The sequence below is a fragment of the Hermetia illucens genome, chromosome 5 (genome assembly GCF_905115235.1).
Source record: "Hermetia illucens chromosome 5, iHerIll2.2.curated.20191125, whole genome shotgun sequence".
NCBI lineage: Eukaryota > Metazoa > Arthropoda > Insecta > Diptera > Stratiomyidae > Hermetia > Hermetia illucens.
Window position 1 is genome coordinate 21,786,358 of NC_051853.1, and position 141,324 is coordinate 21,927,681.

Below are 141,324 nucleotides of genomic sequence, written 5' to 3' on the forward strand. Positions count from 1 at the left end.
AGCTTCCTGTCTATCACCACCCCCAAGTATTTGATGGCCGGCTTGGAAGTGATGATATGATTCCCGACTCTAACACAGGCGTAATTTCTCTTCCGGCGCTTCGTGATGAGGACCGCTTCCGTTTTTTCCTCCGCAAGCGTCAGACCAGAGCTCTCTAACCAGCATTTGACAGCACTGATTGCCTCGCTTGAGTATAACTCAGCATCTTCGAGATGCTTTGCGACAACAACCAGTGCAATGTCGTCAGCGTAACCCACCACTGTGGCTTCCTCCGGAAGGGGAAGATTAAGTACATCGTTGTACATGATGTTCCACAGTAGTGGGCCCAATTCGGAGCCCTGCGGGACACCCGCGGAAACGACGTACTCCTGCGGTCCGTCATCAGTGTCGTACCAGAGTCTCCTTTCAGTTAAATAGCTATCGACAATTGCGGCGAGGTAGGCGGGAATACCAACCTTCGCTAGGGATTTCCGGATTAGATTCCAATTGGCCGAATTGAATGCATTTTTCACGTCCAGGGTTACTACCACGCAATATTTGCTGGTACTACCCTTTCCGTGGATTGCATCTTCGGCCAAGCCAGTAACCAATTTGATGGCATCAATGGTTGATCTGGCTTTACGGAATCCATACTGCCGATGTGAAAGGCCGCCTTGGCTCTCAACTACTGGGAGTAATCTATTATAGATTACCCGCTCTAGCATTTTCCCCACCGTGTCCAAAAGACATATGGGTCGGTATGAGGATGGTTCACCTGGTGGTTTACCAGGCTTAGGCAGAAGCACCAACTTCTGCCGCTTCCATACCGCTGGAAATATTCCCTCGGACATGCACGCTTCGAACAACTCAGCAAACATGTCCGGCCTGGATTTCACGGCAAGCTTAAGGGCCTTATTCGGTACTCCGTCCAGACCCGGTGCTTTATTGTCTCCTATTCTGCCGCAGATCTCGAGGAGCTCGTCTCTGGTGACTGGCGGGATTGCCGTCACATTCAGAGGTGGTTGGAATGTGTCGTTGTTCTCCTCTTGCTGGGGGAATAACCCCTGGATGATTTTCAACAAGAGGGCGGGGCACGTGATCTGCGGAGACGAACGGCCTCTAAATCGTCCCATCACGATTCCATAAGCTCTTCCCCACGGATTTACGTCCGCTTCTGAGCAGAGCTCCCTAAAGCATTTCCTCTTGCTTCGCTGGATGGCGAGCTTGAGGGTTTTGCGGGCTGCCTTGTAGGCGCATTCTTTCTGCCCTTGATCTACGCTACCTACCGCCCTCTGAGCCGCTCTTCTCGCTCGGTGGCAGGCTGATCGAAGGCCGGTCAGTTCATCATTCCACCAGTAGTTTGGTCTTCTACGGGGGAATGCGCACCTCCTAGGCATGGACGCATCACATGCTTTGGCGATGCATTGAGCCAGATGGACAGCTCTTTCCGTAGAGGCGCCTGCTATATCAGGTTGATCCAACCACACCTCTAAGAAGCTCTGCTCATCCAAAGATTTTGCAGACCAGCCTGAAATCTTTTTCGGTTTCGGGCATGATAGCTCTTTGCCCTGAGGTTCGACACATGTCTCAAAGAAAACTGCCTGGTGATCGCTGTGGGTGTAGCGTTCACTGACGCACCAGGACATACCACGCGCCAGCGAAGGGCTGACAAAGGTCAGGTCTACAACCGAGCCTGATCCCCCTTTCTGGAAGGTGTTTACAGCACCTTCGTTAGCCAAAACTATGTCCATCTGCGCAAAAGCTTCTAATAAACTGCGCCCCCTAGCATTTGATTCCCTACTACCCCACTCTAGGGCCCAAGCATTGAAATCACCAGCAATCACCTTTGGATTTCGTCCCTTCGCGTCGAGAACAAGATTATCAAGCATTTGCTCGAATTCAGACAGTGTCAAACTTGGCGGGGCGTAGCAGCTGTAAACATATACACCACTTATTTTCGCCCACACGAAGCCACTGCCTGCCTGACTTGCAGTACATTGTATGGCCTGTCGACCGCAAGCCCATATCGCCGCTCCACCAGTCGAATCTTTGACCCATATGCCACCGTGACGGTGTCTATACGGTTCGCTTATGATGGCGATTTCCATCTCAGATTCGAACGTGGCCTGCTCAAGTAAATCCTGAGCGACCCTGCAATGATTCAGGTTTATTTGAATAAACCTCATTTTCTCATTGCAGTGAGCGCCTTCCTAAATTCTGGACATTTACCACTCCCGCCAATATGCCGGTTATCCTGTCCCTCTTTTACTTCGCACAATAGGCACTTGGGGTCCCTATTGCACTCTCTGGCAATATGGCCTTTCTCCCCACACCTTCTGCATCGATCGGATCGATCAATGCTGCTGGTGCATGCCTTCGCGAAGTGTCCAAACATGAGGCATTTAAAGCACCTCTTCAGTGAAATTTGTTCCCTTAGACGGCAGACAACCCATCCAATCCGAACCCTTCCGGCAGCCAATAACATCTGTGCTGCCTCCGCTGGTACTCGTATTGTGGCTGTTTGAGTACCACCATAGGCTTTTCGTAAGCCCACAATAGACTCCTCGGTGAGTTCTTTCAACTTGAATTGCTCCTTCAGAGCAATACAAATTTCTTCTTTCGATGTTACTTCATCGAGATCCTTACATTGAAGGTAGATCTCATGTTTTTGGGCACGCACTGCGGCATTCTCCCCAAGTGAGTTTTTCACTTGAGTGCGAAAGTCATCAGTTTTGCCCACGCTGGATCTTTTCAGCTCGAACATGAGATCCCCTTTCTGGGTTCTTCAGATTCGGTTTACATTTCCGCTCAGATCTTTTAGGCCGGGATCCGCTTTGACCTTTTTGAGTATCTCCGCGTAGGACAGATTGCCCTTACTGGAGATAACAATTACATCTGGACGAGTTCGCACTTTTGCTTTTCGTTCCGCTTTTTTGTTGGTAACTTTAGTCCATCCATCGTTTTCGCTGGTCTTAGGCTTCGCAACGCTGGTCGAGTTTCCTAGATTCGCTGTACGGTTTCCTCCTTCTGACCTGTTGGTGTTGGTTTTCCGGATGTCCTGTCCGCCTTTTTTTCTCTTAGGCGCCTGCTGATTACTTAAAGGATCCCCCTCTTTTTCACGTACTCGCTTATTTCGCTGGGATTCGATGGTAGTACGGTTAGGCGTCACTTGGGTCGCTTGTGATACTGTTGGCACAGCGTGGTTCGGCGTGTTCTTATCGTTCTTTTCCTCCATCTGTGATCTATTATAGAGAACTCTAATAGCCCTCACCATATTCTTTATGGCTTGGTGCACGTTGTGCTTGTCCTTGATAAACTCGGACAGCTCAACTATTTTTGCCCCAAGCTGGGTGAAGGGTAATTCCTCCAGATCAGGACTCTGTTCCCTATAAGTCTCGGCAGGGTTACCCCTTTTACACGGTCCTTCAATTTTGGCGTTTGTTGACCTTGCCTGTACTTTGTCCTTCATCGTCTTTGGCATTGGTGGAGATCTCAAAGTTGATGAGCTTCTTTTGAATGGATCTCTTCCTTGTTCCTGGAGCACCTCCTGCTGTCGAACATCTTGAACATGTGCGGTGGGTGTTGTCACGGTTTTTGTTGTCCAAAAAGCTGCTTTTAGTTCATCTTTGTTTGGTCTTGTTATTGGTGTTCTCGGTAAAGTCGTACTTCGCTTGAATACTTCCTTCTCCAGATCCAAATCACTTGTAGCATTATATGCCAAGGTGGCCAAGTTGTCCACCACCGAAGCACTGCGGTCGAGGGATATCGACGACCGGGAGCCCGCTTGCTCACTCCCAAAAGCCGCCGGTACTGGGGTTCCGAGTCCCTGCACCGTAAGTTTCCTCCTTCTCTCGTCTTCCATGGTGGTTTTATGTTCTGGGTATCCTTCCCATAGCCATTTTGGTCCGCGCACCAGAGATGAGCAAACACTAGCCCATGCACAATCAAAAAAGAAAAGTGCATGAACACATATTTACACATCAATAGGTATGCCCCTATCCGCCAGCTGGGGTCGCGCCTGATGGGAGATCTGGCCACTCCTCACAGGCTGTCTGTCTGTCTGTCTGTCTGTCTGTCTGTCCGTCACACGCATTTTTCTCGGAGACGGTTATAGCGATTGACACCAAATTTGGTGGAAAGGTGGGAACTGTGAACGCTCACACATACAGTGAGTTACATCCTTTTACGTTGAATTTAAGGGGGGTCCCCATACATGCAAAAGGGGGGTGTAAAATTTTTTTTCATCAAATATAGTCATGTGGGGTATCAAATTAAAGGTCTCGATTAGTACTTTTCGAAACCGGTCTTGGTTTTGACATTTCTTGGAAAGGTGGGGAGTGCGGGGGGTTGAAAGTGATCATTTCTTTAAGGGGGCCATTCTGAGAAACTGCCAAACCGAAAAATCTGAAAAAAATCAGGAGGCTGCCAGTATATGGTGCCTTGGCTCCGAAATACCTTTCACACCGATATCTGTTCAAAGAAAGTTAATAATAGTATATTACTATAATTTTTTGTAATTGGCTGCAAACCCCCCTTAAGTTCATCCTAGCGGCACGAAATTCTGCAGCGATGTAGGCCATAATGTAGAGCACGATCATACCAAGTTTGATGGAAATCGCACTATTACTAAGAAATTTATAATACGTCGAAATTGTTGCTTCTTTGAAAATTGAAGACTATCAATGTCAATATCACCCGAAAGTGGACATATGCATATATTACGTGCTACGTACCAAGAAATACACAAAACCTTTCGTACCTGAAGCATCTAGCTTCCGGTTTCCCGACTTGTTTATTTATTAATTTTAGCTCGCGTTCTGGTTGTTATTCGCGAATGCTTTCCCGAATTTTTTGTGTTTGTCCAGTTTAAAATCTGGTACGGACCCACACATTAATTTTGTAGTAATGAAGCATGAGGGATCAAAGCGCTTAAGGGACCGTCGAGCGGCTAATGAGGACGTTCCGCACACTGCGGGCTCGGGGCGGTGTTCAGTTTTCAGAGCAGAATTGGAAAGAGCTAGGACACGATCAACATGATTCGCATCCTACAAATCAATATGCACCGGAGTGCAACCGCTCACGAGTTGCTAGCGCAGTTTGCTGGGGAGACCAAAGCTGATTTAGTACTGATTAGTGAGCAGTACCAAAACAAGGTCCTAATTTCATGGCACCTTGACATATCAGGTACCGCTGCCACGAGTTTGGGACGGCACCCTCCTTAGGGTTCCTACCCACGGCCGAGAGGACGGCTTTGTCTGGATTCGGTGTTCAGGGATAACGTTTTTCAGTGTTTACCTGACGCCGAACGAAACGATGCCGGACTTGCGACGCAGGCTTGATGCTTTGGAGCACGCTATCTTAGGCACAGATGGGCGGATCCTGGTCGAGGGTGACTCCAATGCTAGGGCACTTGAATGGGGCATGCCTCACACACATTCCAGGGGAGAACGAATTCTGGAAATGGCGACGAGAACAGGAGTGATAGTTCTAAACACCGGATCAACCCCAACGTTCCGGCGCCCGGACTGCGAGGGAAGCATTCCAGATGTAATCTTCGCGACGGAATCATTGATGTCGTTGGTGGACGGGTGGCACCTTCTGGAAGACTTCTCGGCAAGTGACCACCAAAACATTGCCTTCGAAGTGTTGGTAAAACTTCCGCGCCTGGTGCAGTTGCTCCCTGTACTTTTCTAGTTCACAGGCCTGCTCGTTCTCCCAGGCTTCCTTTTTCCGTCTGTGAAGTCACTTCTCCGCTCGACGGAGTTCGTGATAAGTCTCTGCGCGTGCCCGCGTTCTTTGAGAATGCAGCATTACTCGGTATGCGGCATTCTTCCGTTCCGTAGCTAGCTTACGTTGATCGTCAAACTAGCCGTTCCGACTCTTTTTGCGGCTGGGGCCAAGTATGTTTGTGGCTGTACCAATGATAACATTCTTCACGTGATTGTGAAGATGATTTGTTGATGCGTCATCTCCAGGATCTCTGTTAACTGCGGTTATCGCGGCATCCATTTCCCTCTTATAGGTGTTGCAGAGGGCTGTGTTGTGGATGGTTTTAGTGTTAACTATCACCTGATTGTCAGAGGGGATTCTGGGTGGTGTTGTTATTCGAGCTCGGAGCACCATGCCAACGAGATAGCGATCCGAGTCAATTTTGGCCATCCTATATATTCTGACATTCACCAAGGCTGAGAGGTGGCGGCGTTCGCTCAACACGTGGTCACTTTGGTTGAAAGTGGTTCCGTCTGGAGAGGCCCACATATGCTTGTGAACCGCTTTCCGCGCAAACCAGGTACTTCCAACAACCATTTCGTGCGATACTGCTAACTGGACAATGCGCAGTTCGTTATCATTTGTATTTTCGTGTAAGCTATGGGAGCCAACGTATCTTCTGAATACGGGCTCCGTCCCTACTAGTCTCTTAAAATCCCCAAGTATGATTTTGATATTATATCTGGGACAGGCTTGGAGGGTTCTTTCTACTGCCTCGTAGAAGGTGTGCTTCTCCGACTCTGCAGTCTTTTCTGTAGGGGCGAGAACGTTAATGAGGCTTATAGTTCTAAATTTGCCTCGCAAGCGCAGAGTGCAGAGCCGTTCGCTTATGTTTTCAAAGCCGGTAATAGCAGGTTTCATTTTTTGGCTAACTAAGAAACCTACTCCAAGCACATGGTTTACTGGATGGCCGCTATAATATATGGTGTAGCGGCTCTTCTCCAGGAAACCGGTCTCTGTCCATCACATCTCCTGCAACCCTGTTACATCAGCCTTATATTGGGACAGGGTATCGGCTAACTACTTGGCAGCTCCATCTCTATACAGGGAGCGCATGTTCCGTGAGAAAATGCGCAAATCGTTATCCCGTTTTCGTTGTCGGGTTCGTCGTTGTATTATCCGTCTAGTCCGAGGCTCCTTCTGTGGCTTCAAAACTATAGTTTTTCGTGTAGGTTTGTCAGCCATACCCAACCCCCAACCTGGAGGACCAGTTGATACAATTTGTCCCGTTTTTAGGCGCGGGAGATTCGCCTTCATCCTTCTCCGTCTTCAGCCTTTTGTTAAGAAAGAGCTCCCATCGGTCACCACGTGGAGGTGGAGATAGGGTAGTAGGGCTCTTCGGGTTGGTTCAGCAGGTGTTTCCCAGGTTTTATGCTCCATCGTGGGTACCAATCCACGTTTCGCCCTGGGTCCTATACTACTCTTGGATCACCTAACCTCAATTCGTACCACACAACATGATTGTCAGCACACTGTTTCGACAATAAAGGACTGATCAATTAGCTTCATGGGTGGTTCATCTCTTGACAAAGAATTAGGTTCCAGAAGGAAATAATTTATATATATTTCCAAGATGGATAAGGCATAACTAACGACGAATAATAATTTCAAGTGCTAACTGACAATATTCACGTACTCGTATTCAACTTACTTTAAATCACATACAGAGGAATACCAAAGTGAACAATTCCAACAAAAGCCTTTTGACTACTCAATTAGGATATTATCTAAAATATGGAAACCCCTAACGAGGGTGAAAGGAAGGATGAAATGGTTGTACACATAACAGGTAGCCCAACAATCAAATTTATGATCACAGTTTGGAAATAACAAATATCTAACACGACACATTTTGAAATTTTCGAAAATTGATGTCGATAATAATTGTCACCTGTTGTTAATATCTCATGCTCGTTAGCATATAAATTGAATTCACCCGAGTTTTCAACATTCCCAACTCCCTGTTTCCTCCATTCGATCGCAGCACGTCCGCAAACAGGAATATTCAGTTGGAATACGAAACACTGAAATACCAAATGACTCCTAAGGAGCTAACTCCATTCTCCATTCACATTCAGGCCACATAAAAAGAAAATTATCCACACGTCTGTTTTCCAATTGCAGGAACTGTCGATTCAGTTTCTGTCTACGTTCGTTCTTATCTCATCTACGACAACTAATTAGACATGTAAAATAAGTCGTTGTTTTCAAACCTGAGTTAATTAATTGCCCTTCGTATTGGAAACTGGTTCTTTTGGTTGCGTTTCAGGTAAAAGTAATCAGGAGACAAACAGTCTGCCCTGAATGCAGTAAAGGCGACTGTGGAGCGTGGAAATTCTTTGGGAGGAATGCAAGAAGTAACAGAAGAGCATGGGATTGTGGAACCATGGAGCTGAACTGGAAATACCTATGCGTCATGTGTAAGTATATGTACAAGTATATACTGCATAGTGCTTTCTGGATTGCAGGTAAATCAACGAGTTAAGTATGTATACAATTTCAACCCTTTCTCAAGGTTATTATCGCATTCAAAACGAACAGATATTCTGTCTGATTTGACTTTTCCTCTCTGAAATCGGATATATTTTCCATACCGCAAGACGCGGTTCATTGTATTTTATAGTCGGCTAACACTCAGAACCATAGAGGATGAGAGGATGGACGACGCTGCGAAAATTTTAGATATGAGCCGTTCGTTGATACGTCGATCACAAAGAACACCAGTTGTGGAACGCCACTTCATCCAGGTTGCACTAATACATGCAAAAATTTCATAACGTAGTTCTCCACTGGGTAGCATTATTATTTATTTTTTTGAGCCTTTGCCCCGATAACAAGCGGGGCCGGCTCGTCGTGATCGGTTTCACCATTTGATTCTATCAAATGCCTGATCTGGATACAGTCGCAAGGCTTTTAAACCCTCATCCAGTGTATCAAGCCACCGTTGATTCGGCTGCTTACCATCGACTTCGATGATCATACCATCCAAGACGCCTCTCTCGCAGTTTTTCCTCGATCGGTGCAACTCCATAACGATTGTGGATATCCTCATTTTGTATGTGATCAAAACAGGTCACGCCACTATTCCAACGCAACATCTTCGTCTTCATTACCACAAGACGCTGTTCATTTTCTTTGATAGTCGGTCAACACTCAGAACCATAGAGAGCGGCAGACCGGACGACATTGTAGTAAATTTTAAATTTGAGACGTTTGTTGATATATCGATTACAAAGGACACCAGTTATGGATCGCCATTTCATCCAGGTTGCAACAATTTCATATCGCAGTTCTCTATTGGCTGATAGTATTGATCCCAGATATTTAAATCGCTTAGTTCTGGGCAGGTCACTGCCAGGGATAGTGCCTGTTTCATGGGGATTGGTCGTTAAAAATTCAGTTTTGCTTACATTCAATTTGCGCTCGTGTTGAACAAGTCAATGAAATTGTGTTTCAATGGAGTAATGGATTAGATCCATTAATCCATTGAAGCACGTTTTTAGCTAAAGGGGTTAGGTGAGGACGGCCAGTACTTTCATTGGTTTCAGTGTAACTGTGCACCTCCTCGGTGGATCTCTTCGTTGAAGCATGATTGATTGTTGCACATGCTGCACAACCTTAAGTGTTATATGGTTATATGGTTACGACCATAGTTGCTTTATTTCCAGACAGAAGAGTCTTCTTAATTCAATGAAAACCTAGATGTGCAGTGCGGACCACCACATGTCACGCACACGATTGATATTGTACAACATCGTGGCGCAAAATCCTGAATTTTACTTTTCCTGTGCGGATCCAGATCACTTGCTGGTAGGTTTAACGTTGGGCGATCGAACCCCAGCCAATTGCTTCGTAAAATGAGGCAATTGGGCGGGAACAAGATCGACGACGACTTGCTAAAATCGCTCTGGCTGCGGCGTCTTCCGAAAAGCACCCAGGCGATCCTCGCGTGCGTAACAGGCTCTTTGGAGAATCTGGCCGCTGCAGCTGACAAAGTGCACGAGGTACACGTGCGTCCTAAATTATCTGTCATAGAGCAGCTCACTGAGAAATTGACTTCATTAAAACGCGAAATGGCCGCTCTTGTTGCAAACATGGCCGAGATGAGAGCGACGTGGAACACTAAGCGTTCGGGTGGTAGGTCGCGAGCTCGCTCACGGTCTACCATCCGAAAACCGCCATCGGGTAGCCGGTCTTTTGGACAACCTACGGACCCACTTCCTGTGTCACTATAGGTTGCTAGTGGGCCTGCAGAACAGGTCCCTTATAGACCCCACAACCAGCCTTATTTCGTCAGGAAGAATCTCGACCCACCCAAGTAACAAACTTTCCGTACTCTTGGAGCACATTACCGACGCTTGTATTCGGGCACTCCTCCAAAAGTTCAGCCAGATTACTACGGAATGTAGTCTCTCGAAACCAGTGAAGCACGAGGTTCTGCACCACATCAATACCAATAGTTCCCCTATCTTCGCGACGGTGCGTCCCTTACCACCCCAGAAGTTGGCTATAGCATGGAAAGAATTCGAGCAATTAATTCAACACGGTATCTGTCGACCTTCAGACAGCTGTTGGTCATCACCACTCCGTATGGTCGCTAAGCCAAACGGCGAATGGCGCCAAGCGGGAACTACAGAAGGCTAAACACCCACACCATTCCAGACCGATACCCCATACCACTCATCCACGACTTTGCGCACCATCTCGCAAACTGTCGCATCTTTTCGACCTTAGACTTGGATAAGGCCTATCACCATATCCTAGTAGCTCCCGAAGATATACCAAAGACAGTAATATGCACATCCTTTGGACCCTTCGAATTTACGTGGATGACTTTTGGGCTGTGCAACGCGACGCAAACCATTCAAAGGTTTATTCACTTAGTCCTGCGAAATCTTGATTTCTGTTTTGTATACCTGGATTATGTTCTGGTAGCTTCTTCCTCACAGTCTGAGCATTCAGCCCACCTCGAGTACATTTTCCAACATCTCCTTCATGCCGGACTAGTCCTAAATGTGGACAAATGCAAGTTTCTCCAGAATCAAGTGAGATTCCTCGGCCACTCCATTACCCCTGACGGAATCCAACCCGACCCAGACAAGGCGCAAGCAATTTCAAGCTTCCTGCGTCCTAAGACAGTGACGCAGCTGCGAAGGTTCTTCGGTATGCTAAACTACTATCGCCGTTTCCTTCCCAAGGCCGCCCAACACCAGTCTGTTTTGAACGAATGTGGATAGTCGCCACCAAGTGCTACAGGTGTCTGGACTATGGCCACGCGCCAGCAGCTTGCAAGGGACCGGACAGAAGGCGGTGATTTTAATGCCAGGGCCCTTGAATGGAGCATGCCTCATTCAGAGGCAAGAGGGAAACGAATTCTGAAAATGACGGCGAGAACCGGATTCGCAGTTTTAAACACCGGATCCACGCCAGCTTTTCGGCGCCCAGGCTGTGCATTCCTGACATCACTTTTGCGTCGGAATCTCTCGCATCATCGGTGGACGGGTGGTGAGTGCTAGAAGACTTCTTGGCAACTGATCACCACTACATCGCGCTCGAAGTGGTTGACGCTGCTTCTCGGCGAGAACCAACGCGACGCTCCCCGCTATAAGCTTGTCACCCGCAAAGTCTGTATAGTAAGTACCGACCAGATGGACCTGATTGTGCGAGCATTGTTCCCCAGACAGCCTATACGTGTTGTTGTCAATAGCGCGGAAAGCGTCGAGGATTGCCCCCTTTTCACAATGAGAGAGCTCGAAGAAGCAGTTCTCACTCTGAAAACAAAAAGGCGCCAGGTCCTGATGGCATCAGACCGGAAGTTTGCAAATTGATGTTCCGCCAACAGCCAAAATTGCTGCTTGCGGCGTCCAACGCTTGCTTGAAGGACGGCATTTTTTCTTGTCGCTAGGAAGTGGCCAGATTCGCGCTGATTAGTAAGGGTAAAGAAGACCCGGAGCTCCCGTATGCATATCGACCGCTGTGTATGCTTGATACGGCCGGAAAGTGCTCGAGAAGCTCATCAGGAGTAGACTCGTTGAAGCGATCCGCACTACCGGGGAAAGGGGGAACTGCCCAAGGTAGTTCGGGTTTAAAACGGGGAGATCTACAGTGGATGCTGTTATGGAGGTCGTAGATGCGGTTCATCGAGCCGACGGATAGTGCGCCTCATAACGCTTGATGTCAGGAATGCCTTCAATTTCGTAAGACGGACAGATATGTTAGGCACACTAGAAAACTCATTTCACATGCCATTGTGGATATTGAGGGATTATCTGACAACCCGCTCCCTGCTCTATGAGACGCTAAGGGGCCAAAGGAGGATGGAACTCACGTCGGGAGTAGTACAGGGATCCATCCTAAGGCCAGACTTCTGGAACACTTCCTATGATAGTCTACTAAAACTCGATACGCCCGCAGAGTCACGCCTGGTCGATTATACAGCTCACGGACACAGTATTGAACAGGCGCAAAGCAGACTTGGCATGTTGATGCGATGGGTAAGCGAATGAATGACTGCTCACGGTTTCTGCCTTGCGCTGGAAAAAATCGAAGCAGTCATCTTGACTAGAACTATGGCGGTCAGCTGCGACACTACCACCCCCTGGAGCGTCCTCCAGCGCGGCTCTGCATGCTCCAAGAGCTTTGATGCACTTCCCGATGTTCACCGGCAGGGCATCCCACAGGTAGGGGGAACGTCGCGTTGGTGCTCGCCGGAAAGTAGCGTCAACCACTTCGAATGCGATGTACTGGTGATCACTTGCCGAGAAGTCTTCTACGACTCGCCACCCGTCCGCCGTTGATGCCAGAGATTCCGACGGAAAGTAATGTGTTGGGTTGGAAGACAATGAGGCGGCAAACGAGGTGGCCAAGAAGGGAGGAGGGGCGCCCCCACAAAGACCAGAACCCTTCTGTGGTAACGGGTTCATAACCACGGCATTGAAGAATAAAGAAGAAGTGGCTGAGGAAACTATATTTGACCATCCTACCTATGACTGGACAGTGCAGGTTGCTTATGGGAGGATACAATCCATGCTCGAAAGATTGTTTAAACCTCACCAGAAGGTGCCTACGGATCAGAGTAGGAATACTTACTGGTCACCGTCGACTAAATTATCATCTCGGGAAGTTAAGAATGTCTACGGATACTGCATGCAGGTTCTGTGCAGTGTGTGACGAAACCTGCGTACACGTCCCAGGGCAGTGGCCGGAACTTGTGCAAAGTAGGTCGAGGTAACTGGACTTTTCTCTGTACATAAGTGTATATGCTGGAGGAGGGATGACTGTTACCCTGATACTGTTTCTTCTGTGGCTTATTTGCTTCAGACATCAACTTAATCTTTCACCTCATATGACAAAGTGTCATTGAATATGCGACCTGAGACCCTCCTCTTGAATTCCAAGGTAATCGTGTTTAATATTAGACCCCGTCTAAATCCGACAAGGTTTCTCCATTTCAGGTTGATTCTGTGGATCCGTATTTCATCTTTAACTATTTTTCCCAACCAACAATGAACTCATTAACATTTTACTGTCAATAATCATCGACAAGACTGATCGCTGCCGATAAATAACAACTTTAATAACGTCTCAAATTAGAGACCATCCAAAATATCTGCAGCCCCCGAAGTGATCTTATGGTCAATAGTTCGGCATGGTCCCCCTAAAACCGCTAATAAATTGGTATCCTGCCGTTGATATTTCTCTCACCTCCTCACGGGAACTGTGCGTCGTTGGTCGCACAAAACACAAATGAATTAATAATTGAACGGCATTTTTAGCTGCCATCGACGCGAGGATTTCGAGCAAGAAATATTAAATGTTATTAATACACACATCAAGAAATAATTTTCGTGCATTTATAAGAGTCCAACAATGCTAATAAATAAAACATTTCACATTAAAGTGTTTGGCTCACGACGGGACGCCGAGTGGAAAAGTCGCAGGCCTGGAGTGTGTAGACCAGCCATAGGAGACGACGACTGGCCAGTGGTCACCGCGGGATTATGTCGTGTCAGATCGTTCTTGGACGCAGTTAATGTTGTTAAGGATGCTGCCCCGATGAGTACAGTGGGTCGCACTGGGTATCATACTCGTTCGAGCCTTTATGGTCACTTCTTTCTTCCTTTCATCCATCTTATATGGGCTCCGAAAGTATCTGAAGTTAGCAGCCAAATTATGCGCTTTTATGGGAGCAGGTTCGAGTCATATTGTTGAATTCGGACAAAGATGCAATAAAAAAGACAATTCTGGAGATAACAATTTTAAAGAAATTCATACTTTTCCAATTTCCCACCGACAAATGCCCAGTTTTCACGGTGCCACTCTGTACTCCACAATGCGATCTCAACACGAAGATGAGGTGTAAAATGCATCGATGTCCGGTCATATCTTTTTCTTTGGTTCGAACATTTAGATTGGATGCTCACCTTGTTAGCCCAGAATTTAAATATAAATTTTCAGACACTTTAGTCAAGAATTAAAAAAATGTTAAGCGTCCATGATCGGTCCGCGTGTCCCGCGGCAACCGAGTGCTCATCCAGCAGGTCCAGCGGATCCAGCAGATACGCATATGCATACCGAGAAGTAACGCTCGTGCACGTAATAAGGCAAGAGCTGTAGGCTTAGATGTTTTTGTGGCTCACCTGAGCACCTTCTCACAACCTCTTTAAACTAAATGGTTCCAGCTGAGTTATTACGAGACAAAATTCTTATTTATCGCCTTCTGATTTATTTATCATTTATTCGAGCATTTTATTCGAAAAAGGTGAAAATTTTTCCTTCGATATCGAATGTTTGTCCGTTAATTAGTGAACATATATCGTTAAATCGGTGTCGTATTAGTTATAAATCCGATATGAAAAAGTGATAAGCACAAGGACAGATTAATTAATTCCAGATGAAAGATACATATCGCCGTATTCGGTTTCGAATTGAATACATTCCATGGGAATTTATCTGTTTTGTGTCGAATTCTTGAATTAATTATTGAATTTATTTAGTCACATTAATCCTTCGTCCAATGAACGAATGGAGACGTGAATGGTAATTTCTTAATTTAGATTCGGAAAACTCCTTTACAATATTTCGCTATTAATATCGATTAGGATGAATCTCGAGCTAACTACGGGGATTTGGTATTTCATTGTGCCGAGGCTACTTGGATGTTAAGTCTAAATTATGAGGTTTTTAAAAGGTTAGGGGTTTTGATTATATTGGGCCTTCCATTTATTTTGATTGCTAAAAGTTTTGATTTGAACATATCTACCCAAGTCAGTCTTTTATTTGAAATAGACGTCAGCTTCCCAGTGGTAGAGCCATTCATAGATAACACAGAGTTTTGTCTATCTACGGCACGAATAAGCCATAGGTTTCGCGATTTGAAATAGTATTTTATGATGTCTTAGTTCTGGCATTGATAATAAGGGGAAAAGTGATGAGTTGAAAACTACATTACATATTCAACTGAGGCCAAACGGGCTCAGGCAGCCAGAGCAAAATTGCTGGATGGCAACGATCCTAACCAAGCCGACTCATACCTCCCAGTTGGTAGGCGGTGGTGGTTATAAACCACTAATCAACTTGGTGATGAACTAACGGGGGAAGCGATAACGGCGACGACCCGGAATGGATTTATCAGAATAGGTTACACATGAGCTGAAAGCTATGCCTCCGTCCCGCTAACAATCTTGGCAGGGCTGTAAGTACGGTCATTAAGTTGGCAGTACACGCTTACATGAGATGGGCTCCTGACTAGCGCCAGATTTCGACTCTGAGAACAATCTCCGATAAGGATTTTTGTCAATCCTTGCTCGCATAGACAATCGTGGAGATCATTTAAGGCGGTGACACTTAGCGTAGCGGATTGCAGCTGGGACCCAAACTACAATAATAAGAACAACAGCAACAACAACCACGACGACACAACCAACAATTTTAAAAAGAGCAACAATAAACCACTCTCACCGCTTTTCATCATCAACGGCGCAACAACCGGTATCCGGTCTAGGCCTGCCTTAATAAGGAACTCCAGACATCCCGGTTTTGCGCCGAGGTCCACCAATTCGATATCCCTAAAAGCTGTCTGGCGTCCTGGCCCACGCCATCGCTCCATCTTAGGCAGGGTCTGCCTCGTCTTCTTTTCCTACCATAGATATTGCCCTTATAGACTTTCCGGGCTGAATCATCCTCATCCATACTGATTAGGTGACCCGCCCACCTCAACCTTCGGAGGATTTTCTCCCAGGGAGGTCTCCCAGGAGTATATAAGGACTGGCAAAATCATAATCTTGTATGGTAAGAGCTTTGACACTACGGTGAGACCTTTCGAGCGAAATAGTTTTTGTAAGCTGAAATAGGCTCTGTTGGCAGCCAATAACCGTCCGCCGATTTCATCGTCATAGCTGGTTTCGGTTGTTCTCACCGCTTTTGGGAGCTAAAATTGGAGATTCCAATATAAATGCCTTTGAAAGAGGCGCGAAGTTACGACAGTCACCTACTAAAAAGGAGAAAGGCCCACTGTCCCAACGGTGAAAGTGACTGGTAGTAAAAAAGGGAGCGACGCCGTAGAGGCTAAGAGTCCTGACAGCCAAAAAGGAAAGACGCCATGGAATTCAAGTTTGAAAAAGGGGTAAGCGAAACTCTTGATAGATAATTGAAGAGGAGCTATTTATTTATTTATTTACCCCACACCTGAGGGCGAACAAACAATCGAAAAATGGAGGTAAGAGGAAAACAGCTTGGAACTGCCGACAAGGACGCAGCTAGAAGAATTCCGCGAGGAGGCAAGCAAACGACGCAACTTTAAAAAAAAAAGAAAATCCAATAACAACAACTTAAGTGGAATAGCTACAACAGTGGCTCCAGTGAAACCGGAGTCAACTACGACGGCAGCAAAAGGGAAGATGCAAGCCACGATTAGAAGCCATTCTCGTCAAGCCGAACGACGGGAAATCTTACGCGGCGCGATACATTTGTCGAGGTTGAGTCGAAGACTGATAAGAAGAGTACGTTCTACAATACAGTCAAGATCATTCTAGGCACGCAAGCAATAGTTTCCAACCTAGAATCCATGTGTACCCTTGAAAAAAGGGATCTGGGGTGTCTCACTAATGCGAAAGAGGTGGAGGAAGCGATAAAAGGGGATTACCCAGATGTGAGCAACGTTAAGTGGGAGTTACGTGTCCACTTATGCTAAAGTCATCATCAGCGGCGCAACAACCGGTATCCCATCTAAGTTTGCCTTAGTATGGAACTCCAGACATCTCGGTTTTGCCCCGAGGTCCACCATCCCTGATAGCCGTCTGGCACCATAATCTACGCCATCGCTCCATCTCAGGCAGGGTCTGCCTCGCATTCTTTTTCTACCATAGATATTGCTCTTATAGACTTTCCGGGCTGAATCATCCTCATCTATACTGATTAGGTGACCCGCCCACCTCAACCTTCAGAGGATTTTCTCCCAGGGAGGTCTCCCAGGAGTATATAAGGACTGGCAAAATCATAATCTTGTATGGTAAGAGCTTTGACACTACGGTGAGACCTTTCGAGCGAAATAGTTTTTGTAAGCTGAAATAGGCTCTGTTGGCAGCCAATAACCGTGTGCCGATTTCATCGTCATAGCTGATTTCGGTTGTTATTTTCGATCCTCGATAGGAGAAATTTTCAACAGTCTGAAAGTTGTGGTCTCCTATCTTTATCGTTCTCGTTTGACAAGTGCGATTCGATGGTGTTTGTTCTTTAGTCTTTGGTGCTGACGTTGCCACTATATATTTCGTATTGCCTTCAATGATGTGCAGCCCAAGACCTAGCGCAGCCTGCTCGAGCTGCCTGAAGGCAGTTTGAACGCCTCGGGTCGTTCCTCCCACGATGTTGATAATGTTAGCGCATACATCTCGGGTTGTTCTTCCGATAATGGCAATATCGCTAGCTTAAGGTATGACTGAAGTGGACTTAAAAGAAATGGTGGCCCTCGCATTTACATTTGCATCACGGACCACTTTTTCCAGGGCCTAGTTCAGGAGGACGCATGATAAGGTATCTCCTTGTCTTCGACCGTTGTTGATGTTAAATGGTCTCCAGAGTGACCCTGCTGCTTTTATTTGGTCTCGCACACTGCTCAGGCACCTAGTTGGTCTTATCAATTTCGTGGGAATATTGAATTCTCCCATGGCCGTGTACAGTTTTACCCTGGCTATACTATCACCAACATTATCAACGGCGCCACAACCGGTATCCGGTCTAGGCCTGCCTTAATAAAGAACTTCAGACATCCCGGTTTTGGAAAGAGGTCCACAAATTCAATATCCCTAAAAGCTGTCTGGCGTCCTGACCTACGCCATCGCTCCATCTTCGGCAGGGTCTACCATAGATATTGCCCTTATAGTTTTTCCGGACTGGATCATCCTCATCCATACGGATTAAGTGATCCGCCCACCATAACCTATTGAGCCGGATTTTATCCACAACCGGACGGTCATTGTATCGCTCATAGATTTCGTTGTTATATAGGCCACGGAATCGTCCATCCTCATGTAAGGGGCCAAAAATTATTCGGAGGATTTTTCTCTCGAACGCGGCCAAGAGTTTTCTTGCTAAGAACCCACGTCTTGTACAGTAAGAGCTTTGATCCTATGGTGAGACGCTTCGAGCGAAACAGTTTTTGTAAGCTGAAATAGGCTCTGTTGGCAGCTACCAACCCTGCACAGATTTCATCGTCATAGCTGTTATCGGTTGTGATTTTCGACCCTAGATAGTAGAAATTATCAACGGTCTCCTTAAAGTCGGTTGGACACCAGTGAACGAATTGGATGGTGCGCTTAGTTTTGATTTTGGCAATGGCCGTCTTCATGTCTTTAGAGACGACACGTCTCCTCGGTAGAACATGCAGCAGGCCATGTACTTGCCGGGACGAGGGTCACATTCGCGTCTGGTTGGCGGCCTCAAAGCAAGCATTCGTGATTTCGGCAACAGATAGCTGTTCATGGTAAGCCTTCATAAATGACTGGCGTATAGGTGACCAATGGGAAGTGGATACATGGGTATGGTACCAAGTTGGTCTGGAATTCAGTCAAGTCAACGCTGAGAGCACCGTAAAATCGCCAGGAAGCCGTGATCAAGGAGACAATTTAGCCAATCAACCTATTCTAGTTGGTGTAGGTTGGGCGCTCAATGGTCAAGTTGCGACGACAGATATCGTAGATGGCCTCGTTGTCAACCATAAAATCGCACTCAGAGTGCTCAAGGATCGTGTGGGTGGTCAAGATGGAATTGTATGGTTCGACGGCAGCAGTAGAGACCGGTGGGTAGATAGCGAATTCCAACAAAAAAGACGTTCCATCAATAGTAATGTGAAACTCGATTCAGTGCTACCTCCGAAGGAGTGGAAGATCAGGAAACCTTCGAGTCCAGTGTATTGATCTTCCAATTTACGGATGCGGTCCAAAACCAAGCTGACGTTTTCTTTTTCGATTGTGTAGTGACCACGAGCGTAGTTGTTAGTAGAGTCCTCCTGACCGGTGATCAATTGTTCGGGATGGACTTGGGGAATAAAGTGTCTAAAAGACCTCCCTCTTTCCTGAGCATGGTTAAAAGAAACGTATCCAAGCGCGGAGCTTTAACATTTGCGGGCGAACCTTAGCGGTCAATTTTGCCAACCAGGTTGGTCTCTGACGATCATCCAACTACTTAAGTCATTAGCAAACACATAAATTCGGTCTTTGAAAGCTGAATTTACCGGACTTAAAGGCAGCATGGCGTGTTGGGACAGGTGGCTTGGAATTCAACAGATTGACAATGGCTATTGGCTTTCACGTAAGAAAATGTGTAAGCAAATTGAGGGAAGCACCGTCGCGGAAGGTTAGGAAGAACAAGATCGAAAATGCTATTTAACTGAAATCTGATGAGGTTGATCTGAAAGGCAAAAGAGGTATTGGTGAAGGTGGGCAAAGATGGAAGAAAGTGAAAGAAATTAAAAGAAATAAGTGGAGAGTGGAGATTATTAGGTTAGGAGAGATTTAAGTCACTACAAAAAATAAAAGGAACGGAGAGGAAAATCGCAATTAGAACTACTGATAGGCGAAAGAAAATTCACTCAACAGAAGAAAGATGCTGAGGCTAAGAAACACTACATAGGCCATTTTAAGAGGAACTGCATTGAGCTGAGAAATACTCACAGCGATGGAGTTGAAGAAGGAAGTAGACCAAGAAAACTCGGTTCAGCTTGAAAAAAGATCTGGCAGCGATCAAAGCACTTTCGCCAGCCGTCAGTTCTAATGCGTGCCACCTGAAAAAGTAGGAGGCTCCTTCTGAAATATAATGTAGTAGCCGTACTTTATGATCCTCTGAAAAAATCTAAATACCGAACACCAAGTTGGATTCTGACACCAAACCCCGCTAACAAATCGTTCAACAATGTGACAAAAATACATGTAGGGATGGATCTAACCTTTATTTTATTTACTAATCCATATCCAAAAAAAAGTTTTTCGAAAAGGAGATGGACGATTTACGATTTGATCCTAGTGCTTTGCCCAAAAAGAGAGGTCCGTAGGCCAAAGAGTAGGGGTAAATTGCTCCCCAATACAAGAGAATTTGAGCTTAATCCTGAAATAAAAAGCTAGTTTCGGCCGAGCTTAGGCCTAAACAACGCGGTTGGCTTTCGTTAAAATTCTTACCTATGGTGTATTAGTTAATGTATATAAGGGAGTGATCAACATCTGGGAACCATTTTTGTCACCTTGTTTTCAGATTAGGGGTGAAGTATCGCGTGCCGAACTGACTCTTGCCTAGTCACAAACTGTCTTTCTCCTCCATGTCGGTAAATGTCACCTATCTCCAGAAACTCAGTTGTCGTCTCATATGAAGGAGTACCGCCCAAAAATTCTTTAAAGCGCAAAACGCGTACATCGTTGGTAACCGAGGTTACACGAGCAAATTTCAGAGGACTAGGGCAACCAACAAATATGTGCTATCTTATTCCTAAGCTGCACTAATTATACAGCAATCGCGCTCAGATCTCGTATCTCCAGGAAGGTCTGGCAAACTCTTGAGAAAAGTGGACTCTTAAAAATGTCTACACGCTGCTAATAAGAATTCCCGCTATGTATGTGCGTTTATTATCCAATGGAACACACAATTTATGAGGCAGTAACTGCACAGAAAAAGCACGAATTTTACTTGCAATAGCTTTGTTGTACCGCTCACGACTTGTCGTGTAAATACAGCGCCGACTGTTCGCGGTCCAGGTTGGAGGCAGAAGAGACCGGTTGTTCTCCATGCGGCCCATCTGTGTTCAACCAACGCCACTTTTTCAGCGCTGGCTCTCCACTCCTGTGGAGAGTTCTAAAACGCGTGAAGAGTGGCGTCATCTAAAGCTCGCATTGGCAACATTCGAAATAAATTTCAAATGCTGGCAATCCTACTGCGCCACATGACTCCGCCCTCAATTGAAACCTAGGGGTTTCAGCGACCGAACCGGGAACTGCGTCGCCCATCAATCTGCGAAGCGGACGTGATGTTGTTTTGGGGCGCACACGGGCTTCAGCCTGGACAGGGAGACCGCCTTTTTGTGGGCACCGATCTCGAGCTGGAAGAAATTTTCTCCCCGCTCGAGCACGCGGTACGGGTCTTCATATGGAGGCTGCAGCGGCTTCCGGACGGCGTCCATCCTGATCAGTACATGCGTGCACGTGTCCAGCTCCCTGGGCGCACAGACAGGTGCGGACGAGTGTCGGGTGGGAGGTGTGGCTTTGATGCGTCGGAGATTGTCCTCAGCAGACGCACCAACCTCGACTCTGTGAGATCCGATCTCTTGTCGAAGACCTGATCACTTGGGAGTCTTCGATTCTTCCCGTACCCCGGTTCCATCGATTATTTCCACAACCCCCGTGGCGATTCATCCTGGCGGATGTCAGCTTCCCCATACTAGGCGCACACTTTTTGCGTCAATATGGGTTGCTGGTGGACTTGCAAAACAAGTCTCTTATAGATCCCACGACCAAGCTTAATTCGTCGGGCCAAATGGCATCTCACCCAAACAATAATCTTTCCGTACTTTCAGAAGACATTACCGACTCTCGTGTTCGGGCACTTCTCCAAAAGTACAGCCACATTACTACCGAGTGTAGTCTTTCTAAACCAGTGAAGCACAATGTGCAGCACCACATTAACACTACTGGTTCCCCGATTTTCTCGAAGGTGCGTCCTCTACCACCCCAGAAACTGCCTATTGCGCGGAAAGAATTTGAACAACTTGTTTAACAGGGTATCTGCAGGCCCTCAAACAGCTGTTGGTCTTCCCCACTGCATATGGTCCCTAAACCAAACGGCGAATGGCGCCCCTGTGGGGATTACAGAAGACTAAATGCACAGACTGTTTAAGACCAATATCCAATTCCGCTCATCCACGACTTTGCGCATCATCTTGCAAATTGCCGCATCTTTTTGACCGTGGACTTAGCCAAGGCTTATCATCAAATTCCTGTAGCTCCAGAAGACATACCAAAAACGGCAATATGCACACCCTTTGGACTCTTCGAGTTCACCCGGATGACTTTCGCATTGTGCAATGCGGCGCAAACTTTTCAAAGGTTCATTTACTCAGTCTTGTCAAACCTCGATTTCTGTTTTGCATACTTGGATGATGTTTTGGTCGCTTCTTCCACTGAGTCTGAACATTTAGCCCATCTAGAGTGCATTTTTTAACGTTTCCTTGAGGCCGGTTTAGTCCTAAACGTTGAGAAGTGCAAATTCCTTCAAAAACAGGTGAGTTTCCTCGGCCACTCCATTTCCCCTGAAAGAATACAGCCCGACCAAACAAGATGCAAGCAATTACAAGCTTCCCGGGTCCGAAGACAGTGAAGGAGTTGAGGAGGTTCTTGGGCATGCTAAACTTCTATCGTCGCTTCCAGCCCAACGCCGCCCAACGCCGCCCAACACCAGTCCGTTTTGAACGCGTACTTTTCTGCCCCCAAAACAAAGGACATCCGAGAGATCGTGTGGTCTGAAGAGGCTGTCCGCGCGTTTGACAAATCCCGACAAAAACTGGCTGATGCTACACTCTTGGCATTTCCTCTGCAAGATGCACCCCTAGCCGTTTTTGTTGAAGCCTCTGACATCGCAGTAGGTGTTGCTCTTCACCAAAAGGTGAATCAAATCTGGCAGCCGTTAAGCCTCTTCTCTGAGCGGTGGAATCCCGATCAACGGAACTACAGTACCTACGATCGCGGACTGCTCGCCGCGTACTTGAGCATCAAATACTTCCGCTTTTCTCTAGAAGGCAGGCCGTTCACAGTGTTCACGGACCATAAGCCTCTCACGTATGCTTTGAAACAAAAGCCCGACAAAGCGTCCCCTCGTCAGCTTCGACATCTGAGCTTTATAAGCCAGTTTACGTCAGACATCCAGCACGTGTCCGGCGACAACATAGTTGCTGACGCTTTGTGTCGTGTCTCCGATTTTAACATCCCCGCCTCACTCGACTTCTCGGCTATTGTCAAGGCGCAGAAGGATGACGCAGTACTTCAGAGCCTCAAATCCAACCCCAAATACATATTTCGGGGGTTGCCCATCTTCGGCTTGAACCTCTCTCTCTGGTGCGAAGACTCGGCAAAGGGACCTCGGCCATATATTCCGGCCACCTTTCGGAAGGAAGTGTTCCACGCGGCTCACGACTTAGTGCATCCAGGCAAGTTATAAGATTTTGTCTCGACACTGGAGAAAGTTGGAGTTTTGCGTTCAGATCAAATAAAGTGCGTACATAATTAACTCAGTTAATCCATATTATTTGAAAAAGTGTCTTTCTTGACTGTCATCTGTCATGGCAAATCACTTTAGATTGCGATGAGTCATGCGAGCAGAGTAATGATCACATATTTCGCAGCTTATTAACAACCTCCTTGAATGTGATTCAAATCGAAGCGGGAGATCTACAAAAGATTAGCAGCTGCCACTTTGTTTTCCAAATTATTTCCTCACTTTTCAAAGCCAACTCGCTTTATAACTGAAAATTTCATTTATTTTAGGAGGAACGCGAACAAATCAGGAACATAAAGTTGAATGTCTCAATCATTTCTTCAGAAACCTGAGCGGCAACAAACGAGATACATTTCATATTTTAATAGCAAAACATTAAATCCTTCTCATATTGCAATAAATTCTAAAGATCTCATAAATAGATATTAATTTACAGATGCCGACATAAAAATTTTTGCACAACCTCGTCATTTTAATTTTCGTGCACTGTAACCGGTCATGCGGTCAAATCCTGCGGCGCACGGCCAGTGTAAGAGCGCGAAATCCACATCTAGGCATTGAATACCTTTAATTCGAGGTCGCCGTGGTAATTACAATTTAACTAGTTAATTCAACAAAACATCTTTACCTATGATCTATGCGGCCGTTTAACAATGGACGAGTGCGATGTCGGTTCCGGACCTGGCAAGCCACAAGACAAGAAAACATGCCTGGAAAGGCAATTAAAAGCGTGGTATTTTCAAAAAACGCACGTACCGTACTTGATTAGTAAAACTTGACATACAGGTAAAGCGCGTGCTATCGTAGATACTCATTGTTAGATTCATAAGCGAGTATCTGGATTGAGCTGCTGCCACGCCATAACCAGCGCGTCTCCGTTTATTGTTAATGTCTGTTTTGTTGCCCAGCCATACGGTGGCATTTTAACGCTTCCACCTAATCAGTATAATCATCAGGTCATAATGTTCTTGGGGAATATCTTAATAGCGGATTCGTCGGTGGACGCTGACCACGGCTAGTGACAGTGCCGGTGGTCGTTGTCTATCAACACTGAAAGTTTCCATCGAAAATGATAATTGTTAGGTTGGGCATCAGTGGCGTAACTGGAAGACATTACTTTTGTGAAATGATTGGTTAAAGAATCTTCCTAGGATTTAGACATTTACAGTGAAATTTTCTGTCAAACGGTGGTAAACCATGAATTCCTTAAAATTTGAGGCTGTTGGGCTCCATTATTGAAACTGGATGTACTGAACATGGGCAGCCAATTAGGAGCTCAGGATTCCGCAATTTGACTGATTCATACTCAGATGCTCTGCCAAGTCTAACTTTTGAATTTGACACTTTACCCTGCTGATACCACTGGTTGACCTGTTACGCCCTTGTCCACAAATGAGCCGAGCAAATGAATACTTTCAAAAAAATGCACAAACTCGCTTAATAGTAAAAAAATGACTACCGATACAAAACTCGTTCCCCAGTTAACCTGTCATATAATTTCAACTTATTTCATCTGAAGTGGTTTACCATTTCGGATGGTAGCCGCTATTAAAGGTTTATTGTTCTCTTTTGTGTTGGACAACAATGTCTAGTATTTAATTTATACATGTGTCGTTTGGGGTTGACACTTAGTTCTTTTCGCCAAGAACCTTTATAGTCCATTATTTTATATGTTGATGTGGGGGGCGGCCAGATGATGATGTAGCAACCATTAATGTTTCGTTTGTTCACTTTCTCATCCGTTATTTTAGCCAGAATTAGGGGAACGTTTCACATATGAAATATATCCTTGGCTCAAGTTTCGGTACTCACATCAAAGAGCTTGAGTTGAATTGCAAAATATAATGTATGTTTAGCTTTAATTAATATTTGGTTACTTGCGGGATCTAATGAATGTAGAAAATCTAGGAAATAGAACTAGCTTAGTAACTTAAAATGTCTTCCTATATCTAAAATCGTATAATGCGATTAGAAAATCCGACGTTGTCTCATTAGGCTCATAGATTCTATGGTCATCCTCGATTTTTACCACACCCCCCCCCCTCCGCTTTTTCCACTCACTGGCGCAAATTCTCAAATTATTAGGATTTACTGATGAGTGGAAGAAACAGCTTTCGAGGGACAGCAGGAACGGTGATGAACAGCCCAGCAGGGAAATCGTAGAGCTTCTCTATTTGGAGGAATCAGTTGTTAATGTTCTGAAACCTGAAACCGTGAGCAGTCATCCATCCAATTACCCGTTGCATCAATATCCCAAGTCTGCTTTGCATCTGTTCAACAGTGCGTCCGGCAACAAGTGCCGCAACGTCGCCTACATAACCGACCAGGCGCGACAGGAGTCAACAGACTATCATAAGAAGCGTTGCAGAGGTCCGGCGCTAGGATGGATCCCTGTGCTACTCCCGACGTGATTTCCACCCTCCTTTTGGCCCTCTAGTCTTCTTATAGAGCAGGGAGCGGTCTTTCAGATAATCTCTCAATATCCGAGAGATAGCTTGGCACGTGGTATTTTCTAGTATGCCTAACATATCTGTCCGTCTTAAGGAATCGAAGGCATTTCTAATATCAAGCGCTATGAGGAGCACTATCTATCGAGATCGGCGCTGTGTGCCTCGGCCCGATGAATCGCATCTACGACTTCCATAATAACATCAACTGTGGATCTCCCTGTTCTGAACCCCAACTGCTTTGCGGATAAGTCCCCAGACGGGAGCTCTGGGCCTCCTTTACCCTTACTGATCAGGAAAAATGTCCTCCTTCAAGTAAACATTGAACGCTTCAAGCAGCAATTCTGGCCGTTGGCGAAACAAGAGTTTTAAAACTTCCGCCGGGATGTTTTGTTTTTCATAGTGAGAACTGCTTCTTCGAGCTCTCTCATTGCGAAAAGTGAGCAATATTGTAAGGTTTCCGCGCTATCTACATTAACCTGTCCTCATTCAGCCCGATAACATGCCAAATGCCGGAGCTTATGACACTCCTTCCGTAGGTCGGCAATTCCTGCCGTCCACCTGTACATAGAATGCTTGTCGTACCTGGGACCCCTCCGAACCATAAAAGCTTCATGTGCCGTCGTTATGAGGTTCATTACTGAATCTACGATGGTGTCAGCTGCGGCATTAGCACCCTCCGGAGCGCCCTCCAATGCGGCCCGCGTGCTCCAAGAGCTTCGACGAACTTCTCGGTGTTCACCCTCGCGGCATTCCACAGGCCACTTCGAACGCGATGTACTGGTGATCACTTGTTGAGAAGTTTTCTGGGACTCACCACCCGTCCATCGATGATGCTAGAGATTCCGACGTAAAAGTGATGTCAATAATGGTTCCTTCACAGCCTGGGCCTTGAAACGTTGGCGTGGAATCGGTGCTTAAAACTACGAACCCGGTTCTCTGGAGTCTGACTGGGCATGCCCCATTCAAGGGCCCTAGCATTAAAATCACCGCCTACCAGTATTTGTCCCTCCGTGCTCGAAACGGCGTCCACCAGAGCATCAACCCGGCCCCGAAAGTCCGGCATCGTCTCATTCGGCGCCAGGTAAACGCTAAAAAACATTATCCCTAAACACCGGATCCAGACAAACCCGTTCTCCCGGCCTTCGGCAAGAACATGAAGTCGAACGTCGTCCCGAACCCAGATGCGGTGCCCGATTAGTCGAGATGCCATGATAACGGGTCTTTGTTTCGGTATTGCTCGCTAATCAACACTAAATCAGCATTTACTTCCGCATAAACAGTGCTAGCAACTGGTGAGCAACTGGTGCATGTTAATTTGTAAAATGCGGATCATGCCGTTAGCACCCTATCCCTCTCCAATTTCGCCCTGAAGGTCGGATACCGTCCCGAGCCCGCAGTGTGTGCGACGCTCTCACCAGACGTGCCACGATCCCTCCAGAGACCAGTCCAGTCCAGACACCTGCAGCACTTGGTGGGTACTATCCGCATTCGCACCCTGCATACTACCCATCCAATTTTTGATTCTCCCGCTGCTAAGGAGTTTTCTCGCATATTACTCGGGGACTTCTACCACGGCGAGCTTTTGGCCTCGAGCATTTACAAAGGTCCCCTCTACTTCGACGTTTTCTGTGAGGCAGTCAAGATCCCGGATTTCTAAAGAGCACATGGGTCCTAGGCTGGAAACAAGATCCTTCTCCCCCAATAACCCCTTGACCGCTTTGCAGAACGTACTCTTGTTAGTCGTCTTTGGGCCCAGTTCGACGAGAACTCCGCCACTCCTCGTTTTCCGTATCGAAGACACCTCTGCTCCGTTGTCTTTGGGTTTCATCTCGTAGCGGATTTCACTAGCGACTTCCGCAAATGTCTTGCCTTCTGTTGGCTTAATGAGCAGAACCGACGGTCTAGTCCTTATTCGTTTCCTCGTTTTTTCCCCTCCTGGCTTTTGGTTGGCGGAGTCAGTTGTTTCTCTTTTCCTTCTTCGTCTTCTTTTTTTGGGCCCTAGAAACTATTTCGATAAAGTCTCCTTCAGGCACGTCGTTCTCTTTCCGCTTTTTCCCCAGTTTGCTTTGCAGTGGGCTATCTGCGGTCCGTTCGACGAGCGAAGCAGCGTTCTCAGTGGGGAGTGGGGCTATTTCTGCTCTCCAATCGTCTTCCGCTGCTCTCCAGTTCGTCTATAGGTATTCCCAGTATTTCCGCTTGGAATACACTGGTGAATCTGTGGGACCGTACGACTCGGATACACACTAAACGTATCCGAGAAAACTCCTCCATCGATTCATCCTCGGCCGGAGATCCCGTTTCCTTACAAAGATTCTCTTACAGGCATAGAAAAGTATGCAAGCCTCCTTAACATTCAGTTCCAGGATTAAACCCAGATACTATACACTGGAGGAAAGAATAGCAGTGAATAGCATCAGTTCCGTTTTGGTAGGATTTGTAACGAATCCGCGTCATGCGGGCCAAAGACATACATTTCCCAAAGTTCCTTCCTCATAATAGAGAAAAATATCTTGGTTTTTATGGATTTACCTGCTCGCTTTCGGTATGAAATCTTCGAGTGTGCGTCTCCAAGAGTGTGGTGCGTATCCCAAAGAGATACAACTCCGGTGAATCTCGACAAGCCATGGTACAACATTGTGTTCCTGCTTCTGTAACATGACTAGCATTATGCCATCTGGACCCAGTGATTTATATACAGAGAAGCAGTTTATAGCCCAGTCGATTTGCACCCCGGTAATTACCGATTTATTCCTTGGTAATTACCGATTTGATAGTCTCCTACGACTAGGGCTATATACCCTCGAAGTAAGGCTCTGACTCATAGTCCTCCTCCTCCTGCGCATGTGAATCAAGAGTTCCAGCGTTTCACAAGAACCAGCACCACCAGCGCCAAACGTAAGTGACTTCTCGCCACGCCGCTAACAGATTTCGCTGTTCGTACCTCGTCGGCTCGTTTTTGTTGGTTACCTATTTACAGAGGTTGGCGTGACCTGTTTACAAAAGTTGGCGTGGGCTTTGCCTTCCGCTTGTCTCCCAGGCGTCTACTGTTATATTCTTCAACCATCGCCTGCTATTTGATGAGCTCCTTTTAATCCAGCTCGTCGAGAATATGTAAGTCCTTCCAGTACAGGCTCTTGAGCAGGACTCCAGAGGACCTCCCCTTCTTAGCCGATTTCCGGCACATCACGATGATGGTTTCGCGTTAGAAATACTATGATTACTACTCGCTACACCATACTCGACGACAGTGGATTCCAAGCTGAAAATCACTAAGTCTTCTGCCGGGCCGCTCCTATGGGTCCCAGTTCTTAGTTTAACACAGCCATGCAATTTCTTGCACCAACTGTCTTGCCCTCGAAGGGTACTGCCTTCTGGCTGGATGCCAGCAGCTCGTGCTCCGATGATGCGCTATGCATCATCACCACATCTTCTTTTATTTTTTGATAAATTGAAACCATATCTTGGTCCCACGAGTAGGCCGAGAAAACTGTCCACCTTGTCTTGCCCGGCCACCAGGTTAAGGGTGCTAATTGAAACTGAAGGTACCGAAGGTGTTCAGAGTTGGCATATTAAAGGCCAAGCGTCCCATTGGCCACGCAGTCCTGGTTTGGAGTCCTGTAAACATCTTCTCCAGTTCAGCGACGAAGATCCCCAGGCTGTCGCTTCGGCTCATCCTCCTGACAGATCTGCCTGCCAATATCACATGATGCACGTCAGCCTGGCTCTACACACTCTTGGCAAGTCCAAGACGGTTTCCGGCGGGCACCACGGGGAGGTCGTGTGAGGACTTGTCGAATTATGCAACCTTAACCTGAAGCATAATCACACCAGCTGCTGTTTGGATGACAATTCTCAAATTGTGTTGTTAAACAACAAGAATGGAATTGTAACCCCAGAACTTCAATATCTACGTAAACATTGGATATTTACTGCCGCTTAAAATTAAGTCTATCAATATAAATAAATTAAATTATTTTTTTTTAATTAGCATATAAAAGCCTTGGTGGAAATTCAGAGTTTGCTTAACAATTGACTTATTGTCTGAAGGACTTACGAACGAGCCCCTCCTACTGCTTCCGTATAGAACTCAGCATAACTTGGAATCCCACACGGCTGATCTGTTAAGGAAACTCGATTTTCAGAATTATTCGATGTTGACACTGTTAATTAAGTATTAATAATTTTTTGCGCACACGCTCGTTATCTAACGTTGCATATGTAATTCTCCTGCAATAATTCCGGTAACAATGTAGAAGAATTGATTATAAACTAGGCACACTCCAGCCCTGTGGTAAAATCAGCTCCAGCTGAGCTATTTCTACAAATCAAGTTTGCCACGATAATAAAGTATCTCTAACAAATTCGTAATTTATTCGAACAAGCTTAAAACACGACAAGAAAAAGTCACCACAGATTTGTACATAGTATTGAAGCAACAAAGTGACCCTTATAGTCTCGTTTATCCACGTTTCACATTTCGAGCGATATCTTTCAGATTCGCTCGTTTCATCTGCCCTTTTGTACCGCTTCACTCGATTCTGGACTCATCCATATGCAGGAATCATGCGAGTCCCTTTTTGTCGATTCGAGTCATTGTTCTTCACCTAATTGATTCAACTCCAATAAATTTTATATTCGCTTTGACCCTTTGTGTAAATCGTGCCTGTCCACATTCAAAGTGTCCATTGAGTGGCTTCAGAGCCGTCCAGATACTAACAGGAAATGGACTAAGATTTGAGGATGCACTTTGGCTTTGGATGATTGTTCAAAGTGATCAAAATTTTCACTAAGATAACTGCTAAATCTAGATAGAAAGTGGGAATTCTTCCAGGATATAGGAGAGACGGCCATTTCCACTGAAGAAAGAACCGGGACAAATGGGACCCAGGACTCTTTCAAACTCTAATTTTAAGGAGAAGGTTTCTCGGCCTTTTTAGATGATTCGCTGGTACTGTATTGCAGACCATATCCCTTTTCCCACTAGGTTTTCTATTGGCTTAGGTATAGATACTCTCGTACAAGATGATTGCTGTATTGCAACAACTGCATGGACATGGCGACACAATAAAACCAGCTCGCGCTGTGGCATTTTTGCACCGTGTCTTGGCGGCTCACCTTCGAAATCGATTTTCGTGTAATAAGATGAAAAAACACATGTAAGTCCTCACAAATGGAATTCGTTTCTTGTCCGGTATGCGAACACTTGAATAAACTCCAAGTTCGCAAACGAGTGTCTTGTTGAACACAAAACAGGGACACTGTGGGAATCCATTATTGTTAAATGTCGATTGGTGAAAAAAATGCAGATTTAAATTTGTAGGAATTTGAAATTAGGGTTGTGAATTTTTAGGCGGCTTTGTAATTAGTCGGTTGTCAAGGCCAATTACTAGCTACTTGAAAAGCTGAGTCTTCAACGGGAATTTGCAGTAAATAGCACGGCTTTAGGTAAAAGCATTTCTAACTGAAACGTGGGGTGAGTAACTGAGCATAAGAATAATGAGTTCAGTTCTCCCTAATTGTCGATACCCAATTCAAATGGTCGGACTGGAATGAATAAAATCCTATCGAATTGTAAGGCCGGGCTGGGAGTAGCTTCATTCAACTGACGAGGATCTGTTTGCCGACTGATCACGTGTTGGGCCAACAAATCTGGCGAGGGAAGCAATGAAGCAACAGTTAGGGGATCGTCCTCTCTGCACTGGAAAAGGTGCTGACAATGCTGCGTAGCCAATGAGAAGCTTGGTCTTTAGTATGTGGTCTCTAAATACCTCGGACACCTTCAGCTTCAAGTGAGAAACTTACTCTAGTAACCAGACTAGCCAGGGTGACCAAGACACGAACTGAAAGCAAAACTATTAGACGGACGATAAAAGAAGAAGAGATGGTGATACTAGGCTGGCATCCAGTCAGGAGGTAGTAGCCGCCGTAGCACCGTTGTGCTGCAGACGGACAAATGACTTCCAGCTTGTAAAGAGCCAATACTAGAAAGCCTTATAACAACACACGTCTGGGAAAACAACAGGGAGGAAAGCCTACCGCTTAAAGTATAATCAGTCTCAAGATGAGGTCGAAGAACAACACAAACTCAGCAGCGATAGTCGGTCGGAGAGGCACGAGCCTTCATCGACGTGACCAGGAGTCAGCGAACAGTAATTCCATTAGCAAACAACAGGCTCCAGAGATGTTGTTGATGGTCATCGCGCATCAAAAGGGAACAGGGGAATTCATCTTCTGCTTTGATTCCTCACAAGCAGTCTGTGGATTCCACGTCATATCATGGGAGTACCAATTCTCCGGGGACTTTGTCGTTTCATGCGTCGTTAAGATCAGCAAAGTCTAGGAGCGAGTAAAGATCAAGTTTACCTCGACTAAATTACCAAGAGACTGGTCGTTCGTATCTGCTTACCGACGATCCGCCTCGATAAGAATAAGCTCGTCCAATCCTTGCTCCTTTAACACCCCAGAATTCAAGGAGGAGGATCCCCAAGTCTGCCTTTTCTGCCCCGCATAATTGGAAAAAATGCATGCTGTAAAGTGCGATTTAGAGCCAGGATCGCAAAAGTGTTCCGCTTGCTAAACTCGACGACGATCTTGATCCAATCGAGGCTGTCAACGAGCTCCTGGAACAGATGAAGGCAAACCCCCCTACGCAAGTAGATCATGATGATGGTATCGCAGATAAGTCCACAGCACTCGAAATGTGCCTCAGCTAATCTGCTGGTGTTCTTCTTGGTGGAAAACATCGACGTCACACTAACACAGAAGCCCAGGATCGGACAAGGCCCAACCATTAATGGACTCCATAGTAAATATTATAATTTATTCCTCAAGACAAGAGATATTTATCGGAACGGAGGTAGAGCTTCTTTCGTCAGGAAGAGTACGCATACTTTTCTATGTCCGGACTTCAGTTTCAATGACGTCACCGTCTACTGGTGCAGGCGAGATCAGAGAATGTGTATATCTCTCCACCAGGAGAAATTCAACATTTGACGTCCACCATCGTAACAAAGAGACCCAACCTCAGCAGCCCGGAAATCAATGAAAGATGTCTCTCTTTGATTTTATTATTAACACAAATCTCTCGGCGCGTAACAAGGGCGGTACACCAACCTTCCATTTCCTCTGCTCGAAGATCTGTGCCGGTTCAGAGGAGGAGTTTGGTATGACTCCACTAGCCGACAATGGGATTCCTAGCTAGAGGGTATCTGGCCAAATATCCTTGTCACATCACAGTTGGCACAGAAAGCACAACCAATCTGCGAGACTGAGGAAGATTCTGTCCAAAAAACATAGGAGTCTACTCTTTTTTAAAAATCGGAAGACTCCTGGACGGAATATTCTGGTGAAACCCCGAAGATGCTGGCCGGATACCAGTCGACCCAGCTGTGAATGAGTACCTGAGTCAAATCAGGGTAATAATCACGGGTGAGCCCAGTGTTGACCATATTGCCTCCTACAGTGTATTGTACTGTAGTGTGCCGTTACCATTTGAATGAAGTGCTCTAACACGCTTCAAGACCCTGATCCAATTGAATTGTCGCGCTAACTATTATTATTATTACTATAGAGAAAATGCTCTTCCCCAAGTATCAACACACCTACCTAAAAACAAGTTCACGAAAAGCACTCTCCACGGGGTAATACTCTAGCCGCCTTCCTATATATAGAGAGAGCATTCAACAACTTTAGTATCAATCCCATCAAGGAAACCTTAACCAGGATTAAAGGGGTATCTTACGAACTACATAAGATCCATGCCAACAAGTAAGATCCAGTGATTCTAGAAGCAGCCCCTTAACCAGAGCTGAGATCAGCGGCACGCCCCAAGGTGGTGTCACCTCTTCAGTGCTGTGGTTGATAATGATGGAGGAAATCCTACGCATATTGGACAGTAGCGAGTTTGTTGAGTGATTGCAGGGGCTGAGAAGAAAGTACAATAGAACGGAACTCAATTGGATCCAAACGACTCGTGTGCATGTGCTACTGGAGCTCTGTAGTCCTGCCTGGAAGATGCCCTCAATGCGCTCCTTTACCGCCTCTCCCTTGATCTCCACATTAAATGCGCTGCAGTGGGCAGCGCTGTCAGACTACCTGAGTCTGAATGTTGGACAGCAAAGCCGTATGGCCATGGTAACATCCTGAATGAAGTATCTCAAAAACTATGGGCATTTTCTATGGAATACGCCACCCATAAGCCGAACTTTACGAGGAATTTTGCCGTGAGCGTTCCAGTCAGGGCCGAGAAAAGACACAGTTTTCTTTAAGGTCGGATCAAAGATAGCTTATCGGGTTGGCTTACGGAGTTGGATACACAGTCACTCTCTCTCTATGTATTAGTGCTGAGAAAATCCCATCTGCTCTGGGTGATTTCAGTAGTTTAAAAGTTCCCACTACCCACGTTAGCCTAGCGTCTGAACATTTTCGTTGTTGAGCTATCAGACAGAACGTTGTCACCTGCCGCCGTGGAGTAGGATCCCGGAAAATGAGTTCTGAGAAGCAAGTGTACTCTGTCCTCCTCATTAACGGGAATTTTCCCATCTTCTTTCTTCAAACAGACAGAGGATATTGCCCCGTCTTTGGTTACAGCCTTGTAAAGCCTGGTGCTTCTGTGATCTGTTCGATCCCTTCACAGAATTCCCTGAAGGTGTTCCGTTTTGCTTCTCTGATCGTCAGTGCATTTTTGTATCTCGGCCAGTCCCCGGTTTGTTTTGCATGGTTGAAGAGTTTTCGTCCTTCTGTTCCCATTCTAGTCAGGTTATTGTTCCACCATGGTACGTCCGTTGATGACTTAACTATCTTAGTCGGAGAGCTAGCCTCATATGCGTTAATGACGACTATGTTGAGGTTTTCCACCACTATTTCTAGTTTCAGTTCCTTGCTGATGTCACCTTGAAGGTGAGACATGCTGTTGCTCAGGTGCGTTACTCAGAATTCCCACTCCACTTCCTAATTATTCTTTTTATTTCGGAGTTACCCTCAATGTCGAATCCGATTATTCTGTGCTGAGACATAGAAGGCTCATCCGACAACCTTCAATTCCTGACCAGCCAGTGCATTGCAGTATTTCCTAGAGTTATGGCTAGTGTTGGTCACGAATGTTGGAGTGTTCCCTAAGTTATATATTTTTTACTTATTAATAATAATAATAGTTGGCGCAACAATCCATAGTGAATACAGTGAGGCTGTAGGAGGCAATGTGGTCAGCATTGCACTCCCCTGAGATTATTACCCTGATTTGATTCAGGTACTCATTCACAGCTGAGTCGACTGGTATCCGACGTCAAATCATGATTCAAATCTCTCTGTCACCAGTGAGTTCGAGCCGCGACCTTCCGAAATGCTCTAATCACACAGCTATCCGGACACGGTTTCTAGCTTATTGCTAAGAATAAATTCAAAGACGTATTCACTTCTTCGGTTGGTGTCGCTGCTTCTCCAGACTTCGGGATGGGCATTAATATCACAGCCGAGGAGAAGTGGTAACGCACTCTTCTCCAGTATAGCGACTTGTTCCGGTGGAACCCGGATGTCGTCTCCTGGGAAATATCCCAATGCCACGACTACCTCTTGAGTGCTCCTCCCGGTTTCCAGTGAGACTTGGATACTCACAAGGTCCCCGGTCAAAAACTCTGAAGAATACATATGTTCTAAATTTCGTTTAAAAATTATGCAAGCTCTTGGTTTTTCACAAGAGGAGCGCTACTAAGCCAGCACTATTCCAATATTCTCCTTGGAACTTGCCCTTGCAATTACCGCAGATGCAGCTTTCGCATGGTGAAGGTTTATCTGAGCTATCTTAGTGCTGGCTATTGGCTCCGTTGTTGTTTGGAGCTCTTTCCCACTCTCGGTGTATTACCCTCCTCCTCCGACATGACGCTTTCCTGCGCGTCGCTGTCCACCCTCAACTCTTGAAGTCCTAACTCTAGGTCGTCCAGCTTCTGCTCTTCACTGTGCAGCAGGTCTACTTCCCTGACTGATCCAGTCCTTTCTGCATCTATGGTTTTCGAGACTTCTTCGGGGACCTCGGAATGCTTTTCACCCGACGTCTCCTCCGAGGTGTCTTTCCTCGGCTTTTCCCTGTGCACATGCACGTGGACGTTTGATTGCCTCCAGAAATTGATCATCTACTCCGATCGTATACTCCTTACGATCGGAGTAGATGACCCTTGCCCTCCACCTTGCTTCTGCAAAATTCTCCATACTTGCGTATGGAGATTCTCATTCTGAGCGATTAGGAGGTCCATAAGATCTTCCGTATCTATTGTTGCGGCTTTCGGGAGAAAAACTGTCACCATTTGTGCTCCTGGTATAGCAACTCCCGCAGTTCACCAGTATATGACCTGGTCGAAAGCGTATCCCGGTGAAGACAAATTTCGCAGATCATCCCTTGCATATCTGCCTGGCGACAAGGTCTTCAATAGTTTCCTGCTCCTCGCGAGTGAGTATTTGCTGGGGAAATATTTTTGGCAGTACGGCCAGCCGAATGCCCTTGATCGCACTATCATAGTTAATGGCGGGCTTCTTGATTCCTGCCTTCATCCCTGACCTACCTGGATTTCCTCCCTCTTGGGTTCAGATTTGGATTTTTTGGGAGCATTCCCTTCATGCGGGCTAATCTCTGCTGCTCCCCGCTTTCTTGGCTCCGATAAAGATGGCTTAGGTCTATCCTAAGCCACAACGTCTCCCTTCTTGGGTGTAATTGCCTGGCTCTCAGTATTTCAGAGATGCACCTCCGCGTGGTTAACCAGTTTGTGTGCGGTATAGGGTCCCGCTTGGTTGGGTGTAGCTTTTTGTTTTAATACGGGTACTCCTCCTACTCCTTTGATTCCCACGAGTATAGGGTTAGGAGCTCCGCCGTGCCATAGCCCCCCGTAGCACGGTAATGTCATCATTACTCACTGAGGCGACCAGGTATCAGTGAGGCTCCGTTCGAATGCAGTCAGTTGGTCACTGTTCCCATGACACCCTGGATTGGGGGAGGTGTTTTTCGATCCCCCAGTCTAGATGCCTACCGTTTTGTTAATAGTAGGGTCACCTCATACATGGCTATCACCACTCACTAACGGTCCTGGTAGACGAGAGGCTTGGCCCTTAAAAAGCCACACATCGCTCTAGAGGAGGAACCGCTAATAAGATAATGAAAGAGCGAAAACACAATACCCAAATATATGGTAATGAATATATGTAAGTTTAATCGTTTCACTTATCTCATCCTAAGTAATTCAGTTCAGTCTGTACCGTTGGACTCTCTGCAACTATATTATACAATTGCATGTAATCTCTCTCATGATTTATCGTTCCAGGATTAATTCGATGGTATTTTCACTGCCAAAATGACAACGGAGCTGATTTTATCGCACGCTAGTTACGTAATTTCCTTATTAGACGGTATTGTACCAGGCACCGTGCAACGTTCCAACAATTCTTTCACATCCCAGATTTGACCATTAACGTTTGTTAAATGTCGCAATTTAAAGACATTCACAGAATAAATTGCTCAACCTAAAGATTCTGTTTCTACAAAAAACCACCGTCTTACAAATGATATGACTATCTACATTTCCACGCAATTCTTTGTGTCGTTCCTGTGCCGAAAAGATTCATCTCTATGCCAATTATTTTTCAAAGAACATGAAATACTTTTGAGGCCATACAAAAGAGCAATAAAATCTGCCCAAAACGAACTGAAAAAATGTCTGATCTTGAAAAATATCCTCAACTATAAAAGAAGATTTCTTTATAGAAGCGCAAGCAACTGAACTAATAAATGTAACAATAAGTCCAATAAACCAGTCTAATTATCCCTTTTGGCCGGTTAAATTTTCGTCAGATTGTTTCCATGTCATAAAAATAAACGAGAGATTATACTAAAAAATATCTTTTATAACTTCTGACGAATAACTCGTTTACACGCAGTAAAAATATGTGAATTACGAAAGACAAAAAATGATAATAAGTGAAGTAATGTCATGAGCTGTTCCGAGTGGCGATCTTATCTTATTTACGGGTAATTAGCTTGATATATGAATGACCTGGGAGGAAATGGTCCATTTTTCGAGGTTGTCGTAAAACCTCTTCCATGCGGGAATCATGGAGAAAGATGCAATCATCCGAAAGTGGAAAGTTTAGTCGCCCAAGTCGGGGGTGTCATTCGAAGTGACTAAACCCCGTGACATGATCAAACTATTTTACTTCGAAGGCATAACATGAATTCAAATAGATTTATCCAGTTGGATGGACTCTAAAGATTAACCCTCGAAATGCGGAACATCCAATTTTTAGGAGTCATATAAGGACTTTAAAATTTTCTTTATGTGCTATACTCACATAGGTAAGTCCTTACACGTACCCGTTCCAAAAAAGATACTTGTCACTTTGTCAAAGGAGCTGTAATACAGTTCTGTACAGAAGGACTAAAGACACTTTATCGGTTTGCTTATCCACTCCGCTATGCTCTAATAGTGTTAAATTCTTCCCTATACTTGGAAACAATCAATCTTCCCCAAACTGATGTTCGCTCCTTGAATACAATCTAAACTATCGTCAAACCTATTATATAAATGCTATAAAAATCCGTCAAATTACTTTTTTAAGAAAACCACACCACAACAGAACAACTGAGCAAGTTGCCCTGAACAAAAACAAACCCTTATTCCGAGAATGGCCTCAGATATTGTTGTCATTCCAGGCTCTCTGGGTAGGCCCTTTATTAAAAGGACTAAGGTGAAATGCTGAAGAAAAAAAATTTATAAAAACACAACATTAGACCAGGATATAATTTATGAACACACAAGTGCACGTTGTCCTGTCCCTAGTTAGGCCGGGCCCTTATCTTAATGGCCAGGCACTTGACAGAATAATAAAAAGGTGTTGTTGTCTGCTTCTGTGGATTGTTACACAAAAATTTGAGATATGACGACTCGTAAAAAAATAATGCTTTTGGAACAATTAACTTCATGAGGAAGGTTGGGGTAGTTTTTCTGGCATTTGAATAGATGCTCATTTACTTTTATTTCGCAGGATGTGCAGACCTCATGGCGCTTGACTTTACACTTTTCCTGGTGGTACTGTAATGATGAGAACCTTAAAGATAGATGGAGGTGGGTATGGATAACAACTTGCGGAAACAGTGTACTGCAACTATTGCACTGCACTGTAATTATTAGTGCAATTATTATTATACACATTGGCGTATCTGCACATGGCTAAGAACTACTTATTTCGCAAATAATTTGAGAAGCTTCTTGTTCAATTCTTTTAATATCCTCTCTCGAAAATGAAATATGTTCAGAGTGTTGGCAGTTTATAAAAGATAATGAGCGACGCTTTACGGTAATGGAAACGAAAATACCACATTGTAACAGAATCCTAAGACACCATGATCACATTCGAGATGGGGACATTCGTGATATGGAGTTGTACCGACAAAAGTGGCGTCTTCTATGGTAAGGGCATATAATTCGAGCTGATAAGAACCACAATCTATGGTCTGAACAGTTCGCTCTGAGTTCTCGAAGCGAACAAACTTCAGCGGAAACCTCTCGAGACCTGCTAAGCGGAAAGTATATTGAAGTATTTCTCCTAGATAGTGACACCGATAGTAGTTGGATACTGTTTCGTCCAACAAAGTGATTAAAAAGAAAGAACCAATTTAAGAAAATAATCAAATCTTTACAATTTCAAATCTGCGTCCAACACCAGGTACGGGCTTGGGGACAAGATTTCCGCCAAGAGGTGTAATATATTACTCCCGGAGGAATTATCGTCAGAAGAAGAGGGAAACACGAGCCCTTCGGAACTGAAGGAAGTCAACGCAAGCCTCCTAGAAAAAATTGAGGAACTGAAGCAGGAAAGGCTGCCGTGGCCCAGTAATTGGATCGCCAGCAGACAATTATTAAACAATTGAAACAGCGCTTGCCATCTTTCGAATCAAAATGCCGATAAACACGTCGGAGTAGCATCAGCAACAACAACAACGTCAACAACAACAGGAGCAGCAACAAGAACAACAACAACTCCAAGATGGAGGAAAGATGTGTTTGGAAGTGCTAATCGAAGAAGAGGAAGGCAACGAATCCAACTTTTATGTGGCGCAAGAAGAGAAGAACTCAAAAAGATAAGGTCAGTGCTAGTCTTGTAAGTGCCACTCCGGCAAATTCACAACCACCTTCCCCCCAACTACCCGCCCAATAAAAGAAAAAATCCCCCGATCACTGGGTAAAAAATTAATGTATCTCAGTTCCTCCGAATATTAGAAAAAAAAGGTTGAAAGCAACCCTAAAGAATATGATGGTCGACAGGATCCTCATCTTTGCACAGAGCATTGAAGATCATGCGGCGATCTTCAATCTTATTCAAGAAAAGGGGTTCCACGCCATATCACGCACCCCACCAGCCTTAAGAACTCAATCCAGCTCAGACTCGGCCCAAATATCAAAATTGGATGGGTAGTATGCAGGGTACGAATGCGGATAATCCTCATCAAGTGCTAGTCGAGACATCTGACTATGAACACACGTCAGCAATTCGCAAGAGACCCGACAGGAGGACAGCATGTCGGAGATGCGGGCAAGTAAGTCACCGAGCGAAGAACCTGCCGCGTTCTCTGCAGGGATCGTGGTGCGTTTGGTGCGAGTTTCGCACAAACTGCGGCCTCCGGACGGTGTCCAATTTTCAGGGCGGAATTGGAAAGGGCAAGGGTGCGAATGGCATGATCTGGATTTTAAAAAATTAAAATGCACCGGAGTGCAACCGCTCACCAGTTGCTAGCACAGTTCGCTGCGGAAGTAAATGCTAATCTAGTGCTAATTATTGACCGATACCGAATCAAGGACCCGACTTCATGGCATCTTGGCCTATCGGGCACCGCTGCCATCTGGGCTCAGGACGTCGTTCGACTACATGTTCTTGCCCAAGGCCAAGAGAATGGGTTTGTCTGGATTCAGTATTTAGGGATAACGTTTTTCAGCGTTTACCTGACGTCTAATGAGATGATGCCGGACTTTCGGCGCCGGTTTGATGCTCTAGAGAACGCTGTTTCGGGCACGGTGTGGGAAATCCTGGTAGGCCATGATTTTAATGCTGGGGCCCATGAATGATGCATGCCTCAGCCAGACTCCAGAGGAACATGGATTCTGGAAATGACGCCCAATCTGTGAACAAAGCATGTTTGGCATCACTTTTGCGTCGGAATCTTTGGCACCATCGGTGGACGGGTCGCGAGTCTTGGAAGACTTCTCACCAAGTGATTACCAGTACATCGCGTTCAAAGTGGTTGACACTATTTGTCGGCATACACCAACCCAGCCCTCCCCTTGCCTGTGGAGTGTCGCGAGGGTGAACATATAGAAATTTGTTGAAGCTCTTGTAGCAGGCAGAGCCGCGCTGGAGAGCACTCCGCTGGTAGTAGCGTAGCAGCTGACACCGTCGTAAATTCAGTGGTGAACCTGATAATGAATGCGTGTCAGGCTTCTATGCCCTGGAGGGGCCCCAGCCGAGCCAAACCTTTTATGTACTGGTCAACGGCAGAAATTGCCGACCTACGGAAGAAGTGTCATAAGCTCTGCCCTTTGGCACAACGTTTACACGCCAACGAGGATGCATGCATCATAATGGTACAGTATAGATCAACAAAAAATGAGGACACCAGCTTGCCACCTGGAAAAGGAAGGAAAAGGGGTCACCGTCTGCTCCCGTGTGCATACCGACCGCTGTGGATGCTTGATTCGGCCGGAAAAGTGCTCGAAACGGTCATCTGGAGTAGACTCACTGAACCGATCCGCGCTACCGGGAATTTACTCCCAAGACATTTCGGGTTCAGAACAGGGATATCTACGATGAATGCTGTTATGGAGGTCGTCGGTGAGGCACACAGCCGCCAATCTCGACGGATAGTGCTCCTCATAACGCTTTATGTCAGAAATTCCCTCAATTCCGTAAAATGGACAGATATGCTAGGCACATTAGAAAACGCATTTTACGTGCCAAGTTATCTCTTGCGAATATTGGAGGGTTATCTGAAAGACCGCTCCCTGCTTTATGAGATGCCACAGGGCTAGAGGAGGATAGAAATCACGGTGGGGTAGCACAGGCATCTTCCCTAGGTCGGTTATGCAGACGACGTTACGGCACTTCTTGCTGGACGCACTTTTGAACACGCGCAAATCAGACTTGGCATATTGATGCGACGGGTAAGCAGATGGATGACTGCTCATGGTTGCAGCCTTCCGCAAGAAAAAAACCGAAGTAGTCATCTTTACCAGAAAGAGAATTACGACAATGCGTCCCATATCATTCGGAGAGTTGGCTATAGAGTCAAAACCAGCAGTTAAATGTCTTGGTTTAATCCTCAACTCAAAGATAAGCTCTCTCTCTCCTTATGGAAACAATGGAGGTCGGGTCTGCTCTATGGTGCGAAGGTATGGGCTGTTGCCCTTGCCAACGAGGTGCACCGTAAGCGCCTTGCTCAAGTGCAGAGAAGGGGAGCTTTCCGAGTGGCGTTTGCTTGCCAAAGAGTGTAAAGCCATCTAGCACCGTAAGAGCAAAAACGTACCCGTACCGAGTGGCAAAATGAGCCAAGGAGGAGATGGACTGCGAGGCTCCTCGACAATATAGATCCGTGGCTTAACTGAGTGTACGGTGAGATTGATTACTTCCTTACCCAACTTCCAAGGAGGTATGGAAGTTTCCAGTCTTACCTGTATAAGATTGGGAAGGAGTGATCTCCTGATTGTGTGCTCTGCAATGGAGTGGCGGACGACGCTGAACACAGCCTTTTCTCTTGTAAAGCGTGGGACGGCTTTCATCAAAAGCTTTATGCAGTGGAGCTCCCACCAGACAACACTGTCGGAGAGATGCTCAAGAGCGCTGGCAGCTGGAATCGTGTTGCGCTTTATATTCAAGCTCTTCTTATTGCGAAGACGATTGAATTCGACCGGCAGAAGAACCGGATCCCGAGGGGTTTCCTGAACTAACAACACACTTCCTATCCTCCCCTCCCGTTGGGGAAAGAGATTCCCTGACTTGAGGACTCCCAAAGCAAGCAGACCGGGAGGGCTATCCGAAGTAATGTGTCAAACGGTTCCAGGCTAGTTCTCTAGTAACATGAAGGTATTTAATTGGTACTCCGACGGCGTACTGTTGCGGGAGTCCAAAACTCTGTGCGTAAACGCATTCAGGTACTCTACTCCCGAAGCAAAAACTCCGTCTTTGCACTTCAGGAAATGCAGTTCTTACTAGCCCCTGTAGTCACCAATGACGGTGACCAAATATAGGGACTAGTAGTAGAGCGGAATTTTACTTAAGGAGAACGTGCCGCTCTCGCTGACTAATTGGAACTGACTAACTTGAGTCCGCTTTCTAGCCAACCTCATAGTCGACCATATTCTTTTCCCCCTAGTTGTCGTCGTGTCAGCCGAACGTGCTCATTGCTCTGACAGGGATGTGCAGGGGGTATCGAGTTTCATTTCGCCACAGCGGCATGACCGCTAAAACCTCTAAAAGTAAAGAGCGACCATGATGTTGTTGAACGACCCTCAATCGTGTTAGGTATTGTCTTCATGCCACGGGGGCCCCTTTCAAGAATTTAGTAATGGTGTCTCTAATTTCTTCTCATCAGTTATGGGGAAGCATTCTGCCAGACAACCCCAATATTACAGTGCCCCATAGATACCACCAAACGTAAGGAATGAATCCAGAGGGGAGCCACTAAAATACAGACATTCATTCGATAGGTACGCTGGTCCCTTCCCCCCAGATTAAGCTTATAGGTTAGAGGAGGCCCACTTCCTTAGGAAACCGAAAATGTTCAGCTTGTCAGAGGCGACTTATTTTTAAGATTACCTTGCAATATTCGTTAGCGACCCGGTGTATTATGTCATTATCAGCAACCCATTATTTGCGTCTGGCCACATGTACAAAGCTCTATGTTTGCAGCTCAGTCTTGATTACCTTGACCAAAATATCCTGTTTTATGGCCACGCCAGACCCCACTCTGCACAATACGTCTGGGAGCTCGAATAGGAGGTTCTTCAGCACCCGCTGTATCCTTGCGAATTTACTTTTCCACATACTCAAACCAAATGGGAGTGTTTTCTCAACATAGTGAGGTTCAAAAACTTCTTTTTCTTTTTCTTCAGACTTTGTCCCCTTCACAAGCGGGGTCAGCTTGTCGTGATCGGTTTTGTCATTCAGCTCTATCGAATGCCTGATCTGGGTACAATTTCGGGGCTTTTAAATCCCCATCCAACGTATCAAGCCATCGTTGTTTCGGCGTGCCTTTTGGTCGTTTACCATCGACTTCGATGTTCCGACCAATCTTGGTAAGTGAGTTCTCGTTAGCACGAATTGCGTGACCATACCATCGAAGACGCCTATCTCGCAATTTTTTCATAATCGGGGCAACACTATAATGATCGGGGATATCCTCATTTCGGATGTGATCAAACCATGTCACGTCACTAGTCCAACATCTTCGTGTCCATTACCGCAAGACGTCGTTCATTGTCTTTTATAGTCGGCCAACACTCAGAACCATAGAGAGCGACTGGGCGGACGACACTGCGGTAAATTTTAGATTTGAGACGTTCGTTGATACGTCGATCAAAAGAACACCAGTTGTGGAACTCCACTTCATCTAGGTTGCCTTAATGCGTGAAGCAATTTCATAACGCCGTTCTCCATTGGCTGATAGCATCGACCCGAGGTATTTAAATTGCTCAGTTCTGGCCAGATCACTGCCGCTGACAGTGGTTGTGCCTGTTTCGTGGGGATCGGTCGTCAAAAATTCAGTTTTGTTTAGATTCAATCCGAGGCCATGTTGCATGAGGCGATCGTAGAATTTAAAAACTGGTTCAACCAAACCTTCGACAATGGACCATTTGGTGAAAAGACATCACCATTACCGTAACGGGAAATGCATTATCGATTAATTTGTTGTTCTAATTATTGTTTTTGTGCAGAAAAGCCTTCAATGGAAAACTATGAACTTATGTTACAGCCCAACACATAATTCATACAAAACTAACATCTCAGTTAATTGGTACAAATAATCGAAGCCAAAACAGTAAAGCAGAAAATCCTCCCTAATTGCAGGTTCCCAAGTAACTCACAACTCCTTGAGGAAATATCTACTATTGAATGCGCGCAATAACTGAATCTTTAAGAAATCCATTCCACAAAGCCATGTTCCGAGTGAGTTCTGTACTAATTTGAATTTAATTGCAGGCTTGTACCAATTTGCCCATTAACACATGAAATGTCTGAAGTTGGGGCGCGCCTTGTCTCAAATGCTCCATACCAGGCGCCCTACTCAGAACCACTTTGCCGGAGTAGTTTAAGGGGTTATTCTGGGCAGACAAGCAAACCATGAAATGAGCGTTTAAGACTATGCAAAACATAATATCCTCAACTTGATATGTGTACTATTAATTAGCGATCATTTATTATGACTCAAAGTAGATGTTCCACTCATGTGGGTCTAACGAGTTTAATCTGATCGCCCCTAACTTTCTCTGGCGCCATAGAATTGTCAGATATAGATACAAATATATTTCAGACATGCAAACCAACTGAGGGAGCGGATTTCATATTGGAATTGTGGGGTTTGGGTGCAGATGGTGGAGGGGGCGTTTATGGCTCAAAACTCCCTTGATATGAGGAATGTCAAAAAATTGGTCGTTGCACTGACAATTTTCCTTTCTGCCAGTTGTCCGTAGGTGCAGCCACCAATTTGGAAGAATTCTGAAACGAAGAGCGTCATCAAACTATCAAAACCGGCACTGAAGACTATAAGAAAGAGCGCTAAGAGATACAGTGATTATCCAGGTTCAACTCACCCAAACCCCATTCAGATATAATGTGCCACTCAGTAATACCGAACTTCAGGATTATTAGGCAATCATAATTTACTCTACACCACAAACCTAATAAAATGCCAGTGAATGGAAAAAACTCGAAGCCATTAAACCTTTGCGAAGTTTGCCTTTAAATACCGCTCAGCCGTTTGTCCTCTTTAAGTACGGGTATAATACGAGTGCGCTAACACCGTCCATATCTTTCTGCTCCTTCTGCTATACCTTGAGAAAATTAAGTTCAATATTTCACTTGCTTTCCTGCTTCTGGCGCCCAACTTCGCCAGCATACAAGAAATTTATTGTTGGGCTCAATTAAGAAATCATCACTTCATCCATTCTTAGAAAGTGTAGCAAAACGCGATGCTTCCAACGCGCATATCACAGACTATTTTTCGGATGATTTATTCGAAGCGGAGGTTGCATTTAAGATAGAGGATGAATGCAATACAGTTTTAAATGGTGGACCAGGGGTGTCAGGTCTTAATGTGGCTGCAGAGGCAGAACTCTTTTGAGAAGAGTCTTATCTGGAACTTTTGGGTCCTCGTTTGTGACTATTTTTCAGCTCCCTTAGGAAGTTAGCCTTTCTGCCTGAATGGGAGTTCTGCTTCGTCGACGAAGTTCGGAGTTAATGGTGAAATGCATAGCATCCCTTATCTTAAGGACCCTTTCTCCTGCCTGGAATACCGGCGCTTCAAATGGGGTTCAAAGGAATCACAGCTGGCAACACGATAGTGAAGACTCCACCAATTGGATGCTCCAGTTCAGAGAAATCAACATTTCAACTGGAAAGACTACAAGAAATCAATGCAGTTAATGACGAGACCATCTCGAGGTTATTCCACACGAATCGCATTTAATATTGTTGAAGTTGTCCAAGTTATAGGCAAGGTGTAATCTCGGCTTCCCCGCAGCCTCCACTGCCAGCATCCTGGCCGGCGTGGGTCCAGGGCAGATTGCAAACACTTACTCTCGATGCCCCATGAATTATCTACAAAATTGCAATTAACGTTTCTAATAGGATGCCAGACATAAATATTTTATTGTATGATTTATGCTCAGCACATAGTTAATCATCGCCCCGTGTCATTAGGCCGTGAGTAATATGACATGGAAATATGAAAATTTAATGAGAACTTGCTCCGATCCGCTTGGCCGGCATCCTGATGCAGGACGGGGCACAAAGCTGCACTAGATGAGGCAGGTACACGAGAAAGGTGTTGGGATGATCACGAATTGATCATGTGGGTTTAAAAACTGCTCCGGCTAAGGAGTTATTTGTGTGCATTGGATTAGGGGGATCGTGGTAGATTTCAGCGTCTTGTGCGAGCTATAATTTTGCGGTGTTTGCAGAGAAAATGCTTTCCACTGGAATGATATGAGTAAGGCTGTAAATCTGCACTCAATTGTTTCAAGTAGGTGGTTTCTATAGAATAACAGAATGCCCAGATGAATGCTTAACGCCTTACACTTCCATAAGGAGTTAAATGACAGGTGTGTAACGCTCTGCCCCTAGTGGATGCAGTTGCTTCTATAATATAAAGACGGAATTCGGAAGTGTCTTAGGTTCAAATACTTCACAGGGAGCTTAAAGCTACAATAAATTACGGTTCTTATAGCACTACAAACGCTCCTGTAAGTGTACCTAATTAAGAAATTGAGCGGAAACCGCTGAAATCACGTGGGGTCAGCGAAGCAAATCGTTGATCAGCCGCGACAAGGATACCCAGTTGGCCTGCCTCGGACGTCGAGTTCTCGCCTCGTTCCAGAACTCTAAAGGGTCCCTTGCAGCGGTCTCCGAAGAGCGTCCATCCGAATGAAGACTTGTGAACATGTCTCAAGGTCCTTGGAAAGGTTGACCTCCGTTGTCGCTTGTCGGGAATTTGGAGTCGGGCGCAGCTTCGCAACCGCGAGCCTGAGCAGACGCAGCATTTCAGAGTCGCTTAACCCTGCTTTAATGTCTAGCACACGGTCGGCAGGGAGACTTACATTCTTCCCGTATACCATCCCCGCGGGGCTGGCCGTCAACTCCTCTCGTTGGACTATACGGAGGACGAAATGCCACATTGCGACGACGACGATCATCGCAAGCCATTAAGGCGATCTTCAACGTCCGGTGCCACCGTTCCGGCATACCATTGGACTGTTGATGTTACGCAGTAGTCCTATGCCGTTTTAAGCCCAAGAACTTTCAAAACTCCGCGAAAAGAGTAGATTCGAATTGAAGTCCGTGGTCCCTGATGATAACGGCCGGAACACCAAAGCGCGGAATCCACTTTCGACACATGATTGTGCCGTAATCTCAGACAGAGGTATTGCTTCAGGCTACCACGTAAACCTATCGATGATTGTGACGCAATACTTGAATCCATCCGAGTCTCACAAAGGGCCGATGATGTCAAGATGGATGGTGTTGCGCTTGGTGGACCTGGGGAATACACTTACTTCCTTTCCAATGTGCTTGTCGACCTTGCCCTTCTAACACGCGATGCACTGTCTAGCTCAAGAGTTTACGTCTTTGATCATGGACGGCCTGAAGTATTCATAAGTGACTAACCAGTTCGTCGTCCTGATTCCTGGATGCACAAGATCGTGTATTGCCTTAAATACTTCCCTGCGAAAGTCGGCCCGAATGAGTGGCCTGGATCCCTTATCTGAGGTCTCACGGAGCAAATAAGAGTTTGAGCTGAACCTCTTTGAATTTGTATTTGAAGTTTGCCTTCAGGCTCTGAAGCTCTGCGTCGTCTTTTTGTGCCTCAGCGATTGCCGTAAAATTAATCGCGTCGTGGACTTTGATCCAATGAGAAAAACTACCTTTAACTTTTCTGGTCTATGGACTCCTTTTTTAGGCTTATATCCAAAGTTAAGGCCTTTTCTTTCCTTAAGACGATTACAGTTTCGTTCAAGGCAGAAATAACTTGTCAGATGTCTCACCTCTGCTTCGGGAGCAGCGTGAACGGAGTGGTTAGCAAATGGCGGGCCATTTTCTAAGGACAGCAAAGCAGCAGGATCATTCTCGAGGTCTTTCAACATTGTGATGACTAATGGGGTTAAGCCATGGTCAGAAGAACATTTTTAGTGATCGGAAGCGAGCAAGAGAGGAGAGCTATCTCAAAAACCTAAAATGATGGCGAAATTGGCCGTGAAGGCTCCATCGAAGTGCTCCGTCGACACGTATCCTTTATCGATGCGTTGGTCCGGGACTCTTTCCGAAGATGTAGCAGGTATATTGTCCTGGTCTAACGCATATCCATGAATGTTTACTCGTCAATTGCTTTCGCAGACAAATCTAGCGTTTTCCTCATTCTTGGATGAGCAGATTGCCAACCGCTTGACTTGCTCTTCAGGTCAAAAACTATTCCCAGGTGATCACTATGGGCGTACTGAAAATTCCTTGACAAACATTCTGTAGCTCTGATGCCGGCAGATCAAATGGTTTCCAAATTCGTCTTTGAAAAGACATACACTGTCGTAATCATCAAAAGAGAAGAATGGTCGATAAATGGCTATGAGTTTTTTCAGATTACAGACTTAATAATCTTCACCGACGGGTCAGTCATGGAGCTCGGATCGGGCGCAGGGGTGTTCTCGGGGAATCCAATTATGGAACTGGCCTGACCCCTCGGAAAAATGACGACCACATTCCATGCGGAGATATATGCCAATTAATTGGCAGCAGCACAATGTCTGCGACAAAAATGGAGGGGTCGCACGATTCGAATCTGTTCCGACAGTCAGGCGGCATTATCAGCACTAAACAGCAACGACATATCAAACCACTTGATGTGGAGTTGTCATCAGGTGCTGTTGAAACTTGGCCGACTAAACGAAACATTCTTAATGTGGGTGTCGGGGCGCTCTAACATTGCTGGTAATGAGGAGGCCTACAGGGTCGCTTTTGGAATCCGGCCATCCATTGTCAAGTCTACCCTGAAGCGTGAAATTGAAAGGATTCATGCAGTCGAGTGGAGAAATTTGAACTCTTGCCGGCAGGCGAAAATCCTTGTGAAAGAACCTGGGATCGCTAGATAGGCATTTTTGTTGTCCCTTAAGAAGTGGCACATGAAATCCCTAGTAAGGCTTTCAACGGGACACTGCTCCTTAAACTACCATATGGAAAAGATTGGGGTGGTAGTTTTGGCTATGTGTAGGCAATATGAGGAAGAGACGGCCCTGCACTTTTTATGCAGCTTCCCGGCTTCCTCAAAACTCAGACGAAAACACCTTGGTAAGGCTTTCTTCAATGAAGAAACTGCACACTCTCTGCCTCTGGGGAATGTTCTCAGATTCGCTTAAGCCTGCGAATGCCGTAAGCGGGAAGCCATTGAATAGGCGATTTTCGGTTATAGTGCAATGGGCCTAACATTGGCCTGAGTGCTCGGAGCTGCGGCTCCCCTCAGTAAACTAAACTAAACTAAATGGGTGTACTGTTCACTGACGTTCCAGTCAGATCCACAATCGAACCGGACACCCTTTCCAGTAGGTAGTAACTTGACCATAGTTAGCCAATATGATATCCAACTGCGCACAAGTCCCCAAGAGACAACGACCTCTTGCATTCATCAGTGTACTTCCCCATGCTGTGGTTCATGCATTGAAGTCAACGGCAATGACTTTTGGTTTCCGTCCTTTTGGTAAACTGCTCCGTTAAGGCAGTGCAGATTTCCGCCTTAGAAGTGACTTCATTCAGGTCTTTGTACTGTATAGCGATCTCATGCTTCTAAGGACGCACGGCAGCATTTTCTCCAAATAAATTTGCGATTTGGTTGCGGAACTCTTCGGGTTTGTTCTCTTCGGACCTTTCCAGTTGCACCATGAGATCTCCCTTTTGGTTTTTTCTCTCCTTCTCCATTTTGGCTTTTTGGTCCAACCTTAGCCCAACCGTCGTGTACTTTTTGACACATCGGCTCCCTTGGTGGCGCTAGTGACTTAGGCACTATTTTCCCACCTACCGAGGTTTTAGGCCCCTACTTCAAAGGTGATGATACGCCTTTTTGTTTTTTTTTTTTGGAACGTGCTGATTTCCTGGATGTTCGCCTTCCTTTTCCCGAAAACTCTTTTTCCTCCTCCTATCCACAAGTATACGGTTGGGTGTCACCTGCGTTGACTGCTTTATCGTCGAAGGAGTAATTTTAAGGCTCTCCTTTGATTCTTTCGCATCTTCCCGCGATTTGCTATATAGAACCCTAATAGCACTCACCATTGATTTGATGATTTCTTTACCAGACCCATTCTCAGAAAGTGCCCAATCGAAAAATCTGCAAAAAAATCATGAAGCTGCCTCTATTTGGTGTCCAGGACTCAAAATACTCTCTCGGTATCTACTCAAATTAAGTTAATAATAGTATATTACTGTGTTTTCGGGGAAATTGACTAGAAACCCAACTTAAGCTTATCCTGGAGTTACAAAAGTTTGCAGTAATATAGACCCTCGAAAGGGTGTAATCTCTAGTAGGGGGAGAAACCTTCCTGGAAAACGGAAGGAGACTAAATTCCTGGAAGAACTCTAACGACAGAGAATGCCTTTCCAGTTTTTTGCATTTCAGATTATTAAAAATTATTAAATTTTTCTTCTGGACTAGACAATTTCATTTATGTGATCCTGTAAAAGACAATACAAAAATGCAATTAAAAATTTATTGAATAATTTCAAGGATTCAGTTTCAGTTAAAAGTTATTTTGGATTCAATCTTTTCATGCTTACCTGCATATCTTCCAAGTTACCTAGTGAATAGAATGAACCAAATGAAACCATTCAAATCAGAAATAGTCGAAGGATCTTTATTCACAAAATAAAAGCACAAATTTGTATCTTTCACTCAAAATGTATTTGAAAGAAACAATTTTAATTGGATATTTTTAAAATGTAATCGATGTTTTATTGGATTTGTGATGAATTAGTTGTGGTACTTTTTCTTGCATTATTATTTTCTGTGGCTACAAAGAGACTCTCTATCTATCTATCTATTTACATTTAATTATGTGGTTCAATTTTGGCACCTAGTGTTCTGTTTTGTTTGAACAATTGCAACTAAAAACTCCATTTTTAAATTGATTCTCAAAATGGATTTGAATGAATATTATTAAATCCGTTTGGCACACCTAAAAATAAGCTACTATTTATGCTATACTAATCATACGGACAGTCTAGATTTATACATATATATCTATTTGGCATCACTCTAATTTAGAACCTATTGGACATTATTAACAATTCTTTATTTAAAAGTTAATCAGATAATTATGAGAATATATTTACATCATGAAAAAAATAAATTAAAATGGAATTATTAGGGTGACTCCGTGTAGGTCCTGTCGATTTACAGAAGTTCGGCAAGAAATCTAATACATTTAGGAAGAAATTTTCAACCTATTGTGATATTCTGGAAAGATGCGATGTAAAATATCAAATTAGTAATTCGCATTATATGTAATGGAAACCTTGTTCGGATCACTACTGAAAATTTCCAGTGAAAACTAAGACCTATTCACTGTAAAATGTGACATAAATTACTTTGCATTTGAAAAAGGATTAAAACTGATAATTTACCCACAGCCATAATTTCGACTTCCAAAACTGAATATTTCAAAAGCAAACCTCTACTCTCCCAACTAAATGCATTATCCCAGAAAATCGAAAAATCACTCTACCCCCAAAATGGAACTTTTTCATCAAAATAATAATGACTTCCTGCATTGAATGAATCTTATTTATCACGGGACTAAATCACTCTCTTCCTGATCACTCGAGCAATCATCCATATCGATCAGTTCGTCCTCGTTTTCATCAACGTAGCTTGTTGGGCTGCTCGCATTGTTCTCTCCCATATTGTTACCGTCTGTGCTATTGTTGCTGTTTCCACCCTTTGAGTTCTCCTCCTGTTGCATCCGTTTGTGTTTCGTGCGTCGATTTTGAAACCAAACTTTAACCTGAAAAGGACAACAATTTCTAAAGTGAAGAATGCAATCAAATTTAACGTTGAAATTTGTCAGATCAAAAAAGGAATCTATTGAGTGCGCTTTAATGAGAATTTAACAATCAGATAGTTATGGAACTATAAGTGCAGGGTCTTAAAGAGGACAGCAGTCAAGGACCTGAGCTGAAGTGCCTCTCCAACGATACTATGTATATTCTATTAAATGCAATGTAGGTATTAGAATTGGTTGAATAGTGTTGTCGTTATATAGAAAGGATCTCAACTAAAAATCCTCACGGTGACACTTTTCAGCACTCCTTGGGGTGTGATATAAAACCTTCTCTTATCAGTGTCCGCCTACTTAATATTGAAGATATCAGGAGAGAAAAGAGCCACAATGTCTAGATTATTAACCAAGCATAAATTGGACATTGCCATCCTTCAAGAAGCTCATAGTTTCAACGAAAAAAACATCCCAATTCGAGAAAGGATCCTTGAATATACATAGACAGGTACCTTATTCTGACAGTCGTGCGAAACCCGTAAATGCCTCCCCAATCGATAGCCCTGAAGTTTCTAAAATAAAATTATGCAATACATAAACTACCTCATGTTTGCAGGCCTCATCTCTACTTTTTAAAGTTTCTTCTTATATTGAAGGCTTCAATAGTCCTGGCTCGTGGAGTAGTGACTTTCTGACTTTCTGCTTCAAATCCTAGTCTAGGCATTCTCTCCAATGGGGCAAATCATGTTTGGGTCTTCCTGCCACCTTTTTTGACACACATGTCAAGTTTTCATCGGATATCGCCTACCGCTGTAACACTTGAACACTCTGAAGCAATATATCCCTGGCACATGCACACTGTGATATAGTGACAATCAAACAGGCAGTTCGTATGCTCATTCAGCGGTCACCCCTCTCGTCTGCTTTATTGGATGACAGTGTTATTTTGGTAAGACACACCAGCGGCGCTCCTCGTCTATCATCCGAGCCAAACTTGGTGTTAATATTGACGCCATGCACCGTTCCGAGCATCCAACCCTTCGTTTCTGTATACTCCAACCGCTCCTTGAAACCTCAAATACTGATGCCAGTCCACCAGGAGGCTCAGGAGCGCCCGACTGATCCTCCGCCTGAGAAGACTCCTGCTGGAGTTCTCAGAAATCCTATGAAAGAAAAAAGCTAATCAAAGCCACACCGGTGGCAAGTGGCTCAAAAACTAGAAAGCCTACTGATCCGAGCCTAATGCCTGCACAAAGTGAGGTTTATCCCGACACTGCACTGATGCACTCAGTGAGTCAACTATGGCTGGGGCGAATTCCGCTTGTGAACGGGACAAAGGCTGAAGAAGAAGAAGAAGAAGTATGAGGTTTCTGTCAAAAATTACCAAAGTTATTACCACTAATCCCTATGACATCTGTGCACATTCCTGTTCCCCTGAACAGTGACAACGTTCCATATCAGCAAATTGTCCCTCCAGCTTCGGAACTTGTTCCTATGGAAGCTTCAAATTTGGCTCCCCTAAATTTTGAGGACCAGGCTCTTACTAATGAAGCGAAAGTCCCGCTCTTCTATGATCTCGTAACCCAGAGGAAAAGTTATCCGGTATTAGTGGAAAGAATTTAGATTACAGTAACGAATCCTCTTAGCTTAAACTCACTGCGGTTACACCAAGAAATCAAACCGCTTAGTATTCAGGACGTAGTCCACTCTGCACAAGCCAGTTGGAGGACTGGGAAAGTTATCTTCGAGGATCGTGTTAGTGTTAATAGGCTAGTCCGGGATGATCGTTTGTCTTCGCTGGGCTTCAGACCCTTTATACCTTTCAGATGGGGTGATCAGAAACATTCCCCTCTGTCATGACATGCAGACTATTGAAAATGCTGAATCTTCAGTTAAAATTTTGTTAATGCTGAAAGACTAACTTGCAGAAGTCGTGAGCCAAATGTTGGTAAAGTGCCTTCAACCACTATGAGAGTAACCTTCCTGGGAAACGACTTACCTGATCATATCCTTTTTGCCCACACGAGATTCGAGGTCTCTTATTTTAAAACTAAAGGCTCGACCCAGCAGAAGCCCGCAGTAACAACACTTTCCAATGTTTTTAAACCAACGCCATCCATCTATGAGATTGTATGTTGTAGTAACGAAATACCAGAGAGGAGTTAGCAAAATGTTGCTAATGCTCACTGAATCTGTTGTAAGATCAGATGATGAGAAACTTAAGAGTAAGTTCTCTGGAACTCGTGAAGGCACTTAATCAAATCAATGTTCCGCAAATCCATTCATTTCCTCCAAGTCAACTGTGTTGCAGATTATGATATTTTCATAGCTGAAACATTCAACCTCACTTATAATTTCGTGATCGTGTCAGTCTATCTCCCAACCAGTATCTCTAACAGGGAGCTAAACACAGCCTTTGGTAGGCTTCTCACTTTTTGTGACAAGTATAACAATACACTCATCCCTAAGGATCTTAATACTAGTTCCAAAAATCTGGGTGATTACCTCAGTAATGGCAAAGGGATGAGATTAGAGGCTGCTGTCCTCAACTCTTCATTTGATTTTCTTAATAATCAGATGCCCGGTTTTTCAACCCACCATCTATACCTAACCAATCCGGCTCGGTTCTCGACATAGCTCTTGCTAACTCTGCTAGTCAATGTTGGCAGTGGGATCCGATTATGGATAAAATATCTAATAGTCACCACACTCCCATTAGTATCTCTACGCAGGCGCTAAATGTTTTTCTCCTTCTAGCAGGCTGATCAATTTATCTTGGGGTCTCACATCCTGTAAGGCCATCAATCTCTATAGATCTGCGGTAAGGCACATAATAAAGTATGTCGCTACGTTCACTATGAATCAGCCAAAATGTTTTGAAAACTATGATAGCTCAACTCAACCACCTGAGAATATGTTTGGTGCTGACCAGAACCACCTCCAGATTTTTGCTTTGACCAAGGAGCCGCCTCCCCGTTTCAAAAGGCCCCTCCTGACAGCCAGAGAACTTCTTAAATTAAAGGAAAGAATTCCCAAAACCTATCATTTGGTGGTCCAGAACCCGAATGCTGGGTATGGTCTCTCCGCGATCTATAAGTCGTTCTGCAGATTGTTTGACACTGTAGTTCCCAATGTTATTCTCGCAACCCATCATAAGATTCAGGTTAACCTGTCATATAATTTGAAGTGTCACCTTTGGCAGAGCCCAGGTGGCGGCCACGGGTGGCAGGGCGATGGAGGGGCTCAAATCAAGGGGTTTTCTGGTCCTGGCATCTGATGCTGCGTTCATGCGTGGTGGATCCGACTGGGCGATGGTTGCCTTGCTTCTGACCCCCTTTTTAAGTCTTCAAAAGTTTTATGGTGCCGGCAAGTCCTCCGCGGGGCACCCATTAAATGAACTCGCCAATCCACATTGGCTTATTAGGAAGACAGGAAGAGGGGAGCGGGGTAGATCAGCCCATAAGGAAATGCCCCCACGGAACTCAATTCCAAACCCAAGAAGGATAAAATCCGGAGTAAATCAGGGACGAAGGTAGCAGCGAGGAGGCCCGGCATTATCAGTACTAGTGAGGTGAAGGGCATGGGATTGGCAATACAACCAAAATCAATTCTGAAACAAATACTCACTCGAGAGGACAGGAAATCATCAAAAACTTTATCGTCATGCAGATGTACAAATGGTGGAATGTACAACTTGTGTTCAACGGCATATGGTTCATTAAGGTGTTATGCGTCCTCCATCGGCGGAAAGGCGTGAGAACATTGTCCTTAAATTGCTTGTCTGGAAAGGAGCAGAACTGTCGATGTGTGATGAGGATGATAAACCAGGGGCGCACACGGTTTCAGTTTACCTCTTCAAGCCTGACGCTGGAGGGCAAAGCAAACTCTACACATTTCGGGTATATAATCGATCCCTAGAGGCAATTGAAAGCCGTAACTATAATATGCTTCCATGGACACATGTCATATAGACCGAAATTGCAGGATTGACCAAGAAAGTGGACCTGTTGACTTCTCAGGCAAACAACGGGGCACAAAGGATTACCATACCAGACGAGGAGGATAAGATTCTACATTGGAAAAAACCTCCAAGCAGCCAATGGTGAGCACTAAGATAGCCCAGGTAAACCTCTACCATGCAAAAGCTACATCGGCAGTAATTGCAAGGGTAATTTCCGAGGACAACATTTGAATAGTGGTGACTCAATAACCCTAGTCGTATCGGAGGCAAATTCGTGTCCGGCAGGTGTAAGTATGCAGGTAAATTGGGATTCCTCTTGTGAAAGGTAAGAACTTGCATCATTCTTAATGTAGTGTCTGCCCTTCAGAGTTCTTAACTGAAGATCCCCTGGTTGGAAGCCGGGGGAGACCTCAGAAGTAACTCGAGGGAACATTCTTAGGAATGGACCGCTCAAGAATGTATAAGGTGACTTCAATTCTGGATCACAGAATAGCATAACGACATTGAGGGCAACTTTGAACTAGGGGAAATAATAAGGAATCCTAAGGGTCCTGGAGGGTGTCCATTGGGGATTTTTGTCCGAGGTTTGGCTGATATCTATTCTGGATTTTGTGTATCTAAGTGAATACTGTTTCTTGCATAAATTATAGTTATTTTGTGGTAAAATTATTATATTTAATATAATTTATTATATATAATTTTTATAATTAATTAAATTAGGATATATGAATGAATAATTAATTTTACGAACAATAATGGTAACTTTTTATCTATTTGCGTTATCTGCATAGAAATTCTTTTAAGGCTGACAACACTGTTCCTATTTTATCTCCTTCACCAATTGGAGTTAGTTGCACTATAATTTGATTTCAACAAGGGAGGGGTTGCATAAAGCACAATCCTTGCATTTCGGTGGGATGCAAATAAAAGGCCAATAAATTTAACGAGCGTTTCATTTTCATTCGCATTACCACCAACATGACCCCGTTTTATAGCTAGTGAGCACGATATCAATTTAAAGATTGCCGCTGCAGTCAGGACTCAAGGGGTTCCGCTTTCCAACCGGGTAATAGTCAACAGTATCAGACAAGTCTGGCGTAACGACAGGAATAAGGGAAAGGACAATAATGAATTATCATGTCAACATAGCGACGCCGCTCTATTACGCGACGCTGTAATGCTTTCAAGGGGGTTGCACGAAAATATATTGAGTTTCGTACAGGACTCGAGTTCATAAATAAGAACGAGGAACTAGCTGGGGTAGTGGAGGTTTCAAGAAGCCAAGCAAAATAAATGCACTTGGAGTATACCAGAGTCATCAAGGGTTGAGCCAGTGGAATTTAAAACTAGAACAGAACCATTTTCCTACTTGCCAAGCAGTTGATTAAATCATGAATGGTTGAAAAGTGGCATTAAGTGGGGATAAATTAACCGTAAAATGTTAAACTGAAAATTGTTTAGATTTGTAACACCGGAAGGAAGTTAATTCGTTATAAGGATTGGATTGAAGTAGTTGAGAACATTCCTCGTTATTGCTCGTGATTACTTATGGGAAATAGTTTTTGACTGAGTCAAAATTAGATATTAAATAATCTGCAGTGCCATTACAATTAAAGCTAAATCTCCATATATCATTAATCTAACTTTCAATAAACATTTCTCCGATTTAGTCTTTCATTTTATTATAAATGCGACTCCGCTTTGATTTCATCATTACCACAAACGACACGGTTCAATTAATAATACAAAGTTATGGAGCAGACCTAAAAACTGTCAGTTTATCCGCGACTCCTCAATCATCTTAGATACATACCAAATAAAGTACTTGGTATGTATCCAAAATTTCCAGCTTTCGTATAATATCCTCATCATATATTGTAAATGAGGCACTGGGTTTGTATCAAAGTTTCAACTAATATTTGAATTATTCATCAGATACTATTGTGTGCGCTAAATGACTGAAAGCCTAACCCTTCCCAGAAGCGCATGTGCATTTACGCGGAGAATTGTTTATTATTCATTGTCCTCAAATATTTGAATCTGTTTTACAATTAACTAATTAACATCTTGGTGCCCTATCTAAACACCAGCTACTCCCAACAACGCTTAACTTCGATTAGTATCAAGCGAGTACTGCTTTTTCTCTCAACACCTTTTCGTGTCACCTAATTATTGTTTCTTCAATGTAATATATTAAAAATTTTACATTACATTTTGTGTGACATTGTTTCATAAATGAATTTTATCTGAGGGAGGCTATGGAGGCTAGCGCTTGAGTAGTTTACAGTTAGCAGGATTCCTTTTATCGTACATATGAGCCTTTAGTATATCAGATTACTCAACCTAATATGATAACAACATTCTGGGATACATTAAGGAAGAATGAAATATCAAAATGTCATTTTTGACCTGTTATACCTTTGTTAATTATAGGAGTTTTCCCACAAAACTTCAGCGGTATTGTGTATTATACTACAACAATTTTGTGCTTGTATGATATATTCCTGAAGTAACCAGAGATGAACTTTTGGATATCTGCAGCGGAATAGACGACAACAGAGGTCATAACCTGAAAGGAATACCGTAAGCTCGACAGTAACCCTAGACTGGATATAATCGCTGCATTGTTCGAAGCTTATATATTCGAGGGGATATTTCCTGGGGTATGGAAATTACAGAAACTCCATCCTCCTACAAACCCATATGTCTTCTAGACACTAGGGGGAAAACGTTGGTGTAAATAATCTAGAATGAATTGCTTCCGGTTGTTGGGAGCCAATAAAGACGCAGATCGCAGTATAAGTACAGCAAGCATTGATGGCATCAAATTGATTAGTAGGTTGTCCTTGCTGGTTACTAGCTGGTGCATGGTTTTATGCGAAACGTGCTTGTGGTAACCTCGATTGACTTTATGCAGTCCCAATTTGGGGAAAGGCGCTTCCAATACCAGGCAATTCGCATAAACTGGGTGCGGTCCGTAGGAAGATAGCCTTAAAATCGTGTTCTGCTTTCAGAACAGCCTCAGATCATGCAGCATCTATCATGTCAAGAGTGAGGCCAGTTGACATTTAGGCAAATGAGAGGACGAGCACATACAATGTGAAGTCAATTTCTCCTTAATCGAGAAAAGATCTGGCGGGACAAATAGGCTGATCCCTACCATTAAAGTGTGGTTGGAAAGAAGACATAGGGCGGTTAATTATAATCTCCAAGTTTCTTATGGCGCATGGAGGATATTGTCAGTACTTCTACAGACTTTAGTTGGAAAATTTTCTCGATTGTCCAAACTGATATGGAATCCCAGGGGACCCAGAGAACCCAGAGCACGTATTCTACCAGTGTCCAAGATTCCTAAAAGCTCTAGGCAAGATGCTGCTGGCGGATAATATAGTGCAAATAATGCCAGCAAGTCAGGCTGATTGGGATGCGATCAACTTAATGATCGGATTTATCCAGATCCACAAAACAGAGAACCTTAAAGAGGTGATCCAAAAAAGGGTAAATATTCGGTAATGATTGATACATACAAATAAGTCTGTTGTTCATTTTGTCGTTTTCGAAAGTCATTTTATCGTTTTCGAAAAGACAAAGAGTTTTCTGAAATATTGAATGAGAGGCTAAAACTTCCCGAACGTAACGCTTCCACAATTAGGAGCCAGTTAAATGACGATCCTAACTAGATAGACAGACAACCTCCAGTAAGACCCTGTCGTCATCGCGAATTCCGAATATCTTCGCCTCTTCATTTACATTAAATTTTCTTTAATGGAATTTTGTAAGGGGCCACTAGTTGTTGGCGGCCTGATTTAATTATGTGTTAGCTACAAGATTGTATAATTCGGTGATTTCTCACACGACCTCCTCTCGGTGCCCGCTGGAGACCGTCTTAGGACGGACCAAGAGTGTGTGTGACCGGCTTGGAGAATGCGCATCCAAATTACAAGGATTTGTTTGCTTGCTGGTCATGTGTTATGGGCAAACAGATTTGACTGACTGACTGTTAAAAGGGCGCTTTGCGAGGGTGAAGCAGCACACGCCGAAGGCTGGGTGGCCAATAGGAAGATTGATACTGAGTATGAGTTCACTGAATAGCTTGGGTATCTTCAGTTTCGAAGAATACCTTTACCCTGATGGCCGGGCTAGCCGGAATGAACATTTTTCCCACTCTACTGCAGGGATCAAAAAATGGATTCCACAAAAAAAAATATATATGACGGCCGACAGAGGAAGACGTGGTGATGCCAGGGCAGCACAGTTAGTGCAAGTCGTGATGAAACCAACTGCGAGGACTTCCGGGAGCAAGGCAGTTAACGCGCTAGTAGCTTCTAACTTGGAATCCACTGCGTCGACGACCTGGGTAAAGCGAGTACCAACCATAGTACTACTTAAACAAAACTGTCGTCGTCAGGTGCCGCTACAATAGCAAGGGTTGAAAAAAATGTCAATCACCAGAAACCGACAAGGACGCGGAGGTCTACTAGAATTCTGCCCAAGAGCCAGTACCAGAAGGCCATTTAAGATTGCAAAAAATAAGGATAAAATAGCAGGCGGTTGAAGAATATAAACGTTAACGCCTGTCAGACGAGCAGAACCGGAAGCCAAGAAGAGGTCAAACAACGTGGGTTACCAAGATCGGCGACGCCGGGGAGGGCGTAAAGCTCGAAATCAGTTCATACAACGAGATCCCCAGGAGACCCGTCGCTTGCAACTCATTACCAAAGGTCCGTATAGATAAGAATCCTCCTAGAGAAAACATTGATGCCGCACTAATCCAAGAATCGACTGAATTATCAAAGGGCTCTAAAGCAAATATTATAATTTATTCCATAGCGGAAAAGACGATGATCGGGACAGCACTAGAGCGTGCACCCTTGCCAGGTGTCCAGATCCGGCTTGAAGAGACATAATTCCGGTCAAACTGGTGCAGGCGGGAGCGGAAAACGTACATATTTCTTCGGCTTACATGGCTCACCACCGATCGGCTCCTCTAGAAGAACTGCAACATTTGACGTCGACTAACGTAGTAAAGAGAGCTAACCTGTTAATAGGCTGTGACGCTAATGCGAGGCATACGCTTTGTGGCAGCTCGGAAATAAACGAAAAAAGTAAGTAATTCTTTGACTTTATTATATACACAAATCTATCGATTTGTCACAGAGGAAGCACATTATCCTTCCTAGTTGAGAGAACTGTGACGCTTTGGAGGAGGTCCTTGATATCACCCAACTAACCGACAATGGGGTTCTTAGGGAGAAAAACTGGAAAGTGTCTGAAGTATCCTTTTCAGATCACAGTTGGATACTTTTCAGTCTAGATGTCGCTACCGAGGTCTCCAGCGCTCTCATAGACCTCAGAAGGATCAATTGGAGGAAATTTGGTCAAGTTATCACGAACAAACTCTCTGCTGCGCAAATTGGTTAAATTCGCATAAGAGATAAACAAACTCTCTGCTGCGCAAAATGGTTAGATTCGCATAAGAGACGAACTTGACTCAAAGGTTCTAAATACAGGAAGAAAACATTGACACCGCGGTGGAATGAAGATCTGTCTAGCCTCAGGGAAAACAAATGTAGGCAGTCGTACAAGGACTGCCTTAAGAAGTATTGGTCGGCCATCAGGACTGCCAAGAGGCCATTCTGTGAGACTCAGTAAGATTCTGTCCAAGGAATTTAGAAGCCCACCCTTAAAAGTCGGAAGCCTCCTAGACTGAATTTTCTGGTGAAACCCCGGAGTTATAGTTCAGATGCACTTCCCTGTCAGCGAGACAGACTGTGCCTTGCTCGGCGATTATGCAGCCCCAATCACGTGAGACTATCAAATCGGTAACTACCGATAAAAAAATCTACAGGACTTTAAACAGATCTTGCATATAAATCTCCGAGAACCGATGGCATAATGTTTGTCACCCTGCAGAGGCAGCAAGAAGGGTTATGCCGTAACTTGTAGAGATCCAAGGCAGCTATAGCTCTTTGGGATTCGTACGACAGTGTTGGAGATGCGCGCGCGTGGTTTTTATACCGGAAGCGGGTAAACTGCAGAAACCGCTCTCTACGATGTAATAGGCACAGTCGAGCAGTGACTACCGTACAAGCAGTATACTTTAGCTGCCTTTCTGGATATAGCGGGAGCATTCAACAATTGTAGTACCAACGCCATCTTATACCTTGGATAATATCCATGCTAAGAATTAGGATAATCCAGGTGCGCCTCAGGGTGGTGCTATTTCTCTGGTACCTTGGTTGAGCATGAAGACGACTTGGTAATATTGGTGGCAGGGAAATTTCCCACTCCTCGTCCTCATAGACCTCCACATTAAATATGCTGTAGCGTGCGTTGATCTATGAACATTCGCCACGGACTTAATGGCGACTTCACTGAAGGAAAAAAACTGGAATGTGGAGTCAGAGTATCCATGTCGTACGGCCTGCCAGGATTCGCCAGTACATTCCAAGCGAAAGTACTGCCGATACTGGAAACCTGTCGATGACTGAGGGCATAATCAGAGCCCCAAACGTCACCTAGCCATTCTGACCGACAGCCAAGATACCATTAAGATCTTGCACTCAGCGTCATCCTTCAAGGTGGTGAGGCAGTGCAGAAATGGGCAGTCTGAGCAGCTCACTCTACTCAAGGTTCTCAGTGGTAGGAACATAGAGCGAGAGCTCTTGTGTCAGACGCTAGCAAATGCAAACAAGATTGCTGCGAAACCTTACGGTTCGCATTGCCGAAGCTACGGAGAAGAGCCAGAAAAATTCAGGCACTTACTTTGCGATTGTCCAGCTGTAATTAAAGCCAGGGATGGACACTAGATAAACCATTCTTTGAGGGCATCACAGAGATATCTATAATAGCTGCTGGGTGATACCCAAGTATCAACTAGCTTGAGAAAACGGTTACTGTTATAGTTTGCGCTGGAATTGAATACTTTTCATGAGTGCTTCCGGCCCGTTAAACAGTAAATCTGCTATCCAAAATAAATGTCAACTAATATTTTGCAATTCCTGTCAAGATAATCATTTATTTGGTTCTTATATATCAATTACCTGTGTTTCTGTTAAACTCAGCACCTGCGCCAACGTTTTCCGCTCTGCACCAACCACATAGTGATTACTTTCGAAGGCATGTTCTAATTTTAGTAGTTGCGACGGCGAGAAAGCTGTTCTAACTCGTTTTGGTTTACGAAACGGTTGCAATAAAAAATCTGAAAGGAACAGATACCTAAAATTAGATACATACATCTGATGCAGTGAGTACTAACCAAATTTCAACTAAATTCATGTAATGTCCCAATAATTGGGGATAAAAACGAATCTGGTATGGTTTATCGGCACCTCCGAGATCTTTCTCGATTCACATGAAATCACTGTTGCTGGCCAAAATAAGTAACGTCGCAAGGAGCAAGTTGAAAAAAGGCAAAACGCCTAACGTGCATTGAATTTTATCGTCGGAATGATTTTCAGTGAATGCATGTAAGCATGTCGAGGAGAAGATTGGCGGATCCCAATTTGCATAATTTGCTATAATGATCGGTCGTTGTTTGCTAACAAGGAATACATTACAGCTTTAATATCTCATATGAAGCTAAAAATTCCACGTTAACAGTGCAGAGCAACTGGTCATTTTCATCTCTAATTGGTTCTTGTAAGTCTGCAACCAGTCAGGGGAGCCTTATGTTCTCATCCATTAGCGATTCCATTAAGACGAGAGTGGTCTCTTCCACAGAGCCCCTTTTTGGATTCGCAGTCCTAATCGCTTCAAGCGAAATCCCGTTATGAATTATCTTTAATTCATTTTCAAAGTTCAATAGTAACTGATACCCGCAAATGAAAAGCCGCTTAAGAGTGTAATATCCAAGCGCATTTCAAATCCAGCGTATGCGATTCAAATATAAATGGTGATTTTGTTGGCTTCCATATGCACGTAAATGGCGCTTATTACCCGCTATAGCGCACATAAATTACGGGGACGAGTTCGCGATTAAAGCTTTCAAATTGCTCACTTACATACTTATCAATGACTGCGCGCAATTACAATCAATTGACGACTTTGTATCCGTTCCAGCCACATTATTAACTGGCTTTTAATGACATCGTTTTTAAGCGAAATCCACTGGTTTTATTTTCAAGAACTAGTCTTTTGTGGCTTAGCACAGCGCGATCCATGCCATGGGGAAAACGGCCAATCAAGATTGCAGATTAGAGCCAGATAGTGTTAGGCTGAATGCAGTTTATTGGCAGTTATGACTGCAACTGATATTTAAAATAGTTGAAGTTCCCAAATCCGCATGCACAACGAAAACGCCTGGGGCCAGTTGGCTGACACAAAGGCACACTTGGTAGTGATTGCGTACTTCGACAGAAAGATAGATATTAGATATCCATCTAAATGATCATGAAATTATGTTCAAGTGTAAGAGTCTGAGTCTAAGGAGCGAGATTCAAATAGTTTCCCTCATTTAAGACCTCAATCTGGCGGCATTATCAAGTGCATTACTCAGTTGACTGTTGCATAACATCATCCCCTCTCCAGAACTGAAGCTAATAAAAACGTATGCAATCGCCCTAAAATTCTATCCCAGATGATATTACAAATCATTTAAAAGCAAATAAATCATTTGTCATGTTGCTTCTGTCATCTCCTCAATTTCGGCTGACTTTCTTTTGAAAAGTAGACCGCAATGTCGGTTGCCGGCTCCAAAGGTCTTGATCGTCCATGCCGGGCTATTTGCTGCGAGTAGGTCCAGCAGCCGGAAACCCCGTTCATCTATCGACATACCACAATTAAAAACACATTAACAAGATATTTATCTTGGCCTGATAATGATAATAATATGTGGCTGTGGCAGTGGCAGTCGTTGAGCCGTTAAAGTGAGGCAACATTGCACGCATACTTGGTGAACGTGGCAACAAACTTATGACATATTTTAACTGGTTTGTTTAAATTGGAAGTTAACCTTAGAAGGATTTGTGGAAGAAGTGAACGATTTTGAGCGTTGGTGGGAAATAATTATTAGAAGATTGTTGAATGATCATATGGTAATTACTCACATCAGCCCTGTGATTTGGCGCTTAAGAATAGTCTCAAAGCCTTCCCTTATTGTCTTAAGAGGCGACTAAGAGGTATAGAAATCTGTGGGCTAGCAACCTGCAAATTTTGAAACTCTACTACTACCGAAGGGTCAACAATGCCTCCGATAGGCATCGACCTCACGGCATGGCGGGACTGTTGGCAATGGAAAACGAACTATGATTGGTTTGTGAAATGATAGCGAGAGTCCTCTGAATGCTCGCTTTTTTGCAGCTTGAGCGAGAATTCCAGCGATATAAACTAGACATTTTGGGCCTAAGCGAAGTAAGATGGTGGGACTCTGGAGAGTACTCCTCTCCCTCTTGTCATACTAATGGAAATACACTTTTATACTTAGAAAAGCCAAGTGGTGCTACCATGCAAATCCAATGTCAGGTTGCTACCGGAAGAGGCGCTTTCTTGGCCTGGAAGCCGGTTTCTGACAGACTTTTAACTGTTAGATTTCGGTCCAGGTTAAGGAGCATTACAAATGTGCAATGCTACGCACCAACGGAAACTTACGATAAAGTGAAGAAAGATGCTTTCTAAGAGCAATTAAACGCCGTTTAGGGGAAGCTTCCTAAAAGTAGCATTGTGATTGTGTGATCTGAATGCCAAAGTAGGATCTGATAACACCTTACTCGAAAATATGATGAGGAAACACGGTCTCGATAATCGCAACGGTGATGGTGAGAGGTTCGTGGTTTTTTGCAACTTCCATCGCCTTGTCATTGGTGGCATATTGTTTCAGCACAGAGCCAGTTAGGTTCAGACTGACCAACACCCTACCAGCGATCAGATCGACTACCTCGTGATCAGCAGTAGATTCAGGTGTTGTCTCCTGGATATGCATAACAAAACAGGTACTGACATCGGCCTCGAAAGGTATCACCACCTGATGGTCGCTAACGTTCGCTGGCGCGTTTCGGCGGCCACTTCTCGCAGGGTTGGATGACCAAGCTGTTACTCAATAGTGGGAGAGCTATCTTGCTGATCGAAAAACGGATATACCGAGTCATCCGCCTGAGAATATCGATTAGCTTTGAACTACCACCAAAAATGTTCTTTTCTTGGGTACTACACAAGTCATCGGCTCATCCCGAAGGAGCGTCATAAGATCTGGCTGACTGCGGAATCGTGGAAACGGATCGCTGAAAAGAAGGTCAAAGGCTCTACTGGCCGCTTCAAGTGATGGAGAGGGTGACGCGCTTGAATTGCAATACCAAGCAAAATCCCAAGAAGTTCAACGTTGTATACGCCGTGACAGAAGAAAATATGATATTGCGCTGAACAAGGAAGCGGAAGATGCCGCAGATCGCAATGATTTGAAAAATATATACCCCATCACCCAAGAGCTTGCATGTGGTCACAAATCCTTTGATGGTCCTGTGAAGGGCGTTAACGGTCGACTTCTAATCCACAATTATGAACAGCTGAAAGGAGGATAGAACACTTCACCTTCACCATGGGTCTTAACCATTTAACATTCGGTGAGATTCCTCCTCTTGTGGATGGACTGTTCGTCTGAGCAGAGGGAAAATCATTTCGGCCATCAATGCACGCTAACGGAATAACCCCTCTTGGCTTGATGGTCTCCTGGCAGAGTTATTTATCGCAGCACCTGCAGTTACTACAGATCTACTGCTTCCAATCGTATGGCAATTTTGGAAATTCCAGACCTTTCCCAGACAGTGGAAAAAGGGGATGATGGTCAAGATCCCGATGAAGGGGATTCGTTTTGAGTGTGGCAATTGGATTTTGGTATCTACATGCTCCCTGCCGTTACAAAGATGGTAGTAAAATAATCCTGGAGTGAATAAAAAAACACCATGAAAGCTTGGCTGAAAGAGAGGAAACTGATTTCCACTCCGGATCCTGCTGCGTTGACCACATCAACACTCTACAGATCATTTTGTAACTGCGTTTGGATCTTTGCAGAACCTGCTCTTTATCGATTTCGAGGATGCTGTCGATAGTGTGAACAGGGAGTGTATCTGGAGTGACGCATTAACAGCGCTAGATCCGCTTTCGCAGCCCTGTCTAAAATCAGGAATTGCAGTTATCTTAACTCTAAAATCAAGTTACCACTCATCTGTGATAGTGTTCCTTTTGTATTGCAACAGTTGCGTTGATAACTTTGTCATGCAGTGGAATCCACACTTTCAGGATCTGTCGCCCCAAAGACACTCGGCGCAGAACGGTTGAAGAGGAGTGCGAGCGTCTCGGGAAGTCATGGGGGGAAGAGGCGAAGAACATTTCACGTAACCACGAACGATAGGTGTGGTTGACGCGCTATGCTCCACTGAGAAGTGAAGAACAACCATTCAATATATTACATAAAAATCTTATCTGAAATTTTTTCTAGACATCGAACGGAAAGAGTCAGGCCATATTGCAGTCTTACTAATATGTCGAAAAACCATTCTCTACGGCCGTGAGTGTCCTATTACAATTACTTTCATGACGTACCTTAAGGTTTGTGTAAACATGTTAAAAATACTCATAAATCAATTTCCATGTAAAACTTATTTCAACGGTTACCCTTAAAAATGCGAAATAACTTTTCTTTGTGAAAAAATAACAAAACGAGAAAATTCTAGTCAAAGCTTTAAGGAAAAAGGAAAGCTTGTATTAAAAAAGTCGGGAAGAAGTATTCCCTTGAAGGACAGGATCATTTGTAAAAGAAGTGTTTGCGTACGCAAAGTGTGAAATATATCCGTACAGTAGCTGAAGCGTCATCTACCGAAAACAGTCAGTTCGCCGAATAATCCGAACAATGCATAACGATGTTTATCATGACTATCAAACTTTCCCAATAAGTCATGAACATTTCTAAAAAGGCAACTACATCTGATGTTCATGGGCCGCTCTTTTTGGACTTACACCCTAAGTCTTCCCTTGGTTATAATTCGTCGTCATGACGCGTCCCAGGGCAGGGGCAGCATCTGATGAGTTGCCTCTGCTCTGGACAAAATCGTTGTCGTCTTTTTAAAAGAAATTTAACTTTGGGTGTAAGCCCAACACGAGGGGCCCATGGACCAGAAAAGTGAGAAACCGTTTCTCTGCAATCGGTTCAGTCCACCATCAAGTGGATAGTGGATTTAGGGTTCTCTTCATTCCAAACAGGGCCATGGAAATGGCGGATTCAGAGCTCCCTTTTTCCCAGGTTAAAGAAGTCATAAAAATTAATATCAATAAGATGAACATAAACTCGACAATAGATCGGATTCCTAGGCGTGAGCTAGGTGTTCCTAGGAAAGCGCAGTCTACAAATAGTGCTTTTGTGTGAAATTAACAGCATTACCGATCAATCAACTTTTTTACGGATGGCTCAGTGGTGAGAGCACTAGACTTCCGTAGCTGAAGGTTGTGGTTCAAATCTCACTAGTGACAGAAAGATTTTTAACATGGCTGGATGTTGTATAGCACTCGACTCTGCTGTGAATGAATACCTAAATCAAATTAGGGTAATAATCACGGGCGAACACAATGCTGACCATATTGCCCCCTAACAATGTACTGAGTGTACAGCGCTAGATCTGGATGAATCCATATCTTCCTTCTATAATATCATTTTTCAAGCCGTACCCAAAATAAAGAAACGTATCTCATTTGCAGAGCTTTGGCTTTGCCTTGAAATAAGGCATTTAATGAAATCAAAGAAATAAAAAAATAAAGATATAAGACCCTCTAAGGCTATTAAAAATAATCCCAATGTAAGGGCTTAAGCCAAAATCCTGCGAACTTATTGGGAGGAAAAATATCAACGACCCTAAAAAATACTTTGACTTTGTCAATGAGAAAAGAAAAACTACAGGTTTCCTTGCTTTCATGTCCAGAAGGACCACTGTCTCCTTTTGTCTACTGGAAATTTTGCAACTGATTTGCTGACCATTGCGAAAACGCACACTGCCTACCTATAATCCCCAGCTCCACTATACCACTGACCGAGAAGACGGTTCCCTTATTATCGAATTAGCTGTTACTCAGAATGATATCGATCAGGCTATTCAGGATCTAAGCATTAATAAAGACCCGCCACTGATTTAGTCTCTCCGTATTTTTTAAAGTAGTACGTTGAGCAACTATTGACTACTTTGCATATGATTTTTTAACAAATTACTTTCAGGATGTTTCCGTCTGTTTGGAAATGCTCGCATCTAACATCGATCTACAAAAGCGGTGGTAAGCGATCAGTTGACAGAATATATCTATCTTGTCAGCAATCTCCAAATATTCTTCAAATATTTATACCTGACATATCACAATATCCCACACCTTTTAAATGTTCACGAATTAAAACTGTACTGTACCATCAAGGGTACTCACGATTTCGTATACGTCGTTTTGCTTAACTGTCCCAAACAACTCTTTGATCTAAATGACTTGTCTATCATGAAATCCTTCTGCGCGGATCAACCCTGCCCAGCGCGTGAGTGGTAGTTCACGATCTTAGGTACGAATTAAATCCGACACATACACCAATGTTATAGCAATAATAAGGGTCGAAAACTATAACGGTGGCTGGCCACCTACCCTGCTGCATGTAACATTTCCCATTTTAACCTGATATTCCCTAAGTACAACGCAAGGAATGAACAATTTTGAAATAGATACCTTCCGTAGTAGTCCTTTCTAAAAAATGAGATCCGCGATTTCTTCTTCTTTTTCTTCAGCTTTTGTCCCGTTCACAAGCGGGGTCGGCTCGTCGTGATCGGCTTCGCCATTTGACTCTATCGAATGCCTGATCTGGGTGCAATCTCGAGGCTTTCAAATCCCCATCTAGCGTATCAAGCCACCGTTGCTTAGGTCTGCCTTTTGGTCGTTTACCATCGACTTCGATGTTCAGACCAATCTTGGCAAGTGAATTCTCGTTTGCACGAATTGCGTGACCATACCATCGAAGACGCCTCTCTCGCAACTTTTCCACGATCGGTGCAACCCCATAACGATCGCGGATATCCTCATTTCGGATGTGATCTAAACGTGTGACGCCACTAGTCCAACGTAGCATCTTCGTCTCCATTACCGCGAGACGTCGTTCATTGTCTTTTATGGTCGGCCAACACTCAGAACCATAGAGAGCGACTGGACGGACGACAATGCGATAAATTTTGAGACGTTCGTTGATACGTCGATCACAAAGAACACCAGTTGTGGAGCGCCACTTCATCCAGGTTGCGTTAATGCGTGCAGCAATTTCATAACGCAGTTCTCCATTCGCTGATAGCGTTGACCCGAGGTATTTAAATCGCTCAGTTCTGCGCAGATCACTGCCGCTGACAGTGATTGTGCTTGTTTCATGTGGATCGGTCGTCAAAAATTCAGTTTTGTTTAAATTCAATCTGAGACCGTGTTGCATAAGGCGATCATTCCATTTTTGAACAAGTTGCTCGAGATCATCTTTGCTATCAGATGCTAGGAAAACATCATCTGCATAAAGCAGTGTGTAGGGCGCTGGACGTTGGACATCCCGTGTGACGGTGTCCATAACAAGGACAAAGAGGAGTGGTGAGAGGGCACTTCCTTGATGAACTCCAACAGAGACACGAAGCGGTTTTGATACACCCGCCATACTTCGAACTTTACTTTTCGGATCGTGGTAGAGCAATTGAACCGAGCGCACGAGTTCTTCTGGCACGAAGTGTTGTCGTAAAGCATACCAGATGAGTTCGTGTGGTACACGGTCAAACGCTTTCTCTAGATCCAAAAATGCAATGTAAAGAGGGCGATGCTTCTCACGGTGTTTCTCCATGAGTAACCGCGCAGCGTGTATTGCTTCAGTAGTTCCGCAGTTTTTGACAAATCCGGCTTGATTCACGGTTATTTCAACGATTTCGCGAATACGGTTGTCAAGAATGGGTTCAAAAATCTTCATGGTATGGGAAAGTAACCGGATCGGACGGCAATTTGAACATTCTGCTGGGCTACCTTTCTTTTTCCATATTGGAACAGTGGTACTTTCTTGCCAGTCAGATGATGTTCTTCCTTCCTGAATAACCCGGTTAAAGAATCCACTGAGCCACAGTGTTGGGTCCCAGCTCTTCGCTTTCCAGAGCTCAGATGCGATGTCGTCAGGTCCTGTTGCTTTCCCCGATTTCATTTGTTTTATTGCCTCCTCGACTTCAGTTTCGCTGACTGGTGGAACTGCTCCAAATGTCGGCAATGATTGTGGAAGTGGAAGATGAGCAAATTCTTTAGTTGAAATCTGCTCGAAGTATTCTCGCCATCTATCCGTTGCAGCTCGACGGTTGGTAAGCAAAGTACCGTTCTTGTCATTAACACAACAGAAGTGTTCAATATTCTGTGTGCGTTCATCACGGCTTTTAACAAGTCGATACAGATTTCTCTCGCCATCCCGAGTGTCCAGTTTATCGTAAAGATTTTTGAAATGGTTCGCTCGGGTGACAGCGACCGCTTTCTTTGCTTCCCGGTTGGCATTCTTATAAATTTGCCAATAGCATTCATTTTATCGTCGAGAAATTTGTGGTAGAGGCGTTTCTTTTCACGGACCTTCATTTCAACATCATCATTCCAAAGCCAAGTATCTCGGTTGATGTACCGCTTACCCGGCTTGGTGACCCCGAGGGTTGCAGAGGCCGCTTTGTGGATCGTGTCTTTCATTTGGTTCCATGATTCTTCCACATTCGTAATGGTTGCCAATCGAATGAGTGGGACCGTTTCTTCTCACCAAATCGCCACCATTTAATGCGCGGTGGGCCAGTGCGTTCCTCACGCTGTTTTATCGGTGGTTTAATTCGCAGGACGGCAATCAACGGCCGATGTTGAGGTGCGATGGTCTCATAGGGAACGACTTTGCAATCAGTGACAGTGGTAAAATGTTGGCGTCTTATGAGAATATAGTCGATTTGCGTTTTATTGTTCCCACTATAAAATGTGGGAAGATGAGACAATCGTTTGATGAACCATGTATTCATAAGTACAAGGTCATGGGTGTCCGCGAAATCGATTATACGCTCGCCACCTTCATTGCGCACTCCGAACCCCTTTCCCCCATGGCACCTGTTACCGTCTGCCTTTTCACCCAGATGACCATTAAGGTCGCCGGCAATGATTATATAATCGTCAGCAGGCACGTGACAAGTCTTTTCATCGAGAAGTTGCCAGAAGGCATCTTTCTCGGCATCAGGTCGACCTGTCTGTGGTGCATACGCGGTGAAGAAGTGAATAGTGCGATCAGCAGATATAATGGTGAGTTTCATCAGCCGATCATCAAATCGTTCGACTTCTTTAATGGCATCACGGAAACTCTCTGAGATGGCAATGCCAACACCATATTGAGTGTGTGGGTTACCAAAATAGAGAAGTTTGTAGCCATTGTGTACTCGGACCACCTTTATAACTGTCTCGGCAATATTGAGATAAACCCAACCGCATAAGTAAATGCAGGCAAATATCCAATAGATTTGATAAAACTGCCAGTTGTAACGACATCCTATAAGCGTCCTTATAAACGATTTCATGAAATCTCACCACTCTCATCATGTTTGACCAAAGGTTTAAAGTAGAAGTTAATCTATCAACCAACTTCCTCAACTTTTCTTGTTCCTTGCCTAAACCAGGTTCTTGGTTCTTAACCCAGATGAATGGCTTCTGATTTGAATTCTATAACTTCTCATGACATTGCAATATATCATAGATAAAAATATATCCATTTTTAGTTTAAGGACTGAGGTTCCGAGGCCGCATTTGCTTTCAAACTAACTCACCAGACGCACCCACACCTCGTCAATACTGAGAGGCAAGTGACTACACGCAAGAACGGAGAAGTTAAGAAGATAAGCAACGGGGCCAAGGGAAAGATTGGGAGCATTGGGAAGGCCTCAACCAACAAAGCTGAAAAAGCAAGGATTAGCAAACATACGTCTGAGCCCAATATATCAGACATCAAGAAGGAGACAGGGCCCAGTGACGCAGTTTTTAAATAGTAACTGCGCTACCTGAAGGAAAGATGACCCGACACCAAAAGGGCCCATAAGAAGCAGAGAACTAAGCCATCAGCATCGGAGCTAAAAGAACGGCGAGATCGGCCCACAAGATCGGAATGCTCCCAAGAAACTCAAGCCCGAACTCAAGCGGGGAAATCTTCGGGTAGGTCAGGGGTGAAGATAGGAACCAGGAGGCCCACTGTCAGCTATGCTAGCGCGATGAAGTGCAAATCCTCACTCATGAGGAACAGGAAATCATTGAGGTCTACATTGTCATGGAGATGTCCGAAGGACGTAGTAAGGAACTCCTGTTCACCGGCATATGCTTTCGAGCAGGTGTTATGTTGGTAAACTACGCGGCGGAAGACATGGCAGACTGGCTTCAGACTGTTGTTCCTGCATTGCTAGACAGGAAAAGAATAGAGATATCGACATGTGCTGGTTCTGCCTTCCCAATTGAAATGATCAAGCATCTCTCAAAAAGCTAAACCTCCTCATGATTGAGGTAGATGATCGATTTTTGGAGACAATTGAACGTCGTAAACGCCACATGAATTATCAATTTGGTATAATATGTGTGCACTTGCACAGGGAAAAACAAACGAAAGAAACGATAGTAACGTGGTCGTGAGACGTAACCTAGTGGAAAAATAATGAGAAAAGTCCGAAAACTCTTCAACCGGATGAAACAAACCGAATCCTAGCAGAGACTCAAAAAAAGCACTGATAGCGTATAGCAACGCGATCAGGAAAGGAAAACGAAAAAGCTTTACCGAATTCTGTAAAGGGATCGGACAAACCACAGAACCATCTAGGCTGAAAAACTATAGCCAAAAACAGACCAGTGTCTTCTGCCACGCTGAAGAGGACAGGGTACATCTACTTTTCAAAAAACAATTTCCGGAGTCCCACCTCGCAGCGAAAGACAACATCACTCCGCCTGGCACCTCAATTATGAACAGAAGGGAATAAAGGGTGAATAGGAAACTAGCAAAAGAAGTATTTACGGAAGTTGGAATAAGATGGACAGTGGAGACTTTAAACTACTAAAATCATTCGTAGTAAATGGCATTTTCGCAACACTATTCTGATGACTTGCAGGTTCACAGCAGAGACAAAATAAGGATGCGGTAATCTGGGCAGGCAGAACTGAACTCAGCACAACAGCCAGAGAATTACACAAATTTCAAAGACTGGCTTGCGCGTGTATCAGTGGGGCAATGGGGACATTCCCAACAGCATCCCCAGAGTTCCTTCCAGGATTGACTGGCTAAGGCTAAGGTTTTCGTAAAATTCACAATTTCACCATATTTTTTTCAGTTGAAGGATATTAGCAGAAGAAAATATTCATCTAACCTTATCCAAAGTATACAGGGTTAAAATTTTGAATACTATTACTCTGAGCGATACCAACCTAACAGGTTCACCTCTCCCTTACAATATCATCAGGACAAATAAAGTGTCCATCATGCCTTCCTGATGCAAGATGGTAACATCAACTGCACCACAAAAACTGTAACATCTCAACGCGAACAAACTAGTAATTTAGTTAATTTGACGGCTACAACTATGCATGGCCTCGCGCATCCCGATTACCACCCCATCGTCCGTTCCCCACGACCAGTATATAGAAATTAAAAACAAATTAGGTAAATTAATGTTAATTTATTAAACTAATTTTCTTATAATTTATGATGTTATTCTGCTTAGGCCGCAGGGCATTCCGTTTTGAAACGCATTAAAATGTGATGTTTGTTCAGGTACGCGTTGCACGGGGAACAGGTTTGTCAGTTTTTGCGCTCAGGTTTAAGACCTCAAGATTGCCGGCCCGTCAACTGCAATTAGGTGAGCGGCAGACATGGACAACTCGATTCGATTGCGAACAAAATTGTAATTAGGCATTACCTGCAATGCTCTCGACGTGGGTTCCATTCATATGGGCTTACGTGTAAATTGGGCAATTAGAAAGTCGACAAGGAGAAAAATGCGAATTGGAAATGGAAGTTGGAGTCCTTTGGGTTCAATGGAGCGTTACGTTTTGAACTGCAACCAAATCTTGGAGCTTTTCCCAAAGAAATGCAATTCTATGGAGAGCCTTAGGCAACCTCATGTCCTCTAACATACTATATAGCCCTGGCTGGTTTCGCTACAAGAAAACTACATTCCAAACACATTTCTTAGAGAAATGAGATCTTAACTGCTCACTTATTCATGTACATAATTCCACCCGTGAAATCGAGACATAATTTGATTTCTGTCATGGAAGCACCTCCCGCTGACTTTTAATTGAAACTTCTCTGTCAATCACGGCCATTATGTATTCACTCCACTAGTCATTTTCCAAATATCTTATGCCCGCGTATTAGATAATCTCCTCGAGACTAATTTCTATAAAGCCACTTATCACATCGGGAATAATACACTTTGAGTGACATCATCTAGGAACAACTTTTGATTTTGCCTTTCAAAAGATATTTTCGTGAGTGGCCCCTATGTGAATTAGTCAAGGATTTTTATTTCTAATTAATTTATTTGAAATCTGAAAGCATGCTATCTGTCAGCGTTCAGATGAAATATTTGTTGTCATGTTCCTTATTACCGGGAAAAATTAATAAAGTGACACGGAGGTTACCATTTGAACTGGGCTTCGGTGATAAAAACGCCAAAATCTTTATCGTTAATGACGCACAACAACGGCTTAATTAATATCATGCATGAAGCTGGATCATTAAAATCAATTTTTCACGCTTTGTAAATTTAATAAGATTAGAAGTTGAAATATATTTAAGGCACATATTTGAATATTAAATATATTTTTTGGGTGGAATTTTTCATGCTTCTAACGCTCCAAATATTCACCAAGTTATCGCAGTTTTGATCTCTTATTTGATATGAAATTTTATTATGCATATTAGCAATCCAACATTTTGCACAAAAACTACATAATTTTTATGTATCTTTATCAAAATAACGAACATATAGTAAATAATTCACTAATATTAGGCATAGAGCTTGATGCCCTGAAATTCACTGATTTTTCAAATTTTTGATAGAAACAAAGTTTGTATCTAAACCATCTTAAAATGAATAGAATCTATTTCTTGAGATGCTTAATTCTTCACGTCCTCAGGTTTGCTAAAAATGTCTCTCTTTTATTTTATTTATCTGTCTCATGGTACCTTAGAAGGGATTCCTTGCTGCCTAGAGGGATTAACATATTTTCAACTTACCAAATCTTTTTCCCGGTTTAGATTGACAGAGAGACAGTAAACCGATTTTAATAAGGTTTTGTTTTACACAAAACCTTAAAAACTGTTCCGCTCGAAACGTCTCACTATAGGGTCAAAGCTCTCACTGTACAAGATAATAATCTTGCCAGTTCTCATGTATTCCTCGGAGACTTGGGTTCTTAGCAAGAAAAATTGCGAACTCTTGGCCGTGTTCGAGAGAAGAATCCTCCGAAGAATTTTTGGTCTCCTACATGAAGGCGGACGCCACCATGCAAAGTATTGTGATGAGCTTCCCGTATAATAAGGAAGGTGATGCTTATGGTCACCGGATATGTCCGCGCTCTGCAGCCTGCCTCCAACCCTGAGCGAACCTTGACGATCAAGGAATGGATGCAAGTTTCTTAACCTCTTGTTAAGTGGGCGGTCCTTCTTCAAGTCTCTGATCTCTGAACTCTGTCCCTTGGAGTAACCGCGGGATTCTGCGCCGACTTTGTTGAGTGTCGCTCCCACAGATTTCGTTGTTCTGCAATGCCTGTGAAATATGCTAGTTTATTGAAGACTCGTCCCTCCAAAAGCCATGACGGACCCTGCCACCACAAGTGGTGATTTAGCAAATCGATAGGGGAGATGCCCCTCGAAACGCAGGCTGCAAGATTTTCTTTTGACTTGATGTGACCTCAAACCCAGGATTATTCACTGAGCTTACGAATCTTACCAACCTGGTTTGCGACGTAGGACTCTAGTTGCGAAAGCTTCTTCTCTATCCACGCCAATGCAATTATGAAGTCGGACCAGCAGTTCACAGTAGACTCATCTAGTCGTAGTGTTGACCTGACCAGATGCATCAGTTCGACCAGCAGCAAAGCACCGCCTACTTCCAGTCTTGGAAAAGCCACCTTTGCTTTTAGCGGTTTCACCCTGGTCTTGGCGCAGAGTAAGGATATAGTTGATTTTCCCCTGGAGTCTACGACCTTCCTATATATTACCGCAGCGTATGCTACCTCGGAAGCATCACCAAATTCCTGAAGCTCGCAATAATGATCCATAGAATAATAGATCCATCGGGGAGTTCGGATAGATTCCAAGCCCAGTAATTCCTTCTCAAGACATTTCCATTGCATCAAAATCTCATTCGACGGAATTTCATCCTAACCGATACCTGACTGCCAAATTTTCTGCAATAAGATTTTGGCTAAAATTGCAGTGATGCGAGCCATTGAAGAGGACCGAAAATCCCTGCAATACTTGACAGAAGGCATCTCTTGCTGGGTCATACTTCATCAATCTTAATCGAAAGTTGTTCTGCGTAGGTTTCCATATTAGACCAAGGGCGTCAATCATTGAATCTTGTATGAACTCATACGACCCCATTTCCCTGGATTCCTCAAGAATATCCCTTAAAAGGCAGGGGACATTTGATGCCCACTTGTAAACGTTGAATCCACCGGACTTTAACATGTTCGACATTTGTACCAACTAGCAAATTATCGACATAAAAATCTGTCCTTAACTTCTTTGTCGCAAGTGGGAACTTTGCTTCCTCATCTTCGGCCAGCTGCAGCAACGTTCTGACGCACAGGAATATAGCAGGGGCACCAAAGGAAACGGTAGTGAGTACATACTCCTGGACTGGCATATCCTTCGATGGCCTGTATAGTACGCGTTGAAAATCTTGATGATAAGGTTGCATCCTAACCATCAGGAACATCTCAATATCAGCCGAGATTACGAGCATTTTCTCATGAAACGAGCACTCCCTGTACAGACCAAATGCTAGTCAGCAGGCAGCCGATACCCTCTCCTAATATAAAGCTAATATAACAGCGTTGCAAGAGATGCGCTGGAAGGGACCGGGTTTTTGAGGAGGAGCCACTGCAATATATATCATGCGGGCCATCCATCCAGTAAACCATATGCTCGAGGTACGTTTCCTAGTCAGCCAAATAATGAAACCCGCTGTTAGTGTCTTTGAAAACATAAGCGAAAGGCTATACACTCTGCGTATGCGAGGCAAATTCAGAAATATAAGCCTCAATAACGTTGACGCTCCTTCAGAGGAGATTGCACAGTCGGACAAGGACACCTTCTACAAGGCAATTGAGCGGACCTTGAAAGCCTGTCCCAAGTATGCCGTTGCGATTCGAATTGTGCGGCCCCTTCATTTTTGTCGCAAACATTCTTCTGCTGCCAATGAAATGGCATATATCTCCGCCTGGAATATGGTCGTTATTTTTCCGAGGGTTCGGGCCAGTTCTATAATCGGATTCTCCGAGAACACTCCTGCGCCCGATCCACCGTTCATGACTGACCCGTCGGTGAAGATTATTAAGTTTGTAATCTGGAAAGACTCTTGGCCATTTGTCGACCATTCTTCTCTTTCGGTGATTACGACAGTGTATGCCTTTTCAAAGACGAATCTGGAAACTGTATGATCGGCCGGCATCAGAGCTACCCGATGTTTGTCAAGGAATTCCCAGATGGACGCATGATCGTTTAATTGGCGCCTTCCCACGCCCCAATGGTGTTGTCTATATGAGTTACTGGCTGCTTTCCGTTGCATCTCCAAGTGAATGGGGTGTAGATCTAGGATAGCTTCAAGTGCGGCGTAGTACTCATTGTTCCAGTAATACTTAGGCAACGAAGCCTGTGAATCTGCGTTAGCAGCTTCCTGCTGTTAACAAAGTTCAGTCTCGGCCACCAGACGATGCATGTATACGTCAAAATGGGTTTTGTTATGGATGTGTATATCCAGTGTATTACTTTTAGTGAAAGCCCCCAGGTCTTACTTATCGCATTCCTACATGACGAGAGCAATCTGCAGGATTTCTGATATTGTTCCTGGATATGATGCTTCCACGTTAACTTGGAGTCGAAATGTACTCCCAAATACTTGACTGTTTGTGCCAGCTGGATTTTCGCCCCTTCTAAGGCGGGTAGCGTATAGCTGCCCCACTTACCTGATGTCCCTAGTGAACATAACTAGTCCAGTCTTCTAGCGTTCACCGTGAATCCATTGCGGAGGCACCAGCTGTGGATTTCATGCAGAGTTGCATTCAAGCGGTCATATACTGTGTCCGCAAATTTGTCGGTAATTATTACGACTAGATCGTCCGCAAACGCTTGCGCGAAGATTTTTTCATCCTCCAGGAGCACAGGGGGCATAGGATATCCATTACCAAGAGCCATAACAGCGGAGAGAGAATTCCTTCCTGTGGGCAACCCATAAGACATCCCGCTTGAATAGACTTCTAGCCAACCAATATGTGGATTTTTCTCCACTCTAGCAGGTGAAACATCCAACTGATTAATAGCGGTGCGATTCCATGCTATCTCGCCGCATCATAAATTGCCGCGAATGAGGCATAATTGAAAGCACCTTCGATGTCCATGAATGCGCCTAAGGCGTATTCTTTTTCGGACATGGCCTTTTCAATTTTTGCCATGAGTTCATGGAGTGCTGCCTCCGTGCATTTGCCTTTCTGGTCGGCGTGTTGCCTATGGTAAAGTGGACTAGGAATAGGAATTTGCGAATCGCTTATGAACCGATCTACTAATCTTTCTAGTCCTTTTAGTAGAAAGAACGTTAGACTGATCGGTCGGAAGCTTTTTGCGTCTGCATAGGTGGGTTTCCCTGGTTTGGGAATGAATAATACCTTCACATCACGCCAGTTAATTGGAATATAAGCGTGTGCTAGACATGCCCGATATATATTCCGAATATGTAGACCCAGGGCATCAACTCCCTCTATTACAGGGACCTGCAGGCTTGTATCTATGGAACGACTTAAATGCCCATTTTACTCTTATTTTGCATGCCAGATTCCAGGCTATATGCACCTGTTGGTCCCGAGATTAGATTTTGGGTGCTGCCTGGGAAGTGCATTTCAAGCAAATGGTGTACCGTTTCTTCGTCGCTTTCTGTGTATCTCCCGTTCTGTGACCGTAAATAACCCAGCCTCTAGCTACGTTCTTAAGCCAGAATCCGCTTGAGCTTTGAGGTTGTCTCAAAAGAATTAGTTTCTTCGCAAAAGCATCTCCATGATGACGATCTTATGCTCTTCTTTAGACACTTCTGTGCGTCTTTGCAGCGATTCCAGCTATCGGCGGAATTACATTTCTTAGCACGATTGAGGAGCATCCTTGCCGTTCTCCTCTGTTTTTCCAGGTCCGAGTTCCACTATGGTGTTTTACCTTTCTTTGGCATCTTGAGTGCACAGCTTTTTTCGTAAGCTTCTCTGATGGAGTGGATGGAGGTGGATCCATGCCCATTACGAAATCAATGCGTCTGTAATCCGAGAGTGTGATATCGTTTGATACTCTCCACTCTCCGACCAAAGCAGCGATGCCAGGGGATGCCACCGTGAAGTCGATAACCTCTCGCATAACCACGTTGAAGAAAGGGGGTTCTTTTCCCAAATTAAGGATCTGCAAATCGGTTCCTACTAGATACTCCAGTAGTCTCCATTCTCTAACGTTGATGTTGTAACTTCCCCAGCATATGTGGTGAGTGTTGACATCACATCCTGCTATTACCCCCATGCCTCTACATTTGGCATATTAGATAGCTCTGATGAATGTTGGGGGAACGTCTTCTGCGTCATAGGGGAAATATGCAGAACACCATAGTATCTCTTTGCCCCCTGTTGGCTTTTTATGGTTAGATTAGCCGATGTGGTGTCGCCATCACATAGTTCGTTAACCAAATTAGCGTGGAACTCTTTTGAGACTACCATGTAGGAGCGGGCTCGTTTAGGCCTCTGTCTACCCCACCAATAACCCACGGTTCTTGTATGAGGTATATAAATGTCTTGCAGCTATTATTTCGACGACTGATAAGTGCAGCCGCCATTTAACGATGCTGCAAATTTATTTGGGAAATGTGGCACCTCATCTACGCTTCAGATGAAAATGCCGAGGGCTACATTTCCTTTCAATGCTTTTAGGAGCCGACACTTGTGTAGTCCCTAGTAGAGCCTGTAGCGCGTTTTTTCCCGAACCTCTTTAATATCGGGTTCTTAAACGCCGATAGTGTATCTTGCTGCCTAGCAGCATCCAGGTGTACAATGTGGCAGTGTTGAGGTTATTCTGCATACCAAGTTGTTCCAGAATCCCAGCACCATTCCGCTCCTCTTTCGGAAGCCAGAGGAAGCACTTTTTAACGATGGCAACTCAGGGTTAGTCGCGCACTCTCCTGCACATCGTTGAGGGAGGAGCAGTACTACCTAAGCCACTCGTTCGTGTCTTCGTCGGCAAAGTTTAGCAGTAACATTTTACCGTATACACCTACCGACTCATAGCAGAGCTTAATGGCTTGCGAGGATGCAGTCCTTACAGCTAGAAGGAGTTTCCTCCGAAGCTGTTCGCACTGCTCATTATCGTAACCGAATGGATTAGAGTCGTCATACAAGACCCATTCCTCGGCTTCGATAGCCTTGGTTGCAAATAAAGGCCTAGCCGTTGCCGGCCGAACCCTCTTTGCTGCCTTTTGTGTCGAAGAGTTAAGATCGTCCGAGGACCGATGCTGCTTCCTTTCCTCTCAACCTTGACACAACCCGTGGGTTGTGATTTGCCCGGAGGTGATTTGCCCGAAGGTGGTCTGCCCGGAGGTGTTTTGCCCGAAGATGGTTTGCCCAGAGACGGTTTGCTTAGAAGCAGTTTGCCCGAAGATTGTTTGCTAGCCGTGGACAGGTGCTTACCCATATTAAGCTACTGTTTAGGTTTCTGTTAGGTTGAGTACAACGTTTTATCTGTTGTATGTAACATTATGAAAGGGTCGTTTTCAATGCAGATTAACCAATGAAAAGGTTTCTTATAAAGAAGTTTCGAGCATGGAGTCATACGATACGAGAAAAAGTGCGGTCAATTGCTGGGAGTTTTAGCAAAAATATCATAGCTCAAATAGACCGAAAGCGTTTAGACCGGATAAACCTAAATTAATCTTCGTTACTTTTCGAATAAATAAATATTTTCCATAATATAAATCCTGGCAGTAAATTAGTGAGTTTGCTAGTCATGCATATGTCCAATTAGTTGCATCAATTGTTACTGGAATGATCGTAACACGTGTGTTAGTTGTCCGAGCAGTATCTAAAATTTATGCGACACTTCAGCCAACGATAGAAGGAGAATCTCAGTTTCATGCAATATCATATGAAGTGCGGCCGTCAACCAGTAGACAGAAGTGACGCACAGACCATCATCGGCAACAGATGCTTCACCTGAGATACACTTGAAAAGGCTCAAGATCGTTTTTTTTTTGTCAGCATAGCAATGCGAAGAACACTCAACGTGACCATTGAAGACTTTGTGTCGTCTTGTTGCCTATGTCACGAATTTCACAGGATTGGTATCAAATGACCACCAAACGCAACAGTGTTTCAGAACATTTCTAGTCTTTCGAATGGGCTGGAATGATTTATGATAAATTATTAGAGCAGATTTGGAGAAATTGGGAGCAAGTCAAGCGCTCCTCATGGAGCACGAGTACAGTAGATTTGGTAAAGGACATTTCTGGAGACATAAAATAAGTGGCAACTACAATCGCCTTTTCTTGTGTGTTCTTTGCAATATAAAGAAACCGGGTTATAAACCATCCTGAACCCCTCTTCATTCTACTCTCTCTGTCTCGGAATTCTAAGTTTCACGTCCACTGGATGGTAAGCGCAGTACCAGTAAAAAACATGCTTGTTACCAGTCATGTCAAGTTGAAATGAAAGACTCATGTAAGTTTGTTGCCGATTCGTCATTATATAGTTTAGAATCTACAATTGATTTAGTAGTGGTGTTACGTGTGACATTAAGGCAAAGCAACATGATTTTGTGCGCATGTGACTGAAATAATTTATAAGTACAAGGGTGACGAGGATTAACTAGGAGGGATAACTCAGAACCTGTTCTCATTTTGGATGTGCAAGTTTTGCATACTCTACATAGCTTTAATGGTTACTTTCCCATAATCATATGAACGAACATACATATCGTCGTGTTAATGCATACAAACTGATACTTGTTATTTTCGAAAAAAAATCCTAAAAATTTGTAGATGCAATGACCGCCACGGTTTATTTTATAGTTTTTACGGAAAGATTCTCTAAAGCATATAGTGCATATGCGTAGTGCATATGCTTTCAAGCAGCCAAGATCGAAATACCGCCTTCTCGTGATATTCGTTGCATAATCTAGGACGTTGCCAGCGCCTGCAACGAGCAAATCTCCCACCTTTCTAGGAAGTGTTTGTGCTCTATTTTAGTGAACAGAAGGATCTTTTTAAACCGGCTTTCTCCGATCAGGTTTAATGCACTAGGCCCCCTGATTCTATGTCGACCTCTTTGGAGCTATCTACAAGCTGGATAACTTTTTAGGTTTTGTGTAAAACAAAACCTGGATCATTTTGCACTGAGTTTGAAGGGGGTGTGAAATGGGGCTGTACATTTTTTGACAGAATAGGGTCGTGTAGGTTATCAAAAAAAGGGACTCAGTTAGTCATTTTCGAAACTGATATAGAGTTAATAATAGTATATTACCATATTTTTGAAATTTACCCCAAACCCCGCCTTAAGTTCATCCTAGAAGTTCAAAATTACAGTTATAAATAATAAGATAATGATAATTTTAGAAAGTTTGAAAAAAGTCCATTAAAGTTATAGAAGGTTAAAATTGTGTATTTCACGTGACTTTATCGCACTCTAAGACGTGTATCTCGTCATCATCATATCGGGTTGGGGAAAAAGAAATGTCACATTTTGTCAATAGATGGCGACACTTAAACATATCTTGTGTTGTACTTATCGCATCGGGTCATTCTATACGGCGATTTGAAGACGACAATATGTGCTACAAGTGCCTCTTTGACAATGTTGTGATCGTACGTTTCAGTCTCAAGTTATAACGCGTCAAAGATAGAGTCCACCAAGCAAGAAATTCGTCATATTTTACGTTTTTACTACCTGCGAAGTAAAAAGTGCAACGAATGCGGCTGAAAAAATTTGTGAAGTTTACGGGTCCGATACTGTAACGATTCGCACAGTACGACATTGGTTCAATCGATTTCGTTCTGGTGTAGTGGATGTGGAAGATACACCCCATACTGGTAGGCCAATCGTCGTAAAAACCGATAAAATCGTCGAAATCATCCAAGTGGACCGGCATGTGAGCATTTGCTCGATTGGCCAGGAACTGGGTATAGACCATAAAACCGTTTGGAACCATTTGCAGAAGATTGGATTCCAAAAAAAGCTGGATGTTTGGGTATGACACGAGTTGACGCAAAAAAATCTCTTGGCCCGAATCAACGCCTGCAATGCACTGCTAAAACGGAACTAATACCTATTTTTGAAGCGGATGGTGACTGGTAATGAAAAGCGTATAAAAACCTCAAGCGAAAAAGATCGTGGTCGAAGCACGGCGGGAATCATCCACTATAAGCTGCGCAACTATGGCCAGACCCTCAATTCGTTCCTCTACTGTGAGCAACTCGACCGTTTGAAACAGGCGATTGACCAGAAGTGGCCAGAATTGGTCAATAGGAATGGTGTTGTTTTCCACCAGGACAACGCTCGGCATCACACATTTTTGATGACCCGCCAGGAGCTACGGTAGCTGGGGTGGGGATCGCACCCACCGTATAGTTCGGACCTAGCACTAAGTGATTACCATCTCTTCCGGTCCATGCAAAACGCTCTTGGTCCTACTTAGTTCGCCTCAAAAGAGGCTTGCGAAAACTGGCTGTCTGAGTTTTTTGCAAATAAGGAGGGGGGGGGGGGTTTATATGGGGGGATAATGAAATTGTCTTCTAAATGGCAACAAGTTGGCGAACAAAACGGCGCATATTTGGCTTAAATCGGATAATTCTAAGTATGTTAAATAAAGCGCCAAATTTCGATCACAAATTCGACATTTCTTTTTCCCCAACCCAATATAACTCATATGAACGGCGGACTTGGAGTTTGGAAATATATCAAGGAATATTTTGAATTGAAGGTATACGCGAATGGGAAAACGTGAAAAAGGAATTTCTCCCACAAGATGAACTCAAAACCTTTATAGCTTCCGGTATTCCGACTTGGTTTTATAGGAAGTCGGCTCGCCTTGCAGATTACCGAAATTCCACAGCTAACTTCCCGGACAGTTATATATAAGGTTCCATATGATGTTGACATTGGAAAAACCGAAAAAACATTGGAACCTATTTATTTGAACAACAGCTTGACATTAATAGATGAAGAATTGATTCTTTAGCAGTAGTGGAATATACAGTCACCGACAGATAGTGGGTTTAGAGAAGATTTCCTTCTTTGCTAGGATAACGGAGTACAACCAGCAAATTAGGCCAATTCAAATAAAAATATAAAGCAAACCAAGAATTTTACCAAGCATGCAGGAACCAATATTGAAGATACTTCGCTGTCTTCACCGGGATAAAACTACTTTCATAAGGCTACAGAAATGAGTTTTGAAATTAAGATAAAATTTAATTTTACAATTAACGTAAGATTTGGCATTCTTGATATACCATAAATAGGTAATTAGCATAAAATAGTCAGATAAGGAAAGTGGTTTAGACATAAATATCACTATTAAAGTAACAAAATTAACAACACATCCAATTTCAATCCACCAAAACTAACCAGGATTTCACAGATTTAAGAGGTAATACTACTGTGTGTAAGAAATCAAGGGTATTTTTCACGATTTATAGAAGAAAAGCCAAGTAATATTTCTTGAATCCACATTTCGTTAACGTGATGTAGTGGAAAAGAAAATTATATTTCTACTTCATTTTAAAACAACATGACAACGTAATAGCTGATTAAATGAAGCCCCCGTTCTTTGGAACAACGTCCTTGTGCGAAAGAAATATTTTATCTAGAGCAAAAAACCAAAAAAAAAATCCTAAATGGATAAAAACCTAGTTATTTTTGTTAATATTGATTTTTAATAAAATGGCGCCAAGTAAAAATTATACCACTGCATTGCAGGGATTATTGAGATAAATTATTTCAAGGTTTGCAACAATATCGAGAATAGTTTATCAACTGGAAGCAGAATTAGGACCCATTGACCATACTATCGTATTAAAATTTTTATTTTGAGAAAATTCACTCAAGTAGTAACTCATCTTAGACAATTTACAGTCAGGTTTGGCTGCCTCAGATACTATTTTGGCATTCTTGCGCCATGCTGGCAAATACATTCCCCTTGGGGCGTGAACGATGTTGACGCTACTCGTTCTTAGAAATTTTATGATAAAGCGCGGCTCAAATAGGGTTTTTTAAAGGCTTTGTGTCAAACAAAACTTTCGTAATTCCCCTTTGGACACCACCTTGTCATGGTGCGGGAGCTTGCGATAGTTTACTACTACACTAAGGGTATCCGCAAACACATGAAGATGGAAACAAAAAATTGTTGTAATTCTCCAAGTAGTAAGAAGTCACAGACTTCGAATCCATCCACGACTATGAGAAATCAGGTCGTGGCCGTGGCACGGATTTTGGAGGTCTCACCAGATTCATCTGGCCCTACGGAGAAATTTGTGAACGGCTGGCGTGATCAGCCAGAAAGGACAGTACAGCTGTTCCCTTAAAGAGAAGAACTGGGAACCTCTCTACGGCCGGCCTATCGGTGACAATTTTGCCTAATTCTACCACAAAAATAGGAGAGGAAATCTCGGCAGAAGGAAACTTCAGCCGCAAAGTACAATGGACTACAGGCTTGCCTGTCAGAACCTTCTCCTCCGCCTCTAGCGGGAAAAGCGGAAGAAAGGGAAGCTGATGAAGTAGACGCAACTGGTCTAATTCCGGTATGTGGAAACAGATCCATACAGCCCGGACACCGTTAACCTGGAAAACCCCGCCCCCCCCCCAACGACAAGATTGGCAGGCACTGCAAAAGAAGACGAAGTTTCTTGTAATGAGGACATGGGTGTTGCTACACCATCAAGTGTGGCGATATCCAGTGAAATCAGACACAAGAAAGCGGAACTTTCGGCGAAAGGCGAGGACAAGCTAGCACCCCCGGTGGGGTCTACACTCAACGTAGCGGTTTTTATATTAGACTACACTTATCTCTGCATACGCAAGAGTTAGTCAAATTAACCTGCCGTATTCTTTTCTGCCATAGATATTGCCGATATGGACTTTCTGGGCTGGATCATCCTCATCCATAGGGATTAAGTGACCTGCCCACCGTAACCTTTTGAGCCGTACTTTATCCATAACCAGACGGTCGTGGTATTGCTCATAGATTTCGTCGTTATGTAGGCTACGAAATCGTCCATCCTCATGTAGGGGACCAAACATTTTTCGGAGGATTCTTTTCTCAAACGCGGCCAAGAGTTTGCCATTCTTCTTGCTAAGAACCCAAGCTTCCGAGGAATACATGAGGACTGGCAAGATCATTGTCTTGTACAGTAAGAGCTTTGACCCTATGATGAGACGCTTCGAGCGAAACAATTTTTGTAAGCTGAAATAGGCTCTGTTGGCTGCCAACAACCGTGTGCGGATTTCATCGTCATAGCTGTTATCGGTTGGGATTTTCGACCCTAGATTGGAGAAATTTTCTATGGTCTCAAAGTTGTAATCTCCTATCCTCATTGTTTTCGTGTGATCAGTGTGATTCGACGCTGTTCGTTCTTTCGGTTTAGGTTTTGGCCCTGACGCTGCCAACATACTGCATCTTGCCATCATTAATGTGCAGCCCAAGATCTCGCGCCGCTTGCTCGATGTGGATGAAGGTAGACTGTACATCTCGGGTTGTTCTTTCCATGATGTGATCGTCAGCGTAGCCCAGTAGTTGGGTGGACTTGAAGAGGATGGTGTCTCTCACACTTAAATGGGCATCACGAATCACTTCCTCCAGAAACAGGTTGAAGAGGACGCATGATAGGGCATCCCCTTATCTTAGACCGTTGTTGATGTTGAATGGTCTCGAGAGTGATCCTGTTGCTTTTATCTGGCCTCGCGCATTGGTCAGCCAGTCTTATCAATTTCGTTGGAATACCGAATTCTCTCATGATCTTGTACAGTTTTTCCTTGGCTATGCTGTCATAGGCGGGTTTAAAGTCAATGAGAAGATGGTGCAACTGATGTCCATATTTAAACAGTTTTTCCATCGCTTGCCGCAGAGAGGAAATCTTATCTGTTGTTGATTTGTGGGAGTGAAGCCTGTTTGGCATAGGCCAATGATGCAGATGGACGCGTATGGGGCTATCTGTCCTGCAAAATAGCGGAAAATATCTTTAGATGGTACTCAGCAACATGATACCTCTATAATTGCTGCACTGTGTGATATCTCCATTTTTATGTATGGGACAGTCGTTGCCAGTCGTCAGGCATTCATGCGCTGTCCCACACCTTGAGCATCAGTTGATGAACGATGATAATTGGTCGCCTCCATATTAAACCAATTCGGCTGTAATTTCATCGGCTCCTGCCGACTTGTCGTTTTTAAGCCGGTGGATTGCGCGAACTGTTTCTTCAGTTGGCGGGACCTCAAACTCGCCGATATCTTGGTTGTTGAGCAGTTGGTACAATTTGTCTCGTTTTAAGGCGCCATCATCTTTCTTCGTCTGCAGTTTTTTCCTAAGAAATAGCTTCCGAGTTTTTTGTTATCGGTCTTAGCTCGCATGTTGATCTTCGTCTGTCTCTTCTCTAGTGGGTCTCGAAAACCGATTTACTCTGTAGTATCCGACGATATCAAGACATGCGAAAAATAGTCATTTCTTTATTGGCTTAGATTGTTCGCGGCCCTTCCCTTTTCCTACTATTTATCATTTCTATTATCTCGTTTCCCATTTACTACATCCCTTCCTGACTCCACAATATTGAAAATCTATATCCCCAAATATCCATTTTAAGTAATCATGTTAACTTCACATCAAAATTTTTACCAGACCTAAGAGATTAGATTTTTGTCTGCTCCTTGTAGTCTAGCCTAAAATTGACAGACCAGGGGTAGCTTCCTTCAAACGGCAATTTTTAGTTTCAAATGGAAATATATATTTCGGGAGCGGCTTACCCCCTTCATCAGTACAAAGCTAAGTAGTTTGTAGTTTGGAGGAAGCCACCGCTGGTCTATCAAATTTGCCAGAGATCGTTGAACCTTCAAATTTCTTTTAACCCAATTTCCTATTCAATAATTACACAGTTGTGTACATTTGACATTAACCATATTGCATTCCAATTCTATAATATGTGCATTTCCATGTTAGCGGTCAATTAACTGCATTTTTCCTAAGGAAAGTCATTCAGGCAATATAGAAATATTTATGCTCGTAATACTGTGAAATTGTGCGGGGCACTATCCCCATACCGTGGATTTTAGTTCCCGCCTTCTTATTGTTCTTCTTGGGGTCCAAATATTCGATGAATTATTCGACGGAAAGAACAGATTCTTTATTTAGGGAGACCGGTCGGTCACCTGATCGATTGAGAAAAGGCAGGTTTTGATCCTGAACACGAAAACTGTTTTTGAACAATGAAGCAGTTAAATTTATTGAAGAATCGTCGGAGATTCAGTTTTTGGGTTTGGAAACACGAGGCAGTTTGAAAGCGAAAAATACCTAATGTTCGTTTGCGGAACGTGTTCTCAAAAATGATCCGTGTTTGATAGCTTTGGTGGAATCTGTTTAGGTTTCCAGAACTTGAATGAACGGCACTGGACACTGGGCACTGGGAATTTTTCTTAAGGAAAATTACCAGAAGAAAAGAAAAAAACTAGATCCAAATTAGTAAAGCCCTGGGGAAGGTGATGGCCGACCTGAATTCGAAACGGCTGAGTTAGCAGTGACTCACAAGCGAAAGGCAAGCATCCGCTTGGGGTTCTTGCGCAAGGTTATTGTATAATATATGGATTCGGTAGTATCTGGATAACCCGGAACAAACGTGAGAATCCTTAAACACCATTTACCAACAAGAAGGCGCTAAGAACTATTTGAGAGACAGTTTTGGAGAATTGAAGAAGTTAAGGTAATTAGAAGTAGAGGCAAAAGGAGAAATTTTCTTATCGAAGGAAGGAAAGGAGGAACAAACCGAAAAGGAGGCCAAAACCGAGATAATGTTGAAATACATAGCGTAACGCATTGTTGAATGAATTTTAAAGAAAGGGATGCCAAGCACGATTCCTACCAATGGAGCCTGCATTTAAAGTCAGCAAAATGAGAGGTAGGTGCCCAAGGAAGTACCCATTCATGAGAAACAACGGTGCACTATAGGCATATCAAATTAATGAACATCGCTTGGCTACAGGTATATCAAATTTTTTATTCGCGGATTAAGATAGCTGAAACTCTGAAACTAAGTCGCTGGTCACACCAGGGAAATGTACATATAATGAAGACTCAATATGCAGCCAATAGTACATGAAACTCTCCCACATTTTATTTGATTGCTTCACACTCTTGGGGTGGAAATATACCAACCTGTGGAGATGTGGTTGTTGTTTCCCCCAAATTCTATGATAATTGCTTCATGTAGATTGGGTGTAACTGGAAGATATTAATTTGGAATAATAAACACTCACGCCTGCTTTTAGTCACGATGCTGCTAAGGCAAAAGTGACACGCCGCTAGAGGAATTGCCTATGATCTGGACAAAACTGGCAACCATTTTTTGGAAATTTAAAAAGCGAGTGTATTGCCTAAAAGCGAATGGCCGGGAAGCCAAAGTGCTAAGACAGTTGTTCCCAATCTCTATTTTTAATTCTGCAGTATAGAAAAAAGGTGATATTATAGTAATATTACTGGTTCCAGAACAAATGGTATTGCATGTACGCATATATGGAAATGAGTTGTCGCCCAATAAGTGGTACTTTTTCAAATTATTATTAAGTGTACATTTCCAGATTAATTCTTTTCCATATTTTTCGGCCACATCATGTTTTTAACAATTTTTTTTGTAGAATAGTCCGAATCACAACTTCGCAGTAACAATAGCGTTCATTCACATCTGCGCACCCCTAAATCTTTGTATACTTTCCAAAAACATTTACTCTACCTCGATATATTTCTATTCGAAAACACTTTAATCTGTATCTTAAAACAACATCAATTCACGCCTCGTAGTTGACGTCATCTTGTTAGCACCATTTACAAAAGCAATTCGTTTTCCATCCCTCAAATCTATTGGAGTAAAACGAAGGGGCGCTTCTGTCAGTTTATTTTTCATCATTTCTAATTCAATGGCGCATGCGGTCGAATGAAATAGTTTTTAGACACCCCTAAAATATGGCATTCATGTTGTGTGCCTACATTGACAAAGTAGTCAGCTAAAAAAATATAATGAGTTTGTAACATTGTCGAAGCATCTCTAGATAAATGGATATATTAATAGACAGATGCACGGACGACATGCGATCTAATTTTTATGAGGAGACCGACCCCTGTCTCGATGTAGTTATAATAGAAGTTAATTATTTTTTCTGGATGTGTCATGATTGACGAATTAAATGTCTTTTTGTATTGGGAAGACAGCGTGATTTTTTTTAGGGAGAATGAAGCATAATTTGAATTGACGATATTATTGAAGAACGTATGTATCTGTCATTTAGATGAGTTGTTATCGTCTAAGGATATTTTTAATGGGTTTACCAGTGAGAAATTTTGAGCTTTATACTACAATAAATTATTAAGGACTAGACAACTTTATTTTCATGAACCACTGGTTCTGCCCAAGAATATCATTCTTTCAAATTTGACACTGAGCCTTGCCTTTCAAGGACGAAGAGGTATCAAAAAGTAACCATGTTAGGTAAGCAAGCGCAAGTACAGAATTAACTTTGTTTATTTTCGAGTGTAAGCTTCTTTGAAGATGACCATTTCTCCACTTCCTTTGTAGTACTGGGACAAAGAAATAAGCTGCAAAAGATTGGGTAGACCAATGAGGTACATACCGAGCTAATTTACCTGTAAATAAACACCTCAATACAGCCATAATAATCGGTCCAACGATTTTTGTTTACGGAGGTTTGAACATTATTTCTATACGAGAGTCACATAAGCTTATTATTCAATGTTAGGCCCACAGTATTCTCATTCATAACTTTATAAAATATTTGGCATCTTTCACCCATGTGGCTTGGCACGTCTTTATGACTCCAACTTCTTTCAACAAAATCTGAAAAGTCGATCGACACCAACCTGACTCCCTGCCTACCCCGAGGAAATACACACCGACGCTATCAACTGTCAGCTTTTAAGAGCAGAGATTTGTATTGCCACTAGACTATCGCCCGACGTTGTAACTCCTCAACAAAGTTTTAGGCAATCTGTGCCAACCAATTTTCAAAATTAAGTTTCCTTTTCTTTCATAACCTTAAAAAAAAAACAGCTTTTTAAAAACTAGATTTTTAACAATTCCAGGTAATGAGTATAGAGAAAAACGGGCCCTAGCGCAAACGATAACCAGCGTATTAACAACGTTTCCGATGATAACGTAGGTCCGAAGTTACCTATGCCATCCGATGATAATGACTTCGAAAAACAGGAACAAATGCCTACGGAGGCCAGTGAGATCGACAAAATGAGAGTTAACTATGATGATATCCTGTAGAAAAATGAAAATCAGCGTATTCAAATCGAGCTGCTGACGAAAACTATCAGCGAACTTAGGGACACAATGAGATTCTTGCAACCCATGGAGGCATCAGTTTTTTCCGCTACGAACGTGAGATAGCGTACTGCTGTCCTGACCAAGCCAGCAGAAGTACCAGCTGATTATCCTCCAGTGCGCGAGCCACGTTAAGCAGTGACTTCATCAATCCGTCTAACCCGGGAGGAGCCTGCAAGTGAGCCAAACCAAGGACCCGAAACAGAAAAGATGTGCTTGAGGTCGCCGGCAAAGAGCAACAAAAAGATTCTTTGAACTTCGTCCGTCGACGAACAGGCCGACCAAGAAAATGCAAGATGATTGGATTGAGCCGCAAGCCTCGGAAAAATACTAGAGTGTCCACCTCAGTGGACGCCGCAGGACGGGCCCCGGCCCTGACAAGAAATAGGCAAGGGTTCTCGACGCATGGCTGGCGTCAGGACGTAAGCAAGTTAGTCCGAACAAAACAAATATGTGTCTGCACACTAAATGTTGACACCCTAACTGGAAAGGTCGAGGAACTCGCAAGAGCCCTTCGGAAAAGGCGCATTAATATCTATGCTCTGCAAGAAACCTGAACGCGCACGCGGTAAAAATGACTATAAACTTCTCTATTTTGGTAGTCACACACTCAATATGGTATTGGCATTGCCACCTCAGAGGGTTTCCGTGATGCCGTTAAAGAAGTCGAACGATTTGATTATCGGCTGATGCAGCTTAATATTATGTTAACTAATCGCACTATCCACTTCTTCACCACGTAAGCACCACAGACGGGTCGACCTGATGCCGAGAAAGATGTCATGTGGGTGAAAAGGCAGACGGTAACAGGTGCCTTGGAGGAAAGGTGTTTGGAGCGCTCAATGAGGGTGGCGAGCCTATAATCGAATTTGCGGACTCCCATGACCTTGTACTTATGAATACACTGGCCCACGGCGCATTAAATGATGGCGATTTCGTGAGAAGAAAGAAGAAATGATCTCACTTACCCGATTACCAACCATTACGAATGTGGAATAATCGTGGAATCAAATGAACGATATGATCCACAAAGCGGCCTCTGCAACCATCGGGGTCACCAAGCCGTGTAAGCGGTACATCAACCGAGATATTTGGCTCTGGAATGACGGTGTTGAAATGAAGATCCGTAAAAAGAAACGCCTCTACCACAAATTTCTCAACGATAAAACGCCATTTTTCAAATTTATAAGAATGCCAACCGGGAAGCAAAGAAAGCAGTCGCTGTCACCCGAGCGGCCCATTACAAAAATCTCCATGATGAACTGGACTCTCCGGATGGCGAGAGAAATCTGTGTGGACTTGCTAAAAGCAGATACGAAAGAACACAGGATACCGATTTGTCAAGAACTGTGGAATTACTGACGCAATACACGCTGCGCGATTACTCGTGGAGAAACACAGTAAAAAACATCACCCTCTTTACATTGCAATTCTGGATCTGGAGAAAGCTTTTGACGGTGTGCCACATAAATTCAGTTGACATGCTCTACGACAACACCCACTACCAGAAAAACTTGTTCGCTGGGTTCAATTGCTATACTACGATCCGAAAAGTAAAGTTCGAAGTGTGGCGGGTGTCTCTGTTGGTCTTCATCAAGGAAACGTTCTCTCACAACTCCTTTTTGTAATTGTTATGAACCCTGGCACACGAAAAATCCAACGTCCAGCGCGTTATACACTGGTTTATGCAAATGATATTTTTCTAATGGCGGGCGTCTAATAGCAAAAATGATCTCGAGCAACTTGCCTAAAAATGGAATGATCGTCTCATGCAACCCGATCTCAGATTGAATCTAAACCAAACTGAATTTTTAACGACCGATCCCCATGAAACAGGCACAATCACTGTCAGCGGCAGTGATCTGCCCAGAACTGAGCAATTTAAATACCTCGGGTCAACGCTATCAGCCAATGGAGAACTGCTCTATGAAATTGCTTCACGCATTAACGCAACCTGGATGAAGTGGCGTTCCACAACTGGTGTTCTTTGTGATCAACGTATCAATGAACGTCTCAAATCTAAAATTGACCTGAATGTCATCCGTCCTATTGCTCTCTATGGTTCTTAGTGTTGAACAACTATAAAAGACAATGAACGGCGCCTTGCGGTAATGGAGACGAAGATGTTACGTTGGACTAGTGGCGCGACACGTTTTTATTACATCCGAAATGGGGATATCCGTGATCGATATGGAGTTGCACCGATCGTGCAAAATTGAGAGGCGTCTTCGATGGCTTAAAACAGAATAGCAGCAGAGTCTACCTCTAAAAACGAGAAGTGGGTTTTTAATTTGGGACAAAATGCAACTGTCAGGCTGTTCAGGCTGAAATGTATGCAATCTTAAGGCCGACAATCTGGGTGATTGACGAGCTGCATTGAGGACATTAAGCAATCCTTTGATCATCAATTGATCTCTGTCCAGATTAGTAAATTCAATACGGTGGAACCACCCTAAGTACTCGGTCATTATGGTGTAGAGAGAAATTAATTCTGTTCTGTTAGGACCGGAACTAACAAACTGAGTTGTCAGCATTGGCTAGTGCTGCTATTTAAAAATGTGCAAAAGCTTCTCATAATGACAGAGCCTTAAGAAGGTCATCCCGTGTGAAGGTCATTTTTTCGCTTTTTTGAAAAATTTTTGTGACGAACTGAATAAAGGTACAAATACGAATTTTTTACCACATATTTATTAATATCTTGTACATGTGTACTAATTTTTCCAGCATGGTAGCATTGTTCGTTAATGAAATTCAGATCAATTTATACATTTATACACAATTTACACAAGGTGTTTTTCTGCTGGCACGCTAAAGGACGCTATGATCGTCTTAAAAAAATTTCAAAAAATTTCGTTAGATGTTGGGCTATGGTGGCAGCAATTTTTCAACATGCAGTTTCGCGAAAAATGCATTTAAAAAGTAGAATGCGATTTTCAACCATAAAATCTTAACTGATCATTAATTTGCTGTACTTAGTCCAAAAACTTTAGGTTTCTTGAAGAAACACATGTAAAGTTTTGGCTTCAATTCTTATGATTTTAACGAAGGCATTCGAACGTCATTTGGACCGATAAATACACACTTTATTACCGCGATCGACATAAACCTGACAAGTGACATTTTGCCTGTTTAACACTGTAATTTCTGACCGACTCCAAATATCAAAAAATCACTCTGCCCATATATTCTAGACTATATTTAGATACAATTGATGCCAAAAAAAAATGATTCCTCGAATCTGGCACACGGGATGCCCCCCTTAATGTTGAACACACCAAATTCTCCAGCCAAAACCAAAGATACTGCAGAGTTTACCTTGTCGAAAACCAGGAAAACTTTGAAGATTTCGTACCAAATCGTCAGTCCCTTGACAATAGAGGAGAAGGTCTAAATGTGGCCCCCCCTTTTGTTTTTCGAGCATGAAAAGAAAAATGAAGATCGGCATGTCAAGTTTCATGTGCTATGCATTTCAATATTCTCCTGGTCATTGATTCGTAAGGAAAAAACATGATAAAATTCCATATATTTTTAACAAAATCGTATATTTCGACGTATCCAAAATTTTGGTTTTGATGTAAAGTGTGGGTAATATGGCACCCAGGGGGCCATATTGGAAGTATGAAAAATTCTTTAAAAAATATTCTCCAAAACTTAACAATTAAGTAAAAAATAAACAATAAATTACCTTCTTTTCTTAAAATTAAGTAAATACATTAATAAAAAAATAATAATGAACATAATAAAAACGAAATCAAGATAAAATACATATAAAATAAAGGTATCGGCAAAAATCGCAAATATAATAATCTCCTTCGTTTTCCGCACAAACGCAATGAGCCCATAAATTGCATCCCTGGCATTGAATCCACTCCTCCCCTTGTTGGTCATTTGAATACCTTGCATCACAAAATAAGCATTCTGCATCTAAGCTCGTTGGTATTTTATCATTTGAAGGTCCTTCGTCGAAGCTGTCGGATTGTGTGTCTAAATGATTTTCATTTGAGACAGTGGTTTTCCCTCCACGGCTACGACTTTGGATATTGTCAGGATTCTGATTTCCATCTGAAGCACTTGATGTACCTGCCAGGTGTGTTCTATATGCAGAAGAAGTGAGTACTTTTGGTGTGGTACGTTTTCGCCCTCGATTCGAAGTTTTATTTTTAGGTTTTGGTATTGGTTGAATAATTTCTGGTGAAACTATGATGTATAACTGATGATGCAACAACTCATCTCTTTGCGATGCAGTCAAATTTTCCTGTGTGTTGCTCCCTGGGGGGTTTTCGGAAGTGTTTTCATCGTTATAAACTTGAGCTTCTGCTAAAAAATCTGCGTCAGAAAAAATCTGCGGATTAAAGGGGTAGATTCCGGTGACGCGAAATCCATTTGCAGCGATTTCTCCTGTTGAGCTTCGTAGATAGGCTCGACCAAACAATTCGGCGATATCGTAGGGTTTAAGCAACCGATCGGAATGCAACAAGAAATTTCGGATGTCTTCACTATAATAGGTTTTTAGTGCCCCCATAAAGGTTTTATCCAGAGGCTGCAATTTATGCGTGGTGTGAGGTGGAAGAGTAACTATTGTTACATAGTTCTCATGAGCTAACTCCAGAAGTTCAATGTTACGAGTGTGGCTGTAATGCCCGTCGAGTATTAACAGTACAGGCGACTCCTTAGTTGGATTTGTTTTAGAAAGAAAATGACGAAACCAATCGGTGAATAAATTCGTTTGAATCCAGCCGGATGGGTGGACTTTGCCGATAGCACCATGCGGAGCTCCTTTCATAAGTATATCGGAATAATTTTTTCTGGGGAAAATCATCATGGGTGGTATAAAAAACCCGGAAACATTCATACAGCAAACCACGGTCATCAATGATCCTCGTTCCGCAGCAGTTAAAGCACCTATTTGTTTTTTGCCTTTCTTCCCAATTATTTGAGGAACTTTAGATTGAACGATTGTCAGCCCGGTCTCGTCAACGTTGAAAATGCGATCAGGAGGGTATCGAATTTTTTCCATTTCCGCCTTCAAAATCTCAAAAAATTCCTTTACTGCCTCACGGTTAAAGCCTTGAACACGGGCAAAAGATGTTCCTAATGGTTTCCTTAAAGAAAGTTCGTGTTTGTGTCTTCGTAGAAAAAGGTCTAACCACGAACGCCCTGCTATTTCCTTTGTAAAATTGTTGGGTATGTTATTTTTCAAAGCTAACTGATAGGCCATTCGCCGAACATCTATTCGTGTTAGACCATAGTATTTCGCTTCCATTAGAAGAATATACTCCACGAGTTTCTTTTCTATATTAGGTGGAAGTACAGTTTTCCTGCCTAGCGGTTTTTCAACAATTTTTTCAGACTCTCCTAGATCGTGCACCAACCTTCTTAATGTAGTCCTCGGTACGCCAAACATTTTTACGGCTTTTTTGTAACCCATCGTCTTACTCCTGACTGCATCTATAGCTTTTTTCATTTGTTCCGGGTCCCATGTTTTCCTCTTTTTGGCTACGGTTAACATAATGCTGTTCCGGGGCATCTATAGGAAACAATACAGCAATCTTTAATACTTTTGTGTTTCAAACATCGATTATGGCCCCCGGAGGCCATAATCGAAACCGAACGGGGGGCCATATTAAACTTATGCAATCACAGAAAAAAAAGCAAAAAATAAAACGAAAAGTAAGCCGTGCTTCAGCATTACCTTGATATGTAATACTGCTGAACCTGTAAAAACTTTTTAGCACAAAACACCATTTAAACATGCCACATTTACAGGAATACCGACAACAAATATCTTCTTGGAAGAAAGTTAGAAGAACACAAAGAACAGAAACTAGAATTTGTCTCTACCATTTGTCATTTAAATGACATATGGATACATGAAAAAACAGCTGTTAAGATTGTGGTTGTTGCACAGTGGCGTTTTTATCTGTGGCTGTTTTGTGTCGCGTAGAATCGTAGGGGGCCAAAATACCAGCAGGGGCCAAATTTAGACCTTCTCCTCTACGAATTGTCGGAGTTTTACTGTAATGCAAAATGGATTTTATTGCAATTCTTTAACTTGAACATCACTAAATTGTATGGGCAGTAGTAAGTTCCCATTCTTTTAAGAACTCAAAACTAATTAGAGAACAATAATTTCCTTTCCAATACTAGCCGAACATCGTCTGAGGCTATTATTGGCGAATATCCGTTTAAAGATTGAAGGAGCAATTTTCAGAAGCAAATATAACTTCAAGTTAACAAGAAGTCGCAAGCAGCTCATATCTAAAAAATGTCATGACGCATGTTGCGACGGTAACCTTGAAGTAATCCAGAACTTAACTATTTAGTTAGTGTTTACCCACTGCTGCGAATTTGCAATGAATCCCCTTTTGATCTCGAAACAAATTTTTAACTTCTACTTCTCACTTGCCAAAGACAGAAGAATTCTCTTTCAATAGCCCGAAATTTCCATCGCACCCTCGTAACAAGAATTCTAAGCTTACCAACCATTCAGGTGTTTGGTTGTAATAGTTACCGCTAGGCAAAATGCATTAACTAGCACACAGTATGGACATGTATTTGGCCAGACCATATAATTTATATAGAAAGGCACAGAAAAATGGGTTAACGATCAATACAATTGAATAATGCTGAAATGGATTTAGGGTTTCAAAAACTTTGAAGGTGAGAAGGTTTTGTCTTAACAATTAAAATAAAGAAAATTAAAATGATCATTTATAAATTTGAAATACGTTAACGTTTTTGCGTAATGTGGATTCGGAATAGGAATCGAGAAATTTGAAGGGAGGATAATGGAAGTATTTAAGGATGTTAAAGATGTTAAGAAAAGAATAAAATTCTTACAAGGAAATGGATATTAGACGAGATTACAAAAGAGACGAAATAAGTGCAATCGTTTTAGTTGTATTGCTCTTTTAACATCAGATCGGTCTTGCCCGACCGTCCGCTATTATACGAGTAAATATGCGTTCAATGTCAAACTTCTATCTCCATAGTGCAATCTTAAATTCAATTGATAATTTCGTTCATAGACCGCTTGTGAATGGCTAAAGAAAGAGAAGAAAAATTAAAATTTCAAGTCAATCGGTCAAGATTTGTTCGAATTATAAGGTGGTTTCGAGAAAAACGCGTCTGAAATTTTCGGTATGTTCGCATCGTGCTAAGAGTGGGTCCGCCACAATTCAAAATAAAAATGTTTTACATACCTGGCCCGCTTTAGTCCTTGGAGTGTATCATTCTTAAGGCGTTTTTCTCAAAAAAGAACGCAAATTGAGTTGTATAAATGCTTGACCTGACAACTAAGATGTCTAGGTCTCCTAAATGCAAGGTGATTCATGCTTTCACTGAAAACATTATCATCATCATCAACGGCGCAACAACCGGTATCCGGTCTAGGCCTGCCTTAATAAGGAACTCCAGACATCCCGGTTTTGCGCCGAGGTCCATCAATTCGATATCCCTAAAAGCTGTCTGACGTCCTGACCTACGCCATCGTTCCATCTCAGGCAGGGTCTGGCTCGTCTTATTTTTCTACCATAGATATTGCCCCTATAGACTTTCCGGTCTGGATCATCCTCATCCACACGGATTAGTTGACCCGCCCACCTCAACCTATTGAGCCGGATTTTATCCACAACCTGATGGTCATGGTATCGCTCATAGATTTCGTCATTGTGTAGGCTACGGAATCGTCCATCCTCATGTAGGGGGCAAAAAATTCTTCATAACATTTTTCTCTCGAACGCGGCCGAGATTTCGCAATTTTTCTTGCTAAGAACCCAATTGTTCGAAGAATAAATGAGGACTGGCAAGATCAATGTCTTCTACAGTAAGAGCTTTGACCCTATGGTGAGACTTTTCGAGCGAAACAGTTTTTGTAAGCTGAAATAGGCTCTGTTGGTTGCCAACAACTGTTCGCGGATTTCATCATCGTAGCTGTTTTCGGTTGTAATTTGCGACCCTAGATGTTGGTTGGTTGGTTTTTGGTGCTGACGTTGCCACCATATAATTTGCTTTGCCTTCATTGATGTACACCCCAAGATCTTGCGCCGCCTACTCGATCTGTGGATGAAGGCAGTTCTTACGTCTCGGGTGGTTCTTCCCACGGTGTCGACATCGTCACCATAGGCCAGTAGTTGAGTGGACTTAAAGAGGATCGTACCTCTTGCATTTACCTCAGCATCACGGATCGCTTTCTCGAGGGCCAAGTTAAAGAGGACGCAAGATAGGGCATCCCTTTGCCATAGACCGTTGTTGATGTCTTGTCTTGAAAGCGATGCTTTTATCTGGTCTCGCACATTGGTCTGGGTCTACCTAGTCAGTCTTATGAATTTCGCCGGGATACCGAATTCTCCCATCGCCGTGTACAGTTTTACCCCGGCTATGCTATCATAGGCGGCTTTAAAGTCGATGAAGAGATGGTGCAACTGATGTCCATATTCCAACAGTTTTTCCATCGCTTGCCGCAAAGACAAAATCTTATCTGTTGCTGATTTGCCTAGAGTGTTCTGCCCATATGGGGCTATCCGGCCTAGCAAGATAGAGGAGAATATATATTCTAGATGGTACTCAGCAACGTGATACCTCTATAATTGCTGCACTGTGTGATATCTCCCTTTTTATGTATGAGACAGATAATGCCTCTTTGCCAGTCGTCAGGCATTGATTCGCTGTGTCACACCTTGGGCAGAAGTTGATGAGCCACTGGGCGTAATCTACAATCTAACGACACTCAAAGCCTCGCCTTGTCTAAAACGGCGGTTTGTACTGAGTGCAGGTTCAGCACTCATATCAGGACATGAAACTCCGACAAGCGATCTAACCGCAAATAACCAGGCCCAGAACACATCCTCAAGAGAATCACTTGGAGCATATGTTCTCCCGTAGTCTATGGTAGCAGTTAACCTACAGCGGGCTTCTGATCACCCTTTGGAGTACGTGGAGATGACCATAGACAGGACAGATGCGTTTTCCATATTAAGGTCCCGTCATTTGGAACGCTCATCTTCCAAAAAAGTATATTTTGTTGCACCAGTATCTACTATTGATGGCTGAATCAAAGAATCCTTTCTGTTGTAAAAAAAACCCAACACGGTGGCTCGTCCACAAAAGAAAATTTATTCTACTGAAGTCTCAATAAACATCCAAATAAACTGTGTACCAGAGGAGAAAAGCTCTTTCCAGCAGGTTTGGTCAAGTAAAACCTTGTTTTGAAAATGTTAGATTTGCTCCAAAACTAAATTCAATAAAAGATTGATGTGGGAACCAGAGATAGTATTTCGCCAATTAAAGTCGGCTAACCCTTTTTTGTAAGGTTGTAGGAAGGAACAAATGCTCTCCACGAAATCTTCATGGCGATTTTGGTGAGCCTGATTAATACGTATCTGGTAGAAATTTTAATCCTATACGATTGTGAATTAGATGGTTTAAAAAGCTATTCTTTAATTTTCCAAAATTAATTTTTCTAATTCCTCTCTTTCTTAAAATTGCCATTCTGTTGTCGAATTTGTTTTCCTTGAAACTCTATTAAATACATAGCACAAAACCCAGGGACTTATAGTAAACAATTTAGAGCCCAAAGTTAACTATTATTTCTTGTTGGGTCCTTGTTGTATCTTTTTTTTTAAGTTAGGAATTAAACAGTAAAAAATATATAAACAGCAAACACATAGTAGATCTTTGCCAAAGCCGAAGTAAAACTTTCCCAATTATCAATAATTTATAGATTGGGCAGATTACATAGTCCACATCTTAAAATTGTACGGATTCATCTTGTTTGATAAGGTTCTGCATTCAGTACTGCATATTCTTTTTTTCGCAGCAAAAACTTAGATTCTTAACTTTGTTATTAGATCGTTCGGGTTGACTATGTGGTTTGAGAAAATTCTGGTTTTACCACAATTGGATTAATTTTAAAACTGAAGTTCGCTGCGACTAACTGAACAAAAGATACTTTCCGCAACAAGCAAACTACTCAGGTTATACCCAGAAATTGCAATTCAAAGTTGCATGTGAACGTTTTTGTTTTACAAAAATGTCGGAACTTTGGATTTATTTGAATACAAAAGTTCTTATATCCAAAAATATTTGTACTTACTTCCAGGAAATCTATGCGGGAATATCCTTCCATGTCTGCTTAGCAGCCACGGATACAACGGATAACTATCACGAATCATATTCGGACCACCTGGGAATTGTTGATGGTGTGCCACTGCCTGTAGTCCTGCATTCGGAGGAAATCCTTGACCAGATTGTCCGTGTGCCAAAGCGGCGGCCATTTGAAAATGCGCCGCCAAGAAGTGTGGATTCGGTGTGTTCCCAATATCCGAAGGATTCAGATACGGCGGTACTGTCTTCACTTCTGCGATATTTTGAGGTTGCACTGGGAATGGGCGGATGAGTCCTGCCGGGATTCCAGGAACTAAAATAGGACCTTTACTAGACTGTTGGGACGGATGAGGCGAAGGTGACCGCGGATGTGATCGCCCATCAGGATCGGTTGCAGGCGAAAGGCGTGAATGATGCGGCGGCGGAGGACTACTGTTTCTTTGAGCCTCTTCCCCGAGGTTAGACAGATTTTCGCGTAGTTTAAGGTCAAAGTTTCTATGAAAACTATCGTGTTGGAAGCGATCATTTTGAAATCGGAAATTTCGGTTCAGATCATTCGAATGCCTTAGTTCCAGGGGATAACTACAATCACTGAGTGGACTAGAGGGTCTCTCCGAACTTTCACTGCGCGGCGAAAGGCTCGAATCTAGCACGTGGCTCTGAAGCGTGGCACCTCCAACTATCGAGTCAATACTAAACCCGATTTTGGGCTTGGTTGATGAGGGGGGCGGTATTGTGATCGCAGAACCGGGGGCCATGGGCATCATTTTACGCTGGCCGTAGGTCACCATCGGAACACGCTAATTAATTCACGCAATCAAAAATCGATTGTCCACTCGGCACTAATTACAAATTATTGAAATTCTCGGAGTCACTCCATTATGTCACCGAAATGCGATAGTTATTCCAAAAATAGTCGGGACCCAAACAGCACTGGGCACACACACATGACCATTATGCTAATCACGTACGACGGCACCCTCTTAATTCCTCCATCAATTTTTTCTCTCGCTTGGCTCGTTCGGGTGTCGTAAGACTCTCAATTTAAATACACATAATTGAGAACTAAAACTTGAAACCGCTTGGGTAGCACCATCGACGGACGCCGTTCAAAACACAATAAAATGCCTCATTTGTGACGCGGTTTGAATCCGAGCTGGAGCAACAACAATGGAACTGGTTTCTCAAGAGCCTCAGCGCACCTTGGCGATTGCTCCTGATCTGCAAGACGTGCAAAATGGGCGGTGTCGCTGCAAATAGCATAATATGCAACTAATATGCCAACAATATTCCCCAAATCTTCAAGAGCTTCCAAATAAAAATCCAAAGACTTGAAATTCCTTCAATGGTTAGCCCTAATCCGGTTGGGAGGAAGTACGCAAGGGTGCAGCGGTGACGTGTGTTCCACCTACCCACATTCGAATCGGCTCTTATTTACTCTTCGGTCTGCGACATGACCCGTTTCGCTAGCCACGAGGGCGTCGACTTGCTGCCCGGGAACCGGTTCTTCCAGGAAAATGCCTGCGGTAACTCCCTCTTTTCCGCGACAGAGCCGAGGAATGGTATCTCTGCAGATGTTCCCGCCCATTTTCCAGTGGACTGAACCCATTCCAACTGGAGTGACTTTGAAACCCATTAGTTGAGTGTTTGCTGTGTGTGGTTGTGGTTGGGGGGCGGGGCTTAGTATTCAGCATGGAATTGAGGAAATTAATAACAATTGCAATTGCCGAGCATTTGGCAAGTGTTTTGTGTACTTTGAACAAATGAATATTACATGGCGGCCGAAAATGCTCTCAGGACATCAGAGCATATGTTTCGGGGAGTCCCCGCTTTTGATTAGCAGGACTGGGATGAGGGACCCAAAAATTGGGCTTCTAATCGCCCCTACAGCTCCGCATCCCATAAACAATAGGATTTAGTGCGTACTTCACAGATTGGGTGGTAAATCGGGCATTTTTGAAATACGAAAGAGTAATTTTGACGTTTGACGTTTCTCATTAGTGAAAGCAATAATTTTTCGAAGAGATGAGATCGTTCTTTGCTTGAAAATCTCTCCACGTGTCTACAAAGCACACCAAACCCCATAGAGCTGCCATATGCCAGGTTCCCTCTCAAAACTCCTACAAACCGCGCGATATACTTTCCACATGGGTGCGCTCTGCTAATAGGAATCCATTACGATAAGTTTTAACCATTTTTCGATTGCCTCCACCACATTGACACGAACCGAGACCGCAAGGCCGCTACTGCACATGCCCCTGCCCACTATCTCCGTCTCCGTCTTTACCTCATTCAGGCCAACTTTCCGCCCCACTACGCAATCCCTTTCCTCAGCTCCGAACCCGACCAGGGCATATTCCTCTATGGCGGTGGGAGGGATTTATTGACGTTGATAATTGGCTTTATTTGTTTAATAAATGAGTGCTTTTATGGGGTTTGTCGTCTGATTTCCCAGATTAATTCATGCTTAATTTACACGGTGAGTGTGTGCGTGGTGCGCGACGTTTTGTTTTGTGTGGTTGTTGGCTGAGATGCTATTTTGAGTTGCGTTCGCAAAGAAAATGGCTGAGGCATGGCACTTGGCTTGGCTTGGGTACGCGCTAGGGTCGCTCGCTGTGCGGTTCTTACACCTCGAAGATGGTCGCGCGGTTGAGGTCTGGTTTCGTGGACGAGAAAAAGAAATGCAGCTGCTCCGATGCACTCTAATGAGCAGCGCGAGGGAAGATACATAGCCGAGCTAGCTCCACATAAGCCGCATTTTATGGGTTGCTTAGTGAATCGTTTTGTCGTCTCTTCTCGTTTTCTTTTCAGATTTCTCCCGTTTTGGTGATTGTGGAGATTGATAGATACAGATACGTTCCCGACCTGCTGGCTGCCATGCTACCACGGCTAAATTACTCCGCTGGCCTGGCGACATGTACCTCGTTTGCATATTTTTCCTGGGGTTTTTTTTTCGAGCTTCGTCAAATAGTGCCAGTCAGAGTGATGCTGGAATTGTTTGTTTTTCACGTTTTATTCGGTCGTAAATTAATGGTGTTGGGGGAACATTATAAGCAGAAAATTACGTTAATTGCCGTATTTGAATTAACATATTTAAATAAATTCAATAGTGGAAGTGGGGTCATTAGGATAATTAGAAGACGAGTGCGGACGTTAGACAATACAAATATTTGTTCTGGGAATAATAGCCACGTATAAGCCAATTAAATGGTTTGGGGGGAAATCGTAAATTAGTTTAATTTGACGGCGTGATTTAATACGGGAATGGGATGTGGGCAAAAATAAAAAAATCCAAATTATTAACGCCTATGTCTATATAAGCCGTCATAGAATGTTGAGTATCTGACGGCACCTCAACGAAAACAAAAACAAAAGAAATTAAAATTCGTTCATCTTTGGATTAAATATGACTTAATAAAATCGCAATATGTTTTGCTGTATAAAAGCTAATTGTCGATTCAAATCAAATTAAAATTAGTTGGCTTTTTTCAGGCGAAACTGAAATGAGTTTTTAAAATTAACTTTAACATCTTGAATGTTAATGCACCAATAGTGGTCTTGGCATAATAGCTTGTAACGTCTGCGAGGCAGGGGTCCCGCTGCGAAAGTGATAAAGCTGGACGCTTCGGATATAAAGGTTTTGTGTTTGTCTTATGTGAGAAACCTTCTATGCAGGTTTTTCTATTTATACTTAGCTAAAAATTTAAAATATTCAGAAGTTTGTTGAGCATAAATTGAATACAATATTTTGTTTTCTATAATCCAATTAAATCTTCTAGCGTAACTTTCGCATTATGTTTCACTAACTGAAATGATTATCCAGTTTATAAGTCGATGCTTAATATAAAGTAGAAATGATGTGCATGTCATTGCTCAAGTGACAGGACATAACTTACTACTAGACCAGTGGTGCCAGAAGCAAAAAAGTATGGTACTGAAAAATGTGACAGAAAGGTACTAAATGGTACTTTTATATTAGCGTACTTAGACAAGACAAGCGGGGAAACCGGAAGCTTGACGCTTCAGGTAAAGGCTTTATGTTTCCCTATGTGAGAAGCATAACGCAGTTCTCTATTGGCTCTATTGGAAACCGATCTCGACGAATCGACCCCGCTTGTGAACGGGACAAAGGCTGAAGAAAAAGAAAAAGATGGGAGGAGCGACGAATGCACGACAGCTCGGTGTCGCATGGCTAAAAATTGCATTGCCATCCATTTTTTAGAAAGCTATTTAAATAAATCATTTGATGGAAAACCCTGTATTGATAATAGTCAACCTCATACGTTTCACACTCTGAGTTTAATATTAAGAATTTAACCTACATCAAATATAAAAACGGGCTGGGGAGAATTAGATTCTCCTTGAATGGAATTTTAATATCTCACTCGATTATCAATTATTTTCGTTAATTATAACGTCATCATCTTATTTGTATGGCTTAGGATGCTGTTAATTTGAACGAAATTGATACGTTTGAACTGCTATAACTTTGGCACTAATAGTTGGACTTTCATGAAATTTGGCATGTGTATGCACGAGGCTGTCCTCTATGTCGGTGCAATTTAGTACATCTAGGATGAACTTAAGGGGAGTATGCGATAATATATACTATTGATAATATACTATTAGTAAATTTATTTGAGCAGATACCGGAATGCGACAAATCTTGAAAATTAGATTTCACATAAGTGTTTTACACAAAACCGTAAAAAAGATTACAGATAAGGAAATTCTTCATAAATGCGACTTTAATATTTCACGCGAATGTCAATTATTCCCGTTAATTATGACGTCAGCATCTTATTTGCTTGGCTTTGGAATGGAGTTAATTCGCGCGAAATTGAAGTTGAAGTTGAAGTTTGAACTGCTATAACTTTGGCGTTAATAGCCGGATTTCCATGAAGTTTAGCACGTATATACGAGATATTGTCCTCTATGTTGGTACAATTCAGAAGTCCTAGGACAAACTTAAGGGGGATTTTTCAGTAAATTCCTAAAAGTTGGTAATATACTATTAATAAGTTTATTTGAGTAGATATCGACATGATATGGGACATATTTTGAGGCCTCGATTTCATCTAAGCGCACCGCCCTGATTTTTTTCGGATTTTTGGGTTGGGTAGTTGCCGAAAATTAATGCTGTCTCACTTTAGGTGCGTAAATTTTGACTCCTTACATGCGCACTTTGCAATTTACACCAAAACTAATGTCAGTTTCGGAAAGTAATAATCAACACCTTTCATTCGATATCCTACACGACTATATCCGGTGAAATTTTTTTTTAAATCCCCCCTTTACATATATGGGGAGTTCCCATTAAACTCCACCTAAATTAATGTCACTCGCTGTATGCGTGGGATTTCGTTTAGCCGTTTGGAGGAAAGTGCGGGTGCAGATAGACAGACAGATAGACAGACAGTGAATCGATTTTAATCAGGTTTTGTTTTATACAAAGCCTTAAAAAAGAAACAATGCATAGGTATAATATATTAACTAAGAAAAGTTCAATGTTTGGTTGCATGTCCTTTGACCTCAATTAGTTCTTCGCAGTGATGTTTCATCGGGTCCAAAAGCTCTTATCACCTTTCAACAGGGATCGCCTTCAGGAACGTTCTACTACAGTCCAAAGCTTGTGTTATTTTTTGGTTTTTTATTTTAAACAGCTTTTTTGATGTCGTTCAATTTCCTTCTAAAGACTTTCTATTGAATTAAGGTCAGGCGATTTAGCAAGCTGCTCCAATACGGCAACTTTATTGTCCAAAAACAATTCTATAGATTTTCAACCGTGGGTTTCGGGTCACTTTCCTGCTGGTAGACCCATTTAAGAGGCATTTTGTACTTATGGGGGTCATTCCGGATGTCGGATCCAAGGAATCGATTTTTTTTGGCTTCAATTGTATCTAGATATAATGTAGAATATATGGGCAAAGTGATTTTTGGATATTCGGAGTCATTCGGAAATTACAGTGTTAAACAAGTAAAATGTCACATGCCAGGTTTATGTCGATCGCCGTAATAAAATGAGTATTTATCAGTCCGAAAAACATTCCAATGACTTGAACAATGATGTCAAAATCATAAAAATTGATGCCTGGGATTTACTTGTGTTTCTTCAAAAAACCTAAGGTTCATGGACTAGGTGAAAGTATAAGTTGCCATCTTACACACAATATTACATTAAGCCGCGCCAGATGCCGCTGAGAATACTTAGTTCAAATTGAGACTGTACCGGGTACTAACGTTTTTCTGGGTCGTTATCTGGGAGCCATATATGGAAAGAGTCTGCCACTGTTATTTCATGCTTTCGTTCACACTTGTCTGCATCATAGTATCAGGGTACTCTGGCCTGATATATTTTGGAGCGAAGGTTTTCTTCGGCGCATAGGGCGGTTACCCGTGGATGAGTTATTGAGAAGGCAGTGGATAGGTCACCTATTAAGGAAGGACCACAGCATTGCATTGCGTAGCATCACCTGTTTCAAATTGACCCCAATCGAGTGGGGAGGCCCAAAAACATGAGGTGCGGAAAGGTCGAAGGTGGTCAACTCAAGGGTAACCGGCAACCATATACCTATAAGTCAAAACGTGATTCTTCATTAATTGTTTTATCATGAAAGAACATTTCTTAGTCCCAGGAGATTTCAAATGTTTAAACTACTAAAAATGTTATCAAAATAAATCACATATATTCTTATATGTGGCGTCGTCAGGACCCTCTTGCATATCAGTTATTTCATCAAATTCGTTTGGGATTTGCTATAGGTATATCTCGAACTTAAGCTTCCCGGTAGAGTTGACGACATTCGGTCTAGTAAGGGTAGAGTCTTTTTCTACCTCTAGTGTAAACTCGATTTTATGATGAATCTTGTTTATAGAGGGGATGCCCATGTCGATATCGTCTCTTCTAACAATCGCAAATACGTCGTCTACATACCTTAACCATACTGTAGGCATTATTCCCTTCGAATCAATTTCATTTTGAAGCTTGCAGTGAGTAACGGCAAGATTTGCATAGATTCGAATCTATCTTCTCCATTCCGGGTCAGATCGAAACTGGCTCAGCCATTTCTCCAGTTCGAAAATCGACTCTTTCACTGGCGTGCTGGAAAACAATGCCTTCATGTCGAACGACACCATCACCTCGCCCTCACCCATTCTCTCAATGTGTTGCAACTTCTGTATTAGCTCATGGGATTTAACCACTGAATACTTATTATTCGTCATCCCAAGGGCCTGGTACTCATTGATCAACCATTTGGTGATGTTGTCCGTCGGTGAGTTCGATTCCGCAATGATTTCTCGCATCTCGTCCCCCTCCTTGTGGATTTTCGATTGCCATCTGATTCTCGGAAGCACAAGATTAGCTATGCGGTGTCGTCAAATGTTCGGGAACACCGCACTAGCTTCCTTCAACGCTCAGTTTCAGAAAAACAGTCTGGTCATACTTACCTTTGTCCATAACGACGACCTTGTTCCCCTTGTCCGCCTTGAGAAAATATAGCGGTTTATCACGAAGTGCGCGTATTGTTTTTAAATGGCGTTTACACATTTTTAGCGGCGTGTTATTCTGAATGATCTTACTTATACCCGAACGAATTTCATCCTTAGTGTCGTTATCTAAGAATTTTACACCCCCGATGTTAACCATGGTTTCGTCGACTATCTTAGTTGGTGGTACCACGAACACAAGCCCATTATTTAACAACTCCATTTCGTTCAATATCCGTTTTATTTATTACGTAGTTATCAATATACACGACGTTTTTGCTCTTTCCCTGCGGGCACGATTCGTTTGGACAATTTTTTATTTAGAACGAAGCGCCTCTTAATAATTTCACCCTCAAAAGCCCGGTGAAGTTTCGCTGTTAGTTGCTCGATTAGCAGACCCGATTCTATGGCTTCTTATGCCATCTTGAGGTGTATATTGTAGATACATTTTTGTCTGCTACTTGTAATCTAGTCTAAAATTGATGGGCAGGGGGCAGCTTCCTCCAAACTACAATTTATAATTTTAAATGTAAACAAGGCGGTTATTAAACACAGATTCAGGTAACCCCTGGAAATTAATAAGATTGGCCGTGGTAATTAGGTTGATAGTTCAATAAAATGTTTAAACGTAATTTAAGTAATTAGTGAATAATTATAAAAAAACCTCTTAATCTTAAACCTTTTAATTTCTTTTAGTAGCTTTGTACTGATGAAGGGGGTAAGTCACTCCCGAAATATATATTTACATTTAGAATTAAAAATTGTAGTTTGGAGGAAGCTGTCCCTTGTTTATCAATTTTATAATTTTTAGGTATGCGTTTTAGTTCCTTAATAAATTTTTAAATGGCATTTTAATTTTTTATGTTTATCTATTAAAAATATTTAATACATTCATCAAAAATATTATTTTTTAATGTAGCTATTTATAATCCTACTCCATTTTTTAAATGAAAAATATGCTTTTATAACAAGATGAATCTTATTTTTTAAAATAATGCCAACAAAAAGAATATCATCTGAATACAAAAAACAAAGATAAAAAAAATAATACTTTTATTACTTTCCCACCTAAGGTGTTAACCCCACTTTTCATTTTAAAAAAATCTATTTTTTATTCCACTTTTAAAGTATAACTTTCCGAGAATACGTTCTTAAAATTTCTAGTCGATCCGAATAAAATGTTGACCAAAATTCCTCGCAAACTGCTAAAACCATCCTTTTGAAATTTGGTAGGCTTATTTAATTCATAAAAATGCAGTGTTTAATCGTTCAATTTTCTTTCTTTCTAACGCACACTTTATTGGCCTATTCGATTCCACTCAACTTTCTTCAAAAAATAACTGACGAGATGCATTTAACGTTCGTCGAGTGTGGAGTTCCCTATTTCGTGTTAATTTGGATTTCTCCTCAAAGTTTTCAAATTCAAAGGAACCGTTTATGACTATAGGGTAAGTGTAGGGGAGTTTGGCATCGGTTTTTGCGAGGTTGTTTATGAAAAAATGTTATAATATGTAGAATCTTCGTTTAAGACTTGAGGGATCCTAAGTACCCCACCATTTGGTGTCGAACCGGACCAAACGGGGTTATAAAAAGGAGCGTTAACACCTGCGAACCGCTCCAGTCAGTCTGTTGAAGTACCTTATCGCCTTTGGTACTTTTCTAAATTTTCCATTAGATATAGTTTTCTTAGGTTGAAAATACTTTATCGGGGCACGCGGAAATATTCAAATGATTTCTAACAATGTTTCCAAGCCATTAAAGGTACCGTCTTGCAATTATTGTAATTAGCATGAGGCTGAAATTGCAAAATAGCGTTAAGTCATTACCCGTGCATTCTATCCAATCGAAGCCCGTCAAGATTCTGTGCTACTCTATCAATATACACTATAATGCGGTTTATGATACAAACAGGGTGAGGCTGAAATTCAATCATTTTCGGCGTCCTTAATTTGGTAGAAAGCGGTGTATAGATTATGAGACAATGAGACGTCAATATAGGTCAAATGAGTTCAAATTTTCCGTTAAATTGGAAAATTTATGATCTTCGACCATTTTCCCATACAATTAAATAAAAAACAAAATAACTTAAGAAACATGTGAAGCATTCATCTGAGAACACAAATGAAAAGTAATATTTATTTCGAGTGCTCTACGTGGCCATTTAGTTTTGATAAATGTTCTTAGCTTATAAGATAAGTCTTTTACTTGCTATACTTATCTTAGAATCTATAAATGTATTATAGATATGGCAAAAAATAAAGCAATTTTTAAAACCTGAAAAAATCAACATTTGACGTGAATTGCAGATGGCACAGTAGCCTTTGCAGTTTAAAGGTTAAAGATTTTATTTGGTAGCACAACAATTCAGGCTTCGGTATGATGTCTTTAACTAGTTTATCTATTTCTTGTTCGCGCTCATATTATAGTCGTCAACCCAGCAGATTCAACAAACTATTTCATTGATTGGGTAAATATTGGAAGCCCTTGCTCTGAAATAGTAGGCTTGAATTTACGTGGTTTGTTGGAGAGCCAGATTTGGAAATTCTTCAATAATGGATGTCTTGATAGGCAAACGACTTTGGACACTATCAATCGTTTTCATCCCTCTTGTAGATATCCGAGAACTTCATATAATCTGAGGCAATTTAGCTTAAGTGCAATCCGCTAGTTGACCTTGTCCAGAAAGTGCAACGAAATTATGATTCTTACCTGCAAAGTAACTTACATACCACCATTTTCGCCTTCTCATCCTCAAATATTTATTATGTACTATGACGGATTTCTTTAAATGGCGAAGTCCCCAATAAAGCGGATAAAGTGCGAAATAGTTATAAACTGTTGTTATTATCGGTAAATTTTTACCTAGAAGCTTTGGCGCTCATAGGTGGCATGGAGACAGACGAGGCAGCATCCCTGTCAGTTGAGTCTGTATCAAGTGGCAAAGTGGTAACACCAGGAATTGCTGTGTTCACATTGGTTTGCTCCAACGCCTTGGGCAATCAGACTCGATTCAGCAAGGGGACTCATCTGAACTGGCTTCGGTCACGAAGCCTCACCAGAAGCCATCTGGTATCAAGGAAACTGGGATAGCCTTACGACTGGCTTTAAGATCCGTCTTTAGTGACCGGAGACCCCCAAAAACATAAAAAAGTGGGTAAATTGATCATGAAAGTACGCTCCCAAATTTTGAAGCTACATCGAAGTGCCTCGCCGACTTGTGCTTGTACGCCTCTGTGCTAGCCAGGTTCGATAATGTTGGGGGTCTTTTGACCACTTCTTCAACCCTAATTCCTTCATTACAAATGGCGCCCAACGTGGGAGCGGACCCCACGAGCTTGAGATTAAGAGTCTCATGCTTTACGGACTGAGCCAGCCGGGGACAATGTTGAGAAACTTTTGCTTCTCTATCCGACTCAGTAAAGCAAAGTTGTGAGCTGGAACAGACTATCATCCACAGATTCAAGGAACCTGTAATTAGAAATGTCAGGCCTGAACCTAGGAAACGTTTGAGTCCCTGTATCCTGCGTGGAAGGATCAACCAAATCCACAGGATCTGCCCTCGTGAATTCATGCCACCGTCAATCGTCGCGGTGTACTGCAAGGTCAAGTTAAGTAGAGGTTCATTAACCTAGAGGTGACGTCCAGGGAAGGTGATAAAGATTGCGAGACCTATGATCTCGTCGATATGATATATTTCTATTGCCAAAGAAAAATAATGAAAGGCAGAAAAAAGAACAAAAAGAAAGTCAAAATAAGGCAGCAAACCAAAAAGAAATAAAAAATAGCAAAAAATGTAATGCAAATCCAAACGAAAATACCCCAAAAATAAAAACAAATTTGAAAAACCAAAGAGCTAAAGCAAAAGTAATGTAAATCCTACGATAATTAATAAAATCAGGAATAAAAGGAATGATATAAAGTAAATTTTCAATAACGAAAATAAATGGAAAAATAACCAACCATTGAACAGAATATGAACCCTGAGTACTCGTCCAACCCTAAATTTTCAACTCCTTATTTACAACTTCCGCAAAACTCATGGATGGCCAAAATACCATCCCAACTTCAAAAATTGTTACGCATGTGTGAAGAATAACTTCTGCCCACAGTGTTTATTACCGAAGAAACAACAATCGAGTTGCTCCCCATAGCAGAGAACTAGATAATAAGAATAAGCAAGAGGGAAACCGGAAAATTCAAGTTTCTTCGTTTGGAATCAGAGAACAAAGTGAGGATGAATCATTGAGAACAGAACAGCACCTCCGTATTCCATCAAGGACTCATCTCACCTGTCACTTCCTCCCTACAAAGAAAAAAGAATATCAAATTTTAAAATTCTGAAACAAAGAGATAGTCGAGGTAGGGAAGGACATTCCACTCAAGCTCGAACGGCAATACCTTTCAGTATATAGCTGGGAAAACTCATCGATCCAGAGAATTCTGGAAGGCATTACATCCAATGTTCTGTGCGCACTTTCGTTACTTTTATTGCAGCACTCCAGAGCTTTGCTGGATGTGGTGCTCATGGTATCCCTAATGCCTTCACATACAGTTCTTTGCAGTGAGATTAGCTCGTAGTGAAAATGTTTTACCTTGCTCTTAGTTTAACCCACCGTCCTCTGGATACACAGGATGCATAGCGGGTGTTTGGCTAGAGCGTGGAAGCCAAACACCATTCGGGTTTCTCCTTTCGGTGAGTAATACCATCGTGGTTTTATTTGGATTTACTAAAAGCTAACGTTTCTGGCAAAACAACGGCATATTGTAAATTTCAACCGACTGTTACGGGGTTTCGAACAATCGCCATCGCTACCATATCATCCATATATATATACTTGAGCGTACACTGAGACTAGACGTACAGGACTTACCACTCTATTAAACCCGTTGGTTTTCATTTAGCGGGTACAACCCTAGCATCTTCTTCCGAATGTAATGCTTAATCAGTTTCTGCAGTCATTTCTAGCGAGAATTTGTCCGAAGGTCTTTGGGTCTAAATAATCGTCCTCCCCTGGTCTTGATATCAAGATTTCTTTAATATTTTGCCAAGAGCTAGGTGCGTAACCCGGGGCAAGACATGCTAAGGAATATTTCCCTTCAGGCGGGTCTCAAGATTATCTGTTTCCTCCTTATGCATTGCTGCATGCACTGGATGATTCACCCCAGCTACTTGGAGGTGCGGTGAAACCCCCAATTTTCTCTCCCTCATTTCTAGCAACTGTTCTCCCGGTGGTGGTACACTTGGAACTACGCGAAGTGACATCACTGTGTTAACCTGACTGTCAAGTTGGTGAAAGTTCCCACCGGTTTTCTAAGAGAGTCCACGTTATACCACTCATTCCTTTTAAGGACTCTGATTAGCATTGAAACCTTTGCTTTGTCTTCTTCTTCTACAGAGCATGTTTTTAAGGAGGCCTACTTCGAACTTCTTACAAGTCTCTTATATTCAGAAAATGGGGTTTTGTAGTTTAACCAGTCCTATTGCTTTTACAAGTGCGGTTCAGAAGTCGATTTTCTGAGTTATTGCAGTTGTTGATTCTAGTTGATCTAGTAACTATTATAACACGCTAGCCAATTGGGAAATTTACAAGAATTTCAACCGGGAAACAAAAAAGAAGCGATTGCTGCTGCCCGGGCGGCACACTAAAAACGTTTTTACTATAAACTGGACATTCGAGATGACGACAGAGCTATATCGACGTGTCAAAAGCCAATACCAAAGCTCTCTCATTACTCCTCTTTGTTCTTGTTATGGAACTGTAATACAGGAAATCCAGCTGCTTCTGCAAATGATGTTTTCCTAATGTCACATAGCAAAAGAATAGAACAAACCTTTTCAAACCATATTAATGCACTTTCGAGCTTCGAATTGAACTTTAGGAATTGTTAGTGGCTTAGGCAGCCTAGTTATTCGCAATAGTCTAATTGAATTCTAAGTACCGCTTGTGCGGTAGCAAGATTTCGTCCAGCAAATGTTAGGCTTTTTACTTCTCCTTGGCTCAACCAACGTAAGGGCTCAACCAACGTCATGCGACCAATTGAAGTGACAAAACCAAAGAGCTTTTTTCTTCAAGAATTACTTTTCGTAATATTTCAACAAATATTTTGAGCATTAGCACAACTGCCTGTTAACAGGAGACTGGTCATTTTGACGGCTCTGGTGCCAGTAGAAAGAAAAAGGCTTTGGTATGTCATAGGTTAACTTCATATGTAATTAAATGCCGCCGTTGGCCGACAATTCTGAGGCTTTTATTGTGGCTCTCGTTGGCTTGCCTACACTTGCTGTATAGATTTCCACTTCCTTACATCAAATTTCTTTGGATATTGTTGCACCTGGTGGTGTAGTTTTGCCTCCTATCGTAGTACTTTCTTTTGCGGTAAGTTGGGAATCTCTCCAGGCCGTCGGTGCCCGTTCCGTATATATTGGTTTTCACACATCGACATTCGGCCAGTTGCACGCAGGTCAACAGCTCCCCTTTCCTACTCCTATTTTAATCGAGGCAGAAGAGAAGGTTCGATCATCCTGGATTTAGCTTGTAGTCGCCCTAATTTTTGGCCAAAATTTCTTCTTGCAATGCCTTTCTCCTCCCTTTTTCTAGAAGGTAGGGACCGACCAAGGATACTCACACTTCTAGTTTTTCCTATTACGAGAATTGTTTCACTCTCCTTTTTGGTAGACTGTGATGTACGTACAACCGTTCCACTGAGGTGAATAGCATATCTTCCATAGGTTTCTCCGTGTCAAATATGACGAGACTCCCTAAATTCGCGCCTCAGCCCCGACTTGATGCCTTAATAGAAAGCGGGTGGATTCAAAATCTGCAATTTCTCGCTACTTGGAGAGAGCAAATTCTTAACTTCGATATTCATGTTTTGCACTATCGTAGTCGTAGTTGTAGTATATCAATACTCTACGGATCACTTTGAAATAGTTTTTTTTTATGGAGTAGGGTAGGTGAATGCGTTTACGCACAGAGTGTTGGACTCCCGCCACAACACGCTGGCGGACTACCAACTAAACACCTCCCTGTCATCAGAGAACTAGCCTGGAACCGTTTGACACATTACTTCGGGCTAGCCCTCCCGCTCTCCCGGCTTTGGGAGCCTTCAAGTCAGGGAATTCCTTTCACCAACGGGAGGGGAGGGGAGGAAGGGAGTTGTTAGTTCAGGGAACCCCTTACCGTCCGATCCCTCTGCCGGTCGAGTTCAATCTTCTTCGTAGTAAGAAGAGCCCGAACATAATGCGCAATACGATTCCAGCTGCCAGCGCTCTTCAGCATCTCTCTGACAATGTTGTCTGGAGAGAGCTCCCCTGTGTCTGCATAAAGCTGCTGGCGGAGGCCGTCCCACCTTTCGCAAGAGAAAAAGGTGTGTTCAGCGTCATCCGCCACTCTATTGCAGAACACACAATCAGGAGATCGTGTCTTCCCAACCCTGTGCAGGTAAGACTGAAAACCTCCATGCCCACTTAGAAGTTGGGTAAGGAAGTAATCAATCTCACTGTGCTTTCTGTTCAACCATGGGTCTAATTTGTCGATGAGCCGCGCAGTCCACTTGCCCCTTGGCTCATTTTGCCAAGAAAGTTGCCACTCGCTAAGGGTGCGTTGAGTTCTTCACGGGCAACCACTTCTCTTAAGTTTTCGCCCTTACGGCGATAGATAGCTTTGCGCTTCTTGGCAAGGAGGGCAACGAGGATCACTCCCGCAATCACCATCACAGCCGGTTCGGAGACGATGCGATAAGCAGACGCCACTCGCAAAGCTCCCCGCCTCTGCACTTGAGCGAGGCGTTTACGATGCACCTCTTTGTCAAGGGCATCAGCCCATACCTCCGCACCATAGAGAAGGACGGACTGCGTTGCTCCCATGAGGAGACGTCTACTAGTTGATATAGGGCCCCCGACATTCGCCATTAGCCGACTCAAGGCCGCGACTCCTTCTGCAGCCCTGTCCGCGGCTGCTTTGATTTGCTCGAAGAAGCTCATTTTCGAGTCGAGTATTAAACCAAGGTATTTAATCGCTGGTTTTGACTCTATAGTCAACTCGCCGATCGATATGGGACGCAAGGTTGGGATTCTCCTTCTGGTCAGGATGACTACTTCGGTTTTTTCCAGCGCAAGGTTGAAACCAAGAGCATTCATCCATCCGCTTACCCGTCGCATCAATATGCCAAGTCTGCTTTGTGCCTGTTCAACAGTGCGTCCGGCAACAAGTGCCGCAACGTCGTCTGCATAACCGACTAGGCGCGACTCTTCGGGCATATCGAGTCTCAGCAGGCTATCGTAGGAAGCGTTCCAGAGGTCCGGCCCTAGGATAGATCCCTGCGCTACTCCCGACGTGATTTCTATCCCCCTCTGGCCCTCTAGCGTCTCATAGAACAGGGAGCGGTCTTTGAGATAATCCCTCAATATCCGCAAGAGATAGCTTGGCACGTGAAAGGAGTTCTCTAGTGTGCCTAGCATATCTGCCCATCTTACGAAATTGACGGCATTTCTGACATCAAGCCTTATGAGGAGCACTATCCGTCGAGATCGGCGGCTGTGTGCCCCGGCTCGATTAAACGCATCTACGACCTCCATAAAAGCATCCATTGTAGATTTCCCTGTTCTAAACCCGAACTGCCTTGCGGATAAGTGCCCGGCGGCACGGATCGCTTCAGCGAGTCTACCCTTGATGAGCTTCTCGAGCACTTTTCCGGCCGTGTCAAGCATACACAGCGGTCGGTATGCAGACGGGAGCTCCGAGTCTCCTTCACCCTTACTGATCAACGCGAGTCTGGCCACTTTCCAGCGACAAGGAAAAATGCCCTCCTTCAAGCACGCGTTGAACGCTTCGAGCAGCAATTCTCGCAGTTGGCGGAACACCAGTTCACTTTGAAATAGTGAGCGGATTTAGGGAAAGTAAGGAAAGTATTAGCCATGGTCTACGCGGGGGCTATTCTTGAGAAACTAATAATTGTTATCAGAGGGATGACGTCGCAATATGTCAAGTGTTGCAGCGAGGTAAAATCTCAGAGGAATTTGGGTTCAAAAGTTGGGTCATCGAGGTTTGTATCTTGTAACTGAAATTATATCTTTATGTTATCGCTAACGTTTTTCATGCTGCTTTTTATGAAGTACGTAAAGGAATTCAATGGACGATGCCATCTTTCCTCAAACACCTCGACTACGCTGACGACACCTGGAAAGGGAAACAGGTAAAGTTGGCCTGGACAACAAAATCAAGTTCCTCAGTCTGACGGGTCATTGTATTTTCCCTATCTGCAGACTAAGTGTCAAGTATCGCTAACAAACATATTTTTAGCAGGTGCTCATTTTTAATTCAAAAGAAAGAAGCACATTCTTGGAAAGATTCTCTACTTTTGTCTTTTTTTATCATGTTGGGCAAACTTTTGCTAATAAATGCAGCAAAAACTCCGACTTAGCATCACCCTATACTGTTTATACTGAAGCCAATTACTCGTACCATTTGATTGCTTTCGGCTTTCTATCTTATTTACCACATTTTTATCTCCCAACACATTTCCCATAGCATCAAATGCACTTTGATGTGCAGCATTTCCAGTAAATATCCACTCGCAGTACAGCGCTGAGTATAGAGTCCAGGGAACACTCCTCTGAGTATACAATAATCAATTTAATGAGCTCAATATGTATCCGCTGAAAGCAAAGTAGTTGCTCAAGAAAGGCAAGCAGCAGCGTTGTTTGGTTGCACAGAAAAGGTACTTAAGATTATCGATAAATTGATAGTTACTTCAATAAATTCACAGGTCGTTGAATATTTATGCAATGATACGGTATTCGTGGCATTTGCAGCCAATTCAGAGAGTTCCTATCTGCCGAGCGTCTGGGTACCTCGTTATAATTTGCCAACTTAAAACACTTAGCGCTGAGCATTTCATCAGTAAAAGTTGATACTCCGCGAAATGGCACATGCTTCTGTCTTCTGAAATGGACGCCATTATCATGCAATACTACCAACATATTTGCACCATTGTTTGCGAGAAAATCATCGTCAATCTAATTAACCCCTTGGTAAGCCATTACAAATGCTCTACTCAGTCGTTCATTGGTGAAAGGGCTCCGAATAGCTTTCTTGAATAGTTCGACATTTTATAGTCCTAATTTCGTTAGAGTTAAGACTTCAGCGGGAATGTCTTGGGCGACAACATTTCGACATTTAAATGTTAATTCAAACCGTTCGTCATAAATAATCCAATCTCGAACAGCGATTTTCCTCACTTCCACCTCAATCACCACAAATAAGGCATGCCTTGAATGAAAGATATCTTTCCCAGTGAATCAACTAATTGGGACATATTTCAATCTCCATGACCTATTGATTCTCGTTGCGACCCTGCTGAAGGAACTTTTCGGTTCAAAATTTTGAATCCGCTAACGCAGTAACAAAGGCCAGCATCATCAGCACAACAATGGAGGAAACGCTTGTAGGAGGCGATGCATAATGCGAGCCCATTGACTTGATAGGCTCATAAAATCTGAAATTTATTCTTTACGGGAGTATCGTCAGCTCATCTACAAAACGAACTTGTCAGCCCCATTCAAATCGGAATGGTACGGAAAGAGGTGCGACTCAGCGCACACAATATGAGAGGTTAGAAATCCCCATCGCGCTATTGTGTGGGAGCCTATCAATTTCAGCAATAATAGTGACATCACTTAATTATAAACAATTTCGTGCCGTTTATTTTGCATAATAGATAAATTCATTGTTGATGATCGGGATGTACATTGGGGTCTGAAAATCAGCACGAATGTCAATGAAATTTGAATTTGTAATTAATGGAGTCAAATTGAACATTATTAAGTGATTAATGTTATATTCAGATACTCAAGAGGAGGTGAGATGTCTGAATCAGATTTTTAGATACCATTATCCGAGTGGTTTCTTTACATCAATCCGTTCCTATATATCATTTAATGACATTAACAGATATCCAAATGAGCTATGTAATAAAATTTGATTGGTTTCCATTGGGAGACAGTCCGCAACCGAAATTATGAAGTACTAAAGAGTGGCTAATAATGTCTTTTTGGTTTCTGAGACTTTAATTGTAGCTTATGTGGGAACATCTGAATATGCAACGAAACCCACCTTAAACCCAACTCAAGGTTTTTCTACAGCTTTTGTCCTGTTCACAAGCGGGGTCGACTCCTCGTGATCGGTTTCGTCTTTTGATTCTACCAAATGCCTGATCTGGGTGCAATCTCGAGGCTTTTAAATCGCCATCCAGCATATCAAGCCACCGTTGTTTCGGCGGGCCTTTTGGTCGTTTACTATCGACTTCGCACGAATTGCGTGACCATACAATCGAAGGCGCCTCTCTCCCAATATTTTCACGATCGGTGCAACCCCATAACGATCGCGAATATCTTGATTTCGGATATGATCAAAACGTGTCACGCCACTAGTCCAACGCAACATCTTCGTCTCCATTACCGCAAGACGTCGTTCATTATCTTTTATAGTAAGCCAACACTCAGAATCATAGAGGGCGATAGGACGGACGACATTGTGATCAATTTTAGATTTGAGACAATTTGAGATTTGAGAGATTTGAGACATTCATTCAGTTCTCCATTGGCAATGTCCCCACACATTTAAATCGCTAACTTCTGGACAGATCACTGCCACTGACAGTGATTGTGCCTGTTTTACGGGGATCTGTTCCTCAAAAATTCAGTTTTATTTAGATTCAATTTAAACCGTGTTGCATGAGACAGTCATCCCATTTTGGGACAAGTTGGTTAAGATCATTTTTGCTATTAGACGCTAAGAAAACATCATCTGCCTAAACCAGTGTATAGGGCGCTGGACGTTGGATGTCCCATGTGACAGTGTCCATAACAAGAGTAAAGAGGAGTGGTTAGTGGGCGATTCCTTGATGAACATCAACAGAGACATGAAGCGCGCCAATTGTAAAACTCCACTTCCACCAAGCTGCGCTGATACGTGAAGCAATTTTATAAGATTCAGTCCTTGGCTGGTCAGTAGTAATAGCGCCTGTTTCATTGGAATCGGTCCTCAAAAATTCTATTTTATTCAGATTGAATCTGAAACCGTGTTGCATGAGGCGATCAATCCACTTTTTGACAACTTGCTTAAGATCATCTTTGTTATGAGACGCTAACAAAACATCATCTGGATATCCAGTGTAACAGTGTCCATAACAAGAACAAAGAGGAATGGCTCCCTTAATGTGCACCAACAATACGCGAAGCAGTGGGGTGGTGATGGTATGGGAAAACACCCGGATCGGACGGAAATTTGAACATTCTGCTGGACTACCCTTCTTTTTCCGATTAAAGAATTCACTGAGCCACAGTGTTGGGTCCGGCCCTTCGCTTTCCAGAGCTCAGATGCGATGTCGTCAGGTCTTGTTCCTTTCCCCGATTTCACTCGTTTTATTGCTTTCTCTACTGCAGAGGCGCAAACAGGTGGAAACAGGTGCTCTGATGTCCACAACAGGATCGGCGGGAGGGCGTAGATGCTCCCCGTAAACCATCTCCGCTGGGCTGGCTGCGAACTCCTCTCGTTGGGCTGTACGGTCGTCGAGGAGGACGAAAGACAGGGACCGCGATCACAACCGATCGTCGCGAGCCATTAGAGCGACCTTCAGCGTTCGGCGCCAACGTTCTAGCATGCCATTGGACTGCGGATGGTATGCGGTAGTCCTATGCGGTAAAAAAAGCCAAGGAGCTTTCCTAGTTCCGCGAAAACAGTAGATTCGAATTGCATTCCATGGTTCGTGATGAAGACGCCTGGAACACCAAAGTGCGGAATCCATTCTCGACAGAGGACCTCGGCACATGATTGCGACGTAATGTCAGACAGAAGTATTGCTTCAAGTCACTGCGTAAATCTATCGATGATTGTGAGGCAATATTTGAGACCGTACGAATCTCGCAAAGGGTCAATGGTGGCGAGATGGATGGTGTAAAAGCGCTTGGTTGACCAAGGGAACACACCTACTTATTTTTCGAACGTGCTTGTTGATCTTGCACTTCTGACACGCGATGCACTGTCTGGCCCAAGAATTTACATTCTTGTTCATAGACGACTAGAAATATTTTTCAGTGACTAGTCGGTTAGTCGTCCTGATGCCTGGGTGCGCAAAATCGTGAATCGGGTGGAATGAATGGCCTAGGTCCCCTATTTGAGGTCGTAAGAGTTTGACCCGAAAAAAGGGAAACTCCTTGAATTTATATTTGGAATTGACCGATTGCCGTATAATCGACCGAGGTGGGGACTGTGACCTTCTAAATTCGAGACAAAGCCTCTGAAACAACATTGCCTTTATCAGACACATGTTGGATATCGGAAGTAAACTGGCTAATATAACTCAAGTGCCTAAGTTTGCGAGGGGACGCTTTGTCCGGCTTTTAACTAAGCGCGAATGTAAGGCTTGTGGTCCGTGAACACAGTGAATAGCATGCCCTATACGGAGAAACGAAAGTATTTTATAGCTAATTACGTGGGAATATTTCACGATCCTAGGCGTTGTAGTTGCGTTGAGCTGCTTTGAAAAGAAGCTTAGTGGTAGCCAGATTTGGTTCATCCATTTGTGCAGAGTGGCGCCTACCGCATATCTGAGGCATCGACGAAAGCAGCTAGCGGAGCATTTGGCTGAGGAAATGTTAGCCGTGTTGCCTCTACAAGCTGTTGTTTGACTGTTTCAAACGCCTGGATGGTCTCAGCAGACCACGCAACCTCGTGGGAGTCTGGAGTTTTGGGCCCAGACAGGTAGGCGTTCAGGATCGTTTGCTGATGAGCGGCCTTTTGCAAGAAACAATGATAGAAGTTTAACATGCCCAAGAACCTTCGCAGATTTTTTATTGTGGTTGGTAGGCGAACATTGTCTCAACCTTGTCTGGAGCTTTACCGGCTTGGAGAAACTACTTTCCGTAGTGCTGTTGGGAAGCTGTCGAAGCAGTGCGCGAATCCGATGGTCGGCAATGTCCTCGAAAATTATCGAGAGAGTGTCGTCTCGGCAGGTAGAGATCCTGCCTGACGTCTGTAACGAGGTTGCGGGGTCTATTAATGTCTTGTTCTGCAAGTCAACCTGTAGCCCATAGTGACACAGGAAGTCTGCGCCTAATATGCGTCCGCTAAAATGAAACGCCACGAGAACGTTCGGCGGAGTCCGAGACTCACGTCCACCTGCCTATAGCCATATGTGTTGATGGGAGATGAGTTCGCGGTCGATAAACGGAATAAGGTTGTTTGTTGTTTGGACGGGGTACAGGGAGAGCCGACACCTCAGCACCCATTTCGACCAGGAAGCAACGTCTGCTTAGAGGTCGAAAATTGTAAGGCGGCGCTTCGGGTAGCCGTCGCCAAAGCACCCAGCGAGCCTAGTTTTTTATTGCCTTAAACGTGTCTCCAGTGGAACATTTAGTCGCTTGAGCTGCGTATTTTCGATGGTACCAACGAGGTGGATGAAGGTCCCGGCGTACGACTACCCGAACGTCCCTTTCGGGAAGCAGATCTCGACCCTGATTGCGATCGACGTCTACCTCCCGAACGCAAAGTACCTACCGTCGCAGCGAGCTTGGTGACGCGTCGCCCAATGTCGTCACCATCAATTTCAGCTCGTCGATTTCCCGAGTTGTGTCTCGGGGAACTTCCGCGACCATGGGGCGCGCTCACCTCATGTACGTTGTTGGTCGTGGCGGACAAATTTTCAAATTTTGGATTAAAAATTCCTCTTTCCTCATAAAATATTTTCATGGTCTGTTCCTGTTCTGGAAGATTTAAGCGCAAAATTGGCAAACAAACAGAACCATAGAGATACAACAGGAGCTCATAGCCTTCATGAAGATACCACCGAAAATAGGCAGCACCTGATTGATTTTGTGGATAGTAATGACCAAGCAGGTAGAGATCAGAGTAATAATTTCGGGCGAGCGCAATGCTGACCACATTGCCTCCTAGTGTACCGTTACGGTCTTGAATGAAGTGCTCTAACACACTTCAAGGCCCTGATCCAACATGGATTGTTGCGCCAACGATTATTATTATTATTATTAAATGACCAAGCTGACAAGCACAATAAGGTTTGTACACTTTGAAATACACCAAAGGACATAGGTCTCATCTGATGGTCAAATATTCATTCATTACTTACTTCTGGGCCATATCGATGCTGCCTATCAAGGAGCAAAAGTTCAGATAGAGCACCATTTTTAAAATCTAAGGCTAAGATAAAGCAAAGATGGGGTAACAGCGATTATATCCGGTGCCAACTACGGGAGAGTATTATATGCTCATTAGAGCAATAGTGATTCTAAAAGTAAAACTCCAACCCTACTACAGAAATATCATGGCGTGTCAGAAAGAAAAGCTGACCCCACCTGAGAATATAACATCGCTTTCAGCAGATCTTCATGGACTTCAAAATAATTCGTTACTTCAAGATTACCCTGAAACTTGTGCAAATGATAAAAGTAACAATGAGGCATGACGCTAGACTGGCTTGTACTTTAGTCTGACACAGTTTCAAATGAAGAACTTCGTCGTCGTACAGGGTGGATATGCCTAAATGTGTTAATGGGAAGGAGGTATTTGCAGCGGATAGGTCAAACATTAAAAAGTGCGGTATTGCTGACTATGTCATCCAATGGAATCCACTATTTCAGGAGCGATTACAAGTAGTTCGACCTAGGAACACATGGTGCTAAACAACGGAGAAGAAGTGTAAGCTTTTCGGAAAGTCCTGGAAGGAGCTGAAGCATATTTCAGTAAGCCGTCGCGTATGTGATGTTGATGCGCTATGCCCCACTTAGTGGTAAATTATAAAAATGTATGTATATAATGCAGCGAACTTGTCCAGGAAAATGTCTTTCCTCATCAACGTGGACCTATCCAAAGAAAGGTCCTAAGAAGAGTTTTTATATCAAGTGAAACAATCAAACGGGCAACCAAAATATGGTTAAGTATTAGGGTTGCTTTACGAATAATAGAGCCAGAACAATATAAGAAATGAAGGATCGGAGCGATATAGGAGACTACGAGCATATTGTCAGGATAATACATGATAGTATAATATATAATAATAGTAGATCTCTGGTACGGGACGGATGATGTACATTGTCACAGCCGGGGTACCACAGGGATCGGTACTTTGTTCCGTGTTGTGGAATATCATGTATAATGGGGTGCTTACTCTTCCCGTCCAAGAGGGGACTACGATTCTCGGCTTTGCTGATGACCTAGCTGTGGTTGTTGCAGCAAAACACCCAGAAGATGTGTAAGTTTACGCAACGGAAACAGTGAGAGCGGTAAAGTCCTGACTAGAAAACGGAAGCGGTCTTAATAACGAACTGCAGGAAAAATAACACTCTGAAAGTGGAGGTCGGTGGACATACGGTCGTATCAAAGCCGGCTATCAAATACCTGGGGGTAATAATTGACACCAAATTGAGTTTTAGGGAATACCTAGACTATGCATGCCAAAAGGCAGCTAGTGCCACCACAGCACAAATATTGGTGGACCGAAACATTGCCGGAGGTTGGTGCTAGCCGGAGTGGTGCGCTCCATCCTGCTCTACTCGTCGCCTGTGTGGGCAGAGGCGCTTGCAAACTCTCAGAGACGGAAGCAGGTGAACTCGGTTGACATTCTGGCCAAAGAAATCAGTGTCCTGTACCATGCAAGACGTATGGAGGGGCATGCACAGCGTAGAAATGCGGCAAGGTCAGAGTTGCATGATCTCTGGCAACGCAGATCGGACGAGTCTACGAAAGGTCGGTGGACGCACAGGCTCATTTCCAACATTAGGGTGTAGTTTGAGCGAAAACATGCGGAGACCAACTACCACATTACCCAGTTTCTCACGGGACACGGTGGTTACGACAGGCAGTATCTGCACCGCTTTGGGTTGGATGATTCTCCGAACTGTCCCAGATGCGATGGCATATCGGAGGATCCAGAGCATGTGATGTTTCACTGCCCACGATTTGCGATGGAGAGAAGGAGCCTAAACCAAGTGCTGGACAGCAGTATGACCTCGGAGAGCTTGGTTACTGAAATGCTGGAATCCGAGGAGAAGTGGCTTGCGTTTGGCTCCGCAATCATCCAAATGCAGGAGGAGTTGCTGAAAGAACAAAGAAGGAGGAAGGCCGCAAATAGGAGAAGGACGAGTGCCTAAGAGCAAACCTACCCTGCGAAGTAATGCCTTAATGGTGGCCCCGCGGGGCTGGGACTGGAGAGACCGGGGGTGGTTTTTAGTGGGTGTGAATCCCACACGCGGCCGCTGTAGCGCCGGCGTTCAGGCGGTGGAGCTGCGGTGGACGTGTCTTTCTAAGATTTTCCACCTCCGTGTACGCACAAAAAAAAATAATAATAGTAGATTGCTTAAAGTCCCAGCGAAGCAGCAAACGTAGAATAGTGATGAAGTACGGCAATAACACTCTGTTAATATAATAGCTACTATACATTACATAGGAAAATTCAGGGATAACCAGCAAATTACTAAAAAGGATATTTAATTTTACCAAACTCCTCAATTTTCTGGTACTAACAGATAACATATCAAAAAATATTCATCGTCAGAAACTGACCAAGAAAAAGAGCCAATTACATCTTTATCGGCGGTGTTGCTAATTATTAATAGAAACGAGGAAAAGGATGATTTCTCAAGTATATATGAAGGAAGCGAGCAGCAGAGGGAGTCCATCGTTACGTTATGTTATTCAGTTTATTAACTTTAGATAAAAGAACGCAGCCATATCAGCAACCCGTTTTTATGTATTACCGCCAATTGCATGGCCGTGTATGATATAAGCAGCCATAAATACGAACAAATGCAAATTGAAGTCAGAATAGGACAATAGACATTCAGTTCGAAATTCTTCTGAATAGGCAATTATACAAATTGATATTTTCAACTTGCTTTGTGTCCTCCATTTATTGTCCCGTTTGAACTTCCTATTGGATGTGTGGATGCGTTTTCCACTGAGCTACAATGGGACTTCCCTCCTAAACGCTCCACTTAATAAACAATAGCTCTCTCTCTTACAAAACCTGATAATTGTATGTTTGCCCCGAAATAATTACACAACAGATAGTTGCTCTTCTAATTGATGCTTGCAGGTTGATAATTAACCGGAAAAACAGCAAATTATCTTTAGCGGTGGTGAACATACTGTTGAAGCTAGAACGTGTGGAGGAAAAGGCATGGAAGCGATCTCACAGAAAGCCAGTTCAAAATCTCCTGGCACACACACATTACATGATACTAAATCATAAAGTTGCAATTAATGTTCTTGCCAATATGTTTATAAATGATTCAACAGGCATACATTTAGCGCTAATACACTAAATGGCGGATATGTAACTGGATACATAGTGATTATGCCATTTGAATTTCCTAAAACTGTGATCAGTGCTGTAACGGAGTGGTAACTATTTCAAATTATATTACACTAGACTGATAAAAAGTTGAAGTTATACTATGCAATTTAAAACAGGTTAACGTCTTTAAGATAACTTCAGGTTGTAGCTGCCATATCGCAGTAGAAGAATGTAAGCTGCAGACAGCTTGCGGGTTGACCACGGAAATAGGCCGGATTAAATATGAATTAAGCATGATATGGTGCTAATATATTTGAAGCTCAATAGCACAATAACTGCAACAAAAATTCAGGTAAATAACATTCCAACTGGTGTTTTCTTGGCAAACCAGATCGGCCCTTGCCCTCCCAAGATGGTTGAAAGCCAGTCGATCCACAGAAATCCTCTCGAAAAAATTGGCTACCGAAGGTCAACATGAAAAAAGTAAGTTCTTTCAATTTTCGACAATTCCATTGGGAGTTATGGCATACAATGGAAGCCTAAAATTACATGACTTAGAATAGTGGAGGCTGAGTGCAAGCTTCTTGGAAAATCGTGTTGGTGACTGCAGCAGATTGGCAGAAACCATGCAAGGGTTATTGGTCTTTTCGGGAGATTAGACAGTCATCGAGGAAGAAGAGTTTGAAAAAAAAATCTAGCTTTCATTTTTCGTATTGATGAGGCTGGGAGCACTGGAAAAAAATGGATCATAAACTAGACTATGACCTTAGGAAGTCGAAGATAAAGTCCTGATTCGGAAAGCAAGGCTTCTACTCTAACCCAGTAGATACCACGAATGATTTATTGGAAGAGATGTCCGTCGGGGTGAACACTTCGGTGAGAACCTTAAGCACTAGATATGTACTCGAGCGAATCTGTCAATTTTTCTTGCGGAAGATAATATCATTCAGAAGCCCTGGGCCGGGGACTCAATCGCCTCATCCGTTAAAGGGCTTTAGGCAGACACACACATCCTCCTGAGCCGTAACAGAGCAGCAAACTGTGAAGAATTTTGACATTTGGTATCTTCCAGCAAGAGGCCAATTCTCCTAATGTGCTCGCCTCCCACGCAAAACATCTTTTCAAAACTGAGATAGAGAGAATCGAGAGAGTATCCAATAGCAGATAGTTTTCAGATCTCATCTGAAGAATCCAAACTTTACTAGAACCCAAATTGGACCAAATTTTGTTGATTCTTCAGACTCTATGAAGGCCGCCTACAGTGCGTTATGTGCCAAGAAATACAAGGGTCTTACTGATATTCAATATTGTTTTAAGGACAAAGTCGAGTTGTTTTATAATATATATGCTTGCCATTCACTTGTTGGTAGGGCATAGTGAGCCAGCTGCACTTACCCGCCATCTTTCACAGTTCGCTAAAACTCTGCCAATTAATGTAGATAGAGATACTTCCCTTTCTTTCCAAATCCAGAGCCATTTTGCCAAGTTCCATGAGATGAGAGAGCAAAAAGATTTCATCATCATAGTCAAGGTTTTTAAGAAAAGATGTCAATATTCATTAAATCTCTTCATATCCTCCAGACAAGGAAGCATGAAGAACATCATCGATAACAAGAAGAAATCATATCGTTGACAAGATGAAACTCTGGCGGACTCCGCTTTGGACCTCAAAATCCTCCGAGATTTTACCTCGGTGTAGCACGTGACATTTTGCGCCATCATATGTAGCTCTGATAATAACTATTACTTTCTCCAGAATACCATATTGTGTAGAACATTTCAAATCACGCTGTCGAAAACTTTCCCGATGTTGATGAAGAGCAGGTGACATGAAAAATCCGCAAGATATTAATAGGGACAATGCAGGAGAATTCAGAGTGGAAACAAACCGCTCTCTGTCGATCAAGCTTTCGGATGTTTCCTGATGCGCTACAGGATTATTTTTTCTATTGGTATATCTTTGCGGTGGCAGGAGGCACCCAGATTCCCCTCCAATTATCATACACAAAACAGGTGCTCTTTTTTGGAATCTTAACGATCATCTCCCTCTTCCACTCTTTGGAAAAGGTTTTTGATTTCGAGGACTTCCATAGGAGTGTAAGTTGCAGACCTGCAGAAATTGTAAGTACAGCGATAAATATCTCTGCGGTATGACTGTCAAACTCAGTGTCTTTGCTCCGTTTCTGTTTGGTGGGTACCAACCTACGTTGGTAGTCATTTCATTCGTAAGAGGTGGAACTTCACCTGATGTGATACGGTTAAGAATCGTGGAAGAATACTGCTTCCACCTCTTCAGCTGGTGGTCATCGTGAATGAGGAGTTCAATACTAACATTTTTCACAGGACCAGCCATAGATTGGCGGCTAGATCTAAGCTCTTCCGTGATGCTGTATGCACTTCCGAAAGCATTGCGATATGTGGCAGTTTTGGCTTCCCTGATTAACGCATTACCACTGTAACGTGTTTGGTTGTAAATTAACTATCACGGCGCACACTACGTTGAATTTCTAGGGATCTCGCTCGGTATCGGAGCTCGAATTCGTCACGCCTGCCATCGCCCGCAGCGTTTCCTCTCTAGGCAGATGCTAACGTCTCTGTTGTTACGTATATCCAGAAGTAAGCTCCTAAACTTACTACTCGTACGGTGTCGGTCAGTCGTGGTAAGCTCTGTGCTAGAGCAAGGAGCCAGCAATGAGGGGACTGTGGAAACTGCAGAATTCCATAAAGCTTCCGAAATTATCGCTACGATCGCTAAGACTGTGCTACCCCTTCACATGCGCGAGTAAAGTGTTGCTATCAGAGCCCACCACCACCTTCAGTAAACCTCCCCTAAACTGCTTGTAATTGCTCATAGAAAGCATAGCCTTGAGGTCAGTCCCTATTCGAGACATTGTTTACGTTTCGGTAGCAGTAAAGTTTTAAAATTTGAAGGTTGCTAGCCCATAAATTTCAACCCCTTCTAATCGCCTTTTACGACAAGCAGAGAAGTCTTTGAGTGAGTTCTTAAAGCCTAACTCACTGGGCGGCAGATTTATAAACACTGCCTTGAGATGTATAAGAAATCCACCCGGGCTGCCAAGATTTGATTAACTTAGAATTTGTTTCAGTCAGTTGAAAGAACCAGCCACAAGATTCATTAAAGAGAAACACAGGCTTCCAAGGAGATTAGATAGGGCTTAGACATAATTCTCAGGCGAGAAACTGCAATTTTTAGTGAAAATGAATATCCTTTATAGCAACAGCCACAGTACAGAACAATGTGCAGCGTACTGAGTGGACCAACTGTGCAGATCTCTTTCAACGTCTCTCAGATCTTATCGTTCAATCAATGGATAATATCTATGCTAAGAATCTTGATAGTTATAGTAGAGTTGGAGGATGGTTGACTTACCAAGAGCACCAGCAGAGAGGCAACCCAATGTACGGCCAGTTCTCTCATCTCTTTCCTTTGGCTGTGGAAATTAAAGAAAATCGGGCTCAAGCTGTAGTGTGTACAGACGAGGGGATGATATAAGCTTCAGGGCTGTTCTCTCCATCTTAAGTGAAAGAATGGATGGCAGCTTGGATGAGGCGCGCTCGTAAGTTGTTTCGCTTCAGTGTTAATTTAAGTAAAATAGGCTTAAACCTACCCTGATCAAATGGCCTACGGTTAGTGATTGACTCTGTCTGTTAAGGCGAAGCATCTTGCCGTAATGCTGGGCACTAAACTGGAAGCAGAACCAAGAACTGCAGACGAAGGAACTCTACCTACAGCAGAAAATGAGAATTGAAACAAACAGTGATTCTCAGGATGTATGCAGCCGTACTACGTCCTGTTTTCATTTACCATTCGGTAGATCCGAGATACCAGCATACCAGTGCCACAAGTACTTTGAGGTCATTCCCTAAAAAAGTTCTGAATTAGACACAAAGTTCTGAATTAGATTACAGGAATTTGCAATATCCTGAAGTGAATGTCCAAAGAATGTGGGGTAACTCCACAAGTAGAATTATCGTTACCAAACGGATGTGGAAGACTGGTGACGTACAAGTAGATTTGGATAATGTGAACATTGCATGATGTTTAGAAAATAGATGGTGGCGTTGAAGCTTCTCTGATACCGTGCTTCAACGACAAACCCGACTCCAAGTCCGCCAACTTTAGGGGCGTAGATTAAATCTTACGTGCCGTGCGCCTTTGCCCTCCTTCCGAAACCTCAGCTCCGAAGACAAGGCTTTAACCCGGACACGAAGACGTTTTTGGGGTTGCCACCGACGTCAAGCCTTCAGTACTGTATATGAACCCGCATATGGTGGCTGCAAGGACTTCCGGGAAACATCCACGAGAACCAAGAAGTGTGTGCAGGCATCCAGGTCTCTGGGGATGTCAGCCCTCGTCGAAGAATGGCGGGATGGCGGTGGTGATTTAAATCTTGCCACGGTGTCCTGAACAAAGGTCAGTGGTGGAAAGGCCGACCTGGTATTGAACACAGGATCGCTGGGGAATATTAAATTCTCCCCGTCTACCAACTCGGCCTAACTGGCGGCAAACTCCTCGCGATGGGTTGTACGAAGGCCAAGTAAAACAAAAGGCACGATTTGCGACCACGAGGAGTCATCGTATGCCATTATAGCGGCCTTCAGTGTCCAACGCCAGAGTTCCAGCATCCCAGGAGTTTGCAAAATTCCGAGAACAGGGTAGACTCGAACTGAATTCCTTGGTCATTAATGACTACTCCAAAACTTCAAAGCGGGGGATCCATTCACGACAAAGAGCTTCGGTGCACGATTTTGTGGAAATGTCGGGCAGAGGTAGTGCTCGAGTCCACCGCGTGAATCTATCGATGATTGTGAGGCAATACTTGAAGCCATGCGAATCTCGCGAAGGGGTCAATAATATCGATGTGGATCGTGTCAAAACGCTTTGTAGACCGAAGAAATGAGTCTATCTCTTTCTATACGTGCTTGGCAATTTTACACCTCTGGCACGTGATGCACTGTCTGACCCAGAAGTTAGCATCCTTATTCATTGATGGTCAGAAATATCTACTAGGGACAAGCCGATTCGTTGTCTGAATGCCTGGATGCGCAAGATCGTGTATTGCATGCAACACTTCCTTGCGAAATGCGGCCGGAATATATGGCGTAGGTCTCTTTTCAGAAGTCTCGCTATTTCGGAGGTTGAGACGAAAAGGGGAACTCTCGAAATTTGTATTTGGAGTTGTCTCTGTGGCTCTGAAGCACTGTGTCATCCTCCTATACCTCGACCGTGGGAAGGATTTTTAACCTCTGAAACGCGTGACAACGCAGCTGCAACTACATTGTCCTTGCCGGACATATGTTGGATGTCCGAAATAAACTGACTTATGAAACTTAGGTGCCGGAGTTGGCGAGGAGACGTTATGTCGGACTTCTGCTTACACGCGAAGGTAAGAGGCTTGTAGTAAAAGGCCTGCCTTCTAGGGAGTATCGGAAGTACTTTGTTGCCATGTACGCAGCTAACAACTCACGCTCATAGGTGCTTTAATTCTCTTGAGTAGTGTTCAATTTCTTGGAGAAGAAGCTCAACGACTGCCAGATTTGGTTCACCTTTTGGGGAAGGGTAGCACCTAGTGTGATGTCTGAGGCTAGAGGTCTATCTGATTAAGGAAATGACAGGAGTGCAGCGTCAGCCAGCTGCCGTAGTTCAAAAGACTAGACGGCCTCTGTAGACTACGCAATTACGAGGGAGTCTTTAGTCTTGAGTCCAGATAAGTAGGCATTGATCGCTTGATGTTGTGCGGCTTGAGAGAGAAACGACGATAGAAGTTTAACATGCTCAAAAACCTTGACAGATCCTTAACCGTCTTAGGATGTGAGAAGTCTATGATGGCGTGAACCGTATCTGGATCCGGTTGGATTCCCTCGAAGCAAATCATGTGGTCTAAAAACTTCACCCGTTGTTGAAGGAATTTGCAATTTTCAACGTTAAGTATAAGATCGGCCTATAGGAGACGTTGAAAATGCATTCAGGATGTTCGAAATGCTCAGACTCAGAAGAAGAGGCAACCAAAACATCATTCAAGCACACGAAACAAAAGTTAAGGTTTCTCACAACAGAGTGGATGAACCTCTCAAAAGTTTGCATCCCATTGCATGGACCAAAATGCATCCGTGTGAACTCCAACATTCCCAAAGGTGGCAATGGACGCACCTTCGAGAAAGTATGCGAGCCAGGAGTGTGGATGCGGTATTGTTCATCATGCTTAGCTGGCTGCGAGAGACTACTTTCGGCAGTTATGTTGCTGTATTTTTGAAGAAGCGCACGAGCGCGGGGGTCGGCTACCTCTTCAAAAATGATCGAAAGACTAACAGTAGAGCAGATGGCAAGTTTTCCTGAAGACCTAAGCAAAGTTACGGGATTCCGCAGACCCACATGCAACCCATAGTGGCCTAGAAAGTTTGCGCTTAATATGGGTCCACTGATGTCCGGTACCACGAAACACCATGAGAACGTTCGTCGAAGTCCGAGACTTACGTCCATTTACCTGTAGCCGTAAGTATATATGGTTGAAGAATTTGCCGCCGCTAGCTTGAGTTGATGCGGAATCGGTTTGTGATAAGTGTCGATCAGGCAATAGCGCTTACTCAAAGGATCGCAAATTATTAAGCGGCATGGAGCTGCATTCTTGGTAGTCGCCGGCGGCCAGTTTAGTTTTTTCAGGTCGTGAACGAGCACGAGCTGACACATCTTTTTACTTTGTTGGCAAAGATACGGTGGAATCAGCAAATTGCAGGACTCGTTGAAGAACCCGACGTCTGAGTACCCGATCGCCGATTTGGGTTGGCGGAACGCGAATGAGGGCGGGACATATCACCCGAACGCAAAGCTCCAACTTTTGCCGCTAGTTTGGGGACGGTAGTCGTGATGGTTGCCACTGTCTGCTGCAACTCAACAATTTGGCCTGTGGCTTCCCGCGACATTTCATTGACCACTTACCGACAGTCGCTTGATGAGGATGCCCTTTAACTTCAAATAGGAACACTCTTCTAGAACGTTGGCGACGACCCCAATCGACTCTTCGTCCAGGCAGACTAGCGAGGTGGGTTTTACTTCGTGGTGAATTGCATTGTTCCCGCGCGAGTCCGGACGGCAAATCCAATCGGATTTGTTAAGGCTGTCATTTAGGCACCAACCGAGTTTTACATTCAGCATGCTCAATGCATATTTGGTAGCCTATGCTTTTTCTGAGGGTTGAACCTTCTATTAATATCGAAAAAACTCAGCTCTAACAGTTTTTGCGATAAGTGAATAATTAGCGAGTAGTTTTCGCCAGCCAACTTGATCTATGTATCTTGGCCTACTCACAACGAACAGTTATCAATGGTAGCTCAAGCAACTATTGTACGAATCTATTCAGTGTGTGTCCTCGACATTACCACATACAATTAGCATAACTTCAATTTAGTTGCCAAAATAATTGAAGATAAAGTTGCTCATTTGTAAAGTGTTTGATACTTGCCTTGATGGGAGATAATCATGCGCGATTTGTAAGCTATCACTGGGGAACAATTACAGGTAAGTATCACTTTAATATCCGCCATTACTTTGAACAATTAAGCGAAACAAGCTTCCTGTACTTACGTCATGATGAAACTGTGACAATTGAAAGAATAATCGGTAATTAATAAGCAATAATATTATTGGTGCTAAGAGGAAGCAGTTAGTTTCTATGTTTCCTCCCCATTCGCACAGGGCATTAGATAAGCTTTTGGCCACTTATAGGTGTCAATATATAAAGCGGTTATGAATTTTTTTTAGGTACCTTTCTTGACTTGTTTCATTATTAAGAATACCGCCTCAGTTCAAAAATTGTTATAATTGAATATTGATTATATAAAAGCGTAATTAAAAACTTAGTTATCAATTCACGGGAGGCGGAAGGGTTCGGATTAACGACCTAGACGACCTAGGTGGTATAGAAATGAGATTATAGTGCCTTCGTAACCTTCAATTTATTGAAACCGGAAGATATTATTTTTGTGATTGTTTTAGTGTCTATTTTGGTACTTCCCTGATTAGTAGTCTCATTCTGAAGACAAAGGCATGGGGTAAAATTATACTTGTAATAAGTAATGATCACAATAGTCGGGCGTAAAAAATGATCTGAGCAGACTAGGTAATGTCAGCCTGGAATGCAGAGCTATTCAACAATCGAATTTTGAGAGAGTGCTGCAATGAAGGACGCGATAGATTCTGCGGCACACCGTTCCAAGATCCCGATCAACAGCAAGCACAGCCACGTCAACAGCAAGCACAGCCACGTCATCAGCATAAGTTTGAACGTGTATTGGCAAATTTTGCAGTTCGCATAGTAGTGAGTCGATCAGCATACTCCACAGAAGTAGCGAAAGCATATTTCCTTGGGGGCAGCCTCTAGTTGCTTCTACTATTAGATAGCAATCGACACTCACCTCAGCGTACAGCCATCTCTGCGCTAGCGTACCATGATTCCACTTAACTAAAGCATCATCAACACCATGCGCTTTGGGGGCATCACAAAGTTTTTGAAATGGCGCACAGTCAAACGCCCCTTCAGTGTCCATGAACACCCTCATCGCGTACTCACCATTCTGAGTTGCATCCTCTATCTTTGTAACCGAAGAATGAAGAGCAGACTCACAGGACTTTCCACATTGGTAAGCATGTTGGTTTTCATTATTTGGGTGCATCCTAAGTGCGTTTCCACAAATGTGACGCTCAACCTGTCTGTCCAAACCTTTCAGCAAGAATGAAATGAAGCTAATCTGTCTAAAATTCTTTGGATTAGAATAGTCATCTTTCCCAGGTTTCGGTATGAAAACTACCTTTACCTTTTTCCGAGAGGAAGCCCCGAGCAAGACTTCTAGAAAATTTTTTTTTAGAGGTTGCTCTAAGCGCTTCATACTCTCCTTTAGCATTGCTCAATAGATGCCATCCATGCCAGGTGCTTTGAAATGTTCAAAGGACAGTATGGCAGCTCTCACCTTTTTATAGGTAAGAACCGCTTTCGCAGTGTTCCAGTTCCTCTTGCAACACTTGCGTGTTGAAGGGGTTGCAAGAACCGTCAACTCTCCCCCTTCCACTTCTCTTACCCTTCCTCACGGGTGGTTTACTTCCAGGAGGGTCTGTACTGATTCCAGTCTGGACCTCGCGAAAGTACCATCGGGTTTTTGAAAAGAGTCCAACTTAGCCGACTCATCCCTTTTAAGGACTCTGCATTGCCTTGGAGTTTCTGTTTCACCTTCCAGTTCCTCACAGTACCCTCTGAAGGAGTCTCGCTTCGAACACCTAACGTGCCTCTTATATTCATTCTGGCAGTTCCGGAAGTTTAAGAAGTAAGTTAAGTCTTCGTTCTTATTACTTTTGCAAGCACGATTCAGAGGTCGCCTGGTTGGTATCCTGAGTTTTTGCAGCTCCCGGTTCCACCAACGAACCGCTTTGGCCTCGGGAAATAGGACAAGCCTCTTCATAGGACTCTAAAAGTGTGCAGTTCAGAGTTTCCAATTCATCTTCAAGTGTCAAAGGAGTCTTTAGTCGCCTAGGGAGCTGTACTTTATTGACAAGAAGTTCATTGAACTTTGTCCAATCCGTTATCCTAGGGTTCCGCTTTTGTATTACAGACTGTGCGACCGCAGTAGTCAGATTGAATTCTAGGTATTGGTGATCTGACAGTGAAGCCTTGTTTAGCACCCGCCACTGTCTAATCAACTCTAACACTTTTGAGGTACAGATTGTTACGTCAATTACTTCGCTTCTTCTCAGTCTCACGAACGTAAGGGCGCACCCTATGTTTGCAGTCATGAGACCAGCTGAAGTGAGGAAATCAAAGAGCTTCTCTCCTCTTGGATTGAATTCGCTACTGCCCCAACAAATATGTTGAGCATTCGCATTGCAATCTATTAAGACTTCGAGACCATTTGATTCTGCATACGCTACCAGATCCCTAAGTTCTTGCGTCTGTGGAGGATACAAAGAATCATATGGCAAATAAGCAGAGGCAATTATGATGTTTTTTCTCTTGCCAATTATATGCACAATGACCGCAAATAAGTCCTGGAAGCAGCACTATCATTATGGTTACCTCTAACTGCCTTGATATCAGGACACAAGCTCTTGGTCTTATGGATCTTTTATCGTAGAAGATCCTAACCCCCTTTACTGATTTAATGCCGCAGATTTTATTAAATCGAGCCCATGGCACTTGTACCAGAAAAATGTATGGGTAGTCCTGCAGCTTTGTCAGCCTTGCTACCAACCTGTAGGAAGAAGCTTTGGCATGCCGCAGGTAAATTTGACCAATCTTCATGATTTTCTACGTAAACTTAGTCTAATGTGTTATGGAAAACAGTTAGGAGCGCATGTCGCGGTCCTCGTGTGATGAGGTTTCCCCCACACCGTAGCACAAGAGACTCGATCCCTTGTATTTGATTTGTCTGAGAAAAGCCGAACTTGGAGGTACAGTATGTCCTAATCCGTGAAAAATCTCATCTCATCTGGCATTCGTTTGGTTTGCACTTAACTCCTTGATTGGCTTGCGGTGTTTGGTTACCATAGATTCGATCGCTCGAACTGGCATCAGGTCTGTTCCATTCACGTCTCTGGGTTCCCTTTCTTTTGCTTGTTCCTTGAAAGGTGTAGGAGAAGTTAATAGCAGGAAGAATTCACTTTGCAGTCCCTTCACTAGTGCATACTCGCATACGGCGGTTTCGCCACTGTCTGCACTATCCTCCACGCGTAGCTCTATTGTGGGAGAGCGCAGTGAAAATGCTGCAATTTGCTCTATATTGTGTGAGTCGAAGATAATCATTGTTCTTCGCTTTCAAAATGGAGATGATGACCTACAGTTTCCAGATATAATTGAATTTCAATCTATCTAGGAAAAAGTGGAGCACCATATAGTGACTTCCTCTGAGCACATTCAGACTCTTTTGGTCCAGTTCGAATACCAAGTTGAAACCCTCCACGTTTGTAGATTTATCCTTTCTGGCATTCATGAACTTTACCCTCCAGTGTCCAAAGTCCATGCCCGGGTTCTGTTCACCCAACATGCGGATGATGTCCTCTGCCTTCCTTTGAGGACCCGGTAACCAATATCCGACATGTTCTGTCCTCGTATCTAGGAAACTCCCCCCAAATGTAAGGCCTGGTGCGGAGCACAATAAAGCGTTGGCCACCACAGATATGTTGGTCTTATGCTTCTTGTGCTCATTGCCGCTGACAGAAGAATCTGGTGCGTCCAGTGTAGGGGTTACCAGTTTATCCCCACCTTCCGTCGAAGATTCCGCTTCCTTGTCAATGTCCTCATTCTCAAGGAGCTTCATGTTCGTTCGCGGCGCTTTCTTCCATCGCCGACTTGGGACCTTTCCAGGTTCACGATGTCCAGGCCGCTTGGATCCATTTCCATATACCGGCGTTAAAGCAGTAACGTCCATGTCACTCGCTTTCTTTTCTTCGGCAGGATTCAGCCTGTAATTCCCCTTTCCCTTCTGCCGAGCTTTACAGGCCGGCTGTAGTCGGATTTCCAGTTTTTTCCAAGTTGAAAGTTTCCGTACTTTCCTTTCTGGCTAGCTTCGCCGTAGGCACTGAGTCAGAAAGCATGCCTGCTACAGATTTATCTATGGGGGGGGGGGGGTATGAACGTCATGGGGCCTCCAAAATCCGCCCTCGATCGCGACATGATTGCTCATGCTCGCGGGTGAATTCTGTGTCTTCTTTCCACTTGGAGAGTGTAAAACCTTCGTTTCCATATTCATGTTTTGGACACCCTCAGTGTAGCAGAGACTGCTAAAGGCTCCCCCACCACGACAAGGTTGTGTCCGACGGGGAGCGGTTTAGTTATACTATATACATATAGTGCAAGCTATATATGAAAATACCAAAATGGATAATCAA

General features: G+C 43.4%; 1 protein-coding gene and 1 pseudogene across 2 annotated transcripts; both read right to left on the minus strand.

Moving 5' to 3' along the window:
* Positions 1-14,909: 14,909 nt before the first annotated feature.
* On the minus strand, positions 14,910-28,581 carry LOC119656980 (annotated as a pseudogene).
* A 23,022-nt stretch (positions 28,582-51,603) lies between these two features.
* On the minus strand, positions 51,604-104,764 carry LOC119657350 (homeotic protein empty spiracles-like). 2 transcript variants are annotated; one of them, XM_038064224.1, is made up of 3 exons: positions 103,621-104,764; positions 63,725-63,882; positions 51,604-52,729 (listed from the first exon to the last, which is right to left on the minus strand). In XM_038064224.1, the coding sequence occupies exons 1-3, from the start codon at positions 104,420-104,422 to the stop codon at positions 52,514-52,516; spliced, it is 1,176 nt and encodes a 391-aa protein (XP_037920152.1). In that variant the 5' UTR covers positions 104,423-104,764; the 3' UTR covers positions 51,604-52,513. The 2 variants fall into 2 exon arrangements, 1 of the variants encoding a protein (XP_037920152.1); XR_005250127.1 differs by lacking the exons at positions 51,604-52,729; positions 103,621-104,764 and adding an exon at positions 63,940-64,123 and having other exon boundaries at positions 63,741-63,882.
* Between the last annotated feature and the right edge of the window lie 36,560 nt (positions 104,765-141,324).

Excerpts from the sequence above, each read along its gene's own strand:
- LOC119657350 (XM_038064224.1), bottom strand. The coding sequence starts at position 104,422 with ATGGTGACCTACGGCCAGCGTAAAATGATGCCCATGGCCCCCGGTTCT. Across the intron at positions 63,883-103,620 it reads CCCGCATAGATTTCCTGGAA|ATTTTTTATTGCAACCGTTT; the intron begins GTAAGTACAAAT and ends TGTTCCTTTCAG. Across the intron at positions 52,730-63,724 it reads TGAGTTTAACAGAAACACAG|GTTAAAGTTTGGTTTCAAAA; the intron begins GTAATTGATATA and ends TGTCCTTTTCAG.